Source organism: Esox lucius, chromosome 23, assembly GCF_011004845.1.
Source record: "Esox lucius isolate fEsoLuc1 chromosome 23, fEsoLuc1.pri, whole genome shotgun sequence".
Classification (NCBI taxonomy): domain Eukaryota; kingdom Metazoa; phylum Chordata; class Actinopteri; order Esociformes; family Esocidae; genus Esox; species Esox lucius.
This window is the reverse complement of record NC_047591.1, coordinates 1,004,038-1,148,216: the sequence shown is the minus strand read 5'-3', so window position 1 is coordinate 1,148,216 and position 144,179 is coordinate 1,004,038. Positions and strand designations below refer to the sequence as shown.

General features: G+C 42.8%; 1 protein-coding gene across 7 annotated transcripts; it reads right to left on the bottom strand.

Moving 5' to 3' along the window:
• Positions 1-36,498: 36,498 nt before the first annotated feature.
• Positions 36,499-121,101, bottom strand: stab2 (stabilin 2). Of its 7 annotated transcripts, none has more exons than XM_020044328.2 (67): positions 121,013-121,101; positions 116,950-117,077; positions 110,571-110,689; positions 108,783-108,868; positions 108,634-108,700; positions 108,385-108,480; positions 106,833-106,955; positions 106,518-106,714; positions 106,224-106,354; positions 105,982-106,115; positions 105,810-105,889; positions 100,028-100,171; positions 99,215-99,358; positions 99,044-99,106; positions 95,068-95,184; positions 94,860-94,913; positions 94,492-94,572; positions 94,248-94,400; positions 94,020-94,079; positions 93,660-93,752; positions 93,216-93,302; positions 91,282-91,393; positions 90,994-91,174; positions 89,481-89,574; positions 89,172-89,330; positions 88,820-88,915; positions 88,634-88,726; positions 88,494-88,541; positions 87,697-87,836; positions 86,277-86,388; positions 86,012-86,179; positions 85,544-85,651; positions 81,789-81,920; positions 81,497-81,625; positions 79,762-79,824; positions 79,582-79,677; positions 78,460-78,655; positions 77,743-77,838; positions 76,908-76,956; positions 76,743-76,819; positions 73,783-73,908; positions 73,540-73,613; positions 73,320-73,394; positions 72,114-72,233; positions 71,980-72,024; positions 71,799-71,879; positions 71,553-71,708; positions 71,050-71,181; positions 64,575-64,634; positions 62,081-62,347; positions 61,849-61,995; positions 61,681-61,737; positions 61,462-61,582; positions 60,761-60,910; positions 59,270-59,374; positions 52,910-53,017; positions 52,346-52,539; positions 50,306-50,447; positions 50,031-50,164; positions 49,515-49,680; positions 49,211-49,317; positions 49,004-49,123; positions 48,738-48,887; positions 48,306-48,419; positions 47,961-48,092; positions 37,198-37,314; positions 36,499-37,066 (listed from the first exon to the last, which is right to left on the bottom strand). In XM_020044328.2, the coding sequence occupies exons 1-67, from the start codon at positions 121,022-121,024 to the stop codon at positions 37,010-37,012; spliced, it is 7,575 nt and encodes a 2,524-aa protein (XP_019899887.1). In that variant the 5' UTR covers positions 121,025-121,101; the 3' UTR covers positions 36,499-37,009. The 7 variants fall into 7 exon arrangements, with proteins under 7 accessions (XP_019899887.1, XP_012987399.1, XP_019899888.1 ...); XM_013131945.3 differs by lacking the exon at positions 121,013-121,101 and adding an exon at positions 119,543-119,940; XM_020044329.1 differs by lacking the exon at positions 121,013-121,101 and having other exon boundaries at positions 108,788-108,868; positions 116,950-117,034.
• Between the last annotated feature and the right edge of the window lie 23,078 nt (positions 121,102-144,179).

The window sequence follows — 144,179 nt, the reverse complement described above, 5'->3', positions numbered from 1 at the left end:
TCTTGGCACAATATAACAGTTTATTAATTATTTGCAAATAAGACGCGTCAACCGCTTACAAACATAATCGTCCGAGGACTCTAACTCGATACAGGTCATTCAACAGTATATATTACATAGAAAAGGGGTGTGGTAAGTTGTTGCCCATCTGTCTTGTGTCAGGTTTTACCCAAAGGGCGGGCTGTCCCCCCACCTTATCCTTCCTGCCATAATGTTTACTGTTCTGTTTACCGAAAGGGGCCAACTGACCTTGCTCCCCCCCGCAGGACCACAATTCCTGAGGAACAAAAGACTGACACCCTTCTTTGTCTAGGCAGAAGGACATGGCCCAAATACTTTATAATCCTTTGATATTATACAGACGTGTGTCACAATCAAAGTAAAACTTGACATACCAGCCAATGGAAAGACAGACATTTCTCAAATGCACCTTAATTAAAAATTTCCATAACAACACCCTTCACATTTTTGCAAATATTTGATTATATCTTTTCATGTGACAACACTGAAGAAATTACACATTGCTACAATTTTAAGGAGTGAATGTACAGCTTGTATAACAGTATAAATTTGCTGTTCCCTCAAAATAACTCAACACACAGCCATGAATGTCTGGCAACAAAAGTGAGTACACCCCTAAGTGAAAATGTCCAAATTGGGCCCAAAGTGTCAATATTTTGTGTGGCCACCATTATTTTCCAGCATTGCCTTAACCCCCTTGGGCATGGAGTTAACCAGAGCTTCACAGGTTGCCCCTGGAGTCCTCTTCCACTCCTCCATGACGACATCACAGAGCTGGTGGATGTTAGAGACCTTGCGCTTCTCCACCTTCCGTTTGAGGATGCCCCAATTCAAGCAGCCACCTTCCGTTTGAGTCAAAAACCCAATTCAAGCAGCCCCCCCCCCACCACACTGGTGTTTCTGGAGTGAGGTCTTTTAGAATATTGATGGTCAATGGGGTTGAGACATGCTTAAGGACATGCTTGGCCAGTTCATCACCTATACCCTCAGCTTCTTTATCAAGGCAGTGGTCGTCTTGGGGTTGTGTTTGGGGTCGTTATCATGTTGGAATACTGCCCTGCGGCCCAGTCTCCGAAGGGACAGGATTGTGCTCTGCTTCAGTATGTCACAGTACATGTTGGCATTCATGGTTCCCTCAATGAACTGTGGCTCCCCATTGCCGGCAGCACTCATGCAGCCCCAGACCATGATACTCCCACCACCATGCTTGACTGTAGGCAAGACACACTTTTTACTCCTCACCTGGTTGCCGGCACACACGCTTGACACCATCTGAACCAAATACATGTATCTTGGTCTCATCAGACCACAGGACATGGTTCCAGTAATCCATGTCCTTAGTCTGCTTGTCTTCAGCAAACTGTTTCCGGGCTTTCTTGTGCATCATCTTTAGAAGAGGATTCCTTCTAGGACGACAGCCATGCAGACCAATTTTATGCATTGTGCGTCGTATAATCTGAGCACTGACAGGCTGTCCCCCCACAGGTCCTTCTTGCTGTGAGGTGACCACTGAGCCATCATGCCACTGCAAGCACTAATACATGGGACACTCAAGTACCACATTAGTATAGTGTTGAAACGAATGATTATGTATGCATTGTCAAAATGGACAGTTGCTGTTGAATTGACCATGCTGGTCAGCAAGGCCATGGTTCATGGCAGAACTCTGGAGCTCTGGCTAAGGTCCAATCCATACAAATGTTTTCTTTGCTTACATCACTAACTAAAATCCATTTAAGGCTGCCACTGTCTACATTGAAATGTTCCACATTTTAATTTACATTGTCCCTTATCAGGGATAGCTAATGGCCTAACCACTGCGGTCAGCACCTTGGACCTGGCTGGCCCAGAGCTATGCAGAACAATAAAAACGTATTGGGGGGAAATGGCTTTGCAATGGACTGACTCACTCATGCAGTAAAGTAAAAGTCTGAAGACAAATGTTGTAACTTGTATGGAATTATGGCAATGTTGAAAATGAGTGTTGCTCTGGGCAGAGGCTTAACCTTTTTGCGGACCCAGTATAACCGTCTTCCACTATATATAGTATACACTCACCTAAAGGATTATTAGGAACACCATACTAATACTGTGTTTGACCCCCTTTCGCCTTCAGAACTGCCTTAATTCTACATGGCATTGAAAGCATTCTTTAGAAATGTTGGCCCATATTGATAGGATAGCATATTGCAGTTGATGGAGATTTGTGGGATGCACATCCAGGGCACGAAGCTCCCGTTCCACCACATCCCAAAGATGCTCTATTGGGTTGAGATCTGGTGACTGTGGGGTCCATTTCAGTAGAGTGAACTCATTGTCATGTTCAAGAAACCAATTTGAAATGATTCAAGCTTTGTGACATGGTGCATTATCCTGCTGGAGTAGCCATCAGAGGATGGGTACATGGTGGGCATAAAGGGATGAACATGGTCAGAAACAATGCTCAGGTAGGCGTGGCATTTAAACGATGCCCAATTGGCACTAAGGGGCCTAAAGTGTGCCAAGAAAACATCCCCCACACCATTACACCACCACCACCAGCCTGCACAGTGTTAACAAGGCATGATGGATCCATGTTCTCGTTCTGTATCCCAGTAACTGAGCAGATTGTGAAACACTCAGACCGGCCCGTCTGGCACCAACAACCATGCCACGCTCAAAATTGCTAAAATCACCTTTCTTTCCCATTCTGACATTCAGTTTGGAGTTCAGGAGATTGTCTTGACCAGGACCACACCTCTAAATGCATTGAAGCAATTGCCATGTGATTGGTTGATTAGATAATTGCATTAATGAGAAATTGAACAGGTGTTCCTAATAATCCTTTAGGTGAGTGTAGTCATAGCCTTAAAAAAAGGTTAATACAGATAAAGCAAGTTTACTCCCCACAATAAAAATTTGATGTATTTTAAATGCTGAATTGAGTTTGGTTACATAATATAGTTTCTCTTATTTGTATTTACCAACGATAACTGGGATAATACTTGTGTTTTTAAAACCAACGCCTGATACTCTTTAATGGAGTTTAAATTCTAAAATGGTAAATTGACTAATGAAAAAATAGGAAATTGATGTAACAGTGATTAAGGCCTAAATTGAGTTTCCTTTGGATTGCTTATTGTACCTTGATTTTAGTGATGTCATACATCTGTTTTCTGTCTACATTGCCATTCTTATGAGTTTTCTTAATTTCCACCCTAATGTTGAATTGTTGTGTAGATAATAATAAGCACATTTTTACAAACTGCCGGTATGGCGCAGCCAGGGCCCCACTCTGGAACCAGGCCCGGGGTTGGGGCTCGTAGGCGAGCGCCCGGGCTCAGCTCGAACGAGCGACGTGGGGCCGCCTTCCCGTGGGCTCACCACCTGCGGGAGGGACCATAAGGGGCCGGTGCGGAGAGGATCGGGCGGCAGTTGAAGGCGGGGGCCTAGACAGCCCGATCCCTGGACACGGAAACTAGCTCTAGGGACGAGGAATGTCACCTCGCTGCCGGGGAAGGGGCCTGAGATCGTGCGTGAGGTTGAAAGGTTCCGACTAGAGGTAGTCGGGATCACCTCTACGCACGGCTTGAGCTCTGGAACCACACTCCTTGAGAGAGGAGGGACTCTTCATCACTCTGGAGTTGCCCATGGTGAGAGGCGGCAGGCTGGTGTGGGTTTGCTTATAGCTCCCCAGCTCTGCCGCCATGTGTTGGAGTTTACCCCGGTGAACGAGAGGGTCGTTTCCCTGCGTTTACAGGTCGGGGATAGGTCTCTCACTGTTGTTTGTGCCTATGGGCCGAACGGCAGGGCAGAGTACCCGACCTTCTTGGAGTCTCTGGGAGGGGTGCTGGAAAGTGCTATCGTTCTAAGTGACTCTATCATTCTACTGGGGGACATCAACGCCCACGTGGGCAACGACAGTGACACCTGGAGGGTCGTGACTGGGAGGAACGGCCCCCCTGATCTGAACCAGAGCAGTGTTCAGTTTTTGGACTTCTGTGCTAGTCACAGTTTGTCCATAACGAACACCATGTTCAAGCATAAGGGTGTCCAATAGTGCACGTGGCACCAAGACACCCTAGGCTGCAGGTCGATGATCAACTTTGTTGTCGTTTCATCTGACCTGCGGCCATATGTCTTGGACACTCGGGTGAAGAGAGGGGCTGGGCTGTCAACTGATCACCACCTGGTGGTGAGTTGGATCCGATGGTGGGGGAGGAAGCTGGACAGACTCGGCAGGCCCAAGCGTACTGTAAGGGTATGCTGGGAATATCTGGCCAAGTCTCCTGTCAGAGAGATCTTTAACTCCCACCTCCGGCAGAGCTTCGACTGGATCCCGAGGGAGGTTGGAGATAGAGTCCGAGTGGACCATGTTCTCCACCGCCATTGTCGAAGCGGCCGCTTGGAGCTGTGGCCGTAAGGTCTCCGGTGCCTGTCGAGGCGGCAATCCCCGAACCCGGTGGTGGACACCGGAAGTAAGGGATGCCGTCAAGCTGAAGAAGGAGTCCTATCAGGCCTGGCAAACCATCCGGCGCCTCAGGAGAGGGAAACAGTGCCCTACCAACGCTGTTTACAGTAGAGGTGGGCAGCTGTTGACCTCAACTGGGGATGTCGTTGGGCGGTGGAAGGAGTACTTCGAGGATCTCCTCAATCCCGCCGTCACGTCTTCCATTGAGGAAGCAGAGGATGAGGGCTCAGAGGTGGACTCGTCCATCACCCGGGCTAAAGTCACAGAGGTGGTCAAGAAACTTCTCGATGGCAAGGCACCGGGGGTGGATGAGATCCGCCCTGAGTACCTCAAGTCTCTGGATGTTGTGGGGCTGTCTTGGTTGACACGCCTGTGCAACATTGCGTAGCGGTCGGGGACAGTGCCTCTGGGATGGCAGACCGGGGTGGTGGTCCCTCTTTTTAAGAAGGGGGACCGGAGGGTGTGTTCCAACTATAGGGGGATCACACTTCTCAGCCTCCCCGGGAAAGTCTATGCCAGGGTTCTGAAGAGGAGAATACGGCTGATAGTAGAACCTCGGATTCAGGAGGAACAGTGTGGTTTTCGTCCGGGCCGTAGAACACTGGACCAGCTCTATACCCTCTAAGGGGTGTTGGAGGGTTCATGGGAGTTTGCCCAACCAATCCGCATGTGTTTTGTGGATTTGGAGAAGGCATTCGACTGTGTCCCTCGCGGCATCCTGTGGAGAGTGCTTCAGGAATATGGGGTCCTGGGTCCTTTGCTAAGGGCTATCAGGTCCCTGTACGACCGAAGCAGGAGCTTGGTCCGCATTGCCGGCAGTAAGTCAGACTTGTTCCCAGTGCATGTTGGACTCCGGCAGGGCTGCCCCTTGCCGTTTCTGTTCATCATTTTTATGGACAGAATTTCTAGGCGCAGCCAGGTTTGCTTTCTCCGCAGGGTGGCTGAAATGAGCTTTCTCCGCAGGGTGGCTGGGCGATCCCTTAGAGATAGTGTGAGAAGCTCAGTCACCCGGGAGGAGCTCAGAGTAGAGCCGCTGCTCCTCCACATCGAAAGGGGTCAGCTGAGGTGCCTTGGTCATCTGTTTCGGATGCTTCTGGTACGCCTTCCTGGGAAGGTGTTCCGGTCCCGTCCCACCGGGAGGAGACCCCGGGGAAGACCTAGGACACGCTGGAGGGACTATGTCTCCCAGCTGGCCTGGGAACGCCTCGGTGTCCCCCCGGAAGAGCTGGAGGAAGTGTCTGGGGAGAGGTAAGTCTGGGCATCCCTGCTTAGACTGCTACCCCCGCGACCCGGCCCCAGATAAGCGGAAGATGATGGATGGATGGACATTGGTTATGTTTATAGCGCCCCCAAGCAGTATTTCTGTATGGGACTTTTATGAGACCTGTCCATACCTAGTAGACACATTTACGAGTATGATTCATTTCGTAGCTGTTTGATGTTCTATTTAGGTTTAATGGACGTCTAAAGTCCCGCCCAGCTCAATTTCATTTGCTGATTTCGGACATATTGATTGAGATATCAACTTTCCTTATATAACTTTTAAAGATAATGATTGAAAGGTCCTTCACACCAAACGGCATGCCAATCTGTTCAGCAGTCACGGTAGGAGATGTTGTTAACTAGTTTTTCACAGAAGTCAAAATGGAGGCCATATTGTTTAAGATCAACTTTTCTTATATACCTTTTAAAGACAATGGTCCAGTGGTCCTTTATACCAATTGTCAACCAAATATGTTCAGTGGTTTCGGAAGAGATGTCGTTTAAGTGTGTTTTTATTAACAGCAAAATCATGAGAAACATCAGTGATGTTTATAGCGCCCCCAAGCGGTATTTCTGTATGAGACTTTTTCTGTCCATTCTTGACATGTACTAGTATGTTTCATACCTACGGTACTTGGTCCCCTAATAATAATAATAAAACCAACAAAAACAATAGGGTACCGTACATACGGTACATGGTCCCCTAATAATAATAAAACCAACAAAAACAATAGGGTACCGTACCTACGGTACTTGGTCCCCTAATAATAATAACTATACAACTAAACAACCGTTGCAATATAAAAGTGACTGGTGTGCATGATATAAAGTGACAGGGGTGCATGGATTATGGATGGAAGGGAAGAGGGGTCCCTGAGTTGAGCAGCCTTATAGCCTGGGGAAAGAAGCTGTCGGACTGAATACTACTGTACTCCTGTATCTTCTGCTTGGTGGCAGCTGGGTATACAATCCGTGGCATGGGTGGCTGGGATCTGTAGAGATCCGTTTGCTCATTCTTCTACACCTCTCTGTATAGAGATCTTGCAGGGATGGCAGGTCAGACCTTGTGATGCTCTCTGCTGTTTTAATCACCCTCTGAAGTGCTTTGCGGTTGAGGGCGGTGAAGCTGCCATACCAGGCGGTGACACAGGCGGTGTCAGGAAACGTCTCTTCTTCCTATGGCGATTAAGGAGATTTGGCATGGATTCCAGGATACTCACCAACTTCTACCGATGCACAATTGAGAGTATCCAGGAATCCATGCAAAATCTCCTTAATCGGCATAGGAAGAAGAAACGTTTCCTGGCCTCCTTCACCACGACGTTAGAGTGATGAGACCAGGTCAAGTCATCACTGATGTTGACCCAGAGGAACCTGATGTTATGAACTCTCTCTACTACCGACCCATTGTATGGGGGCGTTGTCTCCCTGCCGCTGCTTCCTGTGATCAACAGTCATCTCCTTTGTTTTGCTGATATTGAGCTGGAGGTTGTTATCCTGACACCACGAAGTCAGTGACCTTACTTCGTCACTATAGGCTTCCTCGTCGTTGTCAGAAATCAGGCCTATGATGGTGGTGTCGTCTGCAAATTTACCGATGGTGTTGGAGACATGAGTTGCCAGGCAGTCGTGGGTGAAGAGAGAGTACAGGAGCAGGCTCAGCACACAGCCCTGGGGAGAATCAATACTGAGAGTGATGTGGTGTTGCCCATCTGCACCACCTGTGGTCTGCCCGTCAGGAAGTTCAGGATCTATCCTCACATAGTGGGGTCGAGACCCAGATCCCTGAGCTTAACCGCTAGCTTGTGGGGCACAATGGTGTTGAAGGCTGTGCTATAGTCAATGAACAGCATTCTCACGTGTTCCTTTTTTCAGATGAGAGTACAGAGTGAAGGGTCAGAGTGATTGGGTCCTCTATGGATCTGTTTTGTCTGTAGGCAAACTGTAGCGGGTCAAGTGTTGCATGCATGGAGTCTGTGATGTGCGTTTCTACTAGCCACTCAAAGCACTTCATGATTATTGGTGTGAGTGCAACAGGGCGTAGTCATTCATGCAGAGGACTTTTTGCTTTTTTGGCACAGGAACAATGATGGACTTTTTGAAGCAGGTGGGGACCATTGACTGACGTAGCGATAGCTTGAAGATATCGGTAAATCAGCCAGTTGGTCAGCACAGACCTTGAGAACATGGCCTGAAATGTTATCTGGTCCAGGAACCTTGCGGGTGTTAATCCTTTTTAGGGCTTTACAGACGTCTGACCTGGTCATTTGCAAAGGGCAGCCGTCCTGATCCATTCAAGTATCCATGGCAGGGATGATGTTCTCAAAGCTAGCATAGAAAGAGTTCAGTTCCTCTGGGAGAGAAGCCGACCCCAACACTACCTGTATTGCCTTTATAGTCAGTGATGGTTCTCAGACCACTCCACATGTTACTGGTATTGGAACACTGGTAGAGACATTCTACTTTGACTCTGTATTTACTTTTTGCTGTTTTTATTGCCTTCCTGAGATCATAACGGGATTTCTTATGATTGTCCATGCTGTCTGAGGTGAATGCTGCAGTCTGTGCACTGTTGACCCACGGTTTTTGATTAGGAAATTATTTTGTAGTTGTACGTGGTACAACGTTGTCAATACATTTGCTAATAAAACCAGTCACTGACTCTGTATGTTCATTGATATTGACTCCAGACGCCTCTCGGAACATTTCCCAGTCTGTGGTGAGTCATGTAAATCAGCATAAGATTTGTCCGTCCATTGAATGGACCTCGTCACTGGCTTTGATTGTTTTAGCCTCTGCCTGTAAGCAGTGAGCAAAAGTATCGATAAGTGGTCTGATTTTCGGAAAGCAGGGCGGGTGAGGGCCTAATATACGTAAAGAAATGGACTGTAGACATTGTCCAGAGTGTTTTTCCCACGTGTCGGGAAGTGTTGTGGAAATTCTGAAAACTGATGCCTTTTTACTGATTAAAGAACTGAGTCCCATTGTTTGGATGTGAAGATGAGTGTGTTAGAGAGGGATCTGGTGTTTGTCCTAGGGGGCATTCTTGATTGGTAACAGTAGATTATAGGGTTAATCATCTGCCTATCTGTAGGTTGTCCAGATGCTTTAAGTCCCCCTCAAGGGTTGAGATGGTTATCCAGATGGGGGAGGACAACATGTGACTTGTGTGAAGCTTAGGATGTGAGAGAACAAAGGGAATGTGTTTTATTGACAAGACAGATGGGCAACAACTTACCACACCCTTTTTCTATGTAATATATACTGTTGAATGACATGTTTTGAGTCAGAGACTCCTCGGACGATTATGTTTGTAAGCGGTTGACGCTTCTCTCTTATTTGCAAATAATAATATTCAAATGGTTAACTTGTGCCTAGAGAATTTTGTCTCTGTTTCTTACTCCTTCAAGAGTGTCGATCGATGGAATTGCCATCACAGAAGTTTATTTTTTAAACTTCGGTAGGACTTTCTTCAGATTGGCGCCGTTAAAATCAACTGCAAAAATAAAGGCAGCCTCCAGATGTAAACATTCAAGCCTCTCGATAACTTGAAAAAGTTTGTTGAGCGCAGCCCCAGCATTGGCTTGGGGCGGGGATGTACACAGCCGGTAAAATGCATCCAGAAGAGATACAGTCCACATCCAGACACCAAAGATTGTTTACCATGAAGCACACACCCCCACCCCTGCTTTTACCGGACTCTGCTGTTCGATGCTGCCGATGAATGGATAGCCCTTTCGGAAAAATAGCTGCATCAGGGATTGAGGGCTCCAGCCATGTTTCAGTGAAAACCAGTATGTTATAGTTCTTAATGTCCTGCTGGAAAGCTAGCCTGCTCATAAGCTTGTCCAGCTTGCTGTCTAGTGACTGGACGTTCGCTAAGAGAATACTTGGGAGAGGAGAACGGTTTCCCCGCAGCCACAGTCAGACCAAAACTGCACCCTGCTTCCCACGCTTCTGTCATTTTCCAGGTGCTTGTTCAGGCACAACAAAAGGTATCCCGGGTTGTTCGCTGAATTTGATGTTCTGGACGAAAAAGACGATTCCAGTGCAGTTCTGATGTCCAATAGTGATTGTCTGTTATAGGTTAATAACGCGGTTGGGAATGTAGCAAAATTACACAATAGTAACAACAAAAAACAATAAATCCACAAAGTTGGTTGGGAGCACGAAAAACAGCAGCCTTCGTCATTGGCGCCATCTTAACTGCATACGTTTGGATCCTGAAAAAATCCTAGTCAATAGAGCTAAGAGTGTTTGAAGTGTTTTTTGAATAATTTGTGGGGAAAGTATGCTCAGAGAAGCAATATGCTGACAACATCCATTGTTAGAGATTCCCAAATTACAGAGTTCATTTTTACAAACCGTTTAGAAATTTCTCATTTTTTATTTTTGAATGAGGAGGTTGCTCTGGTACAGTGGCAGCATTATAAATAATTACTGTAGATGTCCCGGAAATGTCAATGTAATCAAATCAGCTTTCACGACAGCTTACGGACGTCTTGATTTGTACAATCTTATGGAACAGCTACAGAGGAGAGTTCCATACCATGACACAGATTCTGTGGTCTATGTGAGCAAGTCAGGTGAATGGAAGCCCTATGGGCTGAAATATGTGCCACCAGAAACTGAATTTGAATAATTTATATTTTAATTTTAATTGCTAAACTTGAATAATTGCATTGAAAAACTGAATTTGAATCACATAATTTGAAATTGTATTGTTTAATTTGAATAATTGCATTGAAAAACTGAATCTGAATTGTATAATTTGAAATTGAATTTATTCGTTTGGATCCGAAGTCCGATAAAAAGTGATCCTCACTGAAAATTACACTCTCTATATATCTTCACATTCACTTCTCACAATTCAGATTCAGTTCTCAAATTCAATTTCAAGTTACTGAGACAGACATCCGGGTAGTTGGAGGATGAAGGAAGAGCAATCGAGCGCAGATCGATAGATAGCGTTCATTGGCGCACAGGACTCCTCTTGGGCCAATCAGCACCTACGTTTTGGAGCATAGTACGTACCCACCATGAAACAAGAAAAAAAAACGCTTGCCTTGCAGGTGGCCGGCCTTGACCCAGACCGGCGTTAACACCATGTATTTCGCTGGGACAAATACGGTAATTACAATTTAACATATCTACGATCTTTTGTTTAAATGTTGTTAATGACATAGCTGTTTTTATAGAAACAGGGAAAATTAAATCTTTCTCTCGACGTTGCAAACACAGTAGCTATTATCCCACGTTTTTATGGTAGCCTACTATTTCTGGTAACAACATCTTTGCCTGGTGTTTATTATATCTAAGCGTTTGCCTCTTCCTCCGGTGAAAATGTTGTTGCAAACGTAGCTAGTGCTAGCCGCCGCCAAGTAGACTGGTCATGTCTTCAGCATGATTATTTCCGATAACTACTCCTTGTGATTGTCATTGACACAGTCAGGGTACTGCTTACTGAGAGGGAGGGAGAGTAGTAAGCGTGTCTGTGTCGCTGTGTTTGGCAGGTGTTTGGATAATGTAAGGCCAAAAACTTCCGGGCAATTACACCATAGCACTAGCCCTACTCATTTGAATTGAATGCATAGCTAATTCCGGTTGACTTGAAAACAAAAATAGCACATTTACTCTTCGAAAGAAAGCTGGCTGTTCTCCGTATTTGCAGGGAAAATAAAAAGGGATGGTTTTTAAAACTAGCAATCCAGTAGTGCTTTCATTATTTTGTTGAGAGTATTATCTAGCTAGCGGTACAGTAAATATGGGCTAGTAGCTATAAAACCGTGCTTGCCACTATATAATAACATCATACTTGGTCAACTTAGTGTAAAAACAGTCATGTTTACATTAAATGTAATAGTGCATATGGTATTGTGGTCTATAAATATAGTGCCTTTTGTATTAATGTTGTTTTATATTGATATAGCTAGCCATTTTCTTGAATAGCTTTTTGCAATACATTTTCTTTGGAATATGGAAAACATCCCACTTTGTAATTTTTTATTTGGTAATTAAGTTTCCATGTAGATTTATCATTGTAACTCTGTGCTGGTACAGGTAAACCAAATATTTAACATGATTGTTTGCTTTCTGTCTCTGAAAAGGTGAACATCCAGAGGTGGGTGACACAGTAGACCATCCAGGTCATCTGTCCCCCAGTACGTTTCTCCAGTGGCTCACAGGACAGGGCCACATTCCTGTCTTACCAGAAGAAAACTTCAGTCTTTGTGCAGTTCAATCACACCTGTGACATCCTGTATGGTTCACATACAGTTTGCCACCCAACAGTTGCTCCATGTAGTAATACAATCCTACTGCCTGTTAAGCATATGCAAACTTCTCAGTTCAAACAAGTGATGACAGAGGCCTTCCATCTAGGGCAGGCATTTCATCAGGTTTAAGTGAAATGTTGCAGTTTCAAATGTGCATATACAGGTGCTGGTCATAAAATTAGATAATCATCAAAAAGTTCATTTATTTCAGTAATTCCATTCAAAAAGTGAAACTTGCATAATGTATGCATTCATTCCACACAGACTATATTTCAAGTGTTTTTCTTTTAATTTTGATTATAACCGACAACTAATGAAAATCCCAAATTCAGTATCTCTGAAAATTAGAATATTACTTAAGACCAATACAAAAAAAGGATTTTTAGAAATGTTGGCCAACTGAAAAGTAGGAACATGAAAAGTATGAGCATGTACAGCACTCAATACTTAATTGGAGTTCCTTTTGCCTGAATTACTGCAGCAATGCGGCATGGCATCGATCAGTCTGTGGCACTGCTCAGGTGTTATGAGAGCCCAGGTTGCTCTGATAGTGGCTTTCAGCTCTTCTGCATTGTTGGGTCTGGCGTATCGCATCTTCCTCTTCACAACACCCCATAGATTTTCTATAGGTTTAAGGTCAGGCGAGTTTGCTGGCCAATTAAGAACAGGGATACCATGGTCCTTAAATGAGGTACTGGTAGCTTTGGCACTGTGTGCAGGTGCCAAGTCCTGTTGGAAAATGAAATCTGCATCTCCATAAAGTTGGTCAGCAGCAGGAAGCATAAGGTGCTCTAAAACTTCCTGGTAGATGGCTGCGTTGACCTTGGACCTCAGAAAACACAGTGGACCAACACCAGCAGATGACATGGCACCCCAAACCATCATGGACTGTGGAAACTTTACACTGGACTTCAAGCAACGTGGATTCTGTACCTCTCCTCTCTTCCTCTAGACTCTGGAACCTTGATTTCCAAAGGAAATGCAAAATGTACTTTCATCAGAGAACATAACTTTGGACCACTCAGCAGCAGTCCAGTCCTTTTTGTCTTTAGCCCAGGCAAGACGCTTCTGACGCTGTGTTTTGTTAAAGAGTGGCTTGACACAAGGAATGCGACAGCTGAAACCCATGTCTTGCACATGTCTGTGCGTGGTGGTTCTTGAAGCACTGACTCCAGCTGTAGTCCACTCTTTGTAAGTCTCCCCCACATTTTTGAAATGGTTTTGTTTCACAATCCTCTCCAGGGTGCGGTTATCCCTATTGCTTGTACACTTTTTTCTACCACATCTTTTCCTTCCCTTCGCCTCTCTATTAATGTGCTTGGACACAGAGCTCTGTGTACAGCCAGCCTCTTTAGCAATGACCTTTTGTGTCTTGCCCTCTTTGTGCAAGGTGTCAATGGTCATCTTTTGGACAGCTGTCAAGTCAGCAGTCTTCCCCATGATAGTCTAGTTCTGTAGGCTACACAGCGAGACCATCTAAAGGCCTTTGCAGGTGTTTTGAGTTAATTGCAGGTGTCTTCAATATTGAACCTTTTCACAATATTCAAATTTTCTGGGATACTGAATTTTGGGTTTTCATAAGTTGTCAGTTATAATCATCAAAATTAAAAGAAATAAACACTTGAAATAGATCAGTCTGTGTGGAATGAATGTAAACATTATACAAGTTTCACTTTTGGAATGGAATTACTGAAATAAATCAACTTTTTGATTATATTGTAGTTTTATGACCAGCACCTGTACATTCAGACTCAAATAGTAATAGATAAGATATTTGTGCAGTCTTATTTCATTTTTTGTCAAATCCAGTTTGTATATGTTAACCCAATTCACTGTTCATGGGTGTATCAAATGACCCAGTGTGCATTAAATGACCCAGTGTGCATGGCTAATTGATTTGATATTTTAGAAAGTATAAATCATTGTTAGCCACATTGAATGTTACACTTCAAAAAGCATTTCCATATGTGCATCGCACCATTACAATGTTTGTCAGAGAAGATGTCCTTCACTACGTTCTTTCCCGCTTCCCTGTGGTTGTGTCAGCAAGACAGAAGTCCGATTTAAAAAAATTGCTGTGAATGGAAGGTGGACTATAAGGAGCCTGGATACATGGGGTCCTAGACTGGACTTAAGCAATCATGAATTATTAAAAGCCTTTAGTCCTCTGATTGGCACAGGCATGACTGTCAATGATGGTGAAGTAGGTACAATGCATGTGCAAGTGTGGTCAAATAAATGTATTTTCCAAAACTATTTGAATGAGAAAGGGGATCAATGGCAACGTGTAGAGATTCAATGTCCTCGGTCTTCAATGGACATTCCATTTCTGGCATGGTAACACCTGTGTTGGCAGAGGTATGAGAGAGCTCTGAGCTCTCCCAATCAAAATCCTCAATTTGGATTCCCTAAAACCAACAGAAGATAGTATTAATGAATTGTTAACATATATCATCTAGTAATGCAACCCATTTCATAAGCTGGAGCTATTCTTTTCAGATGTCACTGAGAATCACTGACATACTTTGTTTTAGATTAGACATTATTTCATACATTAATAGTAGGGTATTAATGTTTATTGTTGAACTAATAATATTCCAAATAGGAGATGTGAGCTACAGAGAGGTAGCTGGATACATAATCTAGAAGTGGTAAAGGTTGAAAGTAGTAGGTTTTCATTGCCAAGAAATGTAATTGCTTTATCATAAACAGATTCAATCACTGATTGCTATGGATTTCATGTCAAGTTAATATCAACTGTGATGGATGAGGAACCACCAAAATTAAGGAATAGTAGCAAACCAATTATATTTGTTATGTGACTACAAGCCAACTAGTTATGAATGTAACATATTGCCAGATATGTTTCCTATACCATGTTAACAGTAAAAACGAATTTGTAACTGGTTGGATCATGCCCATAATCACTATAACGTTAAGTTTCACCTTGCTAAACAGATCACAGCATAAGTCAAAAATGTATCTCCAAAAGAACAGCTGGGTTGTTTTAAGTCACAGGTGGGACTGGCAAGTAAGCTAGCACGATGCCTTCTATTTCTAGATCTTACTAAGTTTACCGGTATTTTTTTGAGCTAACGACATGATCACTGTCACTAGATATAAAGAAATCATTGACTTTCACTCGGTGCTATTCACTGACAGTAAAAAAATAAAATAAAGGGTTGTCATTGTACGCACAGCTGTTTGTAGACTAGCTCCAGCCTCCTAGCTGCGTTGCTAAAATAATAGCAGAAACAATGCTAACTTGCTAGTCATAAATATAGAACAATGGTGCTAGCTAGTCGTCTAATGTAATTGTAAACATGATTTGTGTATGCTCGCGGACTAAACGAAACGTTTCTACAAAACAGCTATAACATTAACGACAGTTAAACAAAATATTGTTAGATCGTAGATATGTGAAATTGTAATTAACATATTTGTCCCAGCCAAATCCATGGTGGTCACGCCAGACTGGGCGTTCTGGGTCAAGGCCGGCCACTGGCAAGGCAAGAGCTTCTTCCTTGTTTCATGTACTATGCTCCAAAACGTAGGTGCTGATTGGCCCAAGAGGAGTCCTGTGCGTCAATGAACGCTATCTATCGATCTGCGCTCGATTGCTCTTCCTTCATCCTCCAACTACCCGGATGTCTGTCTCAGTAACTTGAAATTGAATTTGAGAACTGAATCTGAATTGTGAGAAGTGAATGTGAAGATATATAGAGAGTTTAATTTTCAGTGAGGATCACTTTTTTTCGGACTTCGGATCCAAACTAATAAATTCAATTTCAAATTATACAATTCAGATTCAGTTTTTCAATGCAATTATTCAAATTAAACAATACAATTTCAAATTATGTGATTCAAATTCAGTTTTTCAATGCAATTATTCAAGTTTAGCAATTCAAATTCAAATATAAATTATTCAAATTCAGTTTCTGGTGGCACATATTTCAGCCCATAAAGCCCCCTCTGAGCAATTATTTGGGAGGTTTAACAAAGGAACTTGAAGATGGTGATGAAATCACAGAATGGTCATTTTGTGGACCCAAGAGTTATGGGTTTAGGACTAAAACAATCGCGTAGTCTTGAAGGTCAAAGGCATCAAACAAAATTATGAAAACACCCCAAATGTAAACCTGGAATCCCTCACACGTTTGGTCGTAGGTTTCATAAAAGACAAAACTAGTGAGGAAATCTTTACCTCCTACAAAAGAATTGTTAGGGATAAAAAAGGTTTCCATCTGCGCATCACTCATCAAAACTTTCAGGGTGGTATATGACAAGAGAGTACTTTTAGCACATTAGCATTTGGCTTCTGATTAGATAAAATGGAGAAAATTCTGAACATGTATTAACTCAGAACTTTGATAATATAGTGTGGTGTTACAGTTGCTACCAACTGATGTATGACGAAATGTTGAAGAAAATAAAAATATACTTCGTTGAAGGAATCCCTGAATCATTGAATGATGATCAACTCTTTCCTCCTCACAGAAATAATCTTATAGTTTTGGATGATATGCTGTTTGCAGGTAGTGAACATCCTGAAATTGCCTTTTACTCAATATACTCACCATCGAAACCCTGTGCTCTATTTGTTACAAAATGCCTGGTGTTTCACCAGGGCAAAAATAGCTGTCCATTAGCCTAAACTCCAATTACATGGTTTTGTTTAAAATCCTAGAGACAAACTTCAGATTAACAGTTTTGCCCAACAAGACTGTATTCTGTATTCCATTTTCACGGAAAGTTATGATGCAAAAAAATAAGCATTTGCCCTTCTTGAGAGCCTTAGTTGTAGCCAACCCTAAAGAACGCAAGTCTGCCTTGGGCCATTGTTTTTCAGATCTTATTATGGCTCTCTGTGAGATTGCTTTGAATGTTCTCAAACGGCGCATCCCACTCAGCCAGGAACAATTTATAAAATTAAAGAGGCAAAAGGCAGTCATCAAGCTATTTGCCAATTAAAGGAACAATATTTTTAAAAAGAGGCGTGCCATACAGCAGACGGGTGGTTTACTTCTTCACCGTTAAGTGTCGCCCTCCATTTCATATCTAGTCTAATCGCCCCCAGGAGTGGGAGCGGATGTCTAACAACATTTATTTAGTGCCTCAACATCAGTTCTATAAACTTAAGCAACAAGGTCCTGAAACCATTAGACAAACAGCTGAAAGGGATCTGGATACAGATATGAAGGTTGTATTGAACATGAAAGGAATTAACCCTCGTGACAAGGCAAATAAATACTCTTAACCAGAGGTGGGGGACTCGAGTCACATGACTTGACTCGAGTCTGACTCGAGTCACAATTTTCAGGACTTGTGACTTGCTTGATTAAAGTATGAAAATGACTTGACTTGACTTTGACTTGAGAACAAGTTACTTGAGACTTGACTTGACTTGAAGTGGAAGACTCGACAATGACTTGAACTTATAATAAACAAACAGCAATACAATTATTTTACATGTTGTGACATCAGCACCACTAATCAGCGTATGTGCCTTTAACGCTGCACAATTCAAACCGCGCAAAACATGGCAGACAGTAACGTTAGTCGAGCTCCACAAATAGTATCGTTTGGATACAAAAACGTTGAACTGGACCGTGTGAATAAAAAAAGATTTGCCAGATGTAAAATATGCAACAACGTCAAATTTCATTCGTTATTGTTGAAGTCTAACACTTCCCCGAGTTGGTTTGTTGGAAAGGAGAATAAAACACCAGGAGTCAGGTCAATTACCGTATCGTATATTCCGTTTATTACAAAAGCTTTTGGAGACAAGTGTCGCCGCACAAGGTCTAAGGATCAACAGTCAAAACATAATTTTTATACTTCTACTCCGCCCAAAAAGATAGAGGCGTTAACTTACAAAGCAAGTGTGCCCTTGGCCCAATCCCAGTTCTATTCCTTATAGGATAACTGCAAGTATCCCCTTGGCCCCCCTTGTGGTGTCTGTCTTGTCTGTTCGACTATGTGTGTGTGTCTCTAACCTGTGTCCTGTTTCTCACAAAACAGACATACTAAATCTTTCTCTCCCAGGCAACCGCTCGAACAGGGCCTCCTATTCTCCCACTTGCTCCCTCAGCTTCAGCTCATATTACAAACAATTAACATTTTGTTTCATTGGTTACAACAGCTTACAACAGTTCACTAACTTATACAATCAATACATCTACATTGGTTACAACAGCTTACAACAGTTCACTAACTCATACAATCAATACATCTACATTATTTTAAGAACCACAAGGAAAGGTAAGAAAGTAATCTCTTTATATTCAGTTTCACTCTATTACGATTAAGTTACTAATGTAATTAATTAATCTTTTGTTTGTCATAATTTGGCCTTGGTTCCATATTATGTTTGGGTTTTTTTCTTGTTAGAAGTGTGACCATTATCATTACTGAATACTTCTGGTAAATAGATGTAAGGAAATTTGACTATAACAGTGGCATAGCCTGAATTTTAATGTTGATGGGCATCTTAAAATGAGCGGGCATGTATATTATTACACGTAGGCTAGAATGTCTGTATTAAATGTGGGCATTTTCAAGTGTTTGTGGACTGCGTGTGGAAACTAAAAAGCATTAACTTTATTGTATGAAAGGCTAACATGGAGGCGCCGATGTGATTACTAGCACCTAAACATTTCGAAGAGGTTTTTTTTTTTACTCATACAGACAAGAATAATTACAACGTAATTACATATTAGGCAGTTTTTCAGTCACAATAATTAGTTTATAAGGTTGTTGTTATTATTAGCCCTAATTACATGGATTGGCTCAATTCCAGTGCAGAATGCGTGTTAATTCTTGATTACAGACCGTTGCCTTGAAAAACAGCGCGTTGCAATTGACGCAGCAGGATTCTAACCAGAGACGGAACAGACTATTTTCTTTAGAGGAAGCAATAATATCGTTTTTAAATCAATACATTCCTTTTGAAATCAATATTTTGTGTGAAATTATAGATTTATTTGGTAGGTAGCCATGTAATAAGCGGGATAAGGTATAGCGAGGCGGTTGTTATAGCGAATACAACCCCTTCAGGCTGATTCAAGATCCTTCCGCTTCGTCCCCCCAAAAAATTGTACCGCGGAGGAGAAAAATATTTGATTTTGAAATCGAGCTTCGCACCGAGCGCACGTCAGAAACAGAGGACAGTGTGTGTGTGTGTTCATTTCTTTAGTACTGTGACTTGACTTGACTTGAAACTTATAAGGACTCGACTTGACTTGCTTGATTTATCTGAACTGTGACTTGTGACTTGACTCGAGACTTGATGGTTTAGACTTGAGACTTGCTTGGACTTGACCATGTGTGACTTGTCCCCATCTCTGCTCTTAACTCTTACAAAGGTATTTGTCTTTGTTGAAACAAAGATGAAAATAACACGGGACACTTGACCCTCTCTCTACCAGAAACGGAGGCTATAGAACCTCTTGTTCCAGGGAGCTTACATGATCACACCATAGATGAGGATGCTGTTATGATTGACATGCTCGAGCATCCTCCAGCACATAGCCAAATTTTTTAAATATACATTATGAATAAAATAAAGGGATCAAAAGGAAGAGCTGGTTGGAATGATAATGGTGAATTCATCATTAATGGTAACATTTTAAGAGGCATTAACATTCTAATATGATAGACTTTATAAAAAATGTAACTGCCTCACACAAGATATCCGAAGACAGAAGACTTCTAGGATGGACCCATTTTCTTGAGACCATGGCTGACATAAATTTACTTCTGGCAGATGTGGCTAATTATAAAATGTGTCATCAGATACAACATTTTTAATCGGCTCCCTCCAAAAGACACTCATTTGAAAGGAAGAATACAGAAGACTGATTACAATTTCCTGAATAAAAACACAATCGATAATTGTAATATAATGAGATTTTTATTTAAATAAAAATACATTTGAAAAAAATAACATTATGGTCTTCTTTAAGTCTTCTTTAAACGTGAACATGCACACTGTGTATAAGGTTTTATAGAATCTACCATGACAAAACAATTTACCATGATATAATTACTTCTTAAATCATCACTATATTGGCATATAACATATAATATATGAAAGCCCCCTGCCTCTTTGACAGAGATAGAAAATACAACGATGACCACAGGTTGTAGAAAATTCGTCCTGTACTTGTTTAGTGATGTAATATATCTTGAATTAATTTCTGATTAAAAATTATAGATTTGGGAAAATTAGAAAATCCTGGTGGAAACCCGTAGGAATCTAAAAAAGTTGTTAAAGTCACAGAGAGCCAGTGTTCCCCAGGCATGTATTTTGGATGGGAAATAACAATGAACATAACAGGTCTATTACTACAAGTATCCGTAGGTAATTCGTCACAAGCCCATACTCTGTGGAAGTGCTTTCCGACCATTCGTTGCATAAAACTCTCAATCTCTTGGGTGTTCATTTTTGTTTTAATTAATAATAATCTACCAAGACTTGTCTTCGGGAATTTACTTCCAAGATCGGAGCATGCGTACACGATCTTAGTAGCCGTTCGCTCTAATGGTTGCTGGGCAGAGTCAGATAAAAACCTAAGGTTTCCATAATTGTTGAAATCACTTGTGAACAACATGCACTAGTGGTAGATATTTTATCCTGTTGCGTCCAATACTTCTGAGTCTAGGACCCAGCTGTTGAACCAGTTTTTCCACCAGACAAAAACGTGTTTCTCCTTGTACTTTTTTTCGTTTCAAAATCTCATCTATGTGAAAAACGTTGTCTTTAGTTATCTTTACTTGTTGAAGCTCTTGTTCATAAAAGGTACCCTCGATAGACTCCCCACCATAATTGCTTAGCTTATAAACAGGCGGTATATGCGGTACACATTCCGTCACTGTAAATAATTAATCAGAGTACAGTGTTGCCAACTTAGCGACTTTGTCGCTAGATTTAGCGACTTTTCAGACCCCCTTAGCGACTTTTTTTCAAGTTAAGCGACAGATCTAGCGACTTTTTGTGAAGTTATTGGAGACTTGTCTTACTCTTCTCAAGGAGCAGCAGATGCCGCCGTGGGCCCCTCCCCCATTTGAAAGCACTCACAGGCAGCCCAGTCCTCGCACAGTAGTTCCTCCAAGCTGCAGTCAGAGCAGGAGAGGAGTTTGAACGGTACTTCAGAGAGCCTGTCATTGACAGAAAGAGTGGAAATCCATATGATTGGTGGAAATACACCACCAACCGTTTCACCAGACTGTCAGCTTTGGCAAGGCAGTACCTCTCCTGTCCACCCTCCTCTGTAGCGAGCGAAAGAGTGTTCAGCACCATAGGGGAATATTTATAAGGATAGGCGAAGCTCTTTGAAAGGAGAGAATGCAGAGAAACTTTGCTTTTTGTACTACAACCTGCCTCTGCTGGACTGGAGTTATTGAGGACTGACTGATTCAGTACAATACCTCATATACTGTATATAGTTTATATTTTGCTGTTGTTATTTTATCAGAACTTGTAGAACTTAACAGAATATTTTTTTTCCAGTCTTGTTCAAAGTTATATTTATGAAGCTTACCAAGTCTATTAATACTGGTATTTGTTCAAAGGACTTTAAATTTAATATCTTAAGTTTGTAATTTCATACATTTTATTTATCAGAACTTTAATATATTTTGATGTTCCTCTGTTCTTCAGTTTAAAAAAAAAACAAGTTTATTTTTAAACTGCCTTATAATATTTTAGTGAGGACTCGTAAATAACTACAAATAACTAATGTTAGGGAAATCTGTTTGTATTGTTACGTGTTTGGGGATTTTAAAAAAATATACAGTGGGGAGAACAAGTATATGATACATTGCCGATTTTGCAGGTTTTCCTACTTACAAAGCATGTAGAGGTCTGTAATTTTTATCATAGGTACACTTCAACTGTAAGAGACAGCTTGGTGAGAAGGCAACAACTGTTGGCGCAATTATTAGAAAATGGAAGAAGTTCAAGATGACGGTGTTGAGATAAATGTAGTTTAAATAATGCTGATTTAATAACCATGTATTCTTATGTTTTTGTTTTATTAAATTGTATGCTGCAGCCAGGTTAGGGAAATATGATTGAATACAATAACCATAAAGTTTAGAACTCCTTAAATTACACTCAGCCACACTCACTCAGACTTTACACCTGGCTCTGATAGAGAGACAGGATTAAAACCCCACAATTAACATACAAATGAAACTGCCCCCTATACAGCACAAAGAGACCTTCTGTCTCCAGCCCCCTGATGTTATAGTCTAGGTTAGGACAATAGAATGTAAATTACTGTAACCTGGTTAAGATTTCAAACCTGTATGCAAAGAACCTGTTGATCTATGACCGAGAGTTAGAGCATGTCCGTCTTCATTGGATTGGATTCGTCCAACATGTCACCATGTCAACAAAGAACCAATAAGGATGGGTTTTACTCACGAGAGTGAAAAGTAACTGCCCCTGTGGCGGGAGTATTAAAACCAATGTTCGATCTTTGTTCGGCGCGAATATTTGTGGAAGCTCGAGGGTTGAGCAAATATTTGACCGCTGCAGTGTATTTCATGTATTTTGACTTATCAATTCATATTAATAAATCTTTGTGCTAAATTTCCATTTGGACCGGATCCTTGTCCTTCTTCAGAAATTCTGGTACACGTAAAATTCTTAACAATTGGTGACCCCGTACACGTGATTTCTGATAGGAGGACGGAGGAACGAGTAGATTCAGAGGACTGAAAGGTTGATTCTGCCGCTTGACTCTTGCATGGGCCCATCTAAAAAAGGTAAGCCATTCCTGTTTAATCGAATTTGGCGTAGGATTATGTAGAAATATTAGATGTAAGAGTCAACGGCTATCAACCCGTAAGTCTATTCAAATCTGTAAAAGTTATTGATAAAAGTAATATCCAATTGAAAACTTTGTTGAAAATGATAAGTCAAAAGCAATGTCTGTGAATTGTGTGTGATTGTTTGTGATTGTCTAGGTAAAGCTTAAAAAGACAGAGAGTTAAAAAGCCAGAGGAAGGGAGCCTGGTAAGCGCGCATTAGAAATCCGAGAGAACGGCCGGGGTACATGCTTAGGTTTTGGATGTATGAGACCTTGGAAGGATAGGCCGTGTCCAACATACATAGACCCTAATTTCATGTGATGCGACCAGGGTAAACCTGTGTGGATTCTTGATTTTGGGTGGGCTACTCTGTTGAACATGTATACATTTGGAAACCTGATCTAGAAAAGGAGGCATTGGGACGCCTGGAAAAATTTCAGTAAACGTTAAAGGTCCGGTGAGTCGGCCGAGTTTAGACTCTGTCCAATTTTAAATAAAAAAGACCGCGGGGCGGCAACAGAGTAATAGTCTCTGTTAGGCACGAAGATAAACATTAAGACTTTTTTAAAAGCCAGCTGAAAATAGTTGTAGGTAATCTACTTGTTACAGCTGTGGAAGTAAGGACTTGGTAACGCTGACGTTGGCGTGACGACGGACGTAGATGCGCCATTGGAAGTGCTTTCAGTTTTTTCTCTCGTACTTAATAGCCAGAAATAGGAATCAATTTGAACATAGGTATAGTCGAATTGTGTGAAGATACACTTAGAAAATGTAGAGGCCTACTGTAAATATTTTGAAATAGAATGGTGTTGATAATTTGAGTCCGTGGCAGCGACTCGCGCAGTGTGTGTTTTGTGATAAACTGTAAATAACGAATTGCATAAGATTGGGTTGTTGAATTGGGAGCGAGCGAGCTCAAGCAGTGTGGTTTTAAACAGGAGAAAGCGTCCATTAGCGCCAATTCTGTAGTGATTGGGGAATGTGGGGAGGATTTTTAAACTGGAAAAACTTATCAGAAAGGTCTGTTTGAAGTAACACATTCAAAGTATAAGTGTCCGCCAGAAAATGGTAGAAGCCTGGCTCTATATTAAGTGAATTAAGTGTAAGAAAACAAACAGATCTTTGAGTTTTACTCTGTGGCAAAGGGGGTGGGGAACTGTGTGTAAACTAATTGTGTATCGTGATTGGACTGGAGCAGCAGACTGCGTCTAGACCTGTGTGAGGAAGTTGTTTCCTCTTATGAGCAAAAAGTAACACTGGAAATATGGTGTAATTGTCTTCATTTACTCAATCCAAACAAACTAAAATAAATTCTACAATCCAAATAGGCAATACTCTAATGTTAAAACAACTAGTAGTTAAAGGAGCAAACATTTAATAAATCTCCCTTGGGATTTACAGACAGAATCCCCTGATCCCCATTAGTGTGAACATGTCACGCCTGGAGCGCGATGTCCAGCTGTAGGAGGAATCCCTGGCTCCATATCCTTGCTGTCTTGTTGGGTGTGTAATTCTGTCACGGCTTCGGGGTTGAGAGGAGCAAGGAGGAACCGGAGAAGGCGTGATGGAAGGATAGTTGAATGTATCCCAGCGAGAGAAATCAGCATAAGCTTTCACAAAGCGTTGAACAGCTCTTCAATTAGCAAGAGACAATTACACACAAAGACAGGGGGAGCAGAGGGAACATATATACCGGGGGAAACAGCGATGATGAGGAACAGGTGCATAAACGAGACACAGGTGAAATGTATGATGAGACGGTGGCGTCAGAAAGCAGGTGACGTCGACCGCTGGGGCCCGCCCGCTGCAGGGGGAGGTGAACCAGCAGAGGTCGCAGTTGTCACAGTACCCCCCCCCTGACGCGCGGCCCCAGCCGCGCGACGACACCGGCCTCGGGGCCGACCCGGGGGGCGCGGAGCAGGGCGGTCCGGCCGACGCTGATGGAAGTCGCGGACAAGGACGGGAGCCAGGACGTCCTTCACCGGAACCCAGCTCCGCTCCTCCAGGCCGTACCCCTCCCACTCCACGAGGTACTGGAGGCCCCCCGCCCGGCGCCTCGAGTCGATGATGGAGCGGACAGAGTACGCCGGGGCCCCCTCGATGTCCAGAGGGGGAGGGGGAACCTCCCGCATCTCACACCCCTGAAGGGGACCATCCACCACCGGCCTGAGGAGAGACACATGAAACGAGGGGTTAATACGGTAGTCGGGGGGAAGGCGTAACCGATATGTTACCTCGTTGACTCTCCTCAGGACTTTAAAGGGCCCCACAGTACGCACTGGAACGGCGTCACGCCCGTGGAGGAGTGGTGCAGAGAATTCAGCGCATATTCTGCCCACGGCAGAAACTCTGCCCACTCCCCCGGCCGGTCCTGGCAGTAGGACCGGAGGAACCTACCCACTTCCTGGTTTACCCGCTCCACCTGCCCGTTGGACTGGGGTTGGTAGCCCGAGGTCAGGCTGACCGAGATCCCCAGGTGCTGTATGAATGCCTTCCACACCCTGGACGTGAATTGGGGACCCCGGTCAGACACGATGTCCTCGGGCACCCCATAGTGCCGGAAGACGTGTGTAAACAGGGCCTCCGCGGTCTGTAGGGCAGTAGGAAGGCCGGGCAGAGGCAAGAGGCGGCAGGACTTCGAGAACCGATCCACAACGACCAGGATGGTGGTATGGCCCTGGGAAGGGGGGAGATCAGTCAAAAAATCAACGGATAGGTGGGACCATGGTCGTTGTGGAATGGGCAAGGGGTGCAACTTGCCCACAGGTAGGTGCCGGGGTGCCTTACTCTGGGCGCACACCGAGCAGGAAGAGACGTATACCCTCACGTCCTTGGCTAAAGTGGGCCACCAGTACTTACCGGCCAGGGCGCGCACTGTTGGCCCGATGCCAGGATGACCGGAGGAGGGAGATGTATGCGCCCAGTAGATGAGGCGGTCGCGGACAGACGCCGGCACATACGTACGGCCCTCAGGGCATGCGGGCGGAGAGGGCTCGTTGCGCTGCGCTCTAGCGATGTCCGCGTCCAGCTCCCATACCACCGGTGCCACGATGCATGACTCCGGGAGCACGGGAGCCTCATCCACCAGCCTCTCCTCCGTGTCATGCTGGCGGGACAGCGCGTCAGCCCCGACGTTCTTACTCCCCGGCCTGTAGGTAAGAGTAAACACAAACCGGGTGAAAAACATAGCCCACCTTGCCTGGCGAGGGTTCAGCCTCCTCGCTGCCCGCATGTACTCCAGGTTCCGGTGGTCAGTCCAGACGAGGAAAGGGTGTTTAGCCCCCTCTAACCAGTGCCTCCACGCCGACAGAGCTCGAACCACGGCCAGCAGCTCACGATCACCTATGTCGTAGTTCCGCTCCGCCGCACTGAGCTTCTGGGAGAAGAAGGCACAGGGACGGAGCGTGTTACGACACCCCGTCCGTTGGGAGAGGATGGCACCGAGCCCACAATCGGACGCGTCCACCTCCACGATGAACTGGAGCGACGGGTCGGGATGGGCCAGGACCGGAGCGGTGGTGAAACGGTGTTTCAGTTCCACAAACGCCCGCTCCGCCTCCACGGTCCACCGCAACCAGGTCGCCCCCCCCTTCAGAAGGGAGGTGATCGGAGCCGCGACCTGGCTAAAGCCCCGGATAAACCTCCTGTAGTAATTAGAGAAGCCTAAGAAACGTTGCACGTCCTTAACCGTGGTTGGGGTCGGCCAATTACGCACGGCGTCAATGTGAGGCTCCTCCATAGCCACACCTGTGCTGGAAAAGCGATATCCCAGGAAGGACACAGACGACTGGAAAAACAGACACTTCTCGGCTTTCACGTACAGGTCATGCTCCAGCAGTCGAGCCAGCACTCTGCGCACTAACGAGACATGTTTGGCGCGGGTGGCAGTGAATATCAAGATGTCATCAATATACACTACCACGCCTTCGCACAACAAGTCCCGGAATACGTCGTTGACGAAGGACTGGAAGACTGAAGGAGCATTCATCAACCCGTATGGCATCACTAAATACTCGTAATGGCCGGACGTGGTACTAAAAGCAGTTTTCCACTCGTCTCCTTCCCGGATACGCACCAGGTTATAGGCACTCCTGAGGTCTAATTTAGTGAAAAAGCGGGCCCCGTGCATCCTCTCCACCTCCGCAGAGATCAAAGGGAGAGGGTAGCGGAACGGAATGGTGATCTTGTTCAGCGCCCGGTAATCGATGCACGGGCGCAAACCACCGTCCTTCTTTTTCACAAAAAAGAAACTCGAGGAGACCTGTGACTTGGAGGGCCTAATGTAGCCCTGTTCCAACGCTTCCGTAACGTAGGCGTTCATAGTCTCCGTTTCGGTGCGGGACAGTGGATACACGTGACCCTTCGGGAGTGCGGCTCCGTCAACGAGGTCTATCGCACAATCCCCCAGCCGGTGTGGTGGCAACACAGCAGCCTTGGCCTTGGAGAAAACCGTAGCCAAGTCCCTGTATTCGGGGGGAATGGGCACGGCGGGCGCACTGTCTGGACTCTCCACCGAGGTCGAGCCAACGGAAACACCCAAACACCTACCCTGGCACTTCCGCGACCACCCCGACAGACGTCGACTAGACCAGGAGATGACGGGGTCGTGTAGGGACAACCAGGGGAAACCTAAAACGACTGGGAACGTGGGTGAGTCGATTACGTGAAATGATATGGTTTCACTGTGTCGGTTGTCGGTAACCAGGAGGAGGGGAACAGTGCAACTTGTGACCAGACCTGACCCTAGTGGCCGGCTGTCTAGAGCTCTCACGGGCAGGGGGGTGTCGAGGGCCTGGAGGGGTATGCGTGACCGCAGGGCAAAAGACCTATCCATGAAATTTCCGGCTGCGCCTGAATCTACCAGCGCCTTACACCGGGAAAGCAGCGGAAAGCCGGGGAACCTAACAGGAACAGTGCACATAGAGAGGGAAGAGGTTAGTGGCGAATGTGCATGTGCTACCTGGGGTGACGCGGAAGTGCCATGCCTGTCGCCTCTCGACTCAGGGAGGGAGGTGCGGTGTGGTGCAGTATTACGGCCTCGTTGCCCCCTGGAGGCACTCCGCACCTGTCCTCCCCGACGTCTGCCCGGCAGTGCAGCCGCCCCCAATTCCATGGGGACGGCGGTGTCGGGTTGGTAGGGTTGGTAGGGTGGAACGGACGGGCCTCTTCCGGGACGTCCTCGGGCAGCCAGCAGGTTGTCGAGACGGATGGACATGTCAACCAGCTGATCGAAGGAGAGGGACATGTCTCGACAAGCTAGCTCCCTCCGGACGTCCTCGCGAAGGCTACAACGGTAGTGGTCGATTTGAGCCCGTTCGTTCCACCCTGATCCCGCTGCCAGGGTCCGGAACTCCAGTGCGAACTCCTGCGCCGACCTCGTCCCCTGCCGTAGGTGGAACAGCCGTTCACCCGCCTCTCTTCCTTCGTGTGGATGGTCGAACACGGCTCTGAAGCGGCGGGTGAAATCGGCGTAGCTGCCCTGGGTGGGCTGCTCGGTGTTCCAGACGGCGGTGGCCCACTCCAGGGCTTTTCCGGACAGGCAGGAGACGAGCGAGGTGATCTTCTGAGCCTCGGTCGGCGCAGGGTGCATCGCCTGGAGCGCGATGTCCAGCTGTAGGAGGAATCCCTGGCAGCGGTCCGCCGCCCCGTCGAAGTCCCTGGGCAAGGGGAGATGCAGTGCCCCCATGCTTGGCGGCACGGCAGGGGCAGGCGGAGAAACGGCCGGTGCTGCGGGGGTCTGCTGGCTCAGCTCTAGGCGCTGCACCGCTTTTAAGACGTTGTCCATTGCAGCGCCTAGGCTGGCCAGCATCGTTGAATGTACTTGGACCGCCTCCGCAACACCGACCTCGCCTGTGGCTCCCGTAGGCTCCATATCCTTGCTGTCTTGTTGGGTGTGTAATTCTGTCACGGCTTCGGGGTTGAGAGGAGCAAGGAGGAACCGGAGAAGGCGTGATGGAAGGATAGTTTAATGTATCCCAGCGAGAGAAATCAGCATAAGCTTTCACAAAGCGTTGAACAGCTCTTCAATTAGCAAGAGACAATTACACACAAAGACAGGGGGAGCAGAGGGAACATATATACCGGGGGAAACAGCGATGATGAGGAACAGGTGCATAAACGAGACACAGGTGAAATGTATGATGAGACGGTGGCGTCAGAAAGCAGGTGACGTCGACCACTGGGGCCCGCCCGCTGCAGGGGGAGGTGAACCAGCAGAGGTCGCAGTTGTCACAGAACATTAGAACATCAGACCTGGAAAAGTAACAGAAAGAGGTGAAATCAGGCACCAAACTAAGATTTGCATAAAATTAGAATCCTCCTTGAATTAGTACATGGCCTTTAGCTTCCTTTCCTTATTTACATAAATGTTCTAGTTTCATTCATTTCTTTAAGCAAATTTTTATTTTTCATGCTCGTTTAAATATCCAAGTTAGATCAATTTTACGTTTTGTTTTAATTTCCTTTCTTTATTTCCACAATAGGTTAATTTTACTCTTCTGCTTAAAATCTATTTGATATTTTTTAGAACTCCCTAGTTTCATTTATTTCATTTTATTTAGCAACTTCGAATAAGAAAAGAGAAATCATAATAAAACTCAAAATAGATTCATTTTACATTTTTGTTAAAATTTTGTTTTGCTATTCCAAGAACTTTCTGGCCTCATTGACTTTCATTATCTTTAGTTTCAAAACACTTACTGATCACAGTCTAGGATAGCACAATGGTGGACAAACAGCCCCTAGAGTTATTCCCAAACAAAATGACAGAAGACTGGAAGAATAGGATTTCCAAAAAATTTAAGCGGAATATAGGGAAAATAGTAACTTCAGCCATAACCAGTTTCAATACTAGTGTTGGGGTGTACTTGGAGTGTAAATTGTATAAATATCTTTTGATGCGTTTGATGTTGGGAAAGCGTTGTGGTACGTCTTTGGCGACAAAGTAAGTGTTTAGTTGTTTGGACATGTGAACAAGTGTTCTTTTGAGTTTTATCAGGGTTTCCGGTGACTGGCGTTTCCTTTCGGTGACGGATGCGCGGCCTGGCAGGCTGTTTGGAGGCAGATGGACGTGGTAACGTATGAAAGTTGCAGAAGGCACAATATTAAGTTGTTTGGAAGGCGTAGGCTACGGTATGTAGAAAGTGGTGACTGATGGAAGCTTTGGGAAAGTACAATTTTCATATGCTTTAGCAAATTATGTGGTTGGGTTTTGTATGTCAGATTTGAGGGTTTTGTGGAAGTTGATAAAGGGATTTGAGAAAGTGTGGAAACTATAGGTTATTTTTGGAGTATTTTAGTTATTAGCACCTGTAATTAGAATGATGTCATTTTGTTCCATGTCCTGACAACCATTCCCTTGCAGCTAGCCTATTGCGTTGCGATTAGTACAGGATTTTAGGCAGTTGGACTGCGAGATGGAGAAGTTGAGTGCTCCTGTATATAGTTAAACTTTATCTACCTCAACATGAAGCTGGAACTTATCAAGGAAACCTGATCACCTTCCTCGGTAATAGCCAAGCTTATTTAATTAAATATTACATGTAGTTCAAGAAACACTTGAATGTTATATAGGCGTTGATGATAATGTGTAAAACCGTAAGGCCCCAAGGGGGGTCTCATGGAAAAGTAGGTATGCCTTAATCAAGGCCTACCACGTGGTACCTGACTGTTGCGTGCTGAGCTGTTCGCTAGCACAAGTGGGTACGTCGGATACCTAGTGATGAATTAGAATTTGGTACAATTATTTTCTAATCTGGTGAAATAGTCTCATGGTTAACATATTATTTTCACTCTCATATATTGAATAAGTGGTAGAATGAAGTTTATCCACATGGGGATAAACTTGAACATTAAGGAGACACACTATGTCCCAAGAGGACTGAATTTGAATCCAATATAGTCATAAATCTTAAAAGGGTAATAAACCTAAACCGAGTTTACTCCCCACAATCAAAAGTAGATGTATTTTAAATGCTGAATTGAGTTTGGTTAATTAATATAGTTTCACTTTGTTTTTATTTACAATTATATCTGGGATAATACTGGTGTTTTCAAACCAATGCCTGATACTCGTTAATGGAGTAAATTCTAAAATGGTAAATTGACGAATGAACAAATGGGGTATAGATGTGGAGGGGTTTAAGGCCTACATTGAGTTTCCTTTGGATTACTTATTGTACCTTGATTTTAGTGATGTCATGCATCTGGTTTCTGTCTACATTACCATTCTTACGAGTTTTCTTAATTTCCACCCCAATGTTTAATTGTCGTGTAGATAATGATTAGCACATTTTTACAATCTGCAAAAATACAAGATGGGTTGGACACTAACTCAAAATCATTGGTTAACAAACATTGTAGGCTAAATTGATAGTATAGACTGAGGACCATAAACAAACAGTTGGCCTTTTTAATGACAATAATAAATGTGTGGAGCCCAGAGCTTCAGGAAGGGGGGTTAAATCAAAATCACCTATTACTAAGGGTTACATTCAAGTGTTCAGTCTGGTCTCATCTATGGTCATTTCAGTTTTGGGATAATCAAACAATAAGTGGAAGCTAAATACATTTTCCTCTCAGTAGCTTTAATGTTGACATTTATGATTTCGAATCAAATTGTAATAAGGGTGGAGACCTTAAGTCATCCAACACTGTTAATTGCTAGTACAAATTTGATGTCTTTGCATGACATATACATGAAAGTAGCGATTTTGGCTGTCCGCCACTAATTTGAATAACATAGACATACATCTGGAGTTGAGAAAATGCCCTAGACGTTAGGAGGTAAATTGAGTCATGATGTTTGTTTAGTCTCAAATTCGTTTGGCCGTTGCCTGTGGAAATGCAAAATGTGTATATGCTAATTTGGCCTATAGGTTTTCTGGGTTCCTTCACACAAGCGAACGTGGGGCATATTTGTTTTATTTTCTGATTTGCATAAAGTTTTTGTCATTTTCATTTGTTTTTGTTACATTTGCGATTAGAAAATTTTTACTGTATGATTGTTGCTTTCACTTGGATTGTAAAAGCAAAGGGGGGAAGATATGAAATAATTGTCTATAATGAAAAAGAGTTGAACTTAGCAAAGGGATTTAAATAGGTATTTAGAGAGTTACATGAAGAATTTTGTTTTTGTTTCATAATTTGGTTGCTAAAAAAAATCTACATCCCTTAATGTCCGTTCACAGTTTATCTAATTCGGTTTTCTGAAGAGTTTGTTTTATACATAATCTAACATGGTTATGGTTGAGTAGAATACATCTTACCATTTTGAAATTGTTTAGCAAAAATAACTAATTTGATGGGATTGTTCAGGTATTTGATTAGAAGTAATCCTTTTAATCTCATCCACTATGGAATAAGTAGGTAAAAAGGTGCAGGGAGCACATTTGGTTATTCGTTACATGTTTATACTGAGAAAGTAATTCTGCTTAAAGAGAGGTACAGACCCCATGGCGTGCCCAACTCACTGACACAAAACCAGTGAAATGGGTGGGGGGCTGTTCGAAATAGGTCTTTGTCTTGTTTGGGCTATTAAGGAGAGAAACAGACTCAATGGGGACATCAAATTGGGTATTCTAATTCCAGGTTTATTTACATATTCAATACCACTTCATTATTTTTATTTTTTATCATTTAAGTGTAACAATGGTGAATTCGATTGTTGGTTGGTAAACCAACTATAGAAAAGCGTGGAATTGTTGTTTTGCTACACTAGCAGAACAGAAGCACCGGAAATGTTAATGTTTTAACGATACTGTTACTAATCTATTTAGTCAAAGGAAGAAGAAAGACATTGGGAATACGGTTTTGAGTGTTTGATGGAACTGGGTTACAAGCTAATGTACTGGACCTATTTGTGATGGTGTACTGTGCAGTTACAACTAATCTTCTCAAGGATGATTCACACTTCAGGTACTGGACATTTGAAAACAATTCGACTGGTTGGAGCCCACAGAGACTGAGCTTGGCTTAAAGGACAAGAGGCAGTTGGGCAGAGATAAGATGGACACACAAACAAACACACACTCACATACACACAGACTGGTCTACAGCTGCAAGCAGAGTCTACACTGAGGCGCCGCACATCTACAGAGAGGTCCCGGGTTCCTGTGAGCTGGACTAATCCTAGTCCTGACGATTCTGCCGTGAGATGGAGAAGGCAGCATCCAACCGAGCAGATGGGGGCTGAAGAAAAGCGCCGGTTCTGAACAACATCTACAGGGGCGCGGAAAAGATCTACTGCACAACATCATGCTACGCTGGTTGGGTCCATACCAGGTAACATCTCATCTGCTGTCCAGGTAGCTGAGAGAGGAACCTGCAGATCGACGACACACTCTACAGGAGGGCTTCGGAGTTCAAAGCCTGCAGCTATGGAGCCTTTGGCTAAAACTGGTCATCTTGACATTCACAAATGAGAACACACAGATTCTCCTGGCCTGGCTGATAAAGCAGCTGGAATGAAGACAACAACAGCTGCATTGGAGCTATGAAGGACAACACCTTGGAATATACATCAGATTTTTATGTCCTGTGACACTGGTCTACAAAGAAATGGTTCACAACTGACTATCTGACATTTGGAGGAGCAGAACATTTGGGATCTAATTGGAGTCCAGAGAGAGACTGAGTACTTAGTTGACCATGCGGTGAACAAGTAGGTTTTGATTGAGATAATGGTGAATTTGGATTAGACACAGCAGAACCAGAAAACCTTTGTCTCTCTTTCTGGTCACCTTGGATGCAAGATGAGGAGTCAGATAACGAGGTCGGAGGTTAGGGAAATATGATTGAATACAATAACCATAAAGTTTAGAACTCCTTAAATTACACTCAGCCACACTCACTCAGACTTTACACCTGGCTCTGATAGAGAGACAGGATTAAAACCCCACAATTAACATACAAATGAAACTGCCCCCTATACAGCACAAAGAGACCTTCTGTCTCCAGCCCCCTGATGTTATAGTCTAGGTTAGGACAATAGAATGTAAATTACTGTAACCTGGTTAAGATTTCACACCTGTATGCAAAGAACCTGTTGATCTATGACCGAGAGTTAGAGCATGTCCGTCTTCATTGGATTGGATTCGTCCAACATGTCACCATGTCAATAAAGAACCAATAAGGATGGGTTTTACTCACGAGAGTGAAAAGTAACTGCCCCTGTGGCGGGAGTATTAAAACCAATGTTCGATCTTTGTTCGGCGCGAATATTTGTGGAAGCTCGAGGGTTGAGCAAATATTTGACCGCTGCAGTGTATTTCATGTATTTTGACTTATCAATTCATATTAATAAATCTTTGTGCTAAATTTCAATTTGGACCGGATCCTCGTCCTTCTTCAGAAATTCTGGTACACGTAAAATTCTTAACAACGGTCAATCTCCCTCGGTCTGGGGCTCCATGCAAGATCTCACCTCATGGGGCATCAATGATCATGAGGAAGGTGAGGGATCAGCCCAGAAATACACGGCAGGACCTGGTCAAAGACCTGAAGAGAGCTGGGACCACAGTCTCAAAGAAAACCATTAGTAACACACTACGCCGTCATGGATTAAAATCCCGCAGCGCATGCAAGGTCCCCCTGCTCAAGCCAGCGCATGTCCAGGCCCATCTGAAGTTTGCTAATGACCCTTTGGATGATGCAGAGTAGAGATGGAATAAAGTAATGTGGTCTGATGAGATAAAAATAGAGCTTTTTGGTCTAAACTCCACTCACCATGTTTGGAAGAAGAAGAAGGATGAGTATAACCCCGAGAACACCATCCCAACCATGAAGCATGGGGGTGGAAACATCATTCTTTGGGGATGCTTTTCTGCAAAGGGGACAGGATGACTGCACCGCGTTGAGGGGAGGATGGATGGGGCCATGTATCCCGAGATGTTGGCCAACAACCTCCTTCCCTCAGTAAGAGCATTGAAGATGGGTCGTGGCTGGGTCTTCCAGCATGACAACTACCCGAAACACACAGCCAGGGCAACGAAGGAGTGTTTCCGTAAGAAGCATCTCAAGGTCCTGGAGTGGCCTAGCCAGTCTCCAGACCTGACCCCAATAGAAAATCTTTAGAGGGAGCTTAAAGTGCAAACCTGTTCAAGAACTACAGGAAACATATGATCTCTGTAATTGCAAACAATGGTTTCTGTACCAAATATTAAGTTCTGCTTTTCTGATGTGATTTTCTGGATTTTGTTTTAAATTCCGTCACTCACAGTTGAAGAGTACATATGATAAAAATTACAGACTTCTGCATGCTTTGTAATTAGGAAAACCTGCAAAATCGGCAGTGTATCAAATACTTGTTCTCCCCACTGTATGTCAGAGACATATAACTTTCTGGAGATGTTAATCACTAAATGAGGTAACTGAGCCAATTATTCTTCAGCTTAACAAGCTAAACCCTTTCTCTTTCAAAGTCAGCGGTATTAAGAAGTCAACCAGGGTGACATATCATTTGGCCACTGCATGTGCATGTGACGCTAGAGGAAGAGGATTTTAGCTGTCAATCAGGTGTTTAGCAAGCTCAAGGCAAGGGTGGCTAACGCAATGTGGCTAATGCAGGGTGGCTAACACTAGGTGGCAACAGCAAGGTGGGTAACGCTAGATAGCTAAAACAAGATGGCTATTATACGCAGTCCCTCCACACTATCACACACACATTACATTTGCTCTTCACACACAATCCACACTCTCCTCCCCCACTCCTCACCAAGACACACTCCTTGCTCCACATACATATTCATACCCTACCCTCTACTCCTTCCCTCCAAATACACTTTCTCTTGTCTCTCTTTACACACTCTATTATATCTCCACATAAAATCACACACATTCTCCTGTCACTCATACAGCATACAGATATTCCTATTCACACTTTAGTTCTGTTAAAAAACGTTTTGTTGCCCACTTTATCTCAGCATAATTGTAACGGCTGGTGTAAAATTTACATTTGGAGAGGATAGAGAGCTGTAGGGACTACCAGCAGCCCCTGTGGTGTCAATATTCTGGCCCTGTTTTAATTCCATGTTCCAAGTTTTATATTCCAGAATTGTAAATCCACTGAGCAAAAATTTTATATCTGAGGTATATGTATCCATATTTACTTATTTACATTAAACTAATTTTGCAGATAAACTTATCCAGAGCGACTTAAAGTAGAGTACATTTTTACTCTGCGCCACCCCCCTCCCCCCTTGACCCCTTCATGCTCTACCAACTGAGCTATGTCCAACCTTTGATTGGAATTGAGTTTGACAGACTCATGTTAAATCTGATTGATAGGTCTTAGATGTAGCTTTTTCTCAGTGTTTCTGGATGTTATCATGACAAATATAGAGGGAAGTGTTTTGATTTTCAGCTCCCTAAGTGAGGATCTGTGGAAACATAGCAATAGCATTGATGCCTGGGGTCAAGTCCTGGGGCCCCTCTAAAGGGCTGTGGTCATGCTGTTCTCATTATGCTTTTTAAGCTTATTCTAGCTCAACTTCAGCAATACAGTTTGCAAAAAGCCTTGTGATCTGCAGATATTTACCCAAAATGAGGTTTAAATTAACTGGTTTAGAGTCTAGGAATAATCCGCTTGACCACCAATCATTTTGTATAATTCTCTTTATATTCGACCATATGCGTTGGAAAAACTAGCGATTCTTGAATCCATATAATAGGGTTAGGGTTAGGGCATGGCAGCAAAATGAATTTGTTTAGTATATTTGGACTGATATTTTTAAATGTGGTTAAAATTTAGATGAATGGGTGTATACTGGTTATTTGAGTGGAAATATTTCATGTTTGCTGAAAAGTTATTATTTTGTAATGATGGAAACATGCATCTTGCAGCTGGTTATTGCTTTTTCATACTGTACTTGTAATAAAGATTAGAAATTGTGTGTGAACCTTCTGACAGCAGACTTCTTAAAATACTTTTTAGTTTGTTCAAATACAGTCTTCAATGTAAATGTTCTTCCTTGTGCCACAGAAATGGGTAACATGAACAGACAATGAGGAATTCCATAATGAGTGTTTATTTAATTTTTTTCTTCAGGAGCACTCAATGTTTCAGAAAATAGTCCAAAGATGGTCTTAGAGTGTGTCCCCTGGTTAACGTGCACAGAATGCAGCAGCAGTCTTCACAGCTCTACCAGAGGACAGAGACAGAGGACCATGATCACTGATGAGTCAGTCAGCGGTCCTGGGGCAGGTCATATGAGCCACTCTCCACCAACTGGTGCTTGCCCTCCTGTTAAAAAACACAAATTAATGTTACCTTGAGTATTCACCACTAGAGAAAAGTAGTGCTTTTAATTTGGTACAATATAGATACAATTCAAACAAATTGTGGTTGGTATATAACAAAGATGGTTTACTTACAGGGACCTCTGACGAGCCAGTTTCACTTGGGGCAGGGGCTGAGTCATAAATGGGGTTAACTATACTTGGGTTGCCGATGGCTGGGTTGCAGTCTGGAGGCGTCTCATCTTCATCCTCCTACAAACAGATGAAGTTAAATGATCAAGTTCAAGATTCCTTAAGTGTTACTGTCTATTTAGCTACTAAACACAAAATAAAAACATCAGCAAACAGATTATTTTTTGCAAAGAGAAAAAATTATGCGTAATTTGATTTCAAGCTATAACCTGCGATAACTGACAAATACTACTGCATATAGTTTATTATAATATTTAGGCACAATGCTCAGGCCTTGTTGACACATGCCAAGTCTTAATTATTTAACAGTTTTGCAGGCATTGTAAGACTTAAATCACACATTGGGTCTTGATGAACGAAATATACACTGATCAATCAATCATCATCATCATCATCTTCTTCCGCTTATCCGGGGCCGGGTCGCGGGGGCAGCAGTCTAAGCAGGGATGCCCAGACTTCCCTCTCCCCAGACACTTCCTCCAGCTCTTCCGGGGGGACACCGAGGCGTTCCCAGGCCAGCCGGGAGACATAGTCCCTCCAGCTTGTCCTAGGTCTTCCCCGGGGTCTCTTCCCGGTGGGACGGGACCGGAACACCTTCCCAGGAAGGCGTTCCGGAGGCATCCGAAACAGATGCCCAAGCCACCTCAGCTGACCCCTCTCGATGTGGAGGAGCAGCGGCTCTACTCTGAGCTCCTCCCGGGTGACCGAGCTTCTCACCCTATCTCTAAGGGATCGCCCAGCCACCCTGCGGAGAAAGCTCATTCCGGCCGCCTGTATCCGGGATCTTGTCCTTTCGGTCATGAACGTAGATTGACCGGTAAATCGAGAGCTTCGCCTTGCGGCTCAGCTCTTTCTTCACCACGACAGACCGATACATCAACCGCATTACTGCAGAAGCTGCACCGATCCGTCTGTCAATCTCCCGTTCCTTCCTTCCCTCACTCGTGAACAGGACCCCTAGATACTTAAACTCCTCCACTTGAGGCAGGCACTCTCCACCAACCTGAAGTGGGCAAGCCACCCTTTTCCGACTAAGGACCATGGCCTCGGATTTGGAGGTACTGATTTTCATCCCCACCGCTTCACACTCGGCTGCAAACCGTCCAAGTGCATGCTGAAGGTCCTGGCTTGAAGGGGCCAACACGACAACATCATCCGCAAAGAGCAGAGATGAAATCGTGTGGTCCCCAAACCTGAAACCCTCCGGCCCCTGGCTGCGCCTAGAAATTCTGTCCATAAAAATTACGAACAGAACCGGTGACAAAGGGCAGCCCTGCCGGAGTCCAACATGCACAGGGAACAAGTCTGACTTACTGCCTGCAATGCGGACCAAGCTCCTGCTTCGGTCGTACAGGGACCTGACAGCCCTTAGCAAGGGACCCAGGACCCCATATTCCCGAAGCACCCTCCACAGGATGCCGCGAGGGACACAGTCGAATGCCTTCTCCAAATCCACAAAACACATGTGGATTGGTTGGGCAAACTCCCATGAACCCTCCATCACCCTGTAGAGGGTATAGAGCTGGTCCAGTGTTCCACGGCCTGGACGAAAACCACACTGTTCCTCCTGAATCCGAGGTTCTACTATCGGCCGTATTCTCCTCTCCAGAACCCTGGCATAGACTTTCCCGGGGAGGCTGAGAAGTGTGATCCCCCTATAGTTGGAACACACCCTCCGGTCCCCCTTCTTAAAAAGAGGGACCACCACCCCGGTCTGCCATCCCAGAGGCACTGTCCCCGACTGCCACGCGATGTTGCACAGGCGTGTCAGCCAAGACAGCCCCACAACATCCAGAGACTTGAGGTACTCAGGGCGGATCTCATCCACCCCCGGTGCCTTGCCACCGAGGAGTTTCTTAACCACCTCTGTGACTTCAGCCCGGGTGATGGACGAGTCCACCTCTGAGCCCTCATCCTCTGCTTCCTCAATGGAAGACGTGACGGCGGGATTGAGGAGATCCTCGAAGTACTCCTTCCACCCTCAGGAGTCCCACAAGCCAACCAGGCCTGATAGGACTCCTTCTTCAGCTTGACGGCATCCCTTACTTCCGGTGTCCACCACCGGGTTCGGGGATTGCCGCCTCGACAGGCACCGGAGACCTTACGGCCACAGCTCCGAGCGGCCGCTTCGACAATGGCGGTGGAGAACATGGTCCACTCGGACTCAATATCTCCAGCCTCCCTCGGGATCCAGTCGAAGCTCTGCCGGAGGTGGGAGTTAAAGATCTCTCTGACAGGAGACTCGGCCAGACGTTCCCAGCAGACCCTTACAGTACGCTTGGGCCAAGACATTCGGCCCCAGGTCAGATGAAACGACAACAAAGTCGATCATCGACCTGCGGCCTAGGGTGTCCTGGTGCCACGTGCACTGATGGACACCCTTATGCTTAAACATGGTGTTCGTTATGGACAAACTGTGACTAGCACAGAAGTCCAAGAACTGAACACCGCTCGGGTTCAGATCAGGGGGGCCGTTCCTCCCAATCACGCCCCTCCAGGTGTCACTGTCGTTGCCCACGTGGGCGTTGAAGTCCCCCAGTAGAACAATAGAGTCCCCAGTCGGAGCACTTTCCAGCACCCCTCCCAGAGACTCCAAGAAGGTCGGGTACTCTGCACTGCCGTTCGGCCCGTAGGCACAAACAACAGTGAGAGACCTATCCCCGACCCGTAGGCGCAGGGAAACGACCCTCTCGTTCACCGGGGTAAACTCCAACACATGGCGGCAGAGCTGGGGAGCTATAAGCAAACCCACACCAGCCTGCCGCCTCTCACCATGGGCAACTCCAGAGTGATGAAGAGTCCATCCTCTCTCAAGGAGTGTGGTTCCAGAGCCCAAGCCGTGCGTAGAGGTGATCCCGACTACCTCTAGTCGGAACCTCTCAACCTCACGCACGATCTCAGGCTCCTTCCCCGCCAGCGAGGTGACGTTCCACGTCCCTAGAGCTAGTTTCCGTGTCCAGGGATCGGGTTGTCTAGGCCCCCGCCTTCGACTGCCGCCCGATCCTCTATGCACCGGCCCCTTATGGTCCCTCCTGTGGGTGGTGAGCCCACGGGAGGGGGGCCCCATGTCGCTCGTTCGGGCTGGGCCCGGCCGGGCCCCATGGGGAAAGGCCCGGCCACCAGGCGCTCGCGAACGAGCCCCAACCCCGGGCCTGGCTCCAGGGTGGGGCCCCGGCTGCGCCATGCCGGGCGACGTCACAGGACACAAATTATTTTTCATCATTAAGGGGTTTTTGAACCCAATCAATCAATCAATCAATCAAATGTATTTATAAAGCCCTTTTTACAACAGCAGTTGTCACAAAGTGATTTACAGAGACACCCGGCCTTAAATCCCAAGGAGCAAACAACAGTAGTGTTGAATTTCGGTGGCTAGGAAAAACTCCCTAAGAAGGCCGAATTTTAGGAAGAAACCTAGAGAGGACCCAGGCTCAGAGGGGTGACCAGTCCTCTTCTGGCTGTGCCGGGTGAGATATTAAGAGTCCAATTGGAATAATTAATACATTTCTCTGGGCTAAATCCAGAGACTATTTGATTTTCGACTAGGTCAGAAGTATGACCAGGTGGACAAGGACAGCAACGGGCCCCCCAAACCAGGTGGACCAGGACCTCATCTCCTCCTAAAATGTAAAACTGGAGGAAACTGAGAAAAGTTAGTAATGCATTCCTCATATCCCCCAGCACAATAATGTAGCAGCGTAACACCTTGGAACTGAGACGGGGGGGTCCGGCGACACTGTGGCCCTACCCAGGGGAGGCTCCGGACAGAGCCCAACAGGCAGGAAATCAATCCACCCACATTGCCAGGCATCAACCAAAGGGGCACCCACCAACCGCAACCACCCTGAATGAGGGCCGAGTATTGCCAGCAGCGTACAGCCCAATTGCACAAGTGCGCAACAGAGAGTCAAAAACAAGCCAGTGACACTTCCCCCGAAAGGCATTGGAGGGAGGGCATCCCAGTGGCGACGAGAGCCCACCTGGCAAGACAGCAAGGGTGGACAGTATCAAGCCTACGGGTCACCTTCACGCCCCGGGCCAGCCTACACCTAAATATATACCGTGCTGTAGGGATGAGTTTTTACTAGACACTTGAAAGTTTGCACTGAGTTTGCATTTGTAACCTTAATTGGCAGATCATTCCACAGTAGTGGAGCTTCATGAGAAAAGGCCCAGCCGCCAGCTGTTTGTTTAGAAATTCTAGGTACAATTAAAAGGCCTGCATCTTGCGATCTAAGGTTACGTGTAGGTATGTATGGCTGGATCATTTCAGCAAGGTAAGTAGGAGCAAGTCCATGTATTGATTTATAGGTTAAGAGTAAAACCTTAAAATCAGCCCTAATCCCAATAGGCAGCCAGTGTAAGGACGCTAGGACAGGAATAATGTGTTCAAATTTTTTTTGTTCTAGTTAGGATTGTAGCAGCCGTGTGCAGCACTAATTGAAGTTTATTTATTAATTTGTCTGGATAACCAGAGAGAAGAGCATTGCAGTAATCTAGTCTAGAAGTAACGAAAGCATGGATACATTTTTCTGCATCAGTTTGATAGAAATGTTCTAATTTTTGCAATGTTTTGAAGATGAAAATAAGCAACTCTTGAGACATATTTTATATGTTAATCAAAGGAGAGGTCAGGGTCAAGGGTAACACCAAGGTTTTTTACAGTTTTTTGGGATACGACCATGCAGCCGTTGAGGTTCACAGTGAGATCTGCTTACAACGCTCTTTGTTTCTTGGGTCCTAAAACGAGCATTTCTGTTTTCCTTGAGTTTAAGAGCAAGACATTCCCTGTCATCCACTTCCTAATATCTGAAACGCATGCTTCCAAAATAGCTAATTTAGGGGCTTCTCCATGCTTCATTGAAATATATAACTGTGTCATCAGCACAACAGTGAAAGTTTACTTTGTGATTTCGGATTACTTCGCCCAGAGGGAGCATACATAGTGAGAACAATAATGGGCCCAGAACCGAGCCTTCAGGAACACCAAAGCATACCTTTGACTTGTCAGAGGATATGCCATCCACACTAACAAACTGATATCTTTCAGATAAATAAGATTTAAACCAGGCTAGAACATGTCCACGTAGCCCAATATGGGTTTCCAGTCTCTCTAAGAGAAGGGAGTGATCAATAGTGTCAAAAGCAGCACTAAGGTCAAGAAGCAACAGGATGGATGCGGAACCTTTGTCTGAGGCCATTAGAAGGTCATTTGTTACCTTCACGAGTGCAGTCTCAGTACTATGATGGGATCTGAAACCGGACTGGAGTATTTCATGAATGTTATTTGTCTTTAGGAAGGCATTCAGTTGTTGGGAAACACATTTTTCTAAGATCTTTGAGAGGAACGGGAGGTTCGATATTGGCCTATAATTGTTTAATATATCGGGATCCAGATTAAATTAAGAGGCTTAATTTCCGCTATTTTTAGTGAGTTTGGTACACATCCGAAGGAAAGGGAGCAATTTATTATGTTCAGCATTGGCTGACCTAGCACAGGAAATAGATCCTTAAGTAATTTTGTTGGAATCGGGGTTTGTGGATTTAAAACTCATTACAAATTTAGTAAATGTGTCGAGCGATACGGTATCAAAAAATTCAAGTGTCCCCATTGACACCTGGTCAGGGAGGTTCAGGACATTTTTAGAACAACTGAGATTTTGAGGACTATAACTATTTAAGGAGGAGTCAGTTATTTGTTTTCTAATGGTAATGATCTTTTCATCAAAGTAGTTCATGTATTCATTACAACTAAAGTGAAGACCCACTTCACTTGCTAAGCTTTGCTTTTTTGTTAACTTTGCAACTGTATCAAAGATACATTTTGGATTGTTTTTGTTCAATCAGGTTGGAGAAATAAGCTGATCCAGCAGATGTGAGTGATTTCCGGTATTGTAGTGTACTGTTTATCCAGGCTAGTCTAAATACTTCCAACTTGGGGGAGCGCCACTTTCGTTCCAATTTTCTGGAGGCTTGCTTAAGTGCTCTAGTATTGTCTGTGTACCAGGGAGCAAGTTTCTTGTTGCGTATTTCTTTTGTTTTGGTTTTAGTGGTGCAACTGTGTCTAATGTATTTCGCAGTATTGAGTTTAGATCCTCGATTTGATCATTTACAGATTTATTTACTCTGTCGTTAATGAGAATATCAAGGAATTTATTTGTAGTCCGAGAATTTATAGTACGGCTTTTGAAACACATTGTTTGCGGAGCAAGTGGATTTCTTGTTTTAATGGTCAATGTAATAAGACAGTGATCCGATTATCCAGGATTTTGGGGGGAAATTATTAGATCTACAATATCTATTTCTCGTGACAGGACTAAATCTAAGGTGTGATTGTGGCAATGTGTTGGACATGAGACATGTTGGATGAAACCCATTGAGTCAATTATGGCTTCAAAGGCTTTTTGAAGAGGATTGTTGGACTTTTCCATATGAATATTGAAATCACCAAAAATGTGAATACTATCTGCCATGACTACAAGGCTAGATAAGAATTCTGGAAATTCATTGAGGAACATTGTGTATGGCCCGGGGGACCTATAAATAGTAGCTATGTAAAAAGATTTATCGGCCTGGTTAACTTTCCTTAGTAAAACTTCAAAAGAATGAAACTCAGTGATATGTTTGAGAGTACATTTATATTAACTGTCATAAATATTAGCAACACCCCCTCCTTTTTGGGATGCACAAGGGATATGATCACTAGTATAACCAGGAGGAGAGGCCTCATTTAAGGCAGTGAATTCATTAGGCTTCAGCCAAGTTTCACATAAACCAATAACTTCTAGTTTATGATCAGAGATTAATTCATTTACTGCAGCTGCCTTTGGAGCAAGGGATCTAAGATTTAGGAGTCCCATTTTGAGATGCGAAGTGATACAGTCATTTTTATTTTTATTTGTGACCGAGGTGGAGGAAGGCTTTATCTTAATACGGTTGTTTTTGTTAGCACTACCTTGTTTAACTTTTCTCAGCCTGGAACGAGTCACAGTGGCAATAGGTAAAGCTGTACTAACTACTCAAGCTATGCTATTGACAGACTCCACTATGCTAGCAGGCTGGCTAACAGCCTGCAGCCTGACCTGCACCCTCTCATGTTAAGGCTATAGGAGTGAGACTCCTGTCAATGTTCCTAGATAAAAGAAGAGCACCACTCCAGCTAGGATGGAGTCCGTCGCTCCTCAGCAGATCAGGCCTGGCCCTATTTCTGGGAGCGTCCCAAAAAGAAAGCCAGTTATCTACAAACTCTACCTCCTGCAATGGGCAGAACTCGATTGAGTTGCGCAAGTCTGCTGTAGAGCTCGTCACCACCCCTAGCTGGGAGGGGGCCGGAGACAATTACTCGATGCAGACACATCTTTCTAGCTAGTTTACACGCTGATGCTATGTTCTGCTTCGTAACCTCTGACTGTTTCATCCTAACGTCTTTGGTGCCAACGTGAATAACAATATCTCTGTACTCTCTATATTTGCCAGTTTTAGACTTCGCTAGCACCAACCCCAGATTTGCGGCTACGTCGGTGGCTCTGCCCCCCGGTAAACAGTGTACGATCGCCGGCTGATCCTTTAGTCTAATACTGCGTGTAATGGAATCGCAGATGACTAAAGTTTTTAGTTTTTCAAGGCCACCGGTAGAACATGCCTGCCGATCATTCCCCTCCGAAGACGGCTCGGGCCTTGACTCCGACTCCAGTGGGGAAAACCTGTTGAAAGTCTCAGTCGGTTTTAGCAACGATTCAGGTTTAACTGGTCGACGGCATTTCTTCCCAGTGACCAAGAGAAAGTTATTGCCCGGCTGCAGGAGCTGTGCCGGGGGCCTAACAAAACTATTGTTTCTTCCTGGTGGCACTGACGCAGTTTTTTCTATTTCTACACTAGCATAATACTTGCCTGACATTTGCGTCAGAAGCCGAGCCTCTAACTCTGCTATCTTTAATAACTGAAGACGATAGTTCTCTTCCGTGTTGTTGCTACAAAAATTACAGTGATAAGGCATTGTAATGATACTTCAGGGGTGAGTAGTTCCGTTAATTATGTCCAAAAAGAGTCCCGGTGTAGTAAAGTTGGGTAAGAGGTCAACAGATAAAAAAATATTGCGTTGGTAAAACTCTTAAAATATAATTTTGACCAATTAGTTAATATAGAGTAAATTCGAAAAAGTTTGGCAGGTAGCCAGGTAGGTAACAGCAGGCAGCGTACAGCACGTCAACAATCCGCAAACTCAAACAATCCCACAATGCAGTTCGTGATGACAGAGACAATTACAGAGGAACAAATCAGATCCGATCAGCCATAACATTATGACCACTGACAGGTGAAGTGAATAACACTGATAATTTCGTTACCGTAGCACCTGTCAGTGGGTGGGATATATTAGGCAGCAAGTGAACATTCGGTCATCAAAGTTGATGTGTTAGAAGCAGGAAAAATGGGCAAGCGTAACGTCTGAGCGACTTTGTCAGGGGGCTCTTCTCCCAGACCTGGATCAGGGCATCAGTGACCATCTGTGGCGCTACTTGGCGGCATCGGATACCTTGATACATATCGTCCCAGAGGTTCTCAGTTGGATTCAAAGCTGGGGAACGTGAGGGCCAGTCAATGGCATCAATGCCTTTTTCATCCAGGAACTGCCGACACACTCTGGCCACATGAGGCCGGGCATTGTCCTGCACCAGAAGGAACCCAGGGCCCACTGCACTAGCGTAAGTTCTAGGAATTTCATCCCGGTACCTAACAACAGCACATGGATGTCTGTGCAACTCCCCAAGGACATGCCTCTCCAGACCATCAATGACCCACCGCCAAATCGTCATGCTGGATGATGTTGCAGGCAGCATAACGTTCACCACGGCGTCTCCAGACTCACGTCTGTCACATGTCCTCTGTGTGAACCTGCTCTCATCTGTGAAGGGAATAGCGCCAATGGCGGACCTGCCAATTCTGGCGATCTCTGGTGAATGCCTATCAAGCTGCATGGTGCTGGGCTGTGAACACAGGTCACCCTGGAGGATGTCTGGCCCTCATGCCACTCTCATTGAGTTTGTTTCTGACAGTTTGGTTGGGAAACAAGCACACCAGTAGCCTGCTGGAGGTTATTATGTGGTTACTTATGAGGAACAGGAGGAGCTCTGGCAGTGCATATAAGGGTCCTGCTTCTGGGTTGATGCTCTTCTATGGCCTGGTCCAGCTCGCCTTGTGTTATAACCTGTCTCCTGTTATCTCCTCCATGCTCTTGAGACTGTACTGGGAGACACAGCATACCTTGCGACGGCATGAATGGATGTGCCATCCTGGAGGAACTGGACTACCTGTGCAACCTAATTGGGCTGCAGGTACCGCCTCATGCTACCAGTAGTGACAAGGACACTAGAAAAATGCAAATCTAGAGAAGAATCAGTCAAGAAGGATAAGTAGAGAGCAATTGTCTGTGGCCACCTCCTGCAAAACCCCTCCCTTAATTGGTCTTGCTGTTGCCTCTCCAGTGCACCTGTTATCACTTTCATTTGCACCAGAACAGGTGATATTGATTCACAATCGCTTATGCTTCCTAACTGGACAGATTGATATCCCTGAAGTTTGACTTGGTGTTATACTGTGATGGGTACGTGTTCCCTTAATTTTTTTGAGCAGTGTATTATCGACTAGCATCCTCCATACCTCTTATTTAACCCATTCATTTGTAGAAATTGGTCAGATGCTTGATTAAACTGTGAGGTACAGAATATTCAGTTCCTTTCTAGACTGTGGAACAACTGCTAATGAACAAGCATTCTTTGAGTTATGTTTTCTCCCTTTTGATGGCTGTGGCTAGGTATTTCTTGAAGCAAAAACTGATATCTTTGGCATAGGCCAGATCTTACAATGCTTAGGTCTTTTATACATACAGTACCAGCTATGCACATCCTGTGTTATCTTCAGGTCTAGGGATCCTAAACAAACCCTCATTGTTTTTTCACTACTTTAATTTATTGTAATGTAATGTTTTATTATTTTTATCCCAGGATAAAGTGTTACTCAAGTTTGCCTGCAATACAGTGGCAGTCCAGCTTATAGCCTTTCGGTTCACAAACAATGATGTAGCAGGCCACCACTGGTTGATACACGCAATGGTTGAACGGGGCAACACAGTTTTTGTTTCAGCAATGTCAAAGGAGAAACATTGGAAATGTCAAATATATTAGCAGCTGATTGTGTTTCACTGTTAATGAAACATTTGACCCTAAATCCAGCCTTTTTTTAGAATTAGAAATTGTAAGCTGTAAGGAAACTGTGACACAAATTGAAATCTGTGTGACACTCGATTATGCTCATTATCAAATCGTTGCCCCTCTGGGTCTACAGTCAAGGTATCCTTTCTAACCTGAGTAACAAATATGGGAGTATAATACTCTACCTTGCGACCTGGTAAATAATGCCTCTCTATGGCAGGTCTAAAATTTGACCTGCCCACCATAGTGAATTTAAATAAAGCATGCCAGTACATATGTACTTTTTTGTCTGGCAACACAAGTACTGTGCTATTTGGCCTCTATGGGCGTGACTGTCTGGATAAGAATTGTTTTCTGGTCTCACTGGTCATACTAAGACTGCATTCACAATTAACCCTTTTTCCTATATAGTGCTCTTGTAAAAAGTAGCCCACTAGGGTACTCATTTTATTCTAAATTCATATATTGGGCAGTACATACACACGCAAAAACACTCACCTTAAAGTAATGGAACTGGAAGGGTTTGGTATTGTGGGTGTAGAAGTGATAGCCAACAAACCCTGCCCCAGCCATCAGAATGATCAGCAGCACGACTCCGATGCCCATTCCTGCCTTGTGACCCGGAGGGAGCTGGTGGACCAATAACAGTCAAGGTCAGAGGTCAGGTATGAATACTCCATTTGCTGGCATTAACAACTGATTTAGGGCCAGTTATTGTAATCTTTGTCCATCTTATTCCTAACCATTGTGAAATACATTAACATGATCATGGACAAGTAGTTTTGCTACATGTCACTAGAGACCCAAGGAGAGAAACTAAAAAGAATGAGTTAATCATCTCACTACTGTCTGAGAGGGTGGGGCTTTAAGTGGACCCTGCAGCACGTGAATGATCCCGTTGGACGCCAGGATATCAGAATCTATGATGAAGCGGTCGTTGATGTAACGAGAGGAACTCTACAGAGCAAAAACAGAAAGGGACAATAATGAGCTTAGACTACAATGTTAGTGTAAATGTCTTTTGTACATAATAAATAAAATATGGCCTTTGGTTCTGGAAACATTCAAACATCTTAGACTGGGAATCAATATGATCACGCTTTATGTGTAATTTAAAGATCATTTCTGTTTTGATATTTAGTCAAATAAAAATTTGACAGAAATCAGATTGGATTACATAGCAGATCCAGGCAATATGCACTTCACATAATTTGAAAAACAATGTAAATGCAAGCAATATGGTGATGTGTTAAGTAACGCTGCTCTATGTCTCACCAGGGACTTGGGGTTGAGGAAGTCAGCGATACCCAGGACAGTGAGGCTTTGGCCCAGCCGGGTGCGGATACGGCTGCCATTTGTCAGATCTTTTAGGGCCAAGGCTCGGCCCACAGCCAAATGGTACTCTATATCCCTGTGTGTCAGTGTCTGGACAAAACACAGGAAGAGGTTGCACGAGTATGGTTATGAATGTGGGATAAAGACTGTTAGTGTGCATGTCAGTATGTGTGTGCACAGGTGCGTGACAGAGAAGGACCTCTGACCTGGTTCTGGTATAGGCCAGTGTTATCTGGAACAAACAAAGTGGACTGGATGGTCAGGTTACTTAGATGGCTAATGTACTGTTTTCCAGACTCAGAGATCTGGGAGTAGTTTAGGATTTGCTGCAACAACAACAAAAATGTTTTGCTCATTAACAAATCACGGTAAACAAAATGGATTGAATGGATTGATAGCGTTTGCATACTCACAGACAGGAAGTTGGAGAAAGTTGGCTTCTCAGTAAGGACCTGAAGGAGAGTTCCAGTGCAGGAGTATCCATCTCCAATGTAACCTGTTTTACACTCACATTTCACCTCTGTGGAGTAGAGATGAACAAGACTCATGAAACACCTTGTAAAACCTCCAAAAACAACACATACTGATTGCAGAATTATTTAAACATACTAAAGATCCAAAACCATGTCAAGCCTGAGGCAGCATCTGTCTTCCACTCTCCCGCCATTTCACCTTTTTCCTCCCTTATCTCTCATTAGTTTTCTTTCCTTCTGTTACCTTTGACCCTATAGCAGAAGGCGTCCCAAGTCTCACTGAGGTTGCTGCGAACACCATAGTCTACGATGCCCACATGACCAAACCCGCACTTGGGGTTGGAGTAGGTGGTGGGGTAAGCCACTCTGGCCTGGTCAAGCCAGCCAGCCGCACACAGGTTGAACCCAGCCTAGAGACAAGGACATCAGAGGGTTTACAACAGTAAGGTGTATCTGTCATCTGGTGTATGTTCATGTGTGTCTCTGTATGTGTGTTCCTTGTACTAGTACTAGTCTTAATGAGGACCCTAAAAAAATAAAATTATGCAAAGTGCAGAGTACAGTACATCTGGCTGATCCTCATTTTGTCAAGAGCCTTAGAACTGGGGTTTGGCTATGCAGGGGAACCTACTGAATAGCTGTTGGGAGAAGATGCTGTCTGTTCCCTTGAGTGACCACTAACACTAACCATTGGGATATTTAGATCTTTCTTGAAATTTACATTTGTTTTGTGTGTGTGTGTGTGTGTGTTTCTACACACCTGCTGTGCATAGGAGAGCTGTGTGTAAGTAGCGATGATTCCATCCTCTCCTGTGCAGGCATCTTGGGCAGATGTGTAGTTAAGTTTATACTGTCCCTTTGTGGATCGGAAGTGGAACACACCAACTGTGCTGTCTGGTGGTAGGGGAGACCAGAATTATACAGTTTAAAAAGCCCAGTATATAGGTCCTAAAAAGCGCAATATGATTTATACATATTGCCATAAACTTTTAAATTATAATCATATAAAATGGTGTGTGCGCGTTTTGGGCATACCCTCATAGTGTAAGTCAGTACATTGGGCATCAGAGTGGCACTGCCCATTCTCCTGGAGACAACGGTTCAGAGGAAGCTCCTTCACCTCACATGTCTTACCGTCTCCTATATAGTTATCCTTGCATGCACACTTCTTCTTACCCTGTAGAATCACATTATACAAAAAACAGCAGAAGCAGATGAAGCAGATCTAAAAGCTCCAAATGTATCAAAATTACAAAAATATCAATACATGTAATTACAGTGGGGCAAAAAAGTATTTAGTCAGCCACCAATTGTGCAAGTTCTTCCACTTAAAAAGATGAGGCCTGTCATTTTCATAATAGGTACACTTCAACTATGAGAGACAAAATGGGAAAAAAATTCCAGAAAATTACATTGTAGGATTTTTAATGAATTATACAAAAAACTGCTTTTTATACAAAAAACTGCTTCTGCTGTTTTTTGTATAAAAAGTACAATAACCTGGTGCACACACTTAAACTAATACTTTGTAGAAGCACCTTTTGATTTTATTTTAGCACTCAGTCCTTTTGGCTAGGATTCTATTAGCATGGCACATCTTGATGTGACAATATTTGCCCACCCTTCTTTGCAAAAGCGCTCCAAATCTGTCAGATTGTGAGGACATCTCCTGTGCACAGCCCTCTTCTGATCACCCCACAGATGTTCAATTGGATTCAGGTCTGGGCTCTGGCTGGGCCATTCCAAAACATTAAACTTCTTCTGGTGAATCCATGCTTTTGTGGATTTGGATGTGTGCTTTGGGTCGTTGTCGTGCTGAATGGTGAACTTCCTCTTCATTTTCAGCTTTCTAACTGACACCTGAAGGTTTTGTTCCAAAATTGCCTGGTATTTGGAACTGTTGATAATCCCTTCCATCCGGACTACGGCCCCGGTTCCAGCTGAAGAAAAACAGCCCCAAAGCATGATGCTTTCACCACCATGCTTCACTGTGGGTATGGTGTTCTTTGGGTGATGTGCAGTGTTGTTTTTGCGCCAAACATACTGTTTGGAATTATGGCCAAAAAGTTCAACCTTGGTTTCATCAGACCATAACACATTTTCCCATGTGCTTTCAGGGGACTTGAAAGTTTTTGCAAACTTCAGCCGGGCTTGGATGTTTTTCTTTGTACGAAAAGGCTTCCGACTTGCCACCCTAGCCCATAGCCCATTCATATGAAGAATACGGGAGATTGTTGTCACATGTAGCACACAGCCAGTACTTGCCAGAAATTCCTGCAGTTCCTTTAATGTTGCTGTAAGCTTCTTGGAAGCTTCCCTGACCAATTTTATTCTCCTCTTTTCATCAATTTTGGAGGGACGTCCAGTTCTTCGTAATGTCTCTGTTGTGCCATATTTTCTCCCCTTGAAGATGACTGTCTTCACTGTGTTCCATGGTATATCTAATGCTTAGGAAATAATTTTGTACCCTTTTCCTGACTGATATCTTTCAACAATGAGATCCCTCTGATGCTTTGGAAGCTCTCTGTGGACCATGGCTTTTGCTCTGAGATGCAACTAAGATGTCAGTAAAAACTAAATGTCAGGAAAATCCTACTAGAACAGCTAAACTTAATTTTTGATTCATCAGAGTCACTTTCAATGATGGCAGGTGGGTAATGACTTCTATTTAACGAGTTTGACTGTGATTGGTTAATTCTGAACACAGCCCTGTTATAAGAGGGTTATTGTAATGTTTTTATTTTTCATTTTCCCCCATCAAAGATTTCAGTTTGTTTTTCAATTGAATTGTTCACATTATAGGTCACATAAAAGTGGAAACATTTCTGACATGATTTATCTTAGTCTAATTATTTTACATCACAAAATCCTGCCATTTTCACAGGGGTGTGTATACTTTATATCCACTGTATAGCAGGGTTGGGGTAAATTCCATTTCCAATCAAAGCAAATACATTTTTGAATGTTCCTAATTTAAAAGCATTGAAGAGATTTGGAGCTGTAATCCTTGAATGAACTGGAATAGAATTAACCCTGCCCTGTAGTGCCCATGGCCACCTCCAGCTGACCCCTTACCGGCCCAGTCATGGTACAGGTGGCATGCTCGTGGCAACCCCCATTGTCGTCAACAGAGCAGGGGTCTATGGGTTGACAGAAAAAGCCATCCCCTGAGTGTCCCTTAGGGCAGGTACAGATCACCTTCACCCCCTTCTGACTGCATGTGGCTCCGTTGACACAGCCACCATTCCAGTACTTACACAGGTTGGCCACTAGAGCGAGATGGAGAAAACAAGTAAAGGAAGAGCTAAGACTGCGAAATTGATAATACAGAAGAGTGGTTCCTAACACCTTATGTAGATCTTGTGTAGATCTAAGAGTGATTGACCGGTTTGGGTAATAAGGTGGATCTTGTAACATATCAGAGGGCCAGGTGGAGCTAATAACAGATTTTATTACACCTCTCAGATTTCTACAAGTGCATAGGGTGTATGGCTTAGGGGTCCATTTGTGATTGGGCAGTACTGATCAACAGTGATACCTCATATCACAGCCACAGTGATATGTTATTAATGTGCATTTGTTGGTTGAAATTATGCGTGTGTTGTAGAATTTCAGTGTGGTGATGACTCAGGTCTGTACCTGTGCAGGTGAGTCCATCTCCCTCGTAATAAGGTTTACACACACAGGTGTTGTTTTCTTTACATACGCCATTTGGAGAGCAGGCTTGGGAGCAGACAGGACCCAGCGCTGAAAGGTGGAAGGCACAGGTCACATTACATATTTAAATAACTGTTAAATACAAGAAACCAGGCAAGACTTGTTCAGCCGGCACGCAATTAAAGGCATTGATCGTTGTTGCCCTCCCAAGATACGAAGGTGGATCGCCCACCTGAAAGGCTGTGTCTTTAACCACTCCGCCACCAAGCTATACAGCTGCCCAGTGTCGGTATGATATGGATCCAAATTGAGCTCAAATGTATTGACTGTAAGAAAAGAAAACTTAACTTAAATATTTCATAGTATCAAAAGCGTAAATTAAATCGTATGATTTTTTAAAATTAAAAAGTAGTGAAAGTGTAAAGCCCGCCTCCACGCCAATAGTGTCTCAAAAATTGGTTTTGAAAAAACATGACTCGAACAAAGGTGTGAAGAAATTGTAATCATAAGAAGAAGTGAACGTCAAAAAAACGTGCTTGAACAAAGACATTTTAAGATCGGACGCAAAAATCCATTTAACATTTGAATAATTTTTTTTTATATAATTGAATTTAGTTTTTTCATACTATGAAATATTTCAGTGACGTTTTCATTTCTTATGGTCAATACATTTGAGCTCAATTTGGCTCCATACAGGATATTATGCTAGCAGTGCTAACTCAAATTGTATTTTTCAAAATAAAGGCCATCATTGAAATATATAAGGTAATACAGTTAACATAGTCAGACTAAGAGCGGTTCAAAAACCCTTCACAAACCCTTTAATGGTGAAAAACATTTTGAGGACCGTGACGTCGCCCAGTATGGCGCAGCCGGGGCCCCACCCTGGAGCCAGGCCCGGGGTTGGGGCTCGTATGTAAGCGCCTGGGGACCAGGCCTTTCCCCACGGGGTCCGGCCGGGCTCAGCCCGAAGGAGCAACGTGGGGCCGCCTTCCCGTGGGCTAACCACCTGCAGGAGGGACCATAAGGGGTCAGTGCGTAGAGGATCGGGCGGCAGTCGAAGGCGGGGGCCTCGACAACCCGATCCCTGGACACAGAAACTAGTTCTAGGGACGTGGAACGTCACCTCGCTGGCGGGGAAGGAGCCGGAGATTGTGCGTGAGTTTGAGAGGTTCCGACTAGAGATAGTCGGGATCACCTCTACGCACGGCGTGGGCTCTGGAACCACACTCCTTGAGAGAGGATGGACTCTTCACCACTCTGGAGTTGCCCATGGTGAGAGGCGGCGGGCTAGCCCCCAAGCTCTGCCGCCATGTGTTGGAGTTTACCCCGGTGAATGAGAGGGTCGTTTCCCTGCGCCTACGGGTCGGGGATAGGTTTCTCACTGTTGTTTGTGCCTACGGGCCGAATGGCAGTGCAGAGTACCCAACCTTCTTGGAGTCTCTGGGAGGGGTGCTGGAAAGTGCTCTGACTGGGGACTCCATTGTTCTACTGGGGGACTTCAACGCCCACGTGGGCAACGACAGTGACACCTGGAGGGCTGTGATTGGGAGGAACGGCCCCCCTGATCTGAACCTGAGCTGTGGCCGTAAGGTCTCCGGTGCCTGTCGAGGCGGCATTCCCCGAACCCGGTGGTGGACACCGGAAGTAAGGGATGCCGTCAAGCTGAAGAAGTAGTCCTCTCAGGCCTGGTTGGCTTGTGGTACTCCTGAGGCAGCTGACGGGTACCTGCAGGCCAAACGGACTGCAGCCCGGGTGGTTGTGGAGGCAAAAACTTGGGCCTGGGAGGAGTTGGAGAAGGACTATCGGCTGGCCTCGAAGAGATTCTGGCAAACCGTCTGGCGCCTCAGGAGAGGGAAACAGTGCCCTACCAACGCTGTTTACAGTAGAGGTGGGCAGCTGTTGACCTCAACTGGGGATGTCGTCAGGCGGTGGAAGGAGTACTTCAAGGATCTCCTCAATCCCGCCGTCACGTCTTCCATTGAGGAAGCAGAGGCTGGGGGCTCAGAGGTGGACTCGTCCATCACCCGAGCTGAAGTCACTGAGGTAGTCAAGAAACTCCTCGGTGGCAAGGCACCGGGGGTGGATGAGATCCGCCCTGAGTACCTCAAGTCTCTGGATGTTGTGGGGCTGTCTAGGTTGACACGCCTCTGCAGCATTGCGTGGCGTTCGGGGACAGTGCCTCTGGGATGGCAGACTGGGGTGGTGGTCCCTCTTTTTAAGAATGGGGACCGGAGGGTGTGTTCCAACTACAGGGGGATCACACTTCTCAGCCTCCCCGGGAAAGTCTATGCCAGGGTACTGGAGAGGAGAATACGGCCGATAGTAGAACCTCGGATTCAGGAGGAACAGTGGTTTTCATCCGGGCCGTGGAACACTGGACCAGCTCGATACCCTCTACAGGGTGCTGGAGGGTTCATGGGAATTTGCCCAACCAATCCACATGTGTTTTGTGGATTTGGAGAAGGCATTCGACTGTGTCCCTCGCGGCATCCTATGGAGGGTGCTTTGGCAGTATGGGGTCCTGGGTCCTTTGCTAAGGGCTGTCAGGTCCCTGTTCGCATTTCCAGCAGTAAGTCAGACTTGTTCCCAGTGCATGTTGGACTCCGGCAGGGCTGCCCTTTGTCGCTGGTTCTGTTCGTAATTTTTATGGACAGAATTTCTAGGCACAGCCAGGGGCCGTAGGGTGTGTGGCCACTTCAAACCAGGAACTTCAGCATGCACTGGGACGGTTTGCAGCAGAGTGTGAAGCGGTTGGGATGAAAATCAGTACCTCCAAATCCGAGGCCATGGTCCTCAGTCGGAAAAGGGTGGCTTGCCCACTTCAGGTTGGTGGAGAGTGCTTGCCTCAAGTGGAGGAGTTTAAGTATCTAGGGGTCTTGTTCACGAGTGAGGGAAGGAACGGGAGATTGACAGACGGATCGGTGCAGCTTCTGCAGTAATGCGGTCGATGTATCAGTCTGTCGTGGTGAAGAAAGAGCTGACCCGCAAGGCGAAGCTCTCGATTTACCGGTCAATCTACATCCCTACTCTCACCTATGGTCATGAGCTTTGGGTCATGACCGAAAGGACAAGATCCCGGATACAGGCGGCCGAAATTAGCTTTCTCCACAGGGTGGCTGGGCGATCCCTTAGAGATAGGGGGAGGAGCTCAGAGTAGAGCCGCTGCTCCTCCACATCGAGAGGGGTCAGCTGAGGTGGCTTGGGCATCTGTTCCGGATGTAAGTTGGACTCGTTCCAGGTGGGGGTTGGCCTCCGCCAGGGCTGCGCTTTGTCACCAATCCTGTTTGTAACTTTTATGGACAGGATATCGAGGCGTAGTCGGGGTGGGGTTGCAGTTCGGTGGGCTGGGGATCTCATCGCTGCTTTTTGCGGATGATGTGGTCCTGATGGCATCAACGGTCTGCGACCTTCAGCACTCACTGGACCGGTTCGCAGCCGAGTGTGAAGCGGTTGGGATGAGGATTAGCACCTCTAAATCTGAGGCCATGGTTCTCCTCCGGGTAAGGAATGAGGTGTTACCCCAAGTTAAGGAGTTCAAGTATCTCGGGGTCATGGAGCAGGAGAATGGCCGGAGAATCGGAGCAGCGGGGGCAGTATTGCATTTGCTTTACCGCACCGTTGCGACGAAAAGAGAGATGAGCCAGAAGGCCAAGCTCTCGATATACCGGTCAATTTCCCTTCCTACCCTCACCTATGGTCATAAAGGCTGGGTCATGACCGAAAGAACAAGATCGCGAGTACAAGCGGCTGAAATGGGTTTTCTCAGAAGGGTGGCTTGCTTCTCCCTTAGGGACAGGGTGAGAAGCTCAGCCATCCGTGAGGAACTCGGAGTAGAGCCGCTGCTCCTTTGCATCGAAAGGAGCCAGTTGAGGTGGTTCGGGCATCTGGTAAGGATGCCCCCAGGACGTCTCCCTAGGGAGGTGTTCCAGGCACATCCAGCTGGGAGGAGACCTTTGGGTAGGCCCAGGACTAGGTGGAGAGATTATATTTCGACACTGGCCTGGGAACGCCTCAGGATTCCCCGTCAGAGCTGGCAAATGTGGCTCGGGAAAGGGACGTTTGGGGTCCCCTGCTGGAGCTGCTGCCCCCGCGACCCGATACCGGATAAGCGGATGAAGATGAGATGAAATAACACTAATGAAGCCTCGAATGGCCATCACTAGGTGACAATAACTATCGTCAAGTGAAAAGACAAGAGAATCATGGAATCCACAAGAAATAGTCTCAATACTGTATAACTGTAAACAGTTTTAGTTGAGGCTTACTATAACATAGCTACTGAATGTTGTACCTAGCAAAGTTTTTGTCTATTCTGACCCAAAAAGCATGCCCGAATGCGTACTTCGAAAATCCTTACTGGACTTGAACTCAGGTCTCCCACTTTAGTGGCACTGTCTTTAACCACTATACCAAGGTACTACTCTTTTTACTAATCGCTAGACACCATTCAGCATTATGTTAAACTGATTAACATTTCTTATTAAGTTAATTCCACCACATTATGTTCCACCACCGACCAACCAACCAACGGACCGACTTTGTTAAATAGCGTAGTGGTTAGAGTAGCGGACCTGCAAGCTATAGCTTCTGCGATCGAATCTCCTTACAGTCAAAACAAAGTATGCATTTAGATCTATTCCGGATTGACAAAAACTTTGTTGGCTATAACATTCAGTATCAACATTATAGTGAGCCTAAAATAAAGCACTTTACGGTTATGCAGTATTGTGACTATTTCTTGGGGATTTTCGAAGTAGGCATCCATGCATGCTTTTTGGGTCCAGATATACTTAGCTGGCTACATACAACATTGAGTAGCTATGCCTAAACTAAAACTGTTTACGGTTATATTGCGATGCTTTCTGGTGGGTACGCATCTGTGAATGCATTTGGGGGTAATAATATAGGCTTTATCAAAACCATTTGGGCAGTAAAAGATTTGGGGTTTACCTGATTCTCTCGTCTTTTCACTTGACGAGAAAGTCAGTTATCGTCACCTATAGTTATTGTATCAATGTCATGCACGAATGAAAGAAAAACAAATGTTTTTGTGCCATGAAATGAAATAGCTTTGGCAGGAAAAAGTTCTTCTTCATTCTCGCTATCAATTGCTCAATTCTTATGACTATTCCTAGGAAGTTAGTAGATACTTGTAAGCCTATTACTGGCTAAAAGCTGTTAAAACGGCCAGCGGCAAAAGCCACAGTTCATAGACGCCATTTGTGGTGGAGGTAAACTTAAACAGTTAAACACAATGCTGAATGGTCTCTAGCGACTAGTAAAACATGTGGTGCCTTGGCATAGTGGTTAAAGACATTGCTGCTCATGTGGGAGCCCTGAGTTTGAATCCAGTAAGGACGGTGATAAACTATTTTAATTACGGGCCGCAATAAAACTGTTTATGGTTATAGTGAAACTATTTCTTGTGGATTTTCAAAGGATACATCCGGGCATGCCTTTTGGGTCAGGATAGACAAACACTTTGCTGACTACACAATTCTCTCATATTTTCACTTGACGATCCATTAAAAGGTCCATTATCGTCACCTATATTGATGCAGTAGTTATGGTATCAATGTCATTCACGAATGGCTAATAAGCTGTTAAAACGGCTAGTGGCAAAAGCCACACAGTTCATGGATGCCATTTGTGGTGGAGGAAAACCTAATAAGAAATGTTACTCAGTTTAATACAATGGTTAATGGTAAGTATTCAAACTTGACGATGTTAATGCGTGACAGAATTATATTACGTCAATAGGCCTTTATGACATTCAGCAGATATGTAGCTATGTAGTGGTAAGAGACACAGCCTTTCATGTGGGTAATCCAGCTTTGAATCTCATGAGGGCATGCTTTTTATTGTGGGCCGGCTGAACTAGGCTTGCCTGGTTTCTTGTTGTCTATCCTGACCCAAAAAGCATGCATGGATGCCTACCTCGAAAATCCCTAAGAAATAGTCGCAATACTGTATAACCATAAACACTTTTGTTTAGGCTTACTGTAAAGTAGTTACTGAATGTAGTAGCCAGCAAAATTTTTGTCTATTCTGACCCAAAAAGCATGCACGGATGCGTACTTCGAAAATCTACCAGAAACAGTTGCAATATAACCGTAAACAGTTTTATTATTTTATTCTAGGCTTACTATAATGTAGATACTGAAGGTTATAGCAAGCAAAGTTTGTGTCTATCCAGAACAAATCTAAATGCATTCTTTGTTTTGACTGTGACAAAATTGACACATTTTGATTTAGTGGTTGTAGAAACTGCAATTAAACAAATTATGGTGGTTTGCCTTCTTTTAGGAGGTGGATATTTTTTTATTTGGTGTTCTTTACCTAGTTGTGTTTCACAGTGCTGTCCGGTCCAGCCCTGATCACAGAAACAGGAGCCTGAACCTTTAATTCCATCTTCACATGACCCATGCTCTGTGCAGTTACACACTGAAGAGAAAATTACATTAATTATTAATTACATTAATAACAAGTCCATTCAAAGACTTACAGTGGGTATAGAAAAGAATCCCCCCCCCCTTTAAAATAATCTAATTTTGTTGCTTTGCACCCTGAAATTATGACAGTTTTTGTTTCATTCAGATGTATTTACTCAGTGCAACTTATAACATCCAAGTGAAAGATATAACACCAAAATATCAGAAAAAAATAAAACTATTAAAAAACAATTACTGAGTTGGAAAAAGGATCACCCCATTGTGTAAGTATTTTGTTGAACCACCTTTTGCTTTAATTACAGCCTTTAGTCTGTTGGCATATGTCTTTACTAACTTTTCACATCTAGACGTTGCAATATTTGACCATTCTTCTTTGCAGAACTGCTCAAGTTCAGTTCAAATTTGATGGTGACCGTTTGTGGACTGCTGTCTTCAAGTCATTCCACAGATTTTCAATGGGGTTTAAGTCCGGGCTCTGCTAGGCCATGCAAGGACATTCACCTTTTTCTCCTTCAAACACTGTGTGGTCAGTTTTGCTGTGCGCTTTGGGTCATGGTCATGTTGGAAGGTAAATCTTCTTCCCATTGACAACTTTCTGGCAGAGAACAGCAGATTTTCCTCAGGAATTTGACAGTATTTTGCCCCATTCATTTTTCCTTCTATCCTGACAAGCACTCCAGTCTCTGCTGCAGAGAAACAACCTCGTAACATGATATTACCACCTCCATGCTTTACTGTAGGAATGGTGTTATTTGGATGGTGAGCTGTATTGGATTTTCGTCAGACATTGTTTGGCGTTGAGGCCAAATAGTTCAATTTTAGTCTCATCTGACCATAACACCTCTTTCCACATGGTGACGTCCTGACCCAGGGAGGGTCTGTGTTTTACCAAATACCTTCCACTTCTTAATAATAGACTTCACTGTGCTTCTAGGCACTGATAAAGCCTTTGAAATTTTTTTTTTATCCATCTCCTGACTATCCCGGAGATCTTTTGACAATGCATTGCCACCTATAGCTGATCACAGTTGAAAGTCAATTGGCTTTGTATGCTATTGAGAAGGTGATTAACTACACCTGGTTGGGTTTACAAGTAATTTTTAGGAGGGGGGTGATTCTTTTTCCAACTCAATGATTCAGTTTTTTAATTTGTAAAATTGTTTTTCTGACAAGTTGGCATTATATCTTTCACTTGGATGTTATAAGTTGTAAATACAGCTGAATAACATTTCAGGCTGCAAAGCAACAAAATTTGATAATTTTAAAGGGGGGTGATTATTTTCTATACCCACTGTAAAATCATTAAAATGCTATAACATGAATCCACCCAACTACATTAAATTATTGTCTTGCTATGAGTGTCCACACTGTTACACACCTTTGCAGTCTGGTCCATAGTGGCCATCTGTACACAACTCGCAGGCATCACCCTGAAAACCAGCATCACATGTGCAGTTGCCGTTGCCTAGGTGACCATCGTCACATTTTCCACGGTTAAAACAGGGAGATGAATTTCCGCCAGGACAAACTTAAAAGCAACAAAAACAGGAAATATTGATTGGAAACAAGTCTGTTATCTATTTCTCTTTAAACCTTGTTATAAAAATCGCTAATGTCGTTGTTACATTCAAGCCATTATTATGTTCTATCCTCCGTTGATGTTGTGAGTATAACATTTGTAGGCTACTTTTTTACAAAGAGCACTATAAAGGAAACATTTATACCATTATGAATACAGTCTTTATAGTGATGGCCATACGAGGCTTCATTACCATTCTTCTAGCAGTACTAACTCTAGCAAATAATCAAAATAAAAGCCATCATTGAACTATATAAGGCAATATAGTTAACAATCTGGTCTGTACATTTTATTTTGAATGTCTGTTCCAATATTGTTCTCGCCTGTTCTTTTTTACAGACTAGATTAACTATATTGCCTTACACATTTTTATGATGGATTTTATTGTGATAAAGAAAATATGCAGCATAATGTCCTGCTGCTAAAATAACGCTAAAGATGGCTCATTTGGCCATCACTAAGTCTTTGTACAACCAACGAGACCTGAAAACAGTTCTTACCCAGACAGTCGCGCCCATAGAAGCCATCACAGCACTTGGGTTGCCAGAGAACAAAAGTACAAATGGATTGGCATCCTTTATTTAAACTCACTATGGTGGGCAGATCACATTTTTTCAACTCCTGCAGAATGCACATAAAGGGCAGTATTTATTAAGTCTTAGATAGTATTATATTATGGTATTATATTCATATAATGGTTACTCAGGGAAGAAAGATACCTTGACTATGGACCCAGAAGGGCAACGATTTGATGATGAGCAAAATCCACATTGTAACTATTACACAAGACAAACAGTGTGACATCATTACAATACAAAAATAATTATAAATCATCTTGTTCAAGGTTAGCAATTGAAAGACAAGGACTGGTATGTTGTCACACTCACTGGGATATCCACAGTTCCCTTTTTGTCACAGCGTCCCCCTAAACTTGGTGGATCTAGTAAACAGTCGATACCATAGGCTATTCCTCCGATGAATGGGAGATGCCTTTGGATAATGCGACAGTTCCCATTGTTGAAAAAGATTTCACCCTGTGTTGTTGGAAAATATTATAATTCTGCATGTTAGTGTGGTTTCATCAAACAGTAATTCTCATGTCACATTTGTTTATCTTACTATTTTGTCCATCCCTCCACAGCTGGCTTTGAGTTCTGATCCCTGGAGTGTACGTATTGGGTCCATGTGGACCAGCTCTGCTGCATACACCTTGGTGTCTCTGATGATATGGTACGTCAGGTATTCCAGCAGGTGTCCTTGGTTCTGTGGGTCGTACAGGAAGTCTTTCTGCTTCTGAGGTAGGGCAGCCATGGCTTGGTCTGAGGGCAGGAATATTGTAATGGGCTGGTGGAATGGGTCATTCACCATGTCCATCACCTCTGTGGCCTGAGTGAAAAAGTAAACATTTATTTAAACAATCCAGAGGTGGACTTGCTATTCCCAACAAATGTCCACACATAAAACCCAGTTTTCAAAAAGTTGGGATGCTGCACAAAATACAAATAAAAACAGAATGCAATGATGCGCAAATAATTCATCCCTATATGTAATTGAAAATAGTACAAAAGATAACATATACAATGTTGAAACTGAGAAATGTTAGAGTTTTTGGAAAAATACATGACTTTTGAATTTGATGACACATTTAAAAAAAGTTGGGACAGGGGTGCCACTCTGTAGCATCAGCACTTCTTTTAACAATACTCTGTATGCGTTTTGGAACTGAAGAGACCAATTGCTGTAGTTTTGAAAGTGAAATGTTTCCCTATTCATGCTTGATATAGGATTTCATTTGCTCAACAGTTCAGGGTCTCCTTTGTCGTATTTTTTATTTAATAATGTACCAAATGTTTTCAATGGGTGACAGGTCTGGACTGTAGGCAGGCCAGTTTGGCACCCAGACTCATATACTATGGAGCCATGCTGTTGTAATACATGCAGAATGTGGTTTGGTATTGTCTTGCTGAAATAAGCCTTCCCTGAGAAATAAGTTCTGTATGGCAGCATATGTTGCTCCAAAACCTGTATATATTGTTCAAAATGAATGGTGCCTTCATATATGTGCAAGTCACCCATGCCATATGCACTAATGCACCCACATACCATCACGGATTCTGGCTTTTGAGAAGTCAGAAGATCCCTCTCCTGTTTAGTCCAGGATACACAGCATCCATGATTCCCCCAAAAAATGTCAAGGGGGCAGTGTTTCTGGATCTTGTTTATATATGTTTTTTTCTTTGCCTGGTAGAGTTGTAACTTGCATTTGTACAGTGGGGAGAACAAGTATTTGATACACTGCCGATTTTGCAAGTTTTCCTACTTACAAAGCATGTAGAGGTCTGTAATTTTTATCATAGGTACACTTCAACTCTGAGAGACGGAATCAAATCCAGAAAATAACATTGTATGATTTTTAAATAATTAATTTGCATTTTATTGCATGACATAAGTATTTGATCACCTACCAATCAGTAAGAATTCCGGCTTTCACAGAGCTGTGTAAGGACATCAGGGATAAAACTGTAGACCTGCACAAGGCTGGGATGGGCTACAGGACAATAGGCATGCAGCTTGTTGAGAAGGCAACAACTGTTGGTGCAATTATAAGAAAATGGAAGAAGTTCAAGATGACGGTCAATCTCCCTCGGTCAGGGGCTCTATGCAAGATCTCACCTCGTGGGGCATCGATGATCATGAGGAAGGTGAGGGATCAGCCCAGAACTACACGGCAGGACCTGGTCAATTACCTGAAGAGAGCTGGGACCACAGTCTCAAAGAAAACCATTAGTAACACACTACGCCGTCATGGATTAAAATCCTGCAGTGCACGCAAGGTCCGCCTGCTCAAGCCAGCGCATGTCCAGGCCCATCTGAAGTTTGCCAATGACCATCTGGATGATCCAGAGGAGGAATGGGAGAAGGTCATGTGGTGTGATGAGACAAAAATAGAGCTTTTTGGTCTAAACTCCACTCGCTGTGTTTGAAGGAAGAAGAAAGATAAGTACAACCCCAAGAAAACACCATCCCAACCGTGAAGCATGGAGGTGGAAACATTCTTTGGGGATGCTTTTCTGCAAAGGGGACAGGACGAATGCACCGTATTGAGGGGAGGATGGAAGGGGCCATGTATCACGAGATCTTGGCCAACAACCTGTTTCCCTCAGTAAGAGCATTGAAGATGGGTCGTGGCTGGGTCTTCCAACATGACAACGGCCCAAAACACACAGTCAGGGCAACTAAGGAGTGGCTCTGTAAGAAGCATCTCAAGGTCCTGGATTGGCCTACCCAGTCTCCAGACCTGAACCCAAGAGAAAATCTTGGGAATTATCTTTTAATACCCAATCACGTAATCTGTTGCCATTTGACCTAATAGTTGTGGGATATTTCACCAGCTTTAGTTTTTTAGCATTACACAACATGTACAGTCTTTTGTTGTCCCAGTCCCAAATTTTTTGAAACGTGTTGCTGGCATTAGATTCATTTTTCCAAAAACAATAAGATTTCTCAGTTTCAACATTCGATATGTTGTCTTTGTACTATTGTTTATTCAATATAGGGATCCATATTTTATGCAGCATAATGTTCAAATATCCCTCAGTGAAAGAATAATGACCTCCAGTAGTTTGTAGAAGGTCTTGTAACCATTGTGATCAGCCACGTCAGTGAGGTTCATCTGTAAATGGAGAGAGGGGGATATTGAGAAGGGTGAGACAAATAAAGTGCGATAAAGTAATGAATTAGGACAAGAAGCAGTTGATCAGGGATTCAAAAAGTACTGCTCCGGAAAAAAGTAAGAGACCACTGCACGTTTTCTTTCCTTTCCAAAAAAGTCAAAAAGGAAGGTTTTGAGTGAGGAACAGAAGGATTAAAATTAAGAGACCACTGCAAATTGAACGCTTCTGTTCTTCACTCAAAATTTTCCTTTCAACTTTTTTGGAAAGGAAAGAAAAATGTGCAGTGGTCTCTTTTTTCTGACCTGTATAATTTTTTCCGGAGCTGTATATATTTGGGGTCACTTACAAATGTCCTTGTTTTCAAAAGATAGATACATTTTTTATCCATTAAAAAAACAGAAATACAGTGTAGACATTATTAATTGTGTAAATGACTATTGTAGCTGGAAATGGCAGATTTTTTAATGGAATATCTACATAGGCGTACAGAGAGGCCCAGCAATTGTGGGTTCGATTACAGGTTCAAAATGGCCAGATACAAAGAACTTCCTGCTGAAACTCGTCAGTCTATTCTAGTTCTGAGAAATGAAGCCTATTCGATCTGAGAAATTGCCAACAAACTGAAGATTTCATACAACGCTATGTACTACTTCCTTCACAGAACTGTGCAAAATGGCACTAACCAGAATAGAAAAAGTGGGAGGCCCTGGTGCATAACTGAGCATCACAGGTCCTAAACTGAACTGGCACGTACATTAAAGAATATACCCACAAAACCCCAGTCTCAACATCAACAGTGAAGAGGTGTCTCTGGAACGCTAGCCTTCTAGGCAGAGTTGCAAAGAAAAAGCTATATGTCAGACTGGCCAATGAAAAGAAAAGATTTAGATGGGCAAAAGAACACAGGTGTTATGGATCACAAAGAAGAACATGAGATACAGACCAAATGAAAAGATGCTGGAGGAGTGCTTGACACCATCTGTCAAGCATGGTGGAGGCAATGTGATGGTCTGGGGGTGTTTTGGTGATGGTTAGGTGGGAGATTTGTACAGGGTAAAAGGGATCTTGAAGATGTAAGGCTATCACTCCATTTTGCAACACCATGCCCCCTGTGGACGGTCCTTGGTTTGGAGCCATTTTCCTCCTACAACAGGACAATGACCCAAAGCACAGCTCCAAACTATGCAAGAACTATTTAAGGAAGAAGCAGTCAGCTGGTATACTGTCTATAATGGAGTGGCCAGCATCGTCACTGGATCTTAACCCCAATTGTGCTGTTGTGGGAGTAGCTTGACCGAAGTGTCCAATAAGCCAAACCAACTTGTGGGAGGTGCTTCAGACTACCTTGCGATTACCTCAACAAATTAATCACTAGAATACCAATGGTCTACAAGGCTGTAATGGCTGCAAATGGAGGATTCTTTGATGAAAGCAAAGTTTGAAGAACACAATTATTGTTTCAATTAGATTTCTTACCTTGTCAATGACTATACTTCATATTCATTTAGCTGTATTTCCTATTCAAACTCATTTAATATACAGTTAGGACCAGAAATAATGTGACACAAGGTTTGTTATTTTGGCTGTGAGTGATTATGGGCAGGGAAACTTAACACAATGCATAAGTGCTGATTAACACTAAACAACGGACAATAGATAAGACATGGTGGCCACACACACCCTGTACACATCTCCTGCAAGGAACTGTCCATGTGACTGTCATAGTTTCGATAGACCCATGGACTATAGGGGAGGTTGGAACATCCCATACAAGCATGCCATGTAGGATAAACCTTTCTTATTGGAGGATAATAGATGTGTAATGGATGGCTACGATCACTGACTGCCTCCTATGTGTATTGGCATAAAATATTAACTTTGTAACACCCCTGGCCCGGGATGCTGAATCAGGAGACGGACAGCTGTTGGCCACTGTCTGCCCCTCAACCGTAACAGCAAACACACCATAGGCACACTAATAACTGTAGCTAGCTCACCAGGTATCTCACAGGTACACGGTTCTCTATCACACACAGGAGTGGAGCCAAAAGAGGCCAATGCCCACCAAAATCCCACTTTATATAAGCTACGGCCCTGGGAACCCTAGACACACCCCTGCTTTCCAAACAATCACTCCAGACCCAACTGTAAGACCCAACCCTCTTAATGTGAAATGCAATAACATGAACACCTGAAAATAGCTCTTAAAGGAATGCACTTTACAGAAATACAGGGTGGTAACACAGCACCCCCCATTACAAGCCCTCAACACTGAGGGCACAAACAAAGTCACTCAGGCGACCTGGAGGTCTCCTCTTTCTCCGAGGCCTCGCCGTGTTCTCCCCGAGTGTCTCTTCTATTTAAGCCGCAGCTGGTAGCTCAGTCCCTGCCTCCTGGGAGGCCTCCTCTGACGGATCCGCCCCCTGGCTGTCTCCATTGTGCCTTTGCTCACCCCTCATTGTCTGTCTGCCCCTGTAAGGAGCCAGTCTGTCCCTGTGCATCACCACTTCGTGCCCCCTTAGTGGAGTTTGGATCCGGTACACACTTCTCCCATGCGCTCTAAGACCTGACAGGGACCTAGCCATGCACTGTCCAATTTAGGGCACCGCCTCTTTTTCCTTGCTGGGTTGTGCAGCCACACCAACTCACCCGCCTTGAAGTGTTGCCCTCTTGCACGCACATTGTAGTGGCGCTTCTGACATAGGCCTGTGCTCTTTAGCTGCTGTCGAACACATTGGCAGACTCAAGTTGGTCCTGTAGCCTCCGGGCATAGTCTAAACCGGACAGCACTGATGTTTCCTCTGGCAGGTGACCAAACGCCATTTCAGTTGGGGTGTGAAGCTCCCTTCCCAGCAAGAGAAGAGCCGGTTAGCAGCCAGTAGAGTTGTGTACTGACTGACAGGCCATGAGGACCAGGGGAAGGTGTTTTTGGTGTTTTGCCGTCACAATGGCCAGTGGCTGAGCTATGGTACGGTTGAATCTCTACACCAGACCGTCGCTCTGAAGGTGAAGAGGGGAGGTGCGGGTCATCTCCACACCCAGTAGCTGGCACATTACGGGGAACACCCTGGACTCAAAGTTCTGCCCCTGATCATTGTGGATCGACTCAAGCACCTCAAACCAGCTGATAAAACCCCCAGCAGCACATCGACAACTTCTCTGCCTTCTGGTCAAGAAGGGCGTATGGTTTGGGCCATTTTGTGTAATAGTCCATTGCAGTCAACACCCTCTGATCAGGCTCAATGAAGTCGGCCTGTTCCATCTCCTCCACAGATATGTCCGCTGCTTCCTGTTGTGCCAGTGCGTCTGTTATGCGTCTGGGATGAATTTTCACCTGTTGTGCGTCACTGATGTTGATCTCATGCTGTTCCAGGTGAGTACAGCCCACATCCTGTTCACTCGATGCAAAACTGTCCTTGAACTCAGTTAGGATTTGCTTTAGCTGCTCTTGTGGTTCTGAGTTGCAGATCTCGTTGTTCCTCCAACAGACGTCTTCCACTGCTGCCAGAGAAGAGCCAACCCACCCCCCCTCCAAAGACTGTAGGGGCGGGGGCAGAGATGGTTACGCAGCTGACAATGTCTTGGTGGTTTCCCTTGGTGTGACACTGGAGACAGCTGATGGTCGTGTGTGGCGGTGTCCGACTGAGTTCCCACACCTATTTCCGACTTCACAGAGGATGCAGAACGACAGCCCCCCCACAAAACATCTTTATGGAATCTTATAAAAATGGAAAAGGATATAAAAAGATATCCAAAGCCTTACAAATGCCAGTCAGTACTGTTCAATCACTTATAAAGTGGAAAATATCTAGATACCAAGCCAAGGTCAGGTAGACCAAGAAAGATTTCAACAAAAACTGCCAGAAGAATTGTTCGGGATACAAAGAAAAACCCACAGGTAACCTCAGGAGAAATACAGGAGGCTCTGGAAAAAGACTGTGGTTGTTTCAAGGAGCACAATATGACGATACTTGAACAAAAATGAGCTGCATGGTCAAGTTGCCAGAAAGAAGCCTTTACTGCACCAATGCCACAAAAAAGCCCAGTTACAATATGCTCGAAAACACCTTGGGGGGGGGGGGGGGGGGGGGGTGAGCTCTAAACGCATGGGGAATCTTGTAAAAATTGATGGCAAGATGAATGCGGCATGTTATCAGAAAATACTGGCAGACAATTTGCATTCATCTGTATGAAAGCTGCACACGGGACGCTCTTGGACCTTCCAGCATGACTGTATCCCTAAACACAAGGCCAGGTTGACCCTCCAGTGGTTACAGCAGAAAAAGGTGAAGTTTCTAGAGTGGCCATCACAGTCTCCTGACCTTAATATCATCGAGCCACTCTGGCGAGATCTCAAACATGTGGTTCATGCAAGACGACCAAAGACTTTGCGTTAACCTGGCGGAATTTTGCCAAGACAAATGGGCAGCTATACCACCTGCAAGAATTCGGGGCCTCATAGACAACTATTACAATAGACTGCACGCTGTCATTGATGCTAAAGGAGGCAATACACAGTATTAAGAACTAAGAGTATGCAGACTTTTAAACAGGGGTCAGTTCATTCTTTCACTGTTGCAATGTTTTATTTTATGATTGTGCCATACTGTTATGACCTATAGTTGAATGTGAATCCCTTTTTTTTTTTAAGATGTGTTTTGCCTGTTAACTCATGTTACACATATTAACAATTCTCAGAGGGTATGCAAACTTTTGAGCACAACTGTATTAATTAATGGTGTGCCTTGTGACAAAAACATTTCAGAACCACTGAGCTAGACTAGCTAGCTGTAAAGAGGCCTCATCACCAACCTGAGCTTGTAACTTTAGATGTGGCAGTGGCACTTACATCTAGACTCATCTGCTACAGTACATATACAGAAACTCCTCCTCCACTCCCTCTAGCCTCGCCTGCGCCTCCTTGTCTTCATGATCCTTTTTCCCTTCAATTCAAGTCTTGCCTTAGTGAATTAGCTACCACCAGATGCCAACAATGACATGCCCTGTAACCGGTGCGTTCTCGCTCTCCCCTCAAACAACATGCAGGCGTGCCATGTAGTGTGAAGTTGCGGCTTGATTGACACATAGATCCAAAGCATACTTGCGTTTTAGATCAGCACTATCATTATTTTCAAGGGCTTTAATGCACAATAAGAATGACTGATGAATAGATCTGGAGCAAATTCTTCATTTGGAAAACAAAAAAAAAGGAGATCCAGGGCTATTCATAAAACATACCAGGCCCCCGACGCCCAGATCTCTTCATAGTAGCCTACAGAACTGCAAAATTCTGAAAATGTAAACAGCTCAACTGTCAACTGGCGCACTCACTCAACTCACCCACCACCCACACCAGGCACTGCCCTCCCTCACTGTATCTCTTATTATCAGTATCATCTCACTTATAACAAATAAAGATTTATTTTTATAATAATTCAAACTACATACAGATTGATTGCCCCCCACATACAGCTCCGGAAAAAATTAAGAGACTACTGCACCTTTTTATTTCCTTTCCAAAAAAGTTGAAAAGGCAGGTTTTGAGTGAGGAACAGCGTTCATTCTGCAGTGGCTTAATTTTAACCCTTCTTAATTTGTCCAATTAAATTTCAGCTCCTGAAATAAAGGGACTGTGTATGATAATGGTTACAATTCCTAAACGTTTCATATGATATTTTGTTCAACCACTTGAATTAAAGCTGAAAGTCCTGTGTCATGGTACAGTGAGCAGCAGCACCATTCCATACACCTTCAGTTCCAACCATCACATGAATGCATCCTGGACTTGTTGTGTCACATGTCTTCAATTATAGTTCACACCAGGTCCCTGTTTGCTAATTTGTATGTGTTTAAATGTTTCCCCACTGCTCCCCACAGTGTGGATCATTGTTGTTGTCATTTGTGTTGCCGCTGAACGTAAGTTTCTTTAGAGCTTTGTGTACCGTTGATTTGCTGCTTTAGTCAGCCATTTGCTTTTGTTGTGTTTTGTTGTGCTCTGTGTTTGTTTCTTAAAGATTCTACACCGATTACTCCTGCCTGCACCTGGTTCCTTGCTCCTGCAACACCGCATCCATTACAGTCTGCACTTCAATTGCATCTCGGTTGTTTCATTTCAAATCCATGGAGGTGGCATACAGTGCCAAAATTATGAAAATCGTGTCAGTGTCCAAATATTTCTGGACCTAACTGTTTTCATGGTGACTTTTGAAAAGTAGTGTACATTTATTTGAAGAATATCACTAGTTAAGAAAATTTAAAATAATCTCTGACATACACTTCAATGTAATTTAAAATATAATTTAAGCTCAGCAATTCAACAATTTTTTTTAAATTACATATTAATAAATACAATTTGTGTCAAACAAGAATGTTACATCTTATCGAATTCTGGAAATTGTATATTTTTTTACTTACTGGCTCCTCTGTCTCATCAAAATTCCTTAGATTCTCTGGTATCATGACAGTGTCAATCTCATGGATGATTCCATTAGTGCTTGGATCATCACTGTGCACCACTTTAACCTTGTTATTAATTAGAATGGTACCCTGGAGAGAAGAACAGAAGACCTGAAACATGCATGTAACTATCGGGGGTGCAGGAATTGAGGTTGCACCTGGGCACATAAGGAAATCTTGCACCCAGGCCTGGTGTCACCATGTTACGCCAGTGACCTCATAATTTTTCAGAAACCAGATGCAACATTTATATTATACTTTTATAATGAATTTTCCAGGTTTATTTTGCCTGAAGACATCTACAACACTACCATCTATGGTTATATAATGGTATTATTTCTTTAGTAATTTATTCTAACAATTCCATGTTTCCTACATTAGTTCTGACTAGAACACAAAAGTAATAATCCACACACAATCAACAAAAAGAATCCTCTGAGTGTAATTATCTTATTTGTTACCTCAGAGTAGGTGATGGTCAACACATCTCCCGTGAGTGTGGTCAGGTTTCGGGACATGGTCAAGTCACTGGCCAGTAGAGTGTGACATGATACAATATGATAACGAACAATGTTGATACCCTTCCCTTTTTTGCTGAAACTCCGCAGGTCTTTCACCTAAGAGCAGGTCATTACAAATACAAAAATCAGCAAATTCAGACGTAAAGACATGCAAGTATGCTACCACACAAACACTGGATTTCTCACCATATCATCCTTGGCGAAAGCCTCAGCCGTTGGAGCAAAGACTGTGTATGGACCCCGCCCCTTCAGAGACACATCTGCCATCTGAAAAAAACAGAAACATCACAGATAACTACCTTTATTACTAGGTTGTCTAATAACAGAATATTATAAAAAAGTAAGTGTGAACTGATCAGAGACTTACCATCCCCATAAGGTAGAATTCCCTTAGCTTCCGTGTAAGTAGCTCCTATGGATAAGAAAATGCTTGTCATTGATGAAAAGAAGAGAGTGGTAGAGATATTGTGAGAAGAGTTATGTATTCTCTCCTTTGCTCACCCTGCCAACAGTTCCTTTGCAAGTAATACCGTTGCCCACGTATCCATCCATACACTCACAGCTGCGTTCCCCTGGACCAGTCATGTTACACCTGGCATACCTGTGGCATTCCCCGTTTTTCTGCCAAATAGATCCCGACACTATTAGTCCTCATACCAAATGGTGTTTGCTCTTCCCTTTTTAGTCTATTACTTTTGAGAGAGTTGGTGTTCTATTTCAGGCAGACCTTATTTCAGGCAGACCTTAAATTCAGAGTAGAATTTAATAAAAAAAAAATACTAAATATCATACAAAAATATTTTGAAGTGAAAGTCACCCAGTAATCAAACTCAAAACCCTCATGTTGCAAGCGCCATGCTCAATCATCTCAGTTTCAAGTGACCATTTCCAAATCTGAAAAAGGTTTGATTTTGCATTTCTGTATACATTCACCATGTGAGAAGTGGGATGTTGAGTTAGGTTTAGTTGACATGTATAGCTGGGTGTCATCCGCATAGCAGTGGAAATGGATATTGAATTTACAAAAGATATGACCAAAGAGAAAGTAGTTAGATAATAAACAGAAGGGGCCCCAGGACAAAGCCCTGGGGAACACTATTAATGACAGGAGATGGATGTGATTTGAATGTTCTGAGTTCGATGAATTGAATTGAGTGCGGTCAGAAAGATTGGATTCAAACCAGTCCAAAGGTGTGTCAGTTATACCAATAGAGACTAGTCTGTCGAGGAGGATGTTATGAGAGATGGTATCAAAGGCCGCACTGAGATCAAGGATAGTTAATAGTCCAGAGTCAGCTGCCATGAGAAGATCATTAGTGATTTTTACCAGTGCTGTTTCAGTGTTATGGCAGGGGCGGAAGCCAGATTAGAAATAGGACGGAGGTTATTGAAATTTATGTGACCTGCACCAGGTTTCTAAAGTATAGGAGTTATTGCAGCAGATTTTAGAGGTGAAGGAACAGTGCCAGAGGTGAGAAAAGAATGTATAATCGTAGTTATTAGGGAGGAGAGAGAGGGTAAGCAGGCTTTTACCAGGGTGGTAAGTAGAGGGTCTAGCTGAACGGTAGTTGGCTTTGACTTTTGAATAAGGTCAGATATTTCAGGAACCGTGAAACTTACACAGTTGTAATTAATCAAATACCGAATTTCCAAATGGTTTCAGTAACAACTTCTATAAAACCTGATGTGTTAAGGGAGGATATTTACCTTCCGACAGAGATTAATAGCCATACAAGAATCTTTCCCATCTCCTTTGTAGCCTTGGCTACACACGCACAACGTCTGAATAGATAACATGAAATAGGTGAGTTATTGGTTTACATCTGATTGATGTACAAAGAATACACAGGCCCATCAATAAACCTAGACCAATGGAAATGCAAAATGACTGGGCTCTTCAAACAGACAGACAGATGGACAAGCATACTTTGTTAGGTCCGGTATGAATACAGTCAGCATTTACATGGCAGCCTCCTTTACCATCCAGACAGGGGTTGATTTCTGAGAATAAAAAAACGTTGTTTAACATTTTGAGAGTGTATGGAGTTATCTAACAATTTCTTACTATTTCTCATTCCTTGCCCAACCCACAGCAAATGAAAGAGCAAAAATGTAACATTAGGTTATCCTTTGACCCATCACAGTGAGCATATACAAAATGTACACTTACGTACACACACCATCCCATCGCCATGATATCCTGTGATGCACACACACTGCCTGCGTCCTGGGAGAGTCCTCTTACACAAAGCATGGGAACTACAACCTCCATTATTGTCTTTGCAGGCGTCTTTTGCTGTACATGCATGCATTCACACATACAGACCAATTTGTTAGACATTATTTCCTGTGGGGTTGTCGTGTGCTATACTATAGTAAAACCCTGTTTCGAAAAAAGTTGGGACATTGCGTAAAATGCAGATAATAACAGAATGCTATGATGTGCCAATCATTTATCCCTATAAGTAATTGAAAATACTTTTACTACAGACCCATGCTGTTGTAATACGTGCATAATGTGGTATGGCTTTGTCATGCTGAAATAAGCAAGGTCCCTGTACTCTTTTGCCTGAGTGGTGAATCCCTACTTTACTTCTGAAAGACAAAAAATTGGTGGGGCAAAAACCATTTCAAAATATAGGATACATACCAGTAAAGCTACAAAACTCCCACTTGCTACTAATGTGTTTATTTAACACATCAACAAACAGCGTGGCTCCACAAAACACTTAACGACAGAGCAGCTTGCTTCTATCAGGTGTTGTAGTACACATACTGGAGAGAGAACTTCTTGTGTAATTGCTCTCCATCTCTCTCACACACATGTAAAATTACCACTGTCACATTTACAAACCTAAATTAGGAATGCAACCAAGCTCAGAAACAATGAGCCTACAGGGCTATACGCAAACAGAAATGAGCTCAACACCACTGAAGGACACAACGAAGCGGAAAGACAACTTTTTAGGGATAGAGATCCATGCTATAACAACCTTAATAGATATGCATGGACACACTGACACTCGTCACCATCTATATCAATCAATCCAGCACAAAAATATGACCAATGCACGAACCATCACCACAAATGCAGGATGATAAAATGTGCTTTCACTCACCAAGGCTGAGGGCTCACTTGAAGAGAAAGGTGGCACCGCGGTTCTTCCTCCGGGCAAACCTTTAGATGACTTTGGGAATTAAGTCATGTAGCTGCTGAATCAGCTGGTTTTTGATGGACAACATGGCCAATGCGTTGAGCCAAGGCTGTCCCATGGTATTGCGAGTGAAGGTTTTTACCCTCTTCAAGGTGGAAAAGTTCCTCTCTGACTCAGATGTCATCATAGGTATTGTTATGATCATTTTCAGAAGAGTGACGGTCTCAGCAAAAGCCTCCTCTAGGTTGTTCTCATGGATGGATCTTAGCCGAGGCAGGGCAGTCTTACCAGTGTGAAGCTCAGTGTGGCAGTAGTGTTCAGCTCAGAGTTCAACTTTTCCTAATTTCCTAGAGGCCACAGTTTCACTGCGCAGTCAAGCTCATATGTAAGGAATGACAAGACAAATTGTTGGAAGAGCGAGCTGTCAACCAGCTTGGCAGCGATCAGGTGGTCACTTAGTGAAAACCTTGCTCCACCTGGGAGATGACTGTGTCGCATGCCTCTATCACCGGCACTGTGTTGGTTACTTGTCCGCCTGGCTCGTCTGTACGGTGGCAGCCCATTCATCAGTTTGCTTCCGCATATTCTGGGCATTCTCTTTGAAACGAGTGAGCACACTGCTAATCCCAGATGCATCGATGCTCTGTTTTTGCAGAATGTTGTATAAAATATCAACTTCTGGCTTAAGGAAGAAAAAAACCATACCGTATGCCTCACTTGTGGTGGCCTCATCCATCCTGGTTGTGTGCGTATGTCTTCCATACACAGGAGCAGCGCAGCGCGATTTTCCCAAACTACATTGACAGTTCTACTTTTAAAGTTCTACTTTTAAAAATGCAGGATGCTAATTCTTGCTGAACAAAGTTTCTGCATGGTCAGGTTCAGCTGGTGAGCATAGCACTATCATTAGCGTCTATACCCCTCGCACGTTTCCACTAATTACAGCCGCACCATCATAAGTCTTAGCGAACAGCTTTTCTCCCAGCTTCAGTGGTTCCAGCACACCCTTGATGCTATTAGAGAGGCCAGCTTTATCTTTGACTTCCACAAACTCCAAAAACCTCTCTGTCACTGTATTGTCAGGCAACATGTTTCGCAACACAACCACAATTTGTGATTTACAGGAGACATCAGTTGTCTCATATGCCTGCATGGCAACAAATAATGTATCTCCTAGTGCCTCTGAAGTCTCGAATCGCCCTCACACATCTACCCTCCTCGGTCTTCTTGACGACTAATGTTGGCGCCAGACAGACAGCCAATCAGGTCTGAAATACGAAATGACGCTGTAGTGGGGCTGTCAGCCCCACTTGGCATCAAATTCATGAGATCCACATTGATCACACTAATATTCTGAGCATGCGTATTAATATTTTCACACGTCCAATGTACATTGTGAGAGAGGGGCTAGCCCCACATTCACGCTTAGCCTATGGCCTACTACTGCAAACTCGAATCAGCAGAACGCAGTCTTAAGCAGCAAAGCTGGGACCAATGAACATGAAATAAAATCCTAACACAAATGATATGCAATTTAAGAAGACGCTATATTCATAGATAATACATTTTAGGAAGTAATCTTCAAGAAATAACAATAACAATGTGCCCCACCTGCCCCTAATGACCAGTTGCCCCTGCTGTCAGGGATGCTCTTTTTATACTTAATCATGTTACTGACCTGTTGCAGATTAACCTAATTAGCTGTGAGATTTTCCATCAGATGTTCCACCCTGTCCTAGCTTTTTTGAAACGTGTTGCTGGCATCAAATTCAAAGTGGGCATATATTTTTCACATATATTTCTGTTTCAACATTTGATATGTTGTCTTTTTACTATTTTCTATTGAATAAAAGGTTTAAATGATTTGCACATCATTACTTTCTGTTTTACACAGTGTCCCAACTTTTTGGTAAATGGGTTGTAATTTCAATACCAGTATTATAGTGAATGTTCTTGGGCGTGACGGGAAGGATACCTTTGCAGTCAGTGCCGTTGCCCTCAAACCCCGCCAAACATTTACAGTATGTGCCTATACCGATTTCGAATACACAACTGTAAAATATATTGAAACGGGAAGTTAGAATAGTTCAAACAACTTGCATGTCATTAGATCATAGAGCAGTGAGAAACGTCCACTCACATTGCACTAGTGTGACAATTTTTGTCACCACAGTTTTCTTTAGTGAACTCTGAAACATAGAAAACAGGGATTACATTTTATTTTCATGGACACAATTTGAAATGATTGATTGAATAACTTTTGAATGATTCGTGAAACATGTACAAGGTCATTTAACATTTCCTCCATTAACATTTCATCAAATTAACATTACCTCAATAACAATTTCTCCAGTGACAAATTGTTGGTTAGAGAAGGGGACTTTACTAAATAATTAGGTAATCACTCCCTTTTAGTACGTCATTCTATTTTATCTTTTGGTAGTTCTAAATAAGGAATGTCATTGGTGCTACACAAAGTTAACTATGCAGTAAGGGAAAATAATTAGTAGTAAACGTCGCTTTATAAATATTACATATGACTCCAGCAAAAAGGTTAAGTACTTAGAAATTAGATTTAAATATTCCCTATATCACTTAATATTAGTACTTCTACTGGTGCCACAATGTTTTAATAATGGCAAACAGATATTTAAGATTATTAAGCTGACATTTTAAAAGACTTGGAACCCAAATATAATAGGTTCTTTACATTTACTTTTACAATACAAAGGTTTATTTTTCTGAATGATGACAACAATTGCAATATGTACACAAATACACAAAATTAACTAATAATTAACTCATAGTAATTGTTTAGTCATTTCAAATCCATCATTTTATAGGTATGGATAGAGGTAGGGAATGGAGCCAAAAGAAGAAATGCAATGCTTTACTGTTCCAGTTCTTACAGACTGCACTCAATATGCAAATAATAAATAATAAAAATGCAACATATGCTATCATACTGAACGTACTTTCATTACAGGTTACTCCTCTCCAATACGCGTCACACTCGCATGTCCCATCTCCATGGATACCGTCGTTGCATCTGCCATTCTCACACTTACAGTCTGCAGAGAGATAGTATTATAGTATTGATGAATTGAAGAATATACAGTGATTTTGTTTCTATATTACAATAATTATAGTCAATACCATAATATAATTTGACAGAGCCTTAGTCACAGTGGATGCTATGAGAGATATTATAAACCAGGTGTTCCAAACTCTGAATACTAAAAACTGAATATTGGTGCTAACTGAAACCATTTTATGGTAATGGATACCAAAGATTTTCTTCTACAATATGACAGTTAATAATTACATTGGTTATTAGTTGAAATACAAATAAGGCACCTCAGCAGTTGTGGAATATGACCAATATACCACTGCTAAAATGTTTTCAGGCATTATGTTGTGTCATGCCTTAGAACAGAATGTAGTTGAGCTATATAAGCCATATATCAGATACCTTTGTGACTTATTTCTTGAATAAACACATTTGTTGCACAGTGTGGAAAGAGAATTATTGCTATGAGATGAGTGGGTTGGATTTTAACCCATGCTGCACCAGTACAGGGCAGGAGCTTAGATCGCACAAGACTTCTTCAATAAGCTTTTACTAATACAATAACTTGATTACAGTGCATACTATATTACTAGAGTACATTACAGTATGTTTTTAATATTACCTTGGTCACAGTGAATGCCGTATTTGCCCTCCTGGCAAGTTTCGCAAGCAGTCCCACTAAAGCCTTTGCTACACTGGCACACCCCTGTACCATTGGTCCCATCCTGGCACACGCCGTTCCAATAGCAGGGCTGGCCTTTGGGCCCTGGACACTGCTCACATTGCTCCCCGTAGAATCCGCCACAGCAATTCCGCATCTACCGGGGGAGTAAGATTGACTCACAGTGGTACACGTCTACACTTTCAGATTAACTAAAGCGGCTGTTCCCAACCTACTGGGCAGACCCCCAACATGGGACACCTGCACTAAGCGGAGGCTGCCCTGGGCCTTACCTGATTTCAGGGGTTCTTTTATGATCATTAGATTTGCTTGGTCCTGTGTATGTATATTCTTATTACACATGCATCATATTAACTCATTTTTGGATAGAAAAAACTTGATTTAGTGTAGCCTTTAGGGCATTCCAAATAGAAATAAACATAAAAATAAACTAGACTAATGTGTGCCTCATTAAAATGACCATGTTGTAAAGTTACCAGGTCCAAGGCTATTTATGGACACTGGTATTACATGTGGAATCAATAATAGTGACATATTTTTAACAATTACATGTAACAACAGAACTGAATATTAGCATCCAGGAAATGACTGTGGGATTTTGCATGCCTACGTCTGTTACTGTTCGTCTGAGATGATCTTATGTGTTAGTGACATCCGAGGAGGAAGGTGAAGCATTTTCATTTGACCAATATAAATTGTGCATTTTAGGATGTAATAACTTCAGTAGCGCACAACGCTTGTTTATGCAACGCTTGACTTGCAAAGTTTGAGTGAAATATACTGACAAATATTAAGGAAAAATCTTAGAAATCAGAAGCAAAAAACATGAAATGGGCATGAGTATGACCCGGGCAGCGAAGGTTATCATTTATCCACAGTTACTGTTCTCTTTAATGAGAAAATTGGTTGAAGTGTTGTTTAATTGTGTGGTTAAAGTAGAGACATGTACTGTAGAGGCCAGTAGTAACCGGCCTGGTATCAGTTATGGATTTTATTTTTTATCTCTGTATATGTCATTCATGTGAATTCAAACACAGTGAAGCCAATGTTGTCTTGACATACAATTGTAGTGTTCTTGCAAATGGTCCTGCAGCCGATGCTGAGCAGCCGTTCTCCCTGGAAGACCCGACTAAACATACACTTCTTCCTAACAAATGTCTGCAGGGAAAAATTACAGTGAGTTTATCATGAAACATTCTGAATCGACTATACTGTAGAGGCTGGATATGATAGATCTTGTACCATTGGAGTAGATCCGGTCGGGCATGGATTTTCTTCTGGGTAAAAGCAGTCTTGACATGTCCCCTTTAGACAAAAGTTTAATGAATTATTATCTGAGATAATGTACAGTGGGTATAGAAAAGAATCAACCACCTTTAAAATAATCACATTTTGTTGCTTTGCAGCCTTTTTGTTTTATTCAGCTGTATTTACAACTTATAACATCCAATTGAAAGATATAATACCAACTTGTCCGAAAAAAAATTAAAAACACAGAATCACTGAGTTGTAAAAAGAATCACCCCCCTCCTAAAAGTGACTTGTAAACCCAACCAGATGTAGTTAATCACCTTCTCTGTAGCACACAAAGCCAATTGACTTTCAATTGGGATCAGCTATGGTCATTTTGATTAGCTCAGCATGAAACAAGCTTTTCCTGAAGCATTTCAGTCCTTGGTAGTGCAACTGAAGAAAACAATCGACTATGCGTGGCAAGGCAATGTCAAAAGATCTCCGGGATAAAGTTGTGGACAGGCAATGGATTAAAAACATTTCAAAGGCTTTATCAGTGCCAAGAAGCACAGTGAAGTATATTATTAAGAAGTGGAAGGTATTTGGTACAACACAGACCCTCCCTGGGTCAGGACGTCACTCCAAACTGGATGAAAGAGCCAGGAGGAAATTGGTCAGAGGCACCCAAGAGGCCTACAGCAACTCTGAAGCAGTTGCAGGAATTCATGAAAAAAGAGTGGTCATTGTGTGCATGTGACAACAATATCACAAATTCTCCACAAATGTGGCTTGTATGGGAGGGTTGCAAGAAAAAAGCCACTCCCCAAGAAAGGCCACATGCAGTCACAACTGAGCTTTGCCAAAACGCACCTTGAAGATTCTAAGTCCACCGGGAAAAAGGTGTTATGGATCAGATCAGACTAAAATTGAATGATTTGGCCTCAACGCCAAACAATATGTCTGGCGAAAATCCAATACAGCTCACCATCCAAAATAACACCATTCCTATAGTAAAGCAAGTAAGTAATATCAATGTTATGGGGTTGTTTCTCTGCAGCAGGGATTGGAGCACTTGTCAGGATAGAAGGAAAAATGGATGGGGCAAAATACTGTCAAATTCTTGAGGAAAATCTGCTGTTCTCTGCCAGAAGGTTGTCAATGGGAAGAATATTTACCTTTCAACATGACAATGACCCAAAGCACATAGCAAAACTGACACACAGTGGTTGTAAGAGAAAAAGGTGAATGTCCTTGCATGGCCTAGTCAGAGCCTGGACTTAAACCCCATTGAAAATCTGTGGAATGACTTGAAGACAGCAGTCCACAAATGGTCACCATCAAATGTAACTGAACTTGAGCAGTTCTGCAAAGAAGAGTGGTCACATATTGCAACGTCTAGATGTGCAAAGTTAGTAGAGACATATCCCAACAGACTAAAGGCTGTAATTAAAGCAAAAGGTGGTTCAACAAAATACTGACATAAGGGGGTGATCCTTTTTCCAACTCAGTGATTTTGTTTTTTTATTTTTTTCTGACATGTTGGTATTATATCATTCACTTGGATGTTATAAGTTGCACTGAGTAAATACAGCTGAATGAAACAAAAACTGTGTCTGTCTTCATTTCAGGCTGCAAAGCAACAAAATGTGATTATTTTAAAGGGGATGATTCTTTTCTATACCCACTGTATGTGAAATGTGTAGAATAGAGTATAGAGATAAGATAGTACGGATTAGTCTCATACCTGGAATGTCTTGATTTGCTGGTTGTCGCACCGATTTTTTATGATCTCCAGAACTGCAGATAAGCCGTGAATCACCCCTTTACCACTCTGGATGTCTGACACATTTACTTGGGCCTCATTCACAAACAACTACAAGAAAAGATGAGAGATGAAAACAGGAGAGAAGAGATATCAAAAGAAAGAACACAGAATTGGTCACCACATTAAGAGAACACTAGTACACTTAAACCAAAATGTCTGACACAACTTATGAAGAACACGATAAAAGAATTTGCAGAGCATGCAGAAATACCTTGCCATCCCTTGGTAAGATGCCTAGCTGGTAAGAAAAACCCAGCATACTCTCCTTGTAGGTTCCACCCTGTAGGTCTACACTCATTAACCTCTCAGAGAGAACGATGTGGTACCGTGTTGTATTCAGGTCCTGAAAACAACCAAAATACAAAAACAGTACTGTCCAGTTCATACATTATATCAGTGATTCCTAGCTCTAGTCCTTCAAAACACTGGACAAGCACACCTGGAATGTCTTGATGATTTCACATGTCATCAGGCCCACAGTGAGTAGAATTGGATATGTTTGTCGGGGAATGGCTACAATTAGGGACTGGAGTTGGGATTTGCTTACATACAATGCATATTGGTGTATACAGTAGCTCACAAAAGTGAGTACACCACTAAAGTTTTGTAAATATTTGATTATATCTTTTCATGTGACAACACTGAAGAAATGACACTTTGGTACAATGTAAAGAGTGTACAGCTTGTATAATAGTGTACATTTGCTGTCCCCACATAATAACACAACACACAGCCATTAATGTCTAAACCGCTGGCAACAAGCGTACACCCCTAAGTGAAAATGTCCAAATTGGGCCCAAAGTGTCAATATTTTGTGTGGCCAACATTATTTTCCAGCACTGCCTTAACCCTCTTGGGCATGGAGTTCACTCGATAGGTTGCCACTGGAGTCCTCTTCCACTCCTCCATGACGACATCACGGAGCTGGTGGATGTTAGAGACCTTGCGCTCCTCCACCTTCCGTTTGAGGATGCCCCACAGATGCTCAATAGGGTTTAGGTCTAGAGGCGCATTTGGCCAGTCCATCACCTTTACCCTCAGCTTCTTTAACAAGGCAGTGGTCGTCTTGGAGGTGTGTTTGGGGTCGTTATCATGTTGGAATACTGCCCTGCGGCCCAGTGTCCGAAGGGAGGGGATCATGCTGTTCTTCAGTATGTCACAGTACATGTTGGCATTCATGGTTCCCTCAATGAACTGTAGCTCCCAGACCATGACACTCCCACCACCATGCTTGACTGTAGTCAACACACAAATGTCTTTGTATCCTTCACCTGGTTGCTGACACACACGCTTAACACCATCTGAACCAAATACATTTATCTTGGTCTCATCAGACCACAGGACATGGTTCCAGTAATCCATGTGCTTAGTCTGCTTGTCTTCAGCAAACTGTTTGCGGGCTTTCTTGTGCATCATCTTTAGAAGAGGCTTCCATGTGGGATGACAGCCATGCAGACCAATTTGATGCAGTGTGCGGCATATGGTGGAGCACTGACAGGCTGACCCCCCACCCCTTAAACCTCTGCAGCAATGCTGGCAGCACTCATTTGTCTATTTCCCAAAGACAACCTCTGGATATGACGCTGAGCACATCTACTCAACTTCTTTGGTCGACCATGGCGAGGCCTATTCTGAGTGGAACCTATCCTGTTAAACCGTTGTATGGTCTTGGCCACTGTGCTGCAGCTCAGTTTCAGGCGAATCTTCTTATAGCCTAGGCCAACTTTATGTAGAGCAACAATTCCTTTTTTCAGATCCTCAGAGAGTTCTTTGCCATGAGATGCCATGTAAAACTTCCAGTCATCAGTATGAGGGAGTGTGAGAGCGATAACACCAAATTTAACACACCTGCTCCTCATTCACACCTGAGATCTTGTAACACTAACGAGTCACATGACATCGGGGAGGGAAAATGGCTAATTGGGCCCAATTTGGACATTTTCACTTAGTGGTGTACTCACTTTTGTTGTCAGCGGTTTAGACATTAATGGCTGTGTGTTGAGTTATTTTTAGGGAACAGCAAATTTACAAGCTGTACACTCACTACTTTACATTGTAGCAAAGTGTAATTTCCTCAGCGTTGTCACATGAAAAGATATAATCAAATATTAGCAAAAATGTTAGGGGTGTACTCACTTCTGTGAGACACTGTACATACAGTGGGGAGAACAAGTATTCGATACACTGCCGATTTTGCAGGTTTTCCTACTTACAAAGCATGTAGAAGTCTGTAATTTCTATCATAGGTACTCTTAAACTGTGAGTGACGGAACAAAAATCTAAAACAAAAATCTAGAAATTCACATTGTATGATGTTTAAGTAATTAATTTATTCATTATTATTAAGTATTTGATACATCAGAAAAGCAGAACTTAATATTTGTTTGCAATAACAGAGATCATACATTTCCTGTAGTTCTTGACCAGGTTTGCACACACTGCAGAAGAGATTTTGGCCCACTCCTCCATACAGACCTTTTCCAGATTCTTCAGGTTTCGGGGCTGTCGCTGGGCAGTACGGACTTTCAGCTCCTTTCAAAGATTTTCTATTGGGTTCAGGTCTGGAGACTGGCTAGGCCACTCCAGGACCTTGAGATGCTTCTTACGGAGCCACTCCTTAGTTGCTCTGGCTGTGTGTTTCGGGTCTTTGTCATGCTGGAAGATCTCGCGATACATGGCCCCATCCAATACGGTGCAGTCGTCCTGTCCCCTTTGCAGAAAAGCATCCCCAAAGAATGATATTTCCACCTCCATGCTTCACGGTTGGGATGGTGTTCTTGGGGTTGTACTCATCCTTCTTCTTCCTCCAAACACGGCAAGTGGAGTTTAGACCAAAAAGCTCTGTCTCATCAGACCAAATTACCTCCCATTCCTCCTCTGGATCATCCAGATAGATGGTGATTGGCAAACTTCAGATGGGCCTGGATATGCACTGGCTTGAGCAGGGAGACCTTGCGTGCACTGCAGGATTTTAATCCATGACGGCGTAGTGTGTTACTAATGGTTTCCTTTGAGACTGTGGTCCCAGCTCTCTTCAGGTCATTGACCAGGTCCTGCCGTGTAGGTCTGGGCTGATCCCTCACCTTCCTCATGATCAATGATGCCCCACGAGGTGAGATCTTGCATGGAGCCCCAGACCGAGGGAGATTGACCGTTATCTTGAACGTCTTCCATTTTCTAATAATTGCGCCAACAGTTGTTGCTTTCTCACCAAGCTGCTTGCCTATTGTCCTGTAGCCCTTCCCAGCCTTGTGCAGGTCTACAATTTTATCCCTGATGTCCTTACACAGCTCTCTGGTCTTGGCCATTGTGGAGAGATTGGAGTCTGTTTGCTTGAGTGTGTGGACAGGTGTCTTTTATACAGGTAACGAGTTCAAACAGGTGTAGTTAATACAGGTAATGAGTGTAGAACAGGAGGGCTTCTTAAAGAAAAACTAACAGCTATGTGAGAGCCGGAATTCTTACTGGTTGGTAGGTGATCAAATACTTATGTCATGCAATGAAATGCAAATTAATTATTTAAAAATCCTACAATGTGATTTTCTGGATTTTTTTTCACAGTTGAAGTGTAACTATAATTAAAAAAATACAGACCTCTGCATGCTTTGTAAGTAGGAAAACCTGCAAAATCGCCAGTGTATCAAATACTTGTACAAACTCCCCACTGTACAGGCTCATGCACATGCATGCACAAACACAAACTAACAAACACACACGTACATACATACTGCACATAAATAACATACATATATGCGCTAATATTAGAGTTGGAATCACAAACAATTTTTTTTATATAATTGTGGGGACCAGAAAAATCATTACATATTTTTCCTATACACTAAAACACTAAACCCCAATTCTACATTTTAGCAAAAAACCTAACTTCTAAACCAGAATTTGACTTTTTCTATCTGTGAGTTCTCACAAGTATATTCAAACCAATCTAACAACATCACAAACCAGTACCATAGTGTGTAAAGCAGTATTCTTGAGATACTCAAGTATGGCGCTGTCTGTTGGAGCAAACACTGTGTAAGCCGAAGCCTGTTCTATCTCATCTGTCAGGTTGTGAAGCTGAAATTAAATGGAGACAGACATTTCAAGATCATTGATAAGAATACTGGGGTCATAGATTGGTGAAAAATCCCTGAAAAGGGCATGCTTTAAGACACAGGTGTCAAACCGGTTCCACAAAGGGCCGAGTGTCTGCAGGTTTTTGGTTTTTCCTATAAATTGGTTCCTAGTTCATACCTACACAACCAGGTGAGGGTAGAAACTAACCAATCAGTGACCTAATTAACCAATCAAGTACAAGGAGAGAACAAAAACCTGCAGACACTCGGCCCTCCGTGGAACCGGTTTGACACCTCTGCTTTAAGAGCACAAATTGTAGTGCATTCAATAAATACAGACGTTGTCCTATAATATACATACAATAAGGAAACTTCTGAACAGCGAGAACACTGGCCTCTGTCCAAGCAACTCCAGTAACCCCTCACTGAGACCTCTTTCTGGGACCAACACTCTGTCAATTATGTGTATCATTCCATTGGTTGAAGCCACATTTGCAGTTGTTATGGTGGCTCCTCCAATCACTGTGACCTGACAAATAATACAGGGTTAATTTCTGATCATGTGACACACAGTATTAAATTCCCATCACCCTTATTCTACGGAGAAAAACTGCATCTAAATTCACCTCATTGGTTGTAGTTACAGGAAGAGCTTTCTTTAGTAGGGATGTGATCTGCAAGGTGGAGGATGTATTGCGTAGGTCAGCCAGTGAGTAGATACCTAGGATCATGTGATTTCTATCATGGGAAAATCAAAAATAAGGATTATCATAGTGGAAGAATCACAATGCCTGCACCAGAAAATGTTGGCAAGTTATTCAACAGAAACAAAAATAAATATTTGAGAGATTTGTGAGTGAGATATTGTTTTACGCATAATTGGCCAGATGGAGTGCGAGAATGGGCGTTGCTTGTTAAACCATTAACTCTATTATGCCAAAACGTGTACTGAAAGGCGAGCTATGTCTGAAAAATTTAATCATGTTTTCATTTTACAAAGCCTCATGTTATCATGAGGCTTCAAGTAAATATCTGTGTTGTTGTGGTTGTCCTTTTGATTAAGCCATGGATATCTTTTAATTATGTTCTTATCAGCAGATTATTTGATGAATGTAAAAAGTGTCAATATGTTTCTAGAATCTAAAAGTCTACCACTCTGGAGGCATGATGCATCCTGCCCTGGCCCATTCAGCCCCTACGGCTGATTATTTCAGACTTCCTGTTTTTTGTTAGTTTGTTTTTATCCTTCACAGATCACTGGCCAGTTAAGTAACTACATGCAACATGGCTGGATTAATCTTTTTTCAGAAGTGATCTTACATGGTGATATTGAGCCATACAGGTTTAAACTGAAGCAGGTTGGCAACTACGTTTTTAGAGACATATTTTAACTACATCGGCTGTTTTCTCTTGACGATCTCATGGTAAAACGCTTATTAGTATATAGACTAATGTCATTCATGCAGGTTTTCCACAACAGTGTTCAATTAGGGATTGAAGTTCTTTGGACCAAAAGTTTTATCAGGACCAAGACAGCAAATAAGCATTTAAATTCTATTAAATTGTAATTCTGACTACTGAACATTTATAACAACAAATGGTGGTGTCCTTCATAGAACTAACCACCAGATTAAGTGGGAGGTTGAGAAAGCATTAATTTGCTTATTAAAATGAAATAAGAATTGAAAAAAGTTGAACAGTAACTGTTGGTTGTCATGGAATAATCTGCATTAACGTCTCCATAATCTCCAGAAACTGGTGTTTACTTTGGGGTAAATCCATGCAATGAGGAATTTGTATTTACAAATGAAACGGCAAATGAGGACTCTTATGTATTTGTTTGTAGTTAGTACAGCCAGTCATAAAACACCGCATGTGCATGATCAACATTAGTATTTCCAATACAAATAATATTTTAAATGGTATTGCTAGATTATTCTCTGATTGCCATTGTATTAGGGGTTGGAACAAAGGCTTGATAAGAGTGTCATAATTTGTGTTTCTGGAGGTGGATTATTCCTTTAATGATTATGACCCAGGTCTTACTTGATGATACTGGGCAGGTTTCCCTGTGTTGTCCAATAGTCCTTGTCCTCTTTGTTCATCTTATCCACGGCTGCTGTAGATGGCACTAGGACAGTTATGTTCTGACCTATTATGCTCGGCAGCTGGTACATACCTGTGTCCTGGGAGGAAAAGACAAAATAAAACACTAAAAGTTGTACTATAGGGTTATCCAGCAGTCACTACGAATCAGGTCCACTGATCTTTCAGCTAAATCTCTCTCATCTATCCTTTCCACTCTCTCTATCCAAAGAAAATAATAAAAGTCAGAAAAATATAATGCAAGACAAAATTAAATGCCATGCATACTTCACACTTTTCAACCAACATTTTGTACCCGTTTTTGGGAGTTACAGAATGAATAAGATATTGTGTAGATTGTAGCATAAATACAGTTAGGTCCGGAGCTAATTGGACAGTGACACAAGTTTAGTTATTTTGTCTGTTTACCAAAATATATTAAAGTTACAGTTAAATAATGATTTTTTTTTTTGCTTGTAATGTAACAGATAACAGTAACTGTTTTCTTTTAAATGCTGAGTACATACTAAGACCAAAGGTTTTTTTTGCGGATCAGCCATGCATTGACAAATTGGAACACAAAAACACACAAACAGATTTACAACAATTTACAGTAAGAAAAAATTATCTATGAGCATGCATAAAATGTTTCCAAACATATCTAAACAACAGCATACATAATACAAATACATCTTAAAATCTGTAAAATGGATCATTGACAATCTGTAAAATGGATCATTGACAAAGGTCAGACTCACCATCACCCATTTAGCAAATTCAGTAACACCATGAAGCACCATCAACACCTGCAGAGAAATGAAGGTTAAAAAAAATAAAAATAAAATACATATATGTCAGTCCCCAAATAGTCAGACACAGCTACTTTGAATTTGCTTACCTGTCCCACGGTGCCATAGCACACCTCCCCATTACCTGTGTATCCATCATCGCAAACACACTTCCATGCACCAGAAATATAGAGACAGCTTGCCTGTAGCAAAGAAAGTACATAAAAATGAATTAGGTCAGAGATCATATTGGTCACTTCTCCTGTGTGAGCCAATGAGAACAACCGGTCACCCACCAGATAGTGGCAGCCTCCATATTGTGTCACGCACGGATTGTTTGCCACACACTCCATCCCATTACCACGGAACCCACGATTGCATGCACAGCCACTCTGTGGTTGAAAATAGAATCAGTTTTAGGATCAACTGGGTTTAAGGAATGTATGGGATTAGATTCAAATCTACATAGCCGACACTCATATCCAAAACAACTTACAATAGTAAGGGCACACACTTTTGTACTGTCCCCACTGTGGGAAAGGAACCCACAACATTGGCAATGCAAATGAGCTACATGAGACCATATATTCGATCGATTAGTCCATTTGGGATTAATTTACTTACTTAATTAATTTACTACTCTCTCACCTGGCCAGGGCCCACGTAGATGCATGTAGCATTAGGATGGCAGCCCCCTCTGTCAGGGCCCAAGCAGTCATTGATAGGCTGGCACCCATCCTCGTCAGCCCTCCATCCTGCCAAACACTGGCATGTGTGTGAGCCAGGCCCTGTTTTTATACACTTGGCCTGTAGGTGTTAGTGATGAGCACAGTCAGTGATAAGCACTCAGCACCACAGTCCAACACTTTAAGACAAAACCAATTTAGAAATGTTTAATTGAAAACATGTGGAAGCAGTAAATTTTCTTTGTAACTTCTGTGTGGTTTCTGTGATTACATTCAAGTCGCAGCCTCCACGGTATGGCAAGGCACAGGGGTCCGTATCCTCACATGTGATCCCATCACCTTGGAAACCAGGCTTACACACACACCTTCACAAAAAAAGTAAAAGCTCTTATGACATGCCTTATGTAATACAAGCTACTGTTACATGCACACATGGTTCTTGTGTCAGTAATTCACTTATTTTAGCTGTCTTTATTTACTGTAGCGGTTCTTTAACTGGGGTCAATGGAGCCTTGAGGATAAGTTTGCGGATGTACTTCAGAGGAGGGGTCCCATGGGCAGAATTTAAAAAATATATTTGAGCATTACTACATAAAAACAAGAAAAGGAACTAAGCAAGCCTAGTTCTGCCGGCCCGCCATTAGAAGGAATGAATGTTGTTGCCCAAACTTGATTTGGTCTGTGGTTTACTACGTAACACTCTGTGTCTTTAATCACTATGCTATTTAAACAACAGGTGTGGATGCATGTGATAAATGTGTAGAGATATGGTGTCTGTTTACTTGCATTGTCAAACCAATTAGTTGTAACTCCATGGTTCGCTACATTAGTTAACATCCAAACCAACAACAGGTATAACAGGATTGCTACACTACATTCAACACATTAAATTAGAAAGAGATTACTGTAGATGGCTAGCTAATAACCATTCAGTACCTATAATGAAAACAACGACTCAAATCACTTCATGGCTAGTTCGTTTCTTTAGAAAACAAATAGACAGTTGAATAGCTAACCACTACGCAATTTGAACTACGCTATGTAAATCGAAAACGAGAGCAATATGTACGTCACCAGTACAGTTCGTCCATCGCAATATAATGCAAAGTTCTAGCCTATCCTGAACAAAACCAAATTTGTTCAGTCCATGATGAGGATTGAACACCCAGTCACCTACACATGACAGTCTACAGCTCTAACCACTACACTATTTAACAATGGTTAGTCACTCAGTCAGGCAGGCACTCAGTAAGACACAATCGTTCTTCTTGACACGATCCAGCAAAAATGTTTAACAACATTTTCTTGAAAGGTTCCATGGAAGACGTATTAAGGGTTTAGTACTAAACAATTAAGTATTATTAATTAACTATTTATGTTAATTACTATTTTTTAACACAATGTCGCAGCTGTACTGCAAGGCAGTGACAGACTAAAGTCTACTGCCACTTATGTTAATTTTTGGCTCATCCAAGTTACGTTGTGATATTGAGGGAGACCATGAAGAATTTTACAAAAGAATCACAAAAATGTTTGAGAACCACTGATTTACTGAATCAGTACATCCATTATCATATTATTACACCTTTCTAACACATTGTTGTTACTTTGACCAATAATTACGCTTTTTTATTTAATTAAATTGTCCTCAAACAGCTGAATCATCTCTCATTGTCAGCATGATGCCAGATTGATGCAACTTGTTTGGAGATCTACAGTAGAAGCAGGGATCACAATTCTTAATCATTTATTAAACCGGTTTGAAAATTGGCCTGTACACTTACTTTACTTGACCTCCATTGAAGTCACACTCTGCGTGAGCATGGCAAAAGGTCACCAACGGGCCACAGGGCTTAGTTTGACGTTCACAATACTGGCCAGTATAGCCCAGCTTGCAGGAGTCTATTTTACAACGGCCATCAGCCTCGGGACGGTTATCACACATGCCATGGATACACTCACAGGCTATAGACAGAATGAGAGAGAGATGAAAATGAGACAGACATATAATCTATCACCTCATATGTGTCCCTGTGTTGGTATATTCTTGAATGTCCAAAATAGAGGCATACTTTTGGTGCAGGCTGGACCGTATTTGTTTGGGTCAGAACAGTAGTGGCAGCGGGAGCCTTTGAAGTTGGTCTCACAGACACATGTACCGTTTCCCTCAATCCCCTCAGAACACTAACCAAACGATAGAAAACACTGAACAGTTAAAAAAAAAAGAGATGTTAAGGGGTGGTTCTTACCTAGGTTGGCCAGGGTTGATGTTATTAGTAATCAAGTGGAATGTTTGGAATAATTGTACTTTTTTATTAGATTAAATCTATTACCATTTATGGGTACTTCAATTTATCATAGGTTTCTAAGAAAAGTCCCACCTTGCAAGCAAATAATTGGTTTAGAAGACAAACTAAAAGTGACAATTGATTCTAACAAATTAAAACAGAAAGAGCATCCCCCTCTGGAAACAGCTGTTCACCTTGGCCTCATTTTGATTGAGACTGTGATGAGTGGGATATACACTCACCTAAAGGATTATTAGGAACACCATACTAATACTGTGTTTCAACAAGGTGCTGAAAGCATTCTTTAGAAATGTTGGCCGATAATGATAGGATAGCATCTTGCAGTTGATGGAGATTTGTGGGATGCACATCCAGGGCACGAAGCTCCCGTTCCACGACATCCCAAAGATGCTCTATTGGATTGAGATCTGGTGACTGTGGGGGCCATTTCAGTACAGTGAACTCATTGCCATGTTCAAGAAACCAATTTGAAATGATTCGAGCTTTGTGACATGGTGCATTATCCTGATGGAAGTAGCCATCAGAGGATGGGTACAGGGTGGTCATAAAGGGATGGACATGGTCAGAAACAATGCTCAGGTAGGCCGTGGCATTTAAACGATGCCCAATTGGCCACTAGGGCCTAAGGTGTGCCAAGAAAACATCCCCCACACCATTACACCACCACCAGCCTGCACAGTGGTAACAAGGCATGATGGATCCATGTTCTCATTCTGTTTACGCCAAATTCTGACTCTACCATCTGAATGTCTCAACAGAAATGGAGACTCATTAGACCAGGCAACATTCTTCCAGTCTTCAAGTGTCCAATTTTGGTGAGCTTGTGCAAATTATTGCCTCTTTTTCCTATTTGTAGTGGAGATGAGTGGTACCCGGTGGGGTCTTCTGCTGTTGTAGCCCATCTGCCTCAAGGTTGTGCGTGTTGTGGCTTCACAAATGCTTTGCTGCATACCTCGGTTGTAACGAGTGGTTATTTCAGTCAAAGTTGCTCTTCTATCAGCTCGAATCAGTCGGCCCATTCTTCTCTGACCTCTAGCATCAACAAGGCATTTTCGCCCACAGGACTGCCACATACTGGATGTTTTTCCCTTTTCACACCATTCTTTGTAAACCCTAGAAATGGTTGTGTGTGAAAATCCCAGTAACTGAGCAGATTGTGAAATACTCAGACCAGCCCCTCTGGCACCAACAACCATGCCACGCTTAAAATTGCTTAAATCATCTTTCTTTCACATTTCTGACATTCAGTTTGGAGTTCAGGAGATTGCCTTGACCAGGACCACACCCCTAAATGCATTGAAGCAACTGCCATGTGATTGGTTGATTAGATAATTGCATTAATGAGAAATTGAACAGGTGTTCCTAATAATCCTTTAGGTGAGTGTATAACATAACACAATAATACAAAAGTGAAAATAAGTTGTTGAATGGTATTCAGAGATAAACAAAGTTAAGATGATTTTCAACCAAATTTGTCAAACCATCTCCTTAAAATGTTCATACACACACTAAATAATAAAATTATAGAACACTAGATTTTCTGCTTATTTTTTACCCACTAATTAATTTAGCTATAACTTGTTTTATTTTAGATTTTGGTAAAAAATGGCAGTTGTTAGTTGTTAGTACTGTAAATAGAAGAGTTGCAGATAATATTTATTAGATTTGTTTAGTATAAATAACCAAATTAGACTTACCTGCCCATGGCCAGAGCAGGGATTGTTGAATCCCCCAGGACAAGGACTGCAGTCTGGCCCATAGAACCCTTTACAGCACAACTGTGTCTGCGAAGGTTGAGGTGTGAGGTAAAAGTGAAATTGGCACAGGATGGGGTGAAGAAAACATACCATGGTGTGTAGTCATTTGTAGTTAAGTTGGTAGACAGGAATTGTAAATATATATTTAAATAATCAATTTCATTAGTATTTGTATAGTGTTATGTGGATTTTATTATTATTATTATCAATTATTTATCAATTTCTCTTCTTTATCCCATGTTTATTTGTCCAACATTGTTGAGCAGAAACCTGCCAGAAAGAATTGAGTTGTGTGGTTTCCTGTAGTGAATCTCATGCATATGACTAATAAAAAACACAATGTTTAGTTGATATTTATAGGAGGGTGTGTTTGTGTGTGTATACCGTTATGGTGCTGTTGCATACAAGGCTGCAGCCAAATGTAGGGATGTTGAAACCCAACTTGTCCCGGAACACACAGTCGCGAGCAAAGGTATTCTACACACAAGAGCAAAAGTCAGCAAAACAAACACAGAGCTGTACACAGAACATGGATGTCAGAATTATCTTTGAAGTGTATACTTTTGTCTAGAACTCTTGTCAAGGCTGGGTACAATATAAGGAATAGGTTACCATTGGGAAAACAACCATTGGCATTAAATAAACAAACAATGCAAGGCTAAGAAATGAGCCATGTGAATAGGGTTAGGTGTCTATTTGCATAATTTGTTAATGATAGGGATTTGACTATGGGTGGGTTCTTACTGTAGAGACTCCCGAGGGGCAGGTGGATTTGGTCACTTTCATGCAGCTGACACAGTTACCCTGGGGAGCAGGACATTAATGAAGAAAGACACTCAAATGAGAACAATCAATCAGAAATAGTAAGTGCTGAATCTATATAACGTATGACTCCAGTGAGTTATATAATTAATAATGAACAAACATTTTGAAAGTCAATGCAGGGGACATAGAAGTGTCACTATAACTCACCCTGACAAGTTTGCTTTCTGTGATGTCACAACGGTGGGGCAGTATTGGTTCGATGGAGGGCGGGATCACAACTCCGTCGAGAGAATAAAGGCATCCATAATTGGCCTCCACATCTGCCTCCAGTACTGCTATGCCATTCACCAGGAGTTGGCCCTTTGGGGATTGTTAAAGTCATCAGACATACATTTCACCACATGCTTACACACTTTACATACTCTATTCTTAGTGTGTTATATATACTTACATTTTCAGACACATTAAAGGACAGCATGTGATTGGCCATGGTCCTAGCCCGATGGCTGGACACAGCATTATAGACATCCAGCTTCAAACCGATGAAAATCCAACAAAAACACAGATGTTAACATCCAACACAGGATACAATTAGTAGTTCAGGGCATCTATAAAGCATTTCAGAGTAGTGCTGTTCTAAGATCAAGTCTCCCTTTATTTAGATTTTTCACTTTCAAAGATTTCATATGTTACAGGACACAATAGAATGTAGAGCAGCACTGCTACACTAAAAAGTTAATAAATACATCCCAGAAGTCTAAAATGCTTGAAATTGGCTGGTCCTAACACACAAAATGTTGGCCTAGCACACAAAATCACCTGGTATGAGGAGACCACATGATTCCTCACAAATGTCAGAAGTTTTGTGCTACCCTGAAATCAGAAAAAATAAACCACATATGCACATGACACTATCTGGGATATCACAAGCATTGCAATGAAAAAAAATTGTGTGTTTGTGTGCATTTGTGTGTGATTGTACATTCCTGAGTTTGTATGTGTAAACACGCAGCACCACATTCCCTACCTCCATAGATCTGAGATAGTCCAGTTGTCCCTCCTTCATAGCATCAAAGGCAGTGTTGGTAGGGGCAAAGATGGTGGAGGGCATATTCCCCTTCAATACTAAATCAACTCCTGTTTTCTATAGAGAGGTCAAATACATTTTAATTGCCAAGAAATGATTGTTATAAATTAAAATGATTCATTAATAATCCATATGAACTGGTTGGTTAAGAATTACATGGCTTGCATGTTTTTGAATTATTTTATTTAAAAAACATGTGTACCAAAATTACTGGCACCACTAGAAAATCCTATGAACACAATGTAATTGATGTATATTTCAACTAAGATGTAACTTTTTTTCAGTATTAAGTTGTCATCCATAACATCCTGTTTCACTGGGGTATATATATATCAGGAAAAATTCCTTTAGTCATCCATCAGCATGGGAATAGCCAGAAAACACAAATGAGAAATGTAAAACAACTGCAGCTTTGATGAGAATGCCTGGAAGAGAATGCATGTGTATTTTGTCCCCATGCACAAACAGAAGGATTGTTAAAGTGGAAAAAAATCTCCAAGCATCACAGTTGGAGAATTTCAGAAGTTAGTTACATCTCCAAAACTACAATTAAATTATTTAGAAGGGGTGCCTCTGCTGTCACAACACAACATTTAGCACTTGCAGTTTGCTAAATGTCATTGCAACTTTGATTGTAAACAGGTTCTATGGTGGGATTAGACTACAATTGAGCTTTTTTACAAAAAGAGCAGCAGGTCATGCTGAAAAGAACCCAAATCCCCACGTGAAGTATGGTTGTGGATCTGTGAGGTTGTGCGGCTGCCGGCACAAACATAGGTGTAGTGAAACCTCAGACACAAAATGAATACACACAAGGCACCAACCCAACCAACACTTCCTCAATCAATAAAAACTGAATTGGAGTGCTCGGGTCCCGAACCCAGCACACACCAGGCACACGCTGTAACCACACGGCCACTGCTGCACACAAGCAGCAGAAAAGGAAAACACACCTAAATGAACATATTTGCATGATCCATAGGCGGGTTCCCAGCACACTCACACATCAAAACGGGGAAGCGCAACGTGAGCCACCTAGCAACAAACCACACAGGGAAGATGCCCAGGCAGAAAAACAGCCACACAGCCGGGAGTCAAACCCAAGTCTGCCACACAAAAAGTGCCTAACTGAAAAGCCACACAGACTACTCGGAGAACTGCAGAGCTCTACGCCCTAAGGCACCATTCAGACTGTTCCAACTCCCTCCTCAGCCACACTGAGCAAAGAGTGAGCCAGAGTACCCGCAGCCTTGTCTCTCAGGTAAAACCTGAAAAACGGCACAGCAGCACAGATGTCCTCCACCCCCACGTCCCAAAAGAGAACGACAAAGGCTGCCACTCTCTAAGTGGAGTGCATCCTGAAATTCTTAGGCGCATCATTCTCTGTGTCACATATGCCAGATCAATCACCTCACACAATCAGTGAGACAGATGTTGCTTTGACAACGGCTAGCCAACCTTGAGAACACTGTGGCACACGATTAGCTGGGGCGCAGCCCGCACGGTGGCCGTGTGTTGCACATACAGTGCCAAAGTGCGCACAGGACACAAATTATGCAACCTCTCCTCCCTCTTGCCCGCACGGAAGAGAGGGTTGGGGAGCAACACAGCTTTCTTGCCGTCACGTTTGATATTTAGGCTGTGTCGACAGCGTGCACAGATCACTGACCCGCTTTGCGGACATAGGGGCCAACAACAGCGCCGTCTTCAGAGACAGCATCCTCAATGAGATCTGATATATGGGCTCAAAATGCACGTGACACAATGCCTCCAGAACCAAAGCCAAATCGCACATTGAGCCACTGGCCGGAGATAGCGAGACCCAGCTAAAAAACGCTTCACCAAAAGATGATTTAAGGCAGACACTCCATTGCAACCTTTGTGACATGCCAAGATTGCACACGCGTACACCTTGAGTGTGCGGGGCAATCTTTGCTCATCAAACAGGGATTGCAGGAACAACAGAACACTGCCAAAGGGGGTCAACCCCCGTGCCCTGGCACCAGTGTGTAAACAGACATGGAGACTGCTCTTGCACCCTAAATGATTGCGACGATGTCCTCAGTCAATCCCCGCCATAGTAACCAGGCCCTCTTAGGAGCCAGGTCTGTAACGGCTGGCCTACTATAAGGAAAGCCCAGATCGAACTGTTCACCTGCATCAATGCCCCGTGATGGTAAGGAATCAGCCATGGCATCCCCCCTGCCATCTGCACCGCCTCCGCAAACCACAGGGCTCCTAGGCGAAATGGGGCTATCAGAATGAGTAGCCCCACCCGAGACATGAGAGGAAGATTGCACTGGAGAGGGGGAAACATGTTCAGCAGCACTCTCAGCCACAGCCGATGTGCTGATGCGTCCACGCCCAATGGGGGTCTGTTGGGGACCTCCCTGAGATAACAAGTCTGCGCCCACATTGAGCTTCCCACGAATGTGGACAGCTCTCAGCGACCTCAGGTACCCCTGAGCCCATTCCCAAATCCACTCCGCCAACAGATGGAAAGACAGAGACCTGACTCCACCCTGTCTGTTGACTTACACAATTTCTGTGCGATTGTCCAACCACACCAATACATCCTGACCCTGTAAGGTTGGCGCAAAGTGCAGACGGAGACCACACTCCACTCACTGAGTATGACTGGCATGTTCCACGCCATCCCATCAAGGACACCTCCGTAGACCAGGACACGCAGACATATCACACAGGTTCCTCCAATACGCAAGGTTCGCTCTGAGAGAGCTTGTGATCATGACCAATCGCCACTGATGACGCACAGGGTCCAAATGGAGACGTGCGAAGCATCGTTGTAAGCTCCTCATGCGTAACAACGGAACCACTGCGTGGGTTGATGCCATTAAGCCCAGTAGCGACATTACAGAGAGCACTGACACCACATGTAACAGCCAGACATGCTCAAGGACCTGCAGAATCGCCTCTCTCCACTCATCCAAGATGCACCCTCATCTACACTGTGGATAACTGGAGACCCAGATAACTGTCTGTTATCTCCCCGTCCGTGAACAGCCACCCCAGTCATGGCGGGGCCAACCCAAACAGGAGAGAAAGATGCACACCAACCTGCGCCAAGCCAGTTGTCTCCCTATTGGTTGTCTCCCCACTCCTCCGCAAAGGAGCAGGAGGGACTGTCTCATCAAAACAAGCCAGTCGAGTCATCCGCTCTTGAAGAGGGAGAATGATGCAGTTGGTACATACAGGATTGTCCACAGCCGTCCCGAAGATGCTGTGGTCCCAGACACACACAGCAGAGTGCGTGCGCGTCGACCTCAGCATTCAACTCGGGACTTTTGCATCCCAACTGGAAGGCAGTCAGCGGCTGAGGCGGCAGGTTAGAAGAAACCGCTCCAACAGTCGGAATAGGTGAAGCCATCCCTGGCTTTTTGAAAATCACAGCAACTTGCATAGCTAAACTTTCTTGAGAAAAAAAAGGGAGGTTGAGCCTGTCTGATATAGCTGTAAGGCCAGGTGGCAGCGAGAGGCGTAATTTGCCTATATACATTTTCAGTGCCTGACAGAAGGGTAAACCAATAGGATCAAAGCCCCTATGGGCAAAGCTTCCACCTTATCAAACAGTATAGGAGACGACTAAGAGCTGTTGTCTTGACAGAGAAAGGGTGCACAAAGTACTAATCGCAGGGGTTCCAAATATTGTGGCATGCATGTTTTTGAATGAAATTATTATTTCTTATGTCTTTGAATTTTTTGTACTCAATTACATTAGATTAATACGATTTATTGAGCATAAGTTTAAGATGATAAACAACCATTACATCGTTTTACTGCCTTTTTTGATATATACCTCAGGTTGAAAAACTTCTGGAGGGCACTGTATGTACATATAACATCTAAATAATAATTACAATATCTAAAACAACATTATGTATATAAAATACAATACCATCAATAAATCCTTGAACTTTGAAAATTTCCCATAGCCTGATATAATCTTCATCAGATTATCCTGTAAAGAATCACAAGTATGACAAGTTATACATTTTTTTTACATTTGCTGGGACGTCAACATTGCATTTTGTACCCATTAAAAATTATTTCTATGGTTTCTGTGAACCTTTTTATTGCTCTCCACTGTCGGTGAGACACTGTCCATCAACTTGTTGATAATATGGATTATCCCATTGGAAGCAATGACATCAGACTGCAGGACACCCCCCTTCTTCCTGCTGCCATGTATACGGATCTTGAGCTGTTTATCCTGTAAAGGAATTACAATGTTTTTTATTAGAGCAGTATTTCTCTTGTGATGTGTGAACCTGTAAAACTTACTGAAACCTGTAAATGTCCCCTTTTGTCCTATGTTCTTATTCCAATAATTTAATAATTGTGTTATTAAATCTAGTAACTAGCTTTCCCAAAGAATCTCCTGCTACATATCCAATCAATTGCTGCTCACTGTAGTGCTGATCAAAAGAAGAATACATTTCTGGACACAGTCCCTTTTATTTTGGGGCTGTATGTTCACCTTATGAAACAAGCTAAGGCTCATGTCAGAAGAGATACAGTTAGCTAGCTAGTTAATGCATGGCAGTAATGTAACGCATGTCTCTGGTTAATGTTTCTTTCACATAAGACAGGAAAATTCTTTTGACTGCAGAACCTAGACATTGTACATTACAGCACACGTGTCTACATAACACTTTTGGGAAAGCAATGTTTTCACACTGTACAAAACAGTGAGAGGAATTTCTTACAACTATATGATAATGATACAATTTCTTGTTAATCTCCATGAAATTCTTTGTGTGAACTCAATTTGTGTAAATTAAGTAGTCTATTCATAGACTATTCATTTGTCAGAATGTGACTGGTAATGAGGCTTGCCCTGAATGTGTTATTTTGTTTGTGTGTGTGTGTTGTATCTCACATCTTCTGTTGTCACTGTCTCCCCTGACTTGCCCGTCAGAGTGTAGTAAATATCGCCTCTTTTCAGCGTGTCATAGGGCATCTCCCCAGCAACAATATGCAGGTTACACAAGTACTTCAGTTGGTCAGCCATTAGTGTATTCAGCTGAGACAGAAGAAGAAACACTCACTATTATAAGAAATATATAGTACACTTCAGCCTTAGGATATCTTGTACATCAAAAATCTACCATATATACAGTAAATACACTGAACAAAATTATAAACGCAATACTTAGGTTTTTGCCCCTATTTATCATGAGCTGAATTCAAAGATCTAAGACTTTCTCTATGTACACAAAAGGCCTATTTCTCTCAAATATTGTTCACAAATCTGTCTAAATCTGTGTTAGTTTGCAGAGATAATCCATCCACCTCACAGGTGTGTCATATCAAGATGCCGATTAGACAGTATGATTATTGCCCAGGTGTGCCTTAGGCTTGCCACAATAAAAGGCCACTCTAAAATGTGCAGTTTCACTGTATTGGGGGGGGTCCATGGGAGTCCGAAAACCAGTCAGTGTCTGGTGTGACCACCATTTGCCTGACGCAGTGCAAAACAATATTTGAGAGAAAAATATTTCAGGATATTCACATCCAAATTGGAGGAAGGGTTTAGGAATTACATCTCTTCAATATGTAGCCCTTTTCAAGGGACCAAAAGTAATTGGACAATTAACTCTGTTTCATGGACAGGTGTGGGCTATTCCTTTGTTACTTCTTCCTCAATTAAGCAGGTAAAAGGTCTGGATGATTTGATGTGGCATTTGCATTTGGAAGCTGTTGCTGTGAACTCACAACATGCGGTCAAAGGAACTCTCAATGCAAGTGAAACAGGCCATCCTTAGGCTGCAAAAGGAAATCCATCAGAGATAGCAGGAACATTAGGAGTGGCCAAATCAACAGTTTGGTACATTTTGAGAAAAAAAGAACGCAGTGGTGTGCTCTGCTACACAAAGAGGCCTGGACGTCCAAAGAAGACAACAGTGGTGGATGATGGTAGGATCCTTTCCTTGGTAAAGAAAAACCACTTCTTAACATCCAGCTAAGAGAAGAACACTCTGCAGAAGGTAGGCCTATCATTTTCCAAGTCTACCATGAAGAGAAGACTTCACAAGAGCAAAGAGGGTTGACCAAAAGCTGCAAACCATTCATAAGCCTCAAGTAAGGCCAGATTTTGCCAAAAAATATCTAAAAAGTGCCAGCCCAGTTTTGGAACAGCATTCTTTGGACAGTTGAAACTAAGATCAACCTGTACCAGAATGATGGGAAGAAAAATTATGGAGAAGGCTTGGAACGGCCCAAGATCCGAGGCATTCCGCATCATCTCTAAAACATGGTGGAGGCCGTGTGATGGCATGGGCATGCATGGCTTCCAATGGCACTGGATCACTTGTGTTTATTGATGATGTGACAGAAGCAGCCGGATGAATTCTGAAGTGTATAGGGATATATTGTCTGCTCAGACTCAGCTAAATTGATTGGACAGCGCTTTACATTATAGATGGACAATGGCACAAAACACACAGCGAAAGCAACCCAGGAGATTTTCAAGGAAAAGAAGTGGAATATTCTGCAATGGCCCAGTCAGTCATCTGATCTCAACCTGATTGAGCTTGCATTTCAGTTGCTGAAGACAAAACTTAAGGGGAGAAACCCACACGAACAAACAACAACTGAAGACCGCTGCAGTAAAGACCTGGCAAAGCATCACAAAGGAGGAAACCCAGCGTTTGGTGATGTCCATGCATTCCAGACTTCATAATTGTGTTAATTTGTCCAATTACATTTAACCCCTGAAATACTGTGTATAAAAATGGTTGCAATTCCTAAACATTTCATACCATATTTTTGTTCAACCCCTTGAATTAAAGCTGAAATTCTGCCCTTCAATTGCATCTCTTTTTTGATTTCAATGAGCAGTAAGCCATAATCATCAAGATTGAAACAAAAAAGGCTTGAAATATTTCACTTTATGTGTAATGAATCTAGAATATACATTGGGGAGAACAAGTATTTGATACACTGCCGATTTTGCAGGTTTTACTACATACATATTTAGAGGTCTGTAATTTTTTATCATAGGTACACTTCAACTGTGAGAGACAGAATAAAAAAAAAATCCAGAAAATAACACTGTATGATTTTTAAATAATGAATTGGCATTTTATTGCATGGACTTGCATTTTACAATACAGGACTGTATTGTAAAAGAGATAAATCTCAATAGGACTCCCTGAAATAAAGGTTGAAAAAAATAAAGTAATATTTTTTGCCACCCTCCAATAAAGACCAGAATTTTACAGAACTCTTTATATGCTTGACCAATGCACACTAATTCCAATCCCAGTGAATATGTGTGTCTATCAAAGCTATTTTTGGCCTCTCTGTGGCTTCTCTGACAAGTTCCCTTATTGGAGCGTTGAGTTTTGATGGACATAATTTACTCTGCAATGCCTGGATGATGTGATACATCTTCCATTTCCTTATTTTGATCCAACTGTGGTGACTGAGATATTCAATAACTATTATTTTCCTAATCTATGCATTTGTCAGACTTCAACTCTACTTTTTCTAGAAAGAGAGCAATTTTAATACTGCTCAAGTGGAGTTTAACGGCAAGGTACATTTCTTTCATCCGCATAAAATAGCAGATTCCACATCATAGGGATTTAATACATAAGAAAAAGTGGTTTATTTCTCTTACAAATAATTCCCTACATAAAATCAATGTCACCTTAAAATAATAGATTTTGAGCATCTGTTTTTACCGGACCACGTAAGAGGAATGTCTGTTATGGTGCTTTTCCACTGCATGGTACCGGCTCGACTCTACTCGCCTCACCTCTCCCGCTTTGGGAGCTTTTCCACTGCATGGTACCAGCTTGACTTGGCTCGGTTTGGTTTTCCACTGCAGATAGCATGCGGTTCCCACGAGCTTTGAACGTGGCAAATCAGAAGTAAACTACATCTGGATAACATGGTCACAGACCCAGTTTGAAAAACAGTGAAAAAATGTAATAGAATTATTGCCCTGCAGTATAAAAGATGACGTACTTGCAATGTTCTGTTAGATTTAAGCATATGCACCTAAGAAATCAACGCCAACACATTTAAAACAAACTACATAACCCCTCCATCTCGATTAAAAGGTAGAAATAATTGCTTTATTCATTGCCGCCTATAATACTATGCCGAATGACTCAAGAGTAGACTACTAGGCTACACCAAGCGTGCCGCACAAGCCCTGAAAAGGGAAGCCAAAACGTCTCGATCGCCCCCTGGTGAGTGGTCCTAGTATAGGTCATAAACCCCGCCTCCCCATGTTATTCAATGGGACGCGAGACCAACTTAACAATTAAATTACCCTTCAAATATATTTTTTCCGGAGCTGGTTTCTGTCATTTACTGTAGTTTGTATCACGCTAATGTAAATTCAAGAGTTTGTTTTTAAAATAAGTTGGTTTTTAGTTAGTTATTTAATGCTCTAAAAACGGTGGTGTGACGTCGTGATTGACAGCTGTGATTGACAGCTATCTGAGCCGAGGAGCCACTGAAGCGCCAACAGGCTTTTTTCGCGATCTTCGGAGGACTAAGGAGATTGGAGCTTTAAATTTAATCTCTAAATTTCTATAATTGATATAATTTCACACGGACATAATGGGTTGTTCTGCAGTAGATTGTGCTAACCGATCTGGCATTTCCAATCGATCTTTGAATTTTTTTCGGTAAGTTAAATTTATAAGCTATTTAATTAGTAAATAAATGTAATGGGCTAGCTAACGTTAGCTAAAAGACAACAAGCCTCGTTAATAGCCATGTTAATAGCTAGCAGGTGATCGTTAGCTAGAAGTTACCAATTATTTTTGTATTAGGCCTATTCTAAATTAAGGTTAAACATGATGTAAGTTAGGCTATAACATATCGTCTAGGTTTAACAAGCAAAGGTTGTACTGTACTTGAACTTGATTGAACTCTGTTTAAATGTGTGGTTAGTAGGCTACTTGTATTTACCTTATTTTAATGAGGTTGGAGTGGAACGGAGCAGACAGAGTTCACAGGAGCAGGACTCCACTTCCAAAACAGTGCAGCATGTGCTTGCGATTGATTACGGTATGCGCATTCTGCGAGGGAGAGTGAGGGCGGGGCACAGGAGTGGGGCCGTTTATTTCGCGGCTTTACTTCCTGCTCGCTACTGTGCATAACTACTGCGCAGAACTGGTCCCAAGATCGCTATCTGCACAGACGCAAGTCCAAGATGTCAGCGCCATATCGGGACACTGGCGGCTTCAGTTTTCACCAATGGAAAAGAGCGAAGGGGCTTCGTCCATTTTTTTTTTACAGTCTATGGGCTACATAAGGCAGCGTTTATACTGGTAGTTGCGAGGAAGCACGTGTGAGCGGGTAACTTTGGTCTTAAAATAGTTAGAAAGCTTGGTAGGCTGCTTCTGTTTGGCTTGAAATTACTACTTTGACCAGTGCAATGTATGCCAGTTAGCCTATAGAAAAACCCAGAGGAGGAAAAAGACGAGGCCTTTTGTAGGTTCCAAAAACAGCACGTCTTGTGGGTCTCATAGGGATAATGCCAGTGCGTAGGTCCAAACCGAGAGGTGTTTTGGGAAAATACGATTGCGTAAATTACGAGTCTGGTCATGTGTACTGGCACTGAAATTAACCCATTACAATGCAAAGACTCCTGGCACATGCGCAAAGTGGCACCATTCTCGTCTTAACCATTCTCTGACAATGGACGGCTAACATGCTTTTGAGTCACTCAAAATCAGAAGTATTCCGTGTTTACACGTCACCTTTTGGTATCGCCTCAGCTCGGTTGGAACCTCGACGAAGCAGGTACCAAAAAAGGTATCTGGTACCAGGTACTATGCCAACTTTTGTCCAGTGGAAAATCAAAAAAGGCGAGCCGAGTCGAGCTGGTACCATGCAGTGGAAAAGCTCCCTTAGTGACTGACTGAGTGACTAAATGGCTAACGCTTGTTAATAAGTAGCGAATTGGTTAGAGATGCCGACCTGCAAAGAATAGGTCCGGCGTTCGAAAACTGTTTATGGTTACATTGCAACTATTTCCGGTGGATTTTCGAAGTATGCGTCCATGCTTTTTGGGGTAATATAAGCTAGATCAAAACCAACTGGGCAGTAAAAGAGTAGGGGTTTCCACAGTTCTCTCGTAAGTTATCATCACCTATATTGATAGTTATTGTATTCATTCACGAATGAATGAAAAACTAACGTTTTTGTGCCATGAAATGAAATGGCTTTGGCAGTGTATAGATCATCTTTAATCTAGCTAGCAATTGCTCAATTTCTATTACTTTTCCAAGTAGTAAGTTAGTAGATACTAGTAAGCCTATTACTGGCTAATAAGCTATTAAAATGACCAGTGGCAAAAGCTATACATTTTATAGATGCTATTTTTGGTGGAGGTAAACTTAATAAGAAATACAATGTTAAGGCGTGAAAAGTTATCTAATGTCGAGATGCTATACTGACACTGGGCAAACGTATTGGTTCAAGACCAGTGAGGGCAACAACTTTCCTCACTTTTAAATGCGGGTCGGCTGAACTAGGCTTAACTGGTTCCTTTTCTGGTTTCAATGTAAAATATCAAGCAGAACAATATTGCAACATAGCTTTTGAAATTCAATAAAATCAGATTATTTGACAGGGGTCTGAAGTCAATGTTCATACTGTAAATAGGACCTTTTAGTGTATAATTTGTTTCTCACCGGAGTTCCTTTAAAGCCCTTGTTGACTGGGACAAAGACTGTGAAGGGGCCTAAGTTGCTCAGGGGCCAGGAAATGGTACCTGGTTGAAAGAAAGAACATGAAATCCAATACATTTTTGTCTTTAATTTTAATGAGACACGGACTGGCTAATAATTAACCAAAGAGACACACCAAAAAATGTGATAGCATTGCTGAGTTGACCAGTCCACTGGCCCCCAGGCTCTGTGTTCAGATCGTTCAGACGTTGCATAATGTTGCCATAGCAAATCTTGCCATTTCCTAGGTAACCCTTGTGACACGTGCACCTGGAACATGAGAGATGAATGAAGCTATAACAAAAAAAATCATGGTTTTATTGCACTAAACTATTCCAAAAAAAACACTTGAAATTAAAAGAACAGGAACACACTAACTCAACTACGTTCGGCTCTACTGTAGAACATCTGGCATTTTTGCTGCAGGAGTCTGGTCTGCACGCATCCTTGAGGCTACAGCTCACCCCTCCTGCCAGGTGGTCAAACCCATCCTGACACTCACAGTGAGACTAGAGAAGAAATTGAAACACTGCTCAGGGGGAAGTTGAACACACCATCAAATTATTTGGACGTTATCACAGAAGCCAGCATTTAAAATGTAATTTGACTTACATTATTGATTTATTTTATTTGGCAGTTGGAAAGTATTAACACACAAACAAACACAATTACCTTCCCTGGTCCATCATAAACACAGTGGGCGGAGTCATCAGAGCAACCTCCTAGGTTTGTTTGGCAGGGGTCTATTGGTACACACACATGACCATCTCCGCTGTAGCCCTGGGCACAGGTACACAAGTGCTTGCTGGGCCCAACATGGGCACAGGTGGCATGGACATGGCACACTTGCTGCATGCATGGGTTAATGGCTGTGTGGAAACAAATCGTTTTAAAATCGATTACATACATCAGAAAGATCCATTAGTAACCAAGAGGCCATAAGGTTATAAAATTACAAATGAGGTTCACAGTCAGTTTTTCACCTACATATGCATTGGTTTCCAAGGGTCTGGTAGCCAGGTAGACACTGACAGCGCAGTGACCCATCAAGTGTACTCTGAATACAGCGAGTGTTCTCAGGACATTGCAGAGCAGAGCATTCTGGCAGCTCTAAGAAGACATTGATAAGCAGTCATCAAGGCAGGAAAATATTTTTATTGGATGAATATACATACACTGAACAAAAATATAAATGCAAGATTTTTACTGAATTTGAATTTATATCTGCACTAATCTATGGATTTCATACAACTGGGAATAGATTTGAATCTGTTGGTAGGGTGTGGATCAGAAAAACAGTCAGTATCTAGTGTGACCCCCATTTGCCTGATTTGTGAATGACACATCTTCAGATAGTTTTGATCAGGCTGTTAAATATTGCTTGTACAATGTTTTCCCTCTTTAATGACTGAGCAAAGTAACTTGATATTGGTGAGAAGTGGAAAGCGCAGCTGTATATGTTAATCCAAAGCATCTGAAAAATGCTGAGTAGCTGATGCCTGGTGAGTATGCAGGCCATGGAAAAACTGGGACAATTCTGTTTCCAGCAATTGTGTACCCATCCTTGTGGCATGGGGATGTGATCATGCTGAAACAAGGTAATGGTGGCAGATAAATGGCTTGACAATGGGTCTCAGGATGTCATCACAATATAACATCCTGAGACCCAATAAAAGTTCCATTGATAAAGTGTGTTTGTTGTCTGTAGTTCAGTAGGAGGTTGTGCATGCCCCTACCATACCCCCACTGCCAACTTTGGTTCACAACATTGACATTGACAACGTTGCCCACACAACATCTGCGGTCGGTCTGGTACAGTTAAACCAAAATGTATCTGAAAATTCGAGATCTGATCCTTTTTACGACTGGGTTGGATACAACATTATGTAGTTGAACGTCGGATCCTGAGAGGGATAAAGAATGGAGTGGGATAAAGCATCCGACCCAGTCGTGGCTATGGATCTGTGTGATAAAATGTGAAATAACGACTGTATCTGGAATGTTATTATAAGAAAACATCCTTATTATAATAAAATAACATAATTCACATTTCCTATGTTGGTTCATGACAGGTTATTTGAGCTTTCATCTCTCTTCTCCGCATGTCTCGTCTGTTTTGAGCTCCTACTGAACTTGCAACATTGTTTCTATTGGCTATGGTCCATGGCTCAGATATCTATTTTGTAACAATTTCAACTGAGTTTTGCAATAAGATGCTTATGTTATGAGGCTTGGTGGTTACCAAGAGTCTGGTTGGATGTACTGATAAATTCTCAGTGATGTTGAAGGTAGAGAAAATAAAATTCCATTCTTGGGCAACACCTCTGGTGGAAATGTTCCTGCAGTCAGCATGCCAATATTGTAATCGATAGCATTGTGTTGTCAAAACGGCACATTTTACTGTATATTAACGTATTATTTTATGTTCCCCAGCAAAATGTATGTAATGATCATGCTGTTTAATCAGCTCTTTGATATTCCACAGGTAGATACAGTTGCAGGATGTATCATAGGCATGCACCATTACTAGTTATCTTACCCAGGTCACAATTTTGGCCTTTATACCCAGAGAAACAGGTGCATTTCCCATCACCGTGGATACCAGCACTACAGAGACCATGCACACACTTACAGGCTGACGGACCCAGAATGAAGAATGCAATTGACAGAGAAAGAAGCAGGTTTGTATTAGCATTAGTTGGTATTGGTATGCAATATATCATCAATAAATAGTACCATCATAAAAAATCTGAATCTTGATTTGAATGAAAGGGATTGAGTTGGTTACCAGAGCTACAGGTTGGACCATAAAGATTATCTGCACAGTCTTCACATGCAGTTCCCACAAAGCCTGGCTGAGGATGACAAAAATGGTGACAGACCATTATATGTTTGTGTGTGCATGGTGCGTATGTGTGTGTATATATCATCCAGTACCTTACAGCTGCAGGTGCCATTGCCGCCCATGCCTTCAGAACACACTCCATTATTACTGCAGGGTCTCTCTGCATCCTGTGGGCACTCTGTAACAGGAAGACAACGACATTCACATTTGTCTCATGTCATTGGAAAGTTAGAAAACCTCAATGAGACAAAAGGGAGGGGCTGAAGAACTATATTGTTCCAATGCCCAGGTTGGCATTTTGCGTGACAATGGCGAGGATGTACGAAAGCCATATCTGCTGAGTAAGCAGATGTGTTACACTTCAAATACACAAGCACATCCTTTTCTCCTCTTCCTTCTCCTCCTCTCCTCTTTATTTTTCCTCTCCTGTGTCATCTCTCTTTCCTTATCAGAGTGACATATCATCACCCATTCCCTCCCTCTCTTCCCTCAAGATACACACACACGCACACACAGGAAACCAGCAGAGGGTTGCAAAGGGTCTTCTCACAATCAGCACACAAGGAAATCAGGTTTTGTAGATTGTCACTCAATTGCCATTTCAAGCAGATTCTAACATTGTTATATTATTCAGCCTTTACCCATTAGAAAAATGTATGCACTCCCAATCCACACTCTCGAAAAGAGTGATCTACTAAATATCTACTAAATATTAATGTAAACTGGGAAAATCATAATTTAGTAAAAGTAGCATTGTTACAATAGTTTTAAGCAGGATTACCCATGTGGGTGGTACACAGGGAGACTGGAACGGATTGGCTAGCAAGTTAACCATTTCAAAGAGGTAAGCTAAAGAAAGTGAGTGGACAGCGAGGAGGGCTGCTGAGGACACAGACCTGAGTTTGTCCCTAATTGGTTCCCTTCTGCAATACCATCAAATCTGCTTTTCCCTGATCATCTTCATCATCCATTCTCCCTTCATGCTCCGGTCACAATTATATATTAGTGTTATCCAAGTATACACATTAACGCATGTGATTCATTTAAAATGTTTAACGCCGATAATTCTTTTCAACAACCGAACACTTTTGGCACTTGACCTGCACTGGAGCTGTTTGATGCGCTTCACAAAAACTTTACTTTCTATACATTGAACACCTCACACTTGTATGTTACCCTGACACAGCAAATCAAGGAGACTGGAATAAAGGAATATGGTCCCTGCTTTCAATGACCTCCTAATATAATCCCTGATATGAGAAAAATTGTGAGAACAAGGGAAAATGGAGTGTGTGTGTGAGGGGAGATAAGATGGGGTCTATGACAGGAACAACAAAGAAATATAAAAAGGAAGCCTGCACTTGGTGCTCTCAAGGTATCAGCACATTCCTTCAAGACAGGGGCTAGCCCTAATTGAGAGGAAGGAAGTCTGAAAGTCCCTTGCTCCGAAAGGCTTAACCTGCATCCTGCCTAATACTTCAGACACTTGGCTAACAATGTGGGTTGTGTTGGCCTGGTGGTTGCACACAGGACACTCCAGACAACATTGGACAGTTTCATTGTGTAAACTAAGTATACATTTTTTCTCATAACAGTGCCATTTCCACTCTTCCTTTTCAAAGGCACACACACTTTCCTGCTTTTTTTTTCAAACAGCATTCTGTACTTGGATTTTGTGGCAATGGCAGCCAAGTACAGATTTGAACATATCCTATCCAAATAATCCCCACAGCTCAATGTTACAAAAAAAACATGAGCAATATGAGAACCCTCTGAGTTTCAACTCAATGTTTCACCACTCTCCAAAATGTTAGCGTTTTCATTTTGTGTTTCTTTCCTCATCAATGCAGTACAGTGATCAATGACAGTGCTTTACTCACCAATGCAGTCCACTCCCCAGTAGCCTGGACAGCACTGTGGCTCCACCACCTCCTTGAAACATTCATGAGAACAGCCACTTATAGACAGCACCTGGGTTGCCATGGTACTCACACGGTACCTACAGAGTCAAGTTAGAGTTTTGTTGTGAAACGGCATTTTAGAGTATTACAGTACCTCAAATGTACACATAGCAAAATTCCACATGTACTATGTTCCCAATAACAAAACACGTTGAATCTTTTTTATGTAATATTTATTCAACCAGGTTAAAGGGGAACAAAGGCAAAAATCAATGATCTGTCTAAGTTAATAAATCTTTTGAAAGTAATTGCTAAACTTTCTTTCTAAGTTCTAATGTTCTCAATGAGTTACAACAGGGTCGAGCAAAACCTAGAGCAGAAAATAATTATCCATTGTTGAGGCATTCTTTTCTGAGATATTAAATATTAGTGATAGCTATATACACTCACCTAACGGATTATTAGGAACACAATACTAATACTGTGTTTGACCCCCTTTCACCTTCAGAACTGCCTTAATTCTACATGGCATTGATTCAACAAGGTGCTGAAAGCATTCTTTAGAAATGTTGGCCCATATTGATAGGATAGCATCTTGCAGTTGATGGAGATTTGTGGGATGCACATCCAGGGCACGAAGCTCCCGTTCCACCACATCCCAAAAATGCTCTATTGGGTTGAGATCTGGTGACTGTGGGGGCCATTTCAGTACTGTGAACTCATTGTCATGTTCAAGAAACCAATTTGAAATGATTCAGGCTTTGTGACATGGTGCATTATCCTGCTGGAAGTAGCCATCAGAGGATGGGTACATGGTGGTCATAAGGGGATGGACATCGTCAGAAACAATTCTCAGGTAGGCTGTGGCATTTAAACGATGCCCAATTGGCACCAGGCAACATTCTTCCAGTCTTCAACTGTCCAATTTTGGTGAGCTCATGCAAATTGTAGCCTCTTTTTCCTATTTGTAATGGAGATGAGTGGTACCCGGTGGGGTCTTCTGCTGTTGTAGCCCATCCGCCTTAAGGTTGTGCGTGTTGTGGCTTCACAAATGCTTTGCTGCATACCTCGGTTGTAACGAGTGGTTATTTCAGTCAAAGTTGCTCTTCTATCAGCTTGAATCAGTCTGCCCATTCTCCTCTGACCTCTAGCATCAACAAGGCATTTTCGCCCACAGGACTGCCGCATACTGGACGTTTTTCCCTTTTCACACCATTCTTTGTAAACCCTGGAAATGGTTGTGCGTGAAAATCCCAGTAACTGAGCAGATTGTGAAATACTCAGACTGGCCCGTCAGGCACCAACAACCATGCCATGCTCAAATTTGCTTAAATCACCTTTCTTTCCCATTCTGACATTCAGTTTGGAGTTCAGGAGATTGTCTTGACCAGGACCACACCTCTTAATGCATTGAAGCAACTGCAATGTGATTGGTTGATTAGATAATTGAACAGGTGTTCCTAATAATCCTTTAGGTGAGTGTACATGTGCAATGTAAATGTTTTATTTTATGTTAAGAGTGCAAAACAATTTCTCTGTCCATGTATTAGTAATCTTTGATATGTTTTGTTAAATGTTTTGTTGGTAAATGTTTTTCTAGTGACTGCACCAAAAACGCAATTTGTGTTCATTAACAGATGTTATTGTTTACTTCAGGGATAAGAAGCCAGTTTGCCAAAACACTGTCTAGACTGTTGCTCTTAATTTGGGGTGCAAAATAACATTACGTTTATTAAACAAAACAACCTGGACAAGATGTAGCATTAGCTAACTTAAAATCTAGCCTTGCATTGTACCCTATTTTGCAATTAATCTAACAAGCTAGCTTGATCACAATGCCCTGAGAAAAATGTGCTGAGCAACATTTGCGAAAGTTCTGTTGAAAAAAAATGTGTAGCTAATAAGTTGTTGTTTTGGGAATCAAAAATGATTAACACAGCTTTGTGGTAGATGTGGATTTCACCAACTAGTAAGCTACTTTAGCTTTTTAATACATCTGATGCCGTTTTCACAAAACATTTAATCCTACCACTAGGAGGACTCCTAAACAGCAAAGCTGTGAACCCTATTGACCAAGCTGCTAAGACCAACTTTAACTAAGGAATGGTGAGGAGTCTTAGGCCTAGTCCACACATAAACAGGTATTTTTTTAAACAGGGATTTTTCTACCGGTATATATTTTTGGCCTTTTGTCCACATGCAAACTGCATGACCTTTGAAAAACTCCTTCCAGGGTGAAAGTTTTTCAGTATTTAAGTGTAGACAGGGAAAACTGAGATTTGTTGCTTGTTTTTTCAGTGTGAACAGAGATTTTTTTTAAACACTGCTTGTACGGACAGGATAAGAATGAAGGAGAAAAAACAACGTTAAACAAATAACCATGTGTGGACTAGGCCTTAAGCTAAGAAAAAGGGCGGGGTTCACCCGGTTGTTCTGAAATGTCGTGTTCCACGAACAAGCCTACTTACTGTGCCCACAATGATTGGCTGATAGGAGATGGGTCTCTGTCAGTGAATTCTTCATAGAAGTACTGTACAATGATGTGTCATGTTGCCATATTGAAATAAAGATATTAAAATAAAAATGTAGGGTAAGTGTCACTGATTAAACATGAAACCAAGAATGACATAGTGACTAGTCAAGATATGTTCAGCTATTGTCTGGCCGCTCGTAACGAAATGCCCATTCATCTTTTGATGGTGCAATAATTTGTGCAATTATGTGTCCCATCTATAGCACCAACTACACCGGGTGGTCCAGGAAGTTGGCTTTGTTTCTTTGTAGATGGCGAATGAGGAAACCGAATGCTTTGTCAGAAGATATGGGATCTGGAGAGGGCATTAATTGTTTGATATAATATTCTCAGACAGATGACTGAGATATACATAGTTCGTCTACACTACATAGCTGCATTATCCCTGTGGCCATGTAGTGTAGACTTGTCACAACCTTGATCTCTGGTGTTATTGGGTTGTTTCTGTTTGTTGGTGGAGTTTGTTGGTGGAGTACTATGATCATAATACCCTCGCGATTAAGCCAATACCTTTTTAAAAGCTTGGGGTCATTAAGTGTTTCTAAAATGTTGACCGGATTACAAGGCGGTTTGCGGGCAGCAGCCATTTTAGGACTGTTTGTGATATTGGTCCTAGTAACTTAGGAGTCCTCTTGACTAATCCTAACTTTCCCCAGGTTTAGGAGCTGGTTTTAGGGCTAAAACGCTCTAAAACCAATACTCCTAGGCCAATATTAGTCCTATATTAGGACTGACACTTATTTTCTAAATCAGCAAGTTAGAAGCTACTTTTAGTCTAAAGATGTTTTGTGAACACGGCCTCTGGCAGTTATGTCATGGTTAATCTAATGGATATTCATGTAGTGGTAAAAAATACATTGTAAATGAGTCTGGTGAGAATTTATAGTAAGTGAAACACCGCAAATTGTCCCTTTGTCCACCTCTGTTTTCTAGCTAGCTTCACATTAAAAAACTGGTAGATTACAATGCAAACATGGACTCCATGTGATTGTAAATCTGGAACAGAAGACCATCACAATGGGTTGTGTATGGTAATCCTTTAAATCTCAAAGATGGTAATTTATCTCAAAAGATATTTTTGAAATTCAATTATCAGGGATCCGATCCGTTATCTGACTGGGTTGCATACAAAATGTAGTTGACCATCAGACCATCAGAGTTGACAGATCAAATATGGTGGCCAAGAATCTCTGTGATAATTTGTGGAATATCGACTCTATCTGAAATTATATTACTGTATCAGAAAATATCCTGACAATAATAATATAATTCACATTTTCCAATTTGTATAGTCTGTTTTGAGCTTCTACTGAACTTGGAACATTGTTTCTATTGGTAATGGTTCACGGCTCAGATAACCTATTTTGTCACAATTTCAAATGGCATATTCTATCAAATACATTTATGTTATGAGGCTTCGTGTTTAGGACTGTTGTAAAGGAATTGGAAATACACTAAAAATTAAGGGAACACAATTGTGAATCAATGTCACCTGTTTTGGTGCAAATGAAAGTGACAAAAGGTGCACTGGGGAGGAAACAGCAAGACAACCCTCAAAAAGGGAATGGTTTTGCAGGTGGTGGCCACAGACAATTGCACTCTCTTTATCCTTCCTGACTGATTCTTCTCTTGTTTTACATTTTGCTAGTGTCCATATCACTACTGGTAGCATGAGGTGGTACCTGCAACCCATTCAGGTTGCACAGGTAGTCCATCTCCTTAAGCAATAGTCCATTTTACAAAGAAATGAAAGTGCACAATATAGCAGAGGACAGAAAGTGCAGAGATTAAACAGTGTTGTAAAGGATGAGTAGTTTGCTTCACCCAATCTGAAAGATACACAGTCTTGTACCATTAACTTTTTCCAATATATCATTGTTTTAAAAAAATAGTTTCTAATCTTTTAAATTCATCAATTACCCGATAGCTTTGGGTACTTAGATATCCTTGCAAACAACCTTAACCAGTATGTTTTTTAAATTTCTATGCTACAAAATTATAGGCATGAAACTTTCTCTAAAGCGTTTTTGCAAAATGAGGGATTGTGCTTGTTGCCACCCTATTGTTTTCCACTTCACTAAAGCTTTGTGAAATGATATTCACTACATGAAAAAACCTAATAATGCGTAGTACACGACATGTACAATTTATATTATTAGCAAAATAATTTGACATGCCAAATCATGTGACATTCCATGTGTGTTTGGTTTTAATTCTGACCATAGGACATTGTTAAAGCTTTACTCCTCAATACTTAAATATGATATAATCTACATGGCAGCATACACTACCGTTCAAAAGTTCTTAGTTTTTGGCAATTTTGAGCCTGTATTTCGAACCCACACACACACTGATGCTGAAGATATTGAACCAATAATAATAATAATAATAATAATAATTTATTGCATTTGTAAAGCGCTAATCTCAAAGTGCATGAAATAAAAGAAATAAGAAATTAGTAATATTAAATAAATAAAATAACAATTAGATTAAATTAAAGAGCAGGTCAGATAAGTAGACAGGGAAAGGTGAAAACATTTGATTTACACTGCTATGTTATTGTGCTGGAGGGAGTAGGGTCAGTTCTCCTTCTCCACTGTAAATCTTTGTAAATTGCTCTTTAAAATGTGCCTTGTCTACTGCTACATTTAAACTTAGGACAAGAGGTCTTGGCCCACACTTGGCTCCAGTGTACCTGGCTCGAAAGACTTGTTGCTGTCCCTGTCTAAAGTCCTCCTGGTTGTGTTGCAGATCAAGACGATACTTTTTGCAGATCAAGACGATATTGCCAATCTGCTGTCCCTGTCTTTGTCCCTCCGGTAATGCTTCTGACCTGGATTAGGTTTTATAGACTCAGCCCACATGCATTTATTAATTATTATTTGTTCAATTTGTACTCTCAAAATGTTCACCCGGCACAGCCAGAAGAGGACTGGAAAACAGCCAGACCACCACCCCTGCCATGGGCACCAGCCTTTTCCAGATAGTTATAGCCAGGTGGACATGTTTCATTTAGTATGTAGGAATCCCCATTTCTTTGCCACATTTCTGTCAAGCAAAAAAGTCATTGGTCAATGTCCTTGATGAACTCGTAATAATATAGTTTTGTTTGTTAGACTGCACATTAAACAGTGCCTGTCTTAAAGGGGCCTGATTTAAAGATGGAACATGGACATGTTAACTTGTTTAAGACAGTCAAATTCTACATGGCATAAAGCTGGTAGAGTTGAAAAAGAGGGCAATGTACAGAACTTTGTGGACAATGTTGTTTTTTGAATTATTTTATAAGCTCATTACTAACATATTGTTTAATCCTATAAAAGACTGAAATGAAGGACATTCAGATCTACTCAAGATAATTTCTTCATAGTTTTAAGAGATCTTCAAGTAATACGTGTAACTTCCATCTAGATTTTTAATGCAAATATTCAAAAGAAAACAATCGGCTAGCTCGACTGAGTTGATAACAGAGAGTACCGTTTTAAATTTAAATGTTTGATTTTGAAAGAAAAAAAGATACAGCTGATCAGTACTTGATTAGATGATAAGTTATTCAAGAACAATCAACTTAGGCAGCCATAAAGGCACCATGTCAACCAGAATGGACTAGTCTGAATAAGGCCATTATTGCTTCTTTAATCAGCACAACAGTTTTCAGCTGTGCTAACATAATCACAAAAGGGTTTTCTAATGATCAATTAGCCTTTTAAAATGATATATTTGGATTTGCAAATACAACCTGCCATTGTTACACAGGAATAATGGTTGCTGATGATGGGCCTCTGTGCACCTATGTAGATATTATACATCTCCTTGACCACTTACTTGCAGTCTGGGTTTCCCTTGCCAATGCTCTTCTTGCTGAAGCCGGCAGGACAGCCCACATTTGAACTCATACTACATGAGTGGCAGTCTGTCTTGGTCATCACTAGAGTTGTCTTGTCACACCGGTTCTGTTATAGAGCAGAGAGAAGACATGTTAACAGAAAATCCTGTATGTATACATATTTTGCCATGGCACTTGAAACAATTTTCAGATAGGCTAATATCATGTCTGATGTTATAACTTGAGACACAGACTTTATTCTGTCAGAAAAGTGAGGAAATTTACAGGAGAGTTTTTCTGAGCTGTCGGACCCCGAAGCATTTGCATTTATTGGCTATGTCTAGTGCTGGCCCACAGTAATAATAAATACATTGGATTTTAAGTACCTTTCGAGAAACCAAAGGACACTGTACAGCATAAAAGCATTGCCCCTCCAGATAATCTGTGCCCTCCCCATTGTGTTTCCCCATAAACACTGCAAACTGTATATGAAATTTGATATGCCCCCTCATTTATAAACAAAAAAACAAACCAGTCAAGTCTAGTTCTGCCAGCCCGTGATTAGAAGGGATGAATGTGGTTATCCCTGGCTGGATTTGAGCCATAGATTCCTAGGTGGCAGACTGTGTCTTTAACCACTACGCTATTGAAACAGTGGGCTGTGTTGCACGTGTGTAGAGACGTGGTGTCTGTTTACTTCTGTATTGTCAATCCAATTAGTTCGAAAGTTTAATTGACTCCAATCACTCCATGGATGGTTTGTTTCTTTAGAAAACAATTGACAGTTGAATAGCTAGGCTATTTAAACTATGCCATGTAAATCGAAAAACGAGAGCAATATGTTCATTGTCGGTGCTGTTTGTACATCACAATATAGCCATAAACAGTCTTACTTTAGGATTAATATAATGAAGCTATTGAAGCTTGTATCCAGCAAAGTTTAAGTGTATCCTGGACAAATCCTAATGCCAAATTTTCTTTTGGCCGTGGCAATAATCTAACCCCGGTTGACTGGGTGGCATTCCGCGTTTCTAACCACTATGCAATTTAACAATGCTACAAGCTACACAGAGGGAAAAGCCAGCATGAACAAGTCAGTCTTAATTCTGTATTTAAAGGTGGTGAAGGAATCTGAGTAGCGGGTGGCTGAAGGGAGGGTATTAAAGAGTTAGGGGCTGCGACACTGAATGGCCAGTCCACTATGACAGAGAGTCTAATCTCTGTCCAGTGACAGAGAGGAGCAGAGACTACGAGAGGGGGTGTGTACAGTGCTGTGCAAAGGATTTAGGCAGGTGTGGAAAAAAATAATAAGAAATTGACATGTTAATAATTTATATTTATCAATTAACAAAATGCAAGTGAGTGAACAGAAGAAAAAATATATTTACATTGAATATATATTTTCACTGTATGTTTGGGGTCATTATCATGCTGCAGAATACATTTGGGGCCAATCAGATGCCTCCCTGAAAGAATTGCATGATGGATAAGTATCTGCCTGCACTTCTCAGCATTGAGGAGGCTGTTAATTCCGACCAAATCCCCAAACTCCACCGTGATTTACTGCTGCCTGCCGACATTCATTTATTTACCGCTCCCCAGCCCTACGGTGAATAAACTGCCTTCTGCTACTATTTAAAATGTTGACTTATCAGCACAGAGCACCTGCTGCCATCTTTCTGCACCCCAGTTTCTGTGTTTTCATGCTTAGTTGAGACGCTTGGCTTTATATCCACATCGGAGGTATGGCTTTTTGGCTGCAAGTCCTCCATAAAGGCCACTTCTGACCAGATTTCTCTGGACTGTAGATGGGTGTACCAGGGGCCCACGGTTTTCTGCCAATTCTGAGCGTATGGCACTGCTGGACATCTTACAATTGCGAAGGGAAGTAAGAATCATGTGTCTTCCATCTGATGAAGTAGGTTTCCTTGGCTGGCCACTGCGTCTACAGTCATCAATGTGCCCATATCTTTGTGCTTCTTCAATAGAGCTTGGACAGCACATCTGGAAACCCCTGTCTGCCTTGAAATTTCTGCCTGGGAGAGACTGCTGATGTAGTATAACTACCTTCTGTCTTGTTGCTGTGCTCAGTCTTGCCATGGTGTAAGACTTTTGACAATAAACTGTCTTCAGCAACCTCAACTTCTTAGCTGAGTTTGGCTTTTCCTCACCCTCCTACACAGCTGTTTCTGTTTCAGTTAATGATCGTGTTTCGATGTAAATATTGAATTGATGATCATTATCGTTTTTTTTTTTTATGATTGCTTAATCATATAACTGACTATATACCTACAAAATCCCTGACTTTGTGCAGGTGTACCTAGAATAATTGATGCTATTTTGAAGGCAAAGGGGACACACCAAATGTTCATTTGATTTAGATTTGTCTTCTGAACACTCACTTTGCATTTTATTAATTTATTAATTATCAATCTAATTTTTAAAGCATTCTTACATTACTGCATTTATCATAACTTAGAACCAAACACCAAACCCTCCTAGTGAGAAAAAACAATGTTTGTACATTACGATTAGCTTTGCTCTAAGTGAACCCCTGGGTTTAATTGTGTGCATCATCACACAATAACTTACCTTGGAAGAAGCAGCAGAGGCATTAAGGCAGTGTTCTAACCCCAGAAGTAGCAGCATGAGCAGCAGTGATCCAATGACTGGACTGGTCTGGAGCTCCATACCTGTTTGAACTCAGGATCTCTCTATCACCCTTCGTCTTTTCTCTCTTTATGGTCTCCTTATCGTCTTAGTTTCTTAGTGTGGTGTTACTTTCTGTTTCCTTGTTGTTCCCTCCCTGTACCTCTCTGACTCTTTTGCTGTTACTTTGAGTCACAATGTTTTACTCTACTTCTCCATCGTTCTCACTCCACGTCTGAAGATAGTCAGTGGACTGTGACAGTTCACTTAGCCCATTTTACTTTAACATCCCCCTCCTCTCACCCCCTCCCCTCAACTCCACACTTTCCTGTGCCAATACTACTGGAGAGGGGCAACTGCATTCATATCACCCACGCAACTGCATTCATACCACCCATTCATACCCACGCGAATACGCGATATACAAACATACACGCATACAGTATACTGTGTATTACACCACATGCATGTATGTGAACACAGAAATACACTCAACACATGACACCCACCCACCCAAACAAAAATGTAAGAATATACTTCTGCATGTATACACGCGCACACACACATACACGCACACACACGCACGCACACACATACACACACGCGCACACACACTTCCCCACAGACATAAAGACACACACACAAAACAACTTCACCCATCCATACCCTATCCACTGTCAGCAGTTGGGAGGTTTGGGGGGTTATGTTCAAACAGTGAATTTGGCGCGCAAGAGAATGGCAGGATATCCTGGGCTGTAAATAAGATTCACCCTTTCTGTCCCCATGCTCTCTTCCTGACAGCATTTTGCCCTGTAATGATTTTCAGATCCAGCACTTTTTTTTCAAATCTCAGGATGGCATGTTAGTGCTAAGTGAGAATTCTGGTCTCAGGTAATTTAAGCACTACAGGCTATAGTTATAATCTATTAGTCCAAAGCAAGTCCTTTCAACTTAAGGTGCACTTTTTTGGGATGACTTTTATTTTATGGGCTATTTTAAATCAGCAGTTGATAATCTAGTACACTTAATACTTAATTGTAACAGTTAATTGTTTAATTGAAGTATGATCATGTTGAGGCTGGGGCCAGCCTATTCTATCTACTGTTCTATCTGGCATTAGCCAAATTGTCTGACTATTTTACATAGATTAGCCATGAGCTAATAGCTCTTTGTTTTCTGTATGGTTATATGTGTTGGCTAGATATTAGCTACTGTAACTAAATAGCTGGCAAAGATTAGAAACAGGCCCAATTCTTGACAGCGAACTATCATTAGGCTTCTCGTTACAAATGGAAAAGATGCACTATCGCTAATGTTACCTAGGTGACTTAAAAATGGAATCGCTTGAGCTACCAGACCAGAACAAAGCATGAAGGCAGGTTTTTTCCTTAGTTTTAGCTATTCTATATTTACCTTCCAAGTCATGAGTCCAATGACTAGTCCAAGTCAAGTCTTAAATCCTTTGAACAGATTGCAAGTCAAGCCACAAGTCAATTTATTGGTGACTTAGTGTGACTTGAGTCCAAGTGTGCGACTTGAGTCATCAACTCTGCCATAATCTAACACCAACATAAAAGTGGCTTGCACAATTTTAGTTTAATGCCGAGATACAGGCATAATGTTTGTTTGAATTAAAACAATGTTAAACTTTTGCGTCCAACCAACTCAGCAATGTGTTTTTAAATATTCTTATCTAACCAAATCCCAAGGTATTTATAGAAAATAACATTTTGTATAACAAAATCAACCAAATTTAGAAGTCGAAGTAGAGAAAAAAATAAACTTTGTTTTGTTTGCATTTACAGTATTCTTTTCACGTACTATTATCAATAGTATGACGCAGTGTTTCAAAACTCTTAGCACAAGACTCCAAACAGATCATACTTGTAAATCATTAAATCTTGCATTTAAAACAAATATTTTGCTTTCATTTGATTTCACCAGAAGATCAGTGATTCAATGACTACGTTTTTGGTGAAATATGAGTACATTTGTTAAGTAATCAAAACATGACATTAGGCAAAACTCTAACTGTACATTACCCGTCATGATTGAAAATATGTTCCTGAATTTCCATCCCAAAAGTGTGATCAATGAAGACATCTTGTACAATCACTGATGCAAAAAAGTAACTTTTATTGCAACATGTTATTTTTGTCTAATCAATTGTAACAAATACTATCACAAATAAATAAAAGAAATGTCAATGTTAAGCGCACACTACACTAATTTGCATCAATTCTGTCTTTGGAATTTAGGCATGATATCTTGAACCATGTCACAATAAATATCTTAATTTTCCATGCACTGCGGGAAGAATCTTTTGACATGGCAAATACAAATGTGACATTGGTCACCAGTGTTGTCATCCTATCCATGAGCTGTACAAGGGTGAAATCCTCATGGGGATGTCATAGACCTTCCACCTTCATAATGAAAAGGAGATTGTGGGAACAGGTCTAAGGTCAGGAATTAGAGATTGGCCCAAAACTATTCATGAATCACCTCTGAATGGTGGAACCTAACAATATCCCATACAAGTTAATTGAGGAACTCAACGAGGTGTGCAGCCACAGCATGAAAGATTAGAGTCAACTTTGTCAAAGTTGACTCTAATCTAATCTTTCATGCTGTGGCTGCACTACTCAAGTACAGTACAAGGAAATGCAGTTAGCATCTAAACAGAAGTGCAGAAGGTGCAAGAGGGCAGAAAATGTACAAATATTAGGTATTATGATGATACAAGTGGGATGTTTAGATGTGCAATGAAGGCAAATTCATGTACAAATGGCAATTCTAAATGTGCAATGAAGGCAGATTTAAGATGCATGTGCAACTGAAATGCAGGGATAGCAGTATTAAGTTTCTTACGTTGTGTATATGTAGCAACTGAAAACATCAGTGTCAGAGTCCAGTAGTACAAGCAGTGTAGTGTAACAAGCTCTCAATTTACCAGTCAATCTACGTTCCTACTCTCACCTATGGTCATGAGCTTTGGGTCATGACCGAAAGGACAAGATCCTGGATACAGGCGGCCGAAATGAGCTTTCTCCGCAGGGTGGCCGGGCGATCCCTTAGAGATAGGGTGAGAAGCTCGGTCACCCGGGAGGAGCTCAGAGTAGAGCCGCTGCTCCTCCACATCGAGAGGGGTCAGCTGAGGTGGCTTGGGCATCTGTTTCGGATGCCTCCGGAACGCCTTCCTGGGAAGGTGTTCTGGTCCCGTCCCACCGGAAGGAGACCCCGGGGAAGACCTAGGACACGCTGGAGGGACTATGTCTCCCAGCTGGCCTGGGAACGCCTCGGTGTCCCCCCGTAAGAGCTAGAGGAAGTGTCTGGGGAGAGGGAAGTCTGGGCATCCCTGCTTAGACTGCTGCCCCCACGACCCGGCCCCGGATAAGCGGAAGATGATGGATGAATGGAGGAACAAGGAGACCTGAACAACCTGTCTGATGGTAGGAGGGCAAACAGTGCGCTGTCCCGTTGTACTTAACCTCCTGCCAGGCGCTTGACCTCCTCTCTGTAGACTGACTCATCATTGTCACTGATCAGGTCTACCAGCATGGTGTCATCTGCGAACTTGACGATGGTGTTGGAACTGTGTACAAGAACACAGTCATAGATGAAGAGGGAGTATAGGAGGGGACTCAGCATGCAGCCTTGTGGAACACCAGTGTTCAGGATCAGGGTGGTGGTGAGGTTGTCTAGCCTGACAGACTGGGGTCTGTTGGTTAGGAAGTCCAAAGTCCCGTTGCAGAGACAAGGGCTGATCCCTATGTTGTAGAGTTTGTTGAGCAGCCTAGAGGGAATGACTGTGCTGAATGCTGAGCTAAAGTCTATGAACAGCATTCTCAAACAGGTGTTGGTTTTTTTCAGGTGGGTCAGGGCAGAGTGTAAAGTAAATCTGTGTTGATGGCATCCCCTGTAGACTTGTTCGAACTGATAGGGATTCAGTATTGGGGAAAGGCAGGACTTAATCAGAACCACAAAGAGTTTTATTGCCAAGCAAGTTTCATAACATATAAGGAATTTGTTTTGGCTACTGGTGCAACAATTTATACAAAAATAATAAGGGAAATAAAAACTAATAATAACGATGGACTGAGCATAACAATTGTAGACAGTGCATTAAATAAATTACTAAATAAAAAACTGAAAAGTATAGTATATGTAAGGTGCAAGATTTCTTCCAGTTGAGGGTTGTGTGTGTCTATGGGGAGGAGTAATAGATTTGCCCAGTTGAGGGTTGTGTGCATATGTGGGAAAGGGTATAGATATGTCCAGTTTTTGTTTTAGATTCCGTCTCTCACAGTTGAAGTGTACCTATGATAAAAATTACAGATCTCTACATGCTTTGTAAGTAGAAAAACCTGCAAAATCGGCAGTTTATCAAATACTTGTCCTCCCCACTGTAGCTATACACATAAAAATGTTTCTCCAATGTTGTCCAGGCGCATGGACAGTTGCTCATTGGTCAATGATATTGCATCGACACTGTCAAGTTTTAGCTAGGTAGAAGCCTCCTTTATCAGCAAAGATGTACTTGTGTTGGTTAACAGCAGTTCAGTTTGTAGTTTTTTTTAACCTGTTCAGGGGCTCTCTGATTTATTCCTCTGCCTGGCTGTCTATACTGCTCCATGCTGAAAGACATTGCCAGCATTCACATGATTATAGGCTTAGCAGTTGTGGTACTACTGTGGATGGCAATCACATTCTGTGCATGACAATATTGTATAGCACATAGGTAATGCAGTTGTCTTTTGTGTCTCACACTACCAACACCAAGGTGGTGGGTTTGAATCCCACTGAGGTCACATGAAAATCTATGGCCTTAGGGTGACTGTGCTTTACAATCTGAACTTAGTAGGCATAGTAATACCTACAGTACATTCTCCAAATGGTTGAGTGATGAGCAATAAAAGTACAATGAGCATAGTGATTCTAAAAACTATTTTCAGAATAGAGAAGAAAATCAAACATTATGTATGTACTTTCCATGAACATAACGCATTTCAATGTTTTTGCCGGATCTCGTAAGCGAAGTCAGTCAGTCAGTCAGTCTGACTCTTGTTAAATAGCGTAGTGGTTAGAGATGCGGACCTGCAACTAATTGGTCCTGCGTTCAAATCTCATCAAAGCAAATTAAGCATCAGGATTTGTTCAGCATAGATAAAAACATTGCTGTCTATAACCTTCAGTGTCTACATTATAGCAAGCCTAAAATAAAACTGTTTGCTGTTGCAACTTTTTCTGGTAGATTTTCAAAGTACACATCTGTGAAGTCACTCCAGTAGATGTACAGCATGCGGCCGCTGAAAACAAAAATGAAATCTTACATTCGTACCCTTCATGGCTGGCCCAACACATTACGAGTCAATCCTCACCTCATCCATCACTTGTTGGTTTGGGTCTGTGTATGCCTATTGCATAGATAAACTACAATATGTTGTATTGTATACAAAAAGGGTAATTGGCTGCCACCTATACTCCATCATTAGCTCCAAAGCATGCATGCAATATAATTGCTGAGCCCTCTGACTCAGTCACCAACTGTTTTCTTCTGTGGCAAGTGGAGGGCAGACAGGTTAATCTTTCTAACATACCACCCGATGTAACCAATCAAGCAACCTTCAAACCTTTTCAACCGGTGCACTGTACTGCCCCAAAAACACTGCATATCTCTCTCCTTCTAGGTAAATGCATATACAGTAACTGTAAAACATTTTTTTTTTTGAAAAACTGACAAATAATGTATAGAATGTAATCACTGTTCATCAGGTGACAGTGTCTATGTACAATGTGAGTCTACCAGCAGGGCAGGGTTGGCAGGTTAAGTTGGAATTCCTAGGAAAATGACCACTCAAAACCTGCCCAAAGTTGCTCAAAACAGTTTCATGGGAATATAGCAGACTCGGTAACACGGAAACAGTAGGAAGTGAGGGAAACAAGCACATAGTTGTTGGAGTAAGAAATTATAATCTGATCATGCAATTTAGGAGAAATAAAGAAATATGATTGTGTGCCCCCTTATCTCCAGTGACAAGAATATTTAGCTAGGATGCTAAATATGGATAAAAGTTGAGATATTAATGACAACTAGAAGCAACCCAGATTTTGTGCTAGATGCAAGGCAATGCTTTCATACAATCACTCAGTGTCTGAAAGATGTACACAGTTTGCATTAAGCTATCAACAGTATGGATGGCACAGGATCAAAACTGAGAGTTGATCAGTGCTCCTAAATATTTGCATTCATTAACCCACTATGCTGTTTACTTAATGCATTCGTGTAATTTTGCTTTAACTTATCCTGGCTGGTGAGGCCTTCTTTTAGTGAGAAGTCTTTGAGTCAGATGTCAGCCAGGCTACCCAGTGCAGGTTAGTTCTAAATGTTGCTTTGCCATGAAATAGCTTAAAAGGTGAGACATTTTCTTTGTTGAACTGTTAACTTCTCAAACCTGTTGTAGTATAGAGACCTGTTAACAAGTAGTCACTTGGTCTTACGTTTTCAGTTTCTTTCCTAAAAGTGATGACAATGGAGGGAAAGTGATTGACTACAATTACCTCAAAGCCATTTTACAGTACCAGCACTGATATCTAGCATCTAGGAATAACAAAACATTTCCACTGAAATAGATACAAAAGCTACAGGGGGCCAAATATGCATTGTTATTTAAGGTCATTCATATTACTTGACTTGTCATGGACATCTGCAGTGCACGTACACCTGCACAGAGACTAATAACATTGCCCAAGACTGCAAAGAAATGGTAAGCTTTGATCCTTTTGTCTTCCATATCGACATCCAACTCAACTCCCGCAAAGGACAATGCTCAAAAGTATTTCTGAAGCCTAAAAAAAACACCTTTTTAAATTCTCCTTTGTCACCAGATTTGTTCTGAATACATCCTGATTAATCTTCATATTAAGAGCATCAATCATTCAAAATATATACAATTATTTTTGGGGTCTTTACATTTTGTTTAAAAAGAGGATTTCTTACTTTATGTCAGTGTTTTCATTTTAGATCTGGCTACACCTTAATTAGTGTTATCTGACAGGTTTGTCTCTAAGTTATCAACAAAACGTAACGTAATGCCTGCATTTGAACTCCAGAGGACAGCAGAGGGTAACTGTGTGAATGCATCACTTTCAGGAGATTCTTTCAATATAATACAGATCTACAGCTAAAGTGCCTATAGAAAATCATCATACCCTGTCAAAATCCTTACCTTACCTACATTATACCCTAGAAATTAAAATAAATGAAATCTAACTTTTTCCAGCTGTACTGGCACAGCATAACCCTTGACATCAAAGTGAAAAGAACATACAATTTTTTTTTATAATTATAAACATATTATTAGTGAACTACCTGGTTTGGATAAGTGAGCAGCCCCTTAGAGTAACCATTATAAACTTGCTCAGGTAAAACCAGTCACTTCCCAGATCACACACACCATGCAAATTGCTCCCCACCTGACATCAACTGTAGTGGTTTTGATTACTTTTGTTGAAGTCTAACACTTCCCCGAGTTGGTTTGTTGGAAAGGAGAATAAAACACAGGGAGTCAGGGCAATTACCGTAGTTATACGTCCATTTATTACAGAAGCTTCTGGAGACACGTGTCGCCGCACAATGTCTAAGGATCAACAGTCAAAACATCATTTTTATACTTCTACTACGCCCAAAAAGATAGAGGCGTTAACTTACAAAGTGTGTGCCATTGGCCCAATCCCAGTTTTATTCCTTATAGGATAACTGCAAGTATCCCCTTGCCCCCCTTTCTGGTTTCTGTCTTGTCTGTCCGACTATGTGTGTGTGTGTCTCTGACCTGTGACCTGTTTCTCACAAAACAGACATACTAAATCTTTCTCTCCCCGGCAACTGCTTAAACAGGGTTTCCTATTCTCCTACTTGCTCCTTCAGTTTCGGTTCATATTACAGACATTTAATATTTTGTTTCATTGGTTACAACAGCTTATAACAGTTCACTAACTTCTATAATCACTACATCTACAATTCCCCCTTTTGATCTCTCCCCAGAGAGATCACCCCTATTCGCCAAGCTCCAGTTCTCCCGGGTCATGCTGCTCCAGTAGAGGCATCAGCATCCCTGGTGTCGATCCTGGAGCCTTCTCAATGGCTGTAGAAATCACTCTCATGGCAAGCCCTCTTATGCATGGGATACAACAACACCCACAAGTAACCATTATAGCACCAAATGTAGAAAGCGATAAAAGAACAGACATTATCAAACCTTTCCACTGGCCGAACATCGAGATCATCCATTCCTCCAGCGGATTATCTATCCCAGAATGCTCGTATGCGACCCCTTGACATAGTCCAATTCAATTCCCCAAATTTCCTCAAACGGGTGTCCTCAGGTGGTGTCGCGAACCTCTTCGCTGGGGGAATGAAGACCCGATGCCAACCTGGGAAACCTGTAACAACACACAACACACATATCATTATTCTACCAATTCCCATATACCACTTCATTCTACTATCATCTCCCCAGACCTTTCTCTGTAACCCTGTCATCTTGGTACGAGTGGTATGAGCCACTCGGTGTCCTATACCCCCTTTAGTTACAGTATTTTTCAGTTCTTTCCCCTAAGAGTCTATTCCCCTGGCGTCGTCCTTTGTCTCCTTCACTCGCTCGTAGTCCCGGCGCTGGTGTACACTGGCTCCAATGGTACCACGTCTCTCCTTTGTCCCTCAGGTGGACCGCATGACTCGTTCTCTCGACCACCTGATGAGGACCCGTCCACCTTGGCTCCGACCACTTTCGCTTGATGACCTTCAGCAACACCCACTCCGCCTGGGGCAGGTTCTGGTCCAGCGGGTGCAGGTCCCTCCGTTCTCCGACTCTGTTGGTGAATTCTGAAACGAGAGCTCGCAATTCATCAAAATACATTCTGTGATCTTTGGGCCACTTTTCCCCTTCCGGGACCGCAGGCCCCGCGGCTGGTCCTGGAAACTGTCTCCCCGTCAGCAGCTCGTATGGGGTGAACCCAGTGGTCTGATTTAACGAGCATCGAATCGTCATGAGTGCCAGTGGTAGTGCATCCACCCAGTTCAATTTAGTCTGCGCACATATCTTAGCCAACTTGTTTTTTAAGTTCTGGTTCATCCTTTCTACCTTTCCCTGGGACTGTGGATGGTACACAGTGCCAAAAGCATGTTTTAGGCCCAATAAGCTCTCTACCTTCTGTAAATCACTGTTCTTAAAGTGAGTCCCATTGTCTGACCTGATTTTCTCTGGGAAGCCGTGTCTGGGAATGTACTGGTTCACTAAACACTTGATCACTATCTGACTGTCCTCCCTTCTTGCTGGCCAGGCTTCTGGCCACCCTGTGAACATGTCCACACACACTAACATGTAACGGCACCCCCGTACTGTTTCCCCCATGTCAGTGTAGTCTATCACTATCTCTTGTCCAGGTCTCGTCGTCATGGGGAACGCCCCCATCTCAGGTTTGATCGTCGGTTTTGGATTGTGGTGTGTGCAGATGGTGCATGTCCTAGTGTAGTTACGTACCATGTCTACCATAAACGGGTGCCACCAATGGCACAGGTTCCTCAACATCTGTGCTGGCCCTACATGGCCCAACCCGTGGGCTTCTGCAAATTTATCTCCCCGCATGGCTGGTGGAAGTATTACTCTACCGTCTGGCCCTCTCCAGAGCCCGCTCGTCTCTGTTGCTCCTCTCTGTTGCCAAATTGTTTTCTCTTGTAGGGAAGCCCCCTTTTGATGTCTCACTAGCTCGTCTCTCTCAGAGCCTTCTCCCCCCTTTTTCTGAAACAGGACCCCGTTCATGACTCATCCTGTTTCAGAAAAATCTAGAAAAAAGGTGTTGTGTAGTCTGGTATGGCCAGATCAGCTGCGGTGGCTAGTTGTTGTTTCAGCAAAATGAAGTCCTTGTCGGCCGGGCAAGTCCAATTGAGAGTGGCTTTAAGTTTACGCATTCCCTGCTCCTTAACTAGCGCTCTAAGTGGCTCTGTGAGCCCTGAATAGTTTGGGATGTAATTGCGGCTGTACCCCGTGAGCCCTAGGAATGATAGCATTTCCTGAACAGTAGTGGGTTTAGGATGGTGGAGGATGGTTGTGCGGTGAGCTGGGGAAAGCCCCGCTCCCTTCTGCAAGATCACTCTGCCCAGAAAGGAGACCTGCGTCCTTACCAGCTGTAGCTTTCCTTTTGACACCTTGAACCCTTTCTCAGCCAGTCTGGTGAGGACCGTCATTGTAGCTTGGATGCAGGCGGCCACCGTCAGGGCCGTCAGCAGCAGGTCGTCTACGTACTGGACCAAAGTTACCCCTGTCGGCAGGCAGCATCACTGCAGCGCTTCTCTCAGTACCTGGTTGAATATGACAGGGGAAAGCGCGAACCCCTGTGGTAGTCTCGTGTACCTCCATTGCCGACCCCTATGTGTGAAAGAAAAAATATCACGAAGTTCCTCTGCTAGTGGGAGACAGAAAAAACATTAGCCAGGTCAATGCAGGTGAACCATTTTTACATCTTACAGCTGTGTGAGTACCATACGTTTGGCGCCTGAGGGAGTGTCCAATCAGTGCATTCGACCGCCCTTTTAACCATGGGCCCCAGGTCTTTTGCTTGGTGTTTAGGATGCAGTGCCAGTGACACATGTGGGACGGACTCCTCCGCCATCATGTACCACTGATCCTGCTCCTCTGTCAACTGTACATCTGCCGCTACCCCTTCAGGGCCTACATATATGAATTTAGACCCGACCTGCCACGTGTCCCCACACACTACATCCCCAAACCCCTCTCTATACACCTCATCGCCCTGCCGATCATAAAATAGGGTTACATGTGGGGGGTCTGGCGGAGGAAAGTACGGCTCGAGGAGGGAGATCCACGGCCTCCACTTGAAGTCGATGTCCCGTCTGGTAACGTGACAGTTAGTCCATCTGGAGAACACAAGATATTAGCCCCCAGTTTTATCAACAAGTCTCTCCCCAATAAGTTCACTGGTGTGTTTGTCGACACCACATACGGATGGCTGAGGGCCTGTTTACCCAGTATCGTTTTAAGAGGAAATGTCACTGGCAAAGTCTGTCCCACTCCTTCAAACCCCACAACTTCCACTGTCTTGGAGGATAGTAGTCCTGTGACGGGAGGGGCGGTGATGGTGGAAAACGTGGCCCCTGTGTCAACCAGAAAGGAGAAGTCCTTCCCGTCGACATTCAGGGACAGCATAGGGTCTGCCCTTCCCCCGCTGTCCCCTCCCCCCCCTGTAGACCGTCACACCTGGTCCCACCCTCCCTCATAAGAGAGTGGGTATTGTCCAGGTGCGCTAGGTGGTGGGACGGCGTGTGGGTTGGGAACTGGAGCTGCCCCTTGGTTTGGGTATCCTCTGCCCCCTGCAGTGTTCTGTGGGCAGTTTCTGGACCAGTGGTTCGGGTCACCACACGTAAAGCAGACTCCGTATGGGACTTGGGCTCCTGGAGCCCCTCTGCCTCTACCCCGCCCCCTCCCCCTACCATAACCTCCCCTCGGAGTCCCTGGTCGATAGGGCGCGGTGAATGCCCCCCGGCCACCGTGAGGTTGGGGTGCCCATGTGGGAACAGGGTATAAATCGGGTGTGTCAGGTTCTCCTGAGCCTAGAGCTGCCATCTGTCTGTGTTTCTTTTTCCCTTCATTGAGCCTCCCTTTGGCTTCACCCAGCTGTAAGCGCAACAGGTTCTCTTCCAGTCCCTGTATCTGTTTGTCTTTCTCTGTCTCCTCATCTTTTGCCCTCTGTAAATTATGTACTATGTGTCTTTCCCATACGTGTGATTCACTATCCGGCAAGTCAGGATTTGCCATCATTGCCTCCTTTATTTTCTCTGGAAGTCCCTCTAAGACCGCCCTTCTAAACCACTCCTGCTGCAGACCCCCCTTCCCCGGGTGGTGCCCTGTGTGTTTGGCCCATGTGTCCTTACATGCTTCTAGATACTGTCTAGGGTGTTGCTCTTTTTCCCAAGGTAACTTGGGCATCGGGGCCCCAGCGGGCAAGGGAAATCGTTCCCTCAGGGCCGTGGCTATGCGCCCGACCACCTGACTGAAAGGAGTGTCGTCAGGGCTCCGCCTAGTGGCGGCCCCTTTTTCTATCTCAGTCATAGCCTGGGCGGACATGGCTCGGGCGACTACAGCCCTCCAGTCCCCCAGTGCCAACATTTGACCAGCTGTGAGTTTATCAAATTGTGACAACCATAGTCCACCTCCCTCTCCCATCGGGGGTAATTTATCTACCAGTGCCTGTACGTCTCCCAGCTCCAATGGTTTATATCGCGGTTCTCCGCCTCCCACTCTAAAGAGAGGCAGCTGAAACCCAGCACAACCAGCTTCCCCTGCTTGTGACCGCGTATACATTTTATTTTGAGTCTTTTGAATTGATTCTACTGTGTCACGGTGTAGTTTATGTTCTGGTGGGGGCGTACGTGGCAGAGGGTATACGTCTACGTCTCCCTTACTCCCGTCTCCACTACTGTCTGTGTCGGGGTCTTCGTCTGAGTCAGTCCATCTCCCTACTGCTTTGCCCGTGAGTACCACCCGTCCTCTATGTGAATTCCCTTTTTTCTGCCTAGTTCTGGTCCTTCTTACTGTGTCACTATCGTCCGACCCCAACCTTGAGTCCTCACCTAACCTGCCTTTAGTACGGCCTGATCTTTTCTTTATGGCCCCTGTAATCTCCTCTTGTTTATTCTTTCCTAGTCGTCTCCCCTTCTCGCTCCTCTTTCTCTGCCCTTGCCTTGAACGGTTTCACCTCCCCCTCAGTGTCTGTCTCGCTCTCTGACTCCGCCTTCCTACTTAATTTTCTCTTATCTTGCTTTCCTGTGAATTGAGTTATGGGCTTGCTGTTCTGTGTGTCTAAAGACAATATCCCACTCTCTAAACATAACGCTGGATATAATGGTACACGGTACCATGCACCACCAGGTCATCTTCATATGCTGGGGGTTCTATCTCTCCTCCCTTTTTCTCCTTAATTTTCTGTCCCTTTTTCTCTTTGTTCACATGGTCTACGCCCTGACACCACACTGCTAATTTACACCATTCTTTTCTGTGCTTTTCCCATTCCTTCTCCTTTTCTCTATATCTCCCTCTCTTGACCAAATTGGCTGTTTCCTTCTTGTCTCTAACTCTATCTCGATTTTTGGAACACTCCTTCTCCTTATTCCACAAAATAACATGTAATGGTCTCCTTTCCTCCATCCTTAATCCTGCCTCACTCACCACTTGTCGCAATTTCTCTTCTATCCCTTCTTTTTCTTTCTGAATTGGGTCCATCCTGCCTACAACAGTCATTACATTTGCCACCTGTATCCCCAATTGTTTCCACTTCCCAGTGCCTGGACACCGCCCATCGTCATCAACTTCTCTCTCACACTTCCCGTCCATTTCAACCTGACTTACGTTACTGTGAGTCCCAGACTCAGAATAATTAACAAATGATTAACGGGTACCTGACCCAACACTTTTGGGACTCAAACCCAGTTTTCTTATAAAGAATTTGGGGAGCTCTAAAACTCCCCGGGACTCCAACCCAGATACAGAATTTGGGGAGTTCTAAACCTCCCCGGGACTCTAACCCAGATACAGAATTTGGGGAGTTCTAAAACTCCCCGGGACTCTAACCCAGATACAGAATTTGGGGAGTTATAAAACTCCCCGGGACTCTAACCCAGATACAGAATTTGGGGAGTTATAAAACTCCCCGGGACTCTAACCCAGACACAGAATTTGGGGAGTTATAAAACTCCCCGGGACTCTAACCCAGATACAGAATTTGGGGAGTTATAAAACTCCCCGGGACTCTAACCCAATACAGAATTTGGGGAGTTATAAAACTCCCCGGGACTCTAACCCAGATACAGAATTTGGGGAGTTATAAAACTCCCCGGGACTCTAACCCAATACAGAATTTGGGGAGTTCTAAACCTCCCCGGGACTCTAACCCAATACAGAATTTGGGGAGTTCTAAACCTCCCCGGGACTCTAACCCAGATACAGAATTTGGGGAGTTATAAAACTCCCCGGGACTCTAACCCAGATACAGAATTTGGGGAGTTATAAAACTCCCCGGGACTCTAACCCAGATACAGAATTTGGGGAGTTATAAAACTCCCCGGGACTCTAACCCAGATACAGAATTTGGGGAGTTATAAAACTCCCCGGGACTCTAACCCAATACAGAATTTGGGGAGTTATAAAACTCCCCGGGACTCTAACCCAATACAGAATTTGGGGAGTTCTAAACCTCCCCGGGACTCTAACCCAGATACAGAATTTGGGGAGTTATAAAACTCCCCGGGACTCTAACCCAATACAGAATTTGGGGAGTTCTAAACCTCCCCGGGACTCTAACCCAGATACAGAATTTGGGGAGTTATAAAACTCCCCGGGACTCTAACCCAGATACAGAATTTGGGGAGTTATAAAACTCCCCGGGACTCTAACCCAATACAGAATTTGGGGAGTTATAAAACTCCCCGGGACTCTAACCCAGATACAGAATTTGGGGAGTTCTAAAACTCCCCGGGACTCTAACCCAGATGAACCTTTACACACAATAAGTACTTCGAGGTGCCCCTAAGTCCTCGGGACTCTAACCCGACTGGTTGCCGAGACTCTAACTCGCAACTCTCCACCGTCCCCGTCGGGAAGTGGCGTAGGGTAGTCAACCCTAGAACGATTAACGGGCCTCTAACCCGACTTAGAGTGAGACTCTAACTCACACACCGGTAGCGGGCCTCTAACCCGACTTACAGTGAGACTCTAACTCACACACCGGTAACGGGCCTCTAACCCGACTTATAGTGAGACTCTAACTCACAGACCGTTCCCCTGACCCCCTGAATTTAAACCAGTCTCCCAATACGTTTTCCACAGGTTCAAAATTTAGTTCATAGCCAATATGCAGATTTAGATATAACAGGCTCTGCTTACCTTTATCATGAGCCGGCTCGGAACCTGTGAATCTCGCGTAGGTTGTCTGGACAAGATCGAATTCCTTCTCCTCTTTCCAATCCCGGACGAGCCCCCAAATTGTTGAAGTCTAACACTTCCCCGAGTTGGTTTGTTGGAAAGGAGAATAAAACACAGGGAGTCAGGGCAATTACCGTAGTTATACGTCCATTTATTACAGAAGCTTCTGGAGACACGTGTCGCCGCACAATGTCTAAGGATCAACAGTCAAAACATCATTTTTATACTTCTACTACGCCCAAAAAGATAGAGGCGTTAACTTACAAAGTGTGTGCCATTGGCCCAATCCCAGTTTTATTCCTTATAGGATAACTGCAAGTATCCCCTTGCCCCCCTTTCTGGTTTCTGTCTTGTCTGTCCGACTATGTGTGTGTGTGTCTCTGACCTGTGACCTGTTTCTCACAAAACAGACATACTAAATCTTTCTCTCCCCGGCAACTGCTTAAACAGGGTTTCCTATTCTCCTACTTGCTCCTTCAGTTTCGGTTCATATTACAGACATTTAATATTTTGTTTCATTGGTTACAACAGCTTATAACAGTTCACTAACTTCTATAATCACTACATCTACACTTTCTAAGAAAACCGGCTGGTCCATGATGATTCTATTACCTATAGTGCATGACAACGCAAAGAACACAACAAAGTTGTAGAAGGGCACATGTTAGGAGAAGAATGTAAAAAGATTTCAAAGACTTTAACTATCACTGAGAATTGATGGGCAACTGAGGCTTTCTGAAACATTTGAGGCTTTCATCCAAATGGTTCAAAAATCGGTTCGATTTCCCAAGGCTTTGAAACTCACTGCACAGTGGTGTCACCTGTTGGTCAATGTTTAATGATCATATAGACATATTTTCCATGTTATCCAACATGGAATTACAGGATAATTGTAATGGCGGTTCGTATCCTGTGTTCGTCTTGTGTTTCCAGCTAGCATTTTTTAATACTGCATCCGTTCTAATATTTTGAATTAATAAGGCAAGACTGTCTTAAGATACACAAAATAAAACAAATTATTTAAACAACAATAAATAGTATATTTGGCACTCAAAATGTTAAACATAATCTGGATTCGATCTTGCAACATAAGTAAGAAAGTGAGAGTCAGCGACACTACCAACGGTTCCATTCCTGGACTTGTAAAACTAACAACATTTTGAAATAAATTACTAAATAAGGTGACTAGTAGAGGTCGCTGTTCAATAGTCTCAGGCACCAAACTGCACCGTACAACCATAGAAGCCTGCATTTCCCAAGAGTCTTTGGAAAGAGCATGTGATCAAATCAGTTATTTGTCGTGGAGCTGTGCCCCCTAGCGGGCTTAGTTCCTAATGGTTTACCCCAACGTATTAGCGGCTGTCGCTGAAAAATAACCATGCACATGGCTCATCCAATCAGGGCACGCCTGCCCCTATAAAGGTACCTGAGCCCATAGCTCCCCTTCCCTTTTTTCTTCAGCACAGCTGAACGTCGCTTTGCACATCTCTAAGAACTTTCGCAGTTTTTTCTTCATACCAGCATCTTAGAAGCCATCATGAAGTTTGCCGGCGCCTGTTGTTGCGCCGATTTGGCCTTCAGTGAGGATACCCACGACTTCTGTGTCTCCTGTCAGGGACCAGCTCACGCCTGTGCAGGCATCACTGACCCTCCAGTGTACGCTGCCTGCAACTCTTTGCGCGTGCGGAGAGAGCAAACTATTTTGAAAAAGAGGTCAACATTGATAGCATCCTGGATACCTCTAGCAACAGTGACGTCTCTGCTAGAAACCTAGGGGAAGGGGAGGAAGGTCCATCTCAGGGCCAAACTCCTCTGACCCAGGCTGACCCTCTTCCTATCGTGGGGGGAGAGAGTGGTGTTGTCCCTCCGGCTCCCTCTGCTATGGACATCGATGATGACATCTCTTCAGCCGCCTCTTCATCTCTTCCTCCCATTCGAGTTCTCCCGGATTATCAAACGGGCCGCACTCAGGATTGAGCTTCCACTCCCTCCTCTCCCACCGCCTAAGGAATGGTCCAGGATGTCCTTTGGTTCCTGGGCAGAACCTGAGGTTCAGGGCTTTAAGGAGTATGCGTAGGGTTCCTGGTCCGCCCCTCTCTCTGCCAGTGCTCCCGTTCAGTCCTACACGCCATTCACAAAGGTGTGGGTAGACGGTCCGCTATTAGTGACACCTCCCCCCCACTTGGACCCGGCTCTCGCGGCGCACTTTCTGCCATCCTTTGGCTGGCAAGGTAAGAAGCCCTTCTTGCCTTCTGAGCTGATGTACTGATTAATTATACCATTGTATAATAGAGTGAAAAATCCCTAGCTACCTACGGTGTTGATAGTCAAGTACTGAGTTCATGTATTTAGACAATAGCAAAATGCAAGATGTGCTAATACAGAGCTAAACTAATCAAAGGAACAAGCCTAGGCTGACTGAGACTATAGTCATGTGATGCTCAAAGGTCAGTTATCTTGTGAGATGTTGTCCCACTTTCTTGTTCATACAAAAGGAGGTTTCTGAACTGTATGGCAGACAGACTCTCACTGATCTTGTGGTAGTGTCTTTCTGTCTCTATTTGCAAATATCAATAAACTGTATTTGTGTTAAAGAGTATTTTGATCTCTGCCTTACCTAGAAGGAGTTCTAATCGATGGAATTGCCATCACACGTGGTCCCAGAGAATCTGAAGCAGAGCAGTTTTTATTCCCTCTACTTCCTGGTTCCAAAGGAGACAGGCAGGGTGAGACAGATCTTTATGGCGCTTTTCCACTGTATGGTACCGGCTCGACTCAACTCGCTTTGGGAGCTTTTCCACTGCATGGTACCAGCTCGACTCTGCTCACCTTTTTTGCTTTTCCACTGTCCAAAAGTTGGGATAGTACCTGGTACCAGATCCTTTTTTTAGTACCTGCTTCATTGAGATGAGGCGGTACCAATAGGTGATGTGTAAACACGGAAGACTTCTGATTGGACAAGAGTGACTCAAAGCGCATTAGCCATCCAGTGTCAGAGAATGGTTAAGATGAGAATGCCGCCACTTTGCGTGTCTGTGCTAGCAGTCCTTGCATTGAAATGGGTTAATTTCAGTGCATAGGACCAGACTCGTAATTTAAGCAATGGTATTGTCCCAAAACCCCTTTCAGGTTTGACCTAAGCATCGTTATCCCCATGAAACCCACAAGACGCGCTGTTTTTGGAACCTACAAAAAGACCTAGTCTTTTTCCTCCTCTGGGTTTTTCTATAGGCTAACTGGCATACATTGCATTGGTCAAAGTAGTAATGTCAAGCCAAACAGAAGCAGCCTAACAAGCTTTCTAACTATTTTTGCAGACTGCAATGCATTAAGTTACTGCTCACGCGTGTTTCCTCGCTACTACCAGTATAAACACTGCCTTGTGTAGCCTACAGTAGGCTACTCTTGACCCAGCAAACATGTTATGTAACCACGACCAACTGTGACATAGTGGATTGGTCATGTTGTGACATTACCTTCTTACAACGTTGTTTCGACTGTCTGATCAGCTTCACATTCTGTTCCTGTCAATCATACAGGTGGTGTCAACCAATTATACTGCATGAGGGAGGGCCGAGCCAACTCAAACACACACACACACAGTCAGACGAGTAGTCAAAACTCAGAAGAGAGGAAAAACAGCTGTGAAAACAAAAGCAGGAAAATGAATCGGAAGCACAGCAGTACAATGTTAAAGCACAGTGTAGAATTTGCCAAAACAAAATCTCATATTAAGCCGGTTCTACGCACAACCTACACCGGCATGTGCGAACTGTGCACCCAACTGTGAAGCTAGCGGAGCTTTGAGAATAGTAATAGTGGTGGAGCGACGGGAGCCAGCACCTCCAAATGTGGAGACGACCCACAGCAACGCAGTCTTCTATAATGGACCAGTTTATGCAAAAGTCAATGTCTGTAGCAAAACAAGGCCACATTGATATTGCATAGGCTAAAATGTTTGCCACCGATTTCCAGACATTTTCGATCGTGGAGGACAGAGGTTTTAGACATTATAGCAGTAGTCTAAATCCAATGTATTCAATTCCAAGCAGGAAAGTAATTTCAAAATCACTTATTCCACAACTGTATGAGAGCACAAGGGCTTCAGTGCAGGAAAGAAAAGGAAAGCTACTGCAGTTTGCCTTACCACTGACTGCTGGATATCAAGGATAACCATTAATTACATGTCAGTTTCATGTCACTTCATTGAAGATATTTCAATGTCTAGCTGTCTTCTAGACTGCTTTGAGTTCAGCGACAGACACACCTCAGAGAACTTGGCAGAGGAACTGTTGAGAGTGGCAAAACAATGGCATGCAGATGGAAAAGTGGTCTGTTGTGTTAGTGAAAATGCAGGTAACATAAGCAAAGCCGTGAAAAATGTAAAGTGGACCCATCATGCATGTCTTGCCCACACAATCAACCTGATTGTAAGAGATGCTCTGAAGGTGATGAAGCCCACTGTGGACAAAGTGAAAGCAGCTGTGGAATACTTCCACAGGAGCACAGTAGGTGCTGAAAAAGTCTACACAACGCCAGATGGGAATGCCTGAGCTAAGGCCTAAACAAGACTGCACTACAAGGTGAAATTCAATATTTTATATGTTGAAACGGTTTCTTGAGTCCAAGGATGCCATCATCTCTACCCCATTGTCAATGCACATGTTAGCAGCAGGGAGGGACAGCCCCAGTAGTCAGCTGGCTCAGACACCAGGGCAACAGGAAGCAGAGGGATCCGAAGGAGCAGAATCACCAGCAGTAGTGCCACAAACGTCTGCTGTTTGGATGCTGTTTGATGAGAGAGCAACGGAGGATGCAGGACGAAGGAATCCCTCAGCAGATGCCATAATGGGGGTCCGATCCTATTTGGAGGAGCCCTTCCTCCAAATATCTGCAGATCCTCTGAGCTGGTGGAAGAATAAGGGCTCTATCTACCCACAGCTTACTAAAGTCATGACAGGGAGACCCTTTCCCTCTGAGAGGGTCTTCTCGAAAACAGGAGAAATAATTACTGAGAGAAGAAACCGCATCAGCCCCTCGAAAGTGAGGCAGCTTGCATTTCTGAATGCAAATCTCTCATAAAATAAAAATATTGTCAGCATTGTGTGTGTGTTGGTTATAACATGGCAATAAAGAAGAGAGATAAAGAAGGACCAGTTTAATCCTTTCAGTTATTTATTTTTCTTTAATTTTTCTCTATTATGTTGTTCAGATTGTATTTGTTTTGAATGTTAATTCTATACATTAAAAAGTTGTAATTTAAATGCAAATGTTTAATAGTATTCTTTTTTCATAACAAATCAATGCATTTTTTAAAACATTGTGAGACATTGAGTATGATTTCATTTAATGATTTAATTAGAATTGTTTTCATGCCTATCATAGTCAAAATCATAGTAAAACATTAATACATTTTTTTAAAGAGCCGTTTGTGAGCCAAAAGAGACGGCTCTTTTCAGTCAGCTCATGAAAAAAAGCCAGAATGCCCATTACTAATTCTGAGCCTCTATTGGCGTGGTGGTGGGGCTTTATCTGGGCATTGAATTCTTGCCCCCAATTAGTCATGAATCACATCATTATAAAGTGAAAATCACCAGATGAAAAATATCTCAACGACGACAGTATTATGAAGAATTTTTTACAGCTATTCACTGAACTCAAAAAAATTACCAGTAGTACTCTCCTCACATTCTTTTCTCCCCCTCCTCTCTCTCCTGCCACCATCCCTATCCGGAGCCAGCTGTAGCCATCTTTTGATGGTGGAATTTATTTGCTGGCCCTGATGTCAGACTGTTACGCCTCACAGCAGCTAAAACATATGAACACATGGCTTGAAATTAACCTTTTGTATCACCAGCTAATGTGGCTACTGGATTTTAAAGGGCAATTCCACTAAAACTGAACCCAGGCCCTGTTGACAGACATTCTGATGTTATAGCTAGCTACACGTAGAGCCACGCGCATATAGGCTTTCTACTTTAACTGATCTGTAAAATTATGGTCTATCACACCAGAATGTCCGTCAATATGGCCTGGGTTCTGTTTTAGTGGAATTTCCACTACCCAAATCAGTTATTTAAATAAATGAAATGTAGTCCCATTGTATCGATTCCAAAAAAAGATAAATCAAAGTTTTCATCCTCTACCCTGGTCAACACCTCACCTTTCCTCTTCCTCCAGCCTCCTCTCTTGATCCTTTCTTCCTGTCCTCCCCTCTGATCTTTAAACATATGAATGACACTACTGGCATCAAGGCCAACTTAACAATCCCAACATCTCATATCTGTAGGTGCTGGGAGACAATCTTTTCATTTACTCCACTCATCTTTATATTCTTCGCCAAGGAGTTTGTAATGGTTGCGTGCATTATCCGCCAAACACACTCGCAAATGTCCGTGCCACCTTTGAGAGCCAGTGTGATTACCTGAAATCATATATATTTATTTATGATGAGACAAAAGCATTTGTTGAAGAAAAAAGCTAGCCAACTCAGTTTTAGGAAATGTGGTCACTATACATGATATGCTAAACATACCAATTGTTTCTGGAGGTCAGGGCTACTCTGCAGTTGTTCTTCCAGGTCTTGAAGAGCACTGACATCTTTGAGTGGCAACAAATGTGGATCCAGGCCTATCTCTGCTTCATCGGTCGATTTCATACCCTGTAGGGTCTTAAAGATGATTCACAGTTGGTCCATCATCATTTTCTGGTTTGCTAATATATTACCCAAGAGGGCTGAGAAGAAAACAAGCAAGAATGACAGATTAGAAACAGTACAAAAACGAGTTAAGCAGTTATTTTTCCAGATAAATAGTTCATTCTAAAAACTAACATAGCTTTGAAAAACATTAGTCAATACTCCCTAGTTGGTAGACTGATTGTTGTGGTTGGCTCAGGGTGCCTTGATGGGACTAGAGAAGGTCTGGTGTGTCTCGAAGAACGGATCTCGTTGCTGGCGTGTCTCGGTGGACGGATCTCGCTGCTGGCGTGTCTCGGTGGACGGCTCTAACTACTGGCACGTCTCAGTGGACGGATCTTGCTGCTGGCGCGTCTCGGTGGACGAATCTCGCTGCTGGTGCGTCTCGGTGGACGGGTCTCGCTGCTGGTGCGTCTCGGTGGATGGGTCTCGCTGCTGGCGCGTCCCGGTGAATGCATCTCGCTGCTGGCGCGTCTCGGTGGAGCTGAAGTGCCAGCTTAAAGGCAAATTGTTAGTGCTGGAGTGCTGACTTGGGTGTGGCTCTGGACTGCTGTGGCCACTTGGGTGGATGTCTGGACTTCTGTGGCCAATTGAATTGAGCTTGGAGCTGTTTTGCTTCCATGGGTCTATTGCAGGAGTGTTGTACTGCTTAGGGATCTTTGGAGCATTGGGCAAAGAGTCCAGTCTGCTCAAAAGTAAAAATATGCAGTGACCGAATATATTATATATTATAGGGGTTGAAGCTTCTTACCTTTTTCTTGACTTTGTTACTTTTAGGGTTCATTCCATCTCATCGCATCTTAATATATTTTTATTATTATTATTTGCAAAGGTTGTGCACCACAGATAAGATACAACAACAACCAAAAAACCTACATTATTTTTCTTTTAAATTGAATTGGTGAGTCCCCTTCATCACTCCCCAGGTCAGTGTGAACAACAGCTTGGGGTAGTTTAAGCCTAGCTTCATTGTAGTCATCTGGAAAAAATAATACCAAAAAACTAAAGTAATTTAAATAATACATGACATAATGTTAGTTCAAGTTAAAGGTGGAGGTGACAGAATTTAACTTACGTGATGTGAAAATAATTCTAGCCTTATGGGGCCTTATCATCACCAGGGACATTCTTGGGATTTTACAACTTTTGACACATCAATTTTATTTGGAGGCCACATGCAATCTCCATTTTCTATCCAGACTGAAGGAACAACTTCAATATCAACAGCAAGCACTTGACAAACTTGTCATGAGAAGCACTCTGGCACTGGCCCATTCATATGCTGTTCATCCAGGTTTTGACTTGCCTCTTTAACATCATGACTGTAGCTGCCATGTTCCATCTCTGATAATCTGCATAGCACCTGAGTGAAAGGATTGCATGGCCCCCAAACCAATTTTTTAAGTTTTCCTAAGATTTTGACATTGAGATGAACTATGAATATTGTAAACGCAAAACCCTTCACCATAAAGTTGGCCAAAGTGTTCAACAAATGAAACCAACAATGTTAGCAAGGTCAGTCATCTCCATACAATATTTTGGAGTTGCCAAAATGTTCTACTGACAAAAGCATGAAGTTATCACAGATCTGAGTCTTTAGCACACCCCTCAGCACAACCGGACCAGTGTATAACAAGAATTGGCGCAGTTCTGTGGCTTTCCACCTACATCGTTCAGCCAGTGCCCGTGGCCTTCGAGCAAACTCACTGGGAATGAGATTTCTCAGTGCAAGTAGTCCATCTGAAACCATGGAAGCTAGCCTAGATGAAATGCGACATCGCAAAGGGCCAGTGGTGCTGATCCACATATCTAAGAGACGCCTCATTACACCCAGAAAAACAAGGTGCATAATTGTATGGGAAGCAAGCAACTATGTCAAGGCCAACATCTGCAAGATGTGAGTGTTGCATGTGGTGTTCGGGCTGGGGTATCACACACAACAAAAACAACATTTAAAAATAAAGTTTTCTGCTTGAACAGAAAATGCCCAGGGCTAACGACCCCAATGGTGCTAGTACTACTAACCTGAAAAGTAGCATCACACAATATACATTTTATTTTCTTGCCTTTCTGGAGGAAATCGGTTAGAAATATTTCCGTTGACAACCCTGAGTCAGTTTTATCTGAAAACCTCACATCATATGACATCATGGATATCATTGGAATTTGCTTGCGTTTGCCTGATGGTTGCGCACGCTTCTCCAAATGCCACGGAAGGCCTGCCGTAACTTTTCAAAATTATTTTAAGTAAATATATATCAAGGCATGTCACTTAACTTGAAATGAATAACAAAGTCATTTAAATTTAATCGCAGAACAGCTTAGCCCAAAATATCATCCTTTTAGCGTTATTCACATCATTTAAATTATAGCCAGACTACCGACAGAACTTTGTCTTTGTAAGCTAACTACTAATGTACTTGTAACCCACCCCAAAATCGGTTGGTTGTGTTTAAAACTTTTAAGCAGGGATGATGTGATTGTGTGATCAATATTTGTCAACATAATAGGATATTTTGTTCATTCATCCAAGCTAATTTGTACTGAAGTTAAAATATTCCAGACACAAACAGCTCAGGTTATGCCACTTTGTTGTAATTGAGTCATTTTAATTCTCAACACTTTTCAGCAGTGGCAAACAATTTGCGGTAATGCCCACAAGGTGACAGATTACTGACATTATTGAAGTGGTGATCCCAGACCTTGAGGTATTTTTTTTTGCAAGTAATGTTGAAGGCTAATTAGAACCTGGTTACATACTGTCTAAAAAATGTATGTTATCCTAAACATAAAATGCATGTTTCTCACTTACCACTTTTTCTTTGCTGATCTGATTATCCTGACGTTGACAACAGGCAGTCTACAGTCCATGACCGCGGGGGTACAG

Bases quoted from the DNA above. Each gene is read 5' to 3' on its own strand.
- stab2 (XM_013131945.3), bottom strand. From the start codon at position 119,641: ATGGAGCTCCAGACCAGTCCAGTCATTGGATCACTGCTGCTCATGCTG. The intron at 88,542-88,633 runs GTAAGCAAATTC...ATTTCTCTGCAG, and splicing joins GCTATGGCACCGTGGGACAG to GTGTTGATGGTGCTTCATGG. The intron at 71,182-71,552 runs GTAACAAATAAG...TCTTCTCTCCAG, and splicing joins TGACCATCACCTACTCTGAG to GGTACCATTCTAATTAATAA.